We start from the raw sequence: 129,376 nt of genomic DNA, 5'->3' as shown, positions 1-129,376 counted from the left end.
CCCCCCCCCCCCCCCCCCCCTTCATCCCCACTCGGCACCCCTCCCCCCCTTCCAGGTCATCCCCATCAATTTGTTTTTTTAAAAAAATATTTTTGGAAAAATATTTCAAATTTAATTTTTTTTTTCATTTTTAAGCCACCCCTCAGCTCTGGGACCCATGCTATTACCGTCAAAAGAATTTTAAGAAAAAATTATTTTTAGGAGATATTTAAATTTAAAAAGTTTTTCTTTTTTTAGTCTCAAGCCAACATTAAAAGATATTTTCTGAAAAATATTTTTCGTTCACCAACCAAACATTAAAAATTATTTTCTACTCACCAACCAAAAATGAGAAAATAAGTTAGAAATCTACTTTTTTTTCCAAGAAAACATTTTCCTTCATACCAAAAAATTGGCATAAAAATGATTTTTTTTTCAAAAACAATTTTTCTAATTTATTTTTTGATGGGGTGGGCTGGGTGGTGTTGGCGCGGGCTCCAAGTGCACAGCGAGTACGCTTGAAGTCGTTTTGTGATTAATTCTTCCCATTCAGCCACACACTCTTGTTCCAGCCTACACAGCTAATTAAGGACTCAAATTTCCTTTCGCTTGCAAAGGCGGTAATCAGCTACTTGTGTTGGACTGTTGGGTCAGCGATTCTGATTTCTGTCTCTTGACGTTCCCTAGCATTATTGCTTACCCATTTTCACGCTTGTGAACGATTCAATTTCCCTCTGCCACTAGCATCAAATAGTGGCGAAAAACATTGTCACTTATTCCCAATTGCGACCAGTTATTGTAGCGATAACAATAAGGGGAAAATAAAGACTAAAAACAACCTCCAAAAATAGACAAAGGTTTCCCGTTATTTAAGAGGACAAGTGGTGCTAACAGTTAAGTGTTACTTTGATCCCGAGGACTTGGATAATCAAAGCTTTAAGTATTCTGTAAAGTTATTATAGTAACATACATCAATAATCCATGTAAACATGTTCAACTTAGTTAGTCTCTTTTTCTTTGTTATATACAACTTTTAAAACTTATGATTGTTATAATAGTTGTGTCTCTATAAAAAGTTCCCATTAAAGTTAAATGAGAAGTTCTTATCTACATGTTTCTACATATAGAATTAATGTATCATTCTTCTTAAACCAATTTTAAAAAATAGTAAGTATCATACAAGGTCGAATATAATAGATCGACTAGTAAGAAGACGTATTTTTGTCTCTTTGAGGTTGTTATTAATTTGTTACCGATTAGTGTACTGTGATGAGATCTTTCTTTCCTTAACTAAATGTTTTTTGTCTTTGACATTTAGAATTAGAAAATTCTTAGTAAATTAATGTTCTACGTTTTAACAAACCTGAGTATTATACCAAAAAATAATAATGTAAACAATCAAATAACATGCTGAAAAAGGTCGGCCCACATGTTAAAAATGTTGAATATTATTGTTTGGAGACAACGGGCACAATCAATGTCTCACAACTTAAATTTTATTATATCAAAGTAAGAATCCGCTTCAGTCTTACAATCTTGATGATACTTGCTGCTTACTTCAGAAACATTATTTACTTGAGCACACACTTGTTTGTTCTCTTGCTTTCTTACTCACTTGCTTTATTACTTAGTTTCCTGCTTTGTTGCTTACAACTCAAATGGACCGCCTCTATTTATAGGAGGTGATGAAACAATTTAGCTAAGCATATTTTTCTACTCTATTCTAGAATCTTCATTGTAGAACTAGTTTTGATCCACTGGAGCAAATGTATTACATAACAACGCAACTCAGTAAAAAGCATTGAAATTAAAACAATTTTCTTTCGATTCTCTAACGGACTTGCTTAGTAAAAGAGCCACTACTTATAGCATCACATGTATCAACCGGCCGTGCGCAAGAATCTTCAAGTTATGTGGATGAGATTTCTAATATTAATGATAATCACGACTTCTCATATATTTCAAATAAGAGATTAGATAATATTGTGTTTCAAAATTCAGTTGCAAAATTGAGTTTATTTTTTTTTGAGTAAAATTGATTTGATTTCTGATTGTTTATTAACTTTTAATTTGAACTCAATTTGTATTTATGCATGTTCTCATGTTGATTTCTGAGCATGTACTTCATGCGGATCAGTTCTGAATGGAACTTACTTTTACAATAACTTTGTATGTTGGAAACTGAAATTCAAAAAAATAACAATCCTATTTCAGATCGCTCATAAATTGTGAAATGTCCATATGATCAGATATTCTCGATAAATTTAGATTTTATAATACTGCGGACCATTATAGGCTATTTTTTTTGGGTTCAAATTGATGTACTTATATTTGATTGTTCTTTTTTTCAATATAAACTTTTTAATAAAGTGTGATCAAAAGAAGCATGATAAATTGTGAGATCAAATGTTAAACATAATTGATGTTGAATTTTTTTTTGCAAGTGATCTTTTGTTAGTCAGTGAAAGGTCTAATGGAACATAGCAAAAAATTGGATCTACGAAAATTAATAGAGATTTAATGGAATGTAGAAGTAAAAACTCTACTATCAAAGTACCAATCGAATAATATAAGCAAGTGCCGAAATGACATATAAAATTGAGAAAATTATGCCTAAGTGAGAGATGAAATTACCCAATTTATCGTATTTGCAAAAGAGAGATGAAATTGGTGAATTAGTGAACAAATATGATTTACAGAAAAAAAAAATAAGTGGGTAAAACTGAAGTAGTTTTGTAATGTATACTTATTTATTTTGTCTCATGCCGTTTCAGTTCTTAGCTTATAAAATAAAATGAAAAATTGATGCTTTTCCCTTATAATTTGTGGATATACAAATATTCTTGTTTTTTAATCTGACCACATGTTGCCCCAATATTTGATATTATAAAACTTTTTATCTCAACGATAATTGTTACATTGTATATATATACGTTTCTCTAACATTTAGGAGTTTTGAAATAGAACCAAAATACATATAAATTTATAGTCATATTGCTTGTCTATACGATGTCCGATGATGTCAAAAATCAAAAGCGTATATTTGTTTTTTGATTCTTGACTTAAGATCTGTCGCTAAAATTGCATGACAATAGCTTTTAGCATAAATATTTCGATATTGAAAACACTCTGAGCCGATACTTTATGTCTTTGGTTAATACAACCAAGATTAAAAAAAAAAAGTTTTTCCTCCTAAAAAGAAAATAATATCTTCAAGACAAATACAAAACTTCTCATCTAAACTTACTTCTCATGGTTAGAAACGGATAATATATTTTTTTTCTCTTTAGGAACTAAAATATGCCAAAATCTAATAATAACAATAATATAACAGATAAAAACGCATGTTGTCTAGACTCTTTAAAAAGGTCCACGAATGTTTATCGTCAAATTATTTAAAAGTAGTGCTTTTTTTTAATGATTCAACAAAAATGCAATATCATTTTAAAAAAGTTTGAGCAACATGATAAAAAAAACAACATAAGAACCACCACAACTTACTTAATGAAAACATGCATCTATGTATAATTATATATGTGATAATCTACGGTTGTTCATAAGGCTCTCCAACAACTTTATCTAAATTTGTTCAGCAACTTGTTGTACTCTTACATCTTCATCTGCTTCCTTCTTCATCCTCTTTGCTATTCAGTGCAACGCTCATTGCGCTTGAATTGTTATGATTTTTGAATTTGACTTTTTGTCAATGTATTTGTTGTGTCCGTGTAATATTTAATTTTACATCTACCTCAATATAATTATTGCGATTTTAGTGGTCTTGATCTGTTGTAGAAGTTCGAAACTTTCGTGGAATGGAATGGAGAAATTATAGCAGAAATTTCTCACTGATTCATGGTGGAAAAGAACTCGGTTTTTAGTACTGCATGAAAATATGTGATTTATTAATTTTGTGTCTTAATATATTTCGATACTTTGTTTATGAACTATGATTTACTCATTTGATAAGATTGTATAAGAGTTAATCAAATTTTGATAATTTTTCACTTTTCGTAAATTATATTTCACAAATTATAGATTTTTTATATTTTTAAGTAAAAGTGCAACTTAATAATTCAAATTACATATAAACTATTTCAATTTTTAAATCAGTTCATTTTTAAATAATGTCCAAACAACTAATTAAATTAATAAGTTGCGTATTTTGATAACGTTAGTACTCAATAGTGTAGGTCAAAAGATATAAAAACACAATTAATTAAAGTTAGGCAACCTTTTTCTGTTATTCCACTTCAGAATTGAAAGATGCATGTAACTGTTTGGTTATTTCATGTGGGCCTATATGTAGTAATTAAGCTCAATTATTGCCCAAATAATTTTTTTTCTCTTCCTCCTTTGTGCGTTAAGGGTGTGTTTGGTACAGAGCTAATTAATTTCAATTTTTAATATCTAATTACGGTCAAATATTTTGTGATTAGATAGTACTATATAAAAAATTTGAAAATCGTATGAAATTGATGAGTTGTATCGGAAAAAAAATTATTAATGATTTTGTTTGATTTGGTCTGATATTGAGCTTAATTAATTTGATTTAATTATAACTTTAAAATTTCAAATCGAATCAAACCATCCAACACTACATGCATACATATAATATTAAATAATATATAAATATTTCTTCTTCTTTTTTATAGTTTCTATTGTTTAATATATTATTTTAAGCTTGGATTTAAAATTTTAAATGATCCAATACATTTTATTGCCCATGAGGTAAGTAACTCAAATAAACCTCAAATCAAAATCAAATCAACTAATGCTAACAAAAAGAAATTTAGTTCAATACTAAAAAAGATAATAATATGGGATATTTATTTTTTAGTTTTCCATTCGTTTAGAAAGTTGAAATACATTGATTTTTTTCTTTTATGTACAGTCACGTAGTTAATACTTATTAATCGTATTTATTTTGGCTTGACATGATATTTTTATGTTATGATCATTTTCATTATGACTTATTAATTTGTAATGTATATTTATTTTATGCAATTTATTTGTTAGTTTTTATTGAACATCACTCACGTCACATTTTGTGTTATTTTTTTAAGAAACACCTTAGATAGTTATATTTTGCTAGGACTAAAGAAATATTTGAACCACAAATCATTAATCACATATTTATTTAAAAATTTTACCGAAAAATCTGAGGTTGAAAAACTGCTATTAATTTGAACTGATTTGAAATATAAAAAAAGTGCCTTCGATATATTGAACTTGCGAGCCTGTTTGGCCGAACAGTTGAAAGGTTAAAAACACTTTTTTTGAGGGGAGGATTGTCAATCGCTCATACCTTTAATAAGCGATATGAGATTCAACACCCCTCATCGCAGGTCTAGAACTAGACATCCAAAGCATAAATAATATACCTTTAATAACCGATGTAAGATTCAACATCCCTCATCGCAGGTCTAGAACTAGACATCCGAAGCATAAACAATATAATATGGGGATCAATATTAGAAAACAAAAAATTTAAATGGATCCTACTCTAATATACTATGTTTAAAAAAAGTAGACATTTATATGATCTTGAAAAATATTTCTCTCATGAGCTTAACTTTTGAGATTGACTCACCCATGGTCAATTTCTATAATAGTCTAAACAATATATAAATACTCTTTGATTTTATTTTATTTTAATCACAAAAGACCTGCATGTTCCTGAGTATATATAAAATCAGTTAAGAATAATACAAAACCGGGGGCTAAACCTGACCTCTGAACAATTTAAGAAAATATTACACTGTCCCATAAATTGTATTATTTCCTAAAACTGAAAATCCAGAACAAAAATTTAACTAAAAATAAATTAGTTTTGTCGTATCTTTTATATAAATTTATTATTATTAGTGAAACAACACGAAAATCACTTAATTTTTTTTCCCTTCCAAACAAACACACTGCACTCCGCTAGGAGGGAGTTTATGGGTTCGGACGAACCCACTAGCATTTTTTGTAGACCCTATATTTGTATTAGAAAATTAATAAATATATGTATATTAACATGTGAACCCGCAAACAAAATTGATTTAGAACCTCAAACTCTTAACCTTGGCTCCACCTGTGTGACATTATTTTTTAAGGGTTGTCTCTCTCTATAAATTTGCATGATGTTCACAACATAAAGAGATCACAGTACACGTAAAGAAATCAATCCAGCAAAGAGAGAGAGAGAGAAAGAAAGAGTGATGAAGTTGCAAGGTACAATAATAGCAGTGTTGATGATGGTGGCAATTATTTCGCCAAGCTATGCAGTGGATGGCGACTCTTGCACTGATCTGTGCAGCGATTACTTGTGCGATATGTGTAATGGGGAGCCTGACTACACCGATTGCTGCATCAACAGCTGCTGCCCTTCCTTCCCACCTTCATCCATCCACCCTAATAATTTCCTTCGTATCTGAAAAAATGAATCAATATATATAACTATGTCTAACATCGTTTTTATTAATAATTAGAATAAATCTAATGACAATTCGTTCTTATTATCTATGTTAATGGGAATATATTACTACCTGTTAATTCCTATTTCCTATTTTCTTTTTCTTCAACCTAATAACGGTTATAATATATATTTATATGTGTGTGTGTCAGTACTCAGTGTGTGAGATATATGTTCATGTTTAGATATGATTTTATTTGAACTTAATATTATCAATAGGGAACAACGTTTATGTATGAAAATTCACTAAAATTACAAGAAATAGTAAACATGAACGGGTGGATGATAATTAAGAGAGCTCTTTTCTATTGGATAATTAATTAAGAAGTATACATAGAAAGTTTAGGGAAGGAAATTATATCCATTCCCTCGCAATTTGACATTTATGTTTGCTTCGTTTTATATGCCTATATTTAAGAGAAATTAACATGTATATATAATTATGGGAAAATTTTCAAAACAACAATATTTTAGCTTCTTATAGGACTCCTTAGCCGTATTTTCAATATTTATTTAAAATGTCAATATTTTAGTCTGTTAAGGGCTGAGTTATGTATTTTTTTTTTAATTTGTTTAATGGGAAAGAATACATATACTTAACAACAGAATGGAGAAAATCATGGACAAAATATTTTTAAAAGGTAAAAATCTTTCAAAATTTTCATCAGTTACGTATTCAAAGGAGAAATACATTGTTCTTTGAAGAGTCTTTCTCCATTATTCTTAAAAATTTCAAAAACAAGTTTTGAATCAGTCAACTCTTTTCCGAATTCAATCTCGATCATTTTGGATAGCAAAGTCAATTACACAAATTTCTTTAAAGTTTGATATTGTCGGTGAAAACTCAAAAAAAATGAGTAAGTTTTTTTTTTTAATTGTCAATTATTTAATTTGTTTATAGGTGATATTCGTAAATCTCGACTAGAAAATTGGGTAGAATTTTTTTTTTTTTTTTGTGATGAATGCAGTGGAATGTTTGTATGTGTTGAGATTTTAACCTTTTTACGAAATTGTAGCAATTCTAGGATTTATAATGAATGAAAGTGCGTGTTTTTTTGTTTTTGTAGCTGGTGTTTTTGAATACAACAAATATATTATATTCCAATACAATTATGTAATGAGTAGCTAATTTGGGATACAATCGGCAAAATGTATGTGTTATAATAATTTATTGTTGATTTGTATTGAATACTGGATACAATTGAGCAGTGGCGGACCTAGAATTTTGTTCAAGTGGGTTCAAGTTACAAATAATCATGGCAACAATCAATAATAATAATTATCAGTTTTTTTTAATTATATCCTTAACAAATTATTTTGAGATGATATTCCTAACAAAAAATATACTCTATTAATTTTTTATCTACTTACAAGAAAATTTTCCACATATTTTCAATTTAACAAGCTACTTATTACTCATAAATATAAGACTAAAACTATAACAATTTTGAAAACCATAAATAAATAAAAATTAGTAAAATAATAAATAAATAAAAATGCACTATCCTAACTTTCGTGTATACCAAGTAAAAAGGAAAATAAATACATAATTTTGTATACTTCAAAAAATAAAACTAAGTACTACTCATCCGTTTCATAATAATTGTTTATTTTACTAAAATTAGTTGTCCACCTTACTAAATCAATAAAGCATTAATCAAAATTTTCATATATTATCCTTGTAATTAATTCTTTTTGAAAGTGTTACATTTATTTGTAAAATTCGCAAGAAGTTTTTAAGGGGTGAATTAGTAAAATTATTTTCTTCTTAATGATTTCTTAATATGCATGTAAAAAAGAAAATGATAAAATAATATGAATCTGAGAGAATATTTAAAACTATGAACTTATTGTCTAAATTATTGACAATTTTACAAATACAAACATAAAAAAAAAACACTTAACTAATAACTGAGGTTCGAACTTGGGTTCATGGCACGAAAATGAACCCATTCACCACTGATCCACGCCATTCATTGTGTAAAGAGTGGGTTCATTTTAGTTATATGAACGAACTTACAATTAATTTATATATGTAAAATACAAAATTTTTCGATGAAGTGGGTTCAATTGAACCCACTTGAACCACTATGGGTCCGCCCCTGCAATTGAGTAAGGATACAATTTTAATTTTTGTATCTGGTGTTTTTGAATACAACAAATATATTGTATCCCAGTATAATTAAGTAGTGAGTAACTAATTTTGGATACAATCAACGAAATTTATGTGTTATAATAATTTATTGTTGATTTGTAGTGAGTAATGAATACAATTGAGTACTGGTGGATACAAATTTATGTTTTAACTAAGGAGGAAAAATACACAATTTTCTAATAGTGCATTCTGGAAAAAAAATTCTAATACAATTGTGTCTGATATATAAATATGAATTTGTATGTATTAATGTAGTTATGGGAAGCATTAATTTTCTAATCATGCAAAATACGAAATTATTAAATATAAATGTATAAAAAATCAAACAATATATGATGTATGAATGCTAATGTAGATTACTACAATATACTAAAATCTCAAATATAAAAAAAGAATCACAAAAAATATCAGATAATAGTGTTTAAAAGACGAAATCTCACGAAATACTTGGTGAATATGAAAACAAACTCACATCAAAATTGAAAAAAGACGAAAAATTTAAAATACATAAATTCGAAATATAAAATACTTGGTGAATATGAAAACAAAATCACAAGAAATCTCACAAAAAAATTGGTGACTTTGAATTTACCTTTATAAATCATAATCTTTTGAATTAATTGAGAAATTTCTTGAACAAATTGTGAAAAATTGAAGAGTTAATTTTCTTGAACAAGAAATAAGTCAAAAGTGGTGAAAACAGGAAGAGAGAGAAAGTAGTGAGTTAGGGTAAAACCAAGAAAGATGAGTAAGTGAGTAGTGAGTGATTTTTTTTTCTTTTTTACTCGACAGTGATGTAGAAATTGGTTCAATGTGGCCTGTGGGCCTCATTTGAGAAATAAAAGAAAAAAAAATTAATTATATTAGGATACAATTTATTTCCTAAAATATTGACATTTTGACATTTTTAATAATAATTTTAAAATGTAGATGTTTTTAATAATTATGTTAGAGATTGTGACTAGTTTGCTAATTTTTCCTATAATTATTGCTTATAGCTATATATTGTCAGGATAAGATTAGGCTTAGCGATTTAAACCCAAAAAAAAAATTAAGAGCAGATATTCCAAATCCATGGAGTGACACAAATATATCCTTAAATTGCAACTGAATCCTCACCCAAAGGGCAGAGGTTGTAGCGGCTGCGGAATATCCTGGATTTAAAAAAAAAAATGCAACTGAACTTGTATTTGAAAGTTTGTAGTAGTTCTTTGAGTAGGTATAGTTGGGATTATTTGGGAATACTATACAAGATTTGAGGAGGATTGTAGATAATTTGAAGTCAAAATTCAAAGTTGAAATCGAATTGGAACATGCCACCATGACAATGTATATAACGTGTATACGTACTGTATATCATATATAATTTTCCAGTAATTTCCGTTTGAACAAGGATCACGTAACCTTGATAACTAAACAGAAAATAGCAGAAAGTTAACCTCAAATATAATATTTTAGACTAAGATCAAATCTGCAGTTACTTGTCCAGATAAACAACTTGTTCTATTGTTAGGTGTTGACAAAAAGCTTAATAGCCGGTGCCATCATTTTCAGTGTCAATTATTGGTACAACATAGTCAACATACGATAAGTTAAAAGTAGCCCACAATTTGATTATTTCTGTATGTTCGGAGGCTGCTTTAGAGTTGAGTTATTATTTGAATACAAATTAAACTTGTTACTTTAGCCCGAATTATATAAAAGTAATAACTTAAATTGTATGTATATTGTTAAGAAAGTATATAGAGTTCTTAATTTCCTACTAATGTATACATAGTTATATAATATAAATAGTATATTTGTAGGATTGCTTCTTTATTTGTTTCGTTTGTAATTAGTATAAAATGTATTGTATTTATACATTGCTTATCTAGTGAAATAAAATACGAAGTTATTTTTCTCCGGTTTCTAGTAAATGGTATAGAAGTAGACCCCATTGCCCCTTCTTGTTGCATTGGGGCCCTTAATCCACGCTCAAGATGAGTTTTGGACATGTGAGGAGTGTTAAGTTTTACATTAATTGAGAAAATGAGGTACAATGTTTTTTTATGAGTTAGCTTTAGAGGTTGAGTTAGACAGAAGAGTCATATTTCCACACACATATGTATTGGAGTTAATTGTCAAAAACATATGAACTATTATTTTTTTACGAGTTTCTCAATCCAACTATTAGTTGTTCTATTTCCCTATCTAAACTATCACCATTTATGTATTAAAACACACCTAGTTAAGTAGATGATGATATTTCAAGTAGGAAAAGTAAACAATCAATAGTTACCGCGTGAAACTCGCAAAAAGATAATTAGCTAATAATTGGATTATGAAACTCGAAAAAAAAATGACAATTTAACCATTATCTCTATATTTAATAAGATCGCATTCATTTTACTAACTCTCAATTCTGAATTCGCCTCTAAATACCTACATTTTAAAAAAAAAATGCATAGGTGTCAAAGCTAGTAGGAGTATATATCATGTTCTTGGTAGTTCCTTATATGTTGCTGAAGTCTATGAGAAAATGTGAAAACAAGAATAACTGCGCTCCAGCTTTTAAAGTTTGGCAATTTGGTCTATTTATAGTTGAAATGAAATCAACAATGATTTTAAGTAAACACGTGCCATCAAATAACATAACCGACCAAAAAAACATCCAAGAATTTTGGTCTTTTTTTTCAACTTTGTAGCTCAACCACCATTATCCACGTGTTGATATCTTTTTAACTCCAAATTTAGAAAGTCTTCTTTCTTTATTTATAAGGACCCTAATGTTTTACTCTAATTGAAGCTCATTTTCTTGATAAAAAAAGAGAATTTTCACTATAACCAACTTAATGCTGAATGGTTCAAATGGCTTCAAATTTGCTCTACTCTGCTTTTGCCTTAGTGCTTTTGTTGTTTCTAGCAGAGCTTTGTTGCTACATTGAGTCAGTTAGTGGGGTGGTTTTGGGTTCAAGATTGTTAGCTAAAGAGAACCAAGCATGGTTTTCTGATAATAAAACATTTGCATTTGGCTTCACTCCAACAACAGAATCACATGATCAATATCAATTGTCTATTTGGTTTGCACAAATTCCAGGGGATACAACATTGGTTTGGTCACCTAACATGTAAGTATAACAACTTTCTATATTAAGTACTAATTTTCTTGAAAAGCTTGTAAAATTAATACTCCGTCTGTTTCAATTTGTTTATCTTACTTTCATTTTTATTTTTAGTTTGTTTAAAGAAGAATGCATCTTTCCCAATTTGGAAACTCATTAATCTCAACATCTCGCATCATAGGTTTAAGATCACAAAATTAAAAAGAATTTTAGTACAATAAGCATACCTTTAGTTTAAGACCATGACTCCACGAGATTAAAAAGTTATGTTTACTTTCTTAAACTCCATGTCTAGTCAGACTAAGACAAACAAATTGAAACAGAGGGAGTACAAGTCATGCATTATAACATGTCTTATTCTCTATGTTACTGATTCCGCTTTTATGGAGTTTACACGTAGTTATCATTTAGCTGACCTAGTGTATAGAAGTTAAACTCACTATTTCTCCAATGTGAACTAGTATGGATTTCTTTTTCTTCAAAATAAGGGCAAGAAGCTGTGAATGTTAATGTGAAAATAGAATTTCTCCAAAATGCTTAAAACATGTAGACAAGTTTAATTTGAGTTAATGTAAAACTAGAATTTCTTCAAATGCTTAAAACATGTAGACATAAGTTTGAATTATAGGTTCTTTAGTTATGATATTAGACTTGGAAGAAATTAAGCAGAATGTATTCCTCCATCCCTAGTTTTACTAAAGCTTTTGCAGGTATATGTTTCTTATTGGCCAACCCTTTCATTTTGTGTCCATCATCTGAATAGAAACTCTCCAGTCACCAAAGACGCGGTCTTGGAGTTCGACAACACTGGAAATCTCTTGTTGACGGACAGAGGCACCACTGTATGGGCATCAAACACCTCAGAAGCTGGCGTTGAGACGGCTGTCATGTCTGAAAATGGCAACTTTGTTCTATACACCGACAACCTAAGCATTGTGTGGCAGAGCTTTTTACATCCATCAGATACTCTATTACCTGGCCAACCTTTAACCGCGTCACTAGAATTAATATCATCAAAATCGCCTTCCCTTGGAGGCTATTACACGTTAAAAATGTTGCAGCAGCCTACATCACTTAACCTTGGATTGACTTACAATGTGCCTGAGTCCCTTGATATGTCACCTGAACTTTACAGCAATTATTCTTATTGGTCAGGACCTGATATATCGAACGTGACAGGAGATGTTGTTGCAGTCTTGGATCAAGCGGGAAGCTTTGGTATTGTTTATGGCTCGTCTTTGGATGGAGCAGTTTATGTGTACAAAAATGATGGTGATTATGGAGGTCTATTCTCTGCTTTGAATCAATCTAATTGGAATAAACCATCTGTTTTAAGACGGTTGATTCTCGAGGCTAATGGAAATCTACGTTTGTATCGATGGGACAATGATGTGAATGGATCAAGACAATGGGTTGCAGAGTGGGCAGCTGTGTCCAATCCATGTGACATTGCTGGAATTTGTGGCAATGGGATATGTAATTTAGACAGAAGTAAAACAAATGCTTCTTGTACGTGTTTGCCAGGCACGTCTAAGGTGGGAAATGATATTTCGTGTTCTGGAAATTCTTCATTGACAGGAAAATGTGGACCTCATCATGAAAACTTAACTTCCCAGTTCAAGATTTCTACGGTTCAACAGACGACTTACTATTTCTCAGAATCATCCGTAATAGCAAATTATAGTGATATAAATTCAGTGTCCAAATGTGGGAATGCTTGCTTATCAAATTGTAACTGTGTTGCTTCTGTTTACGGTCTCAATGAGGAAAAGCCTTACTGTTGGGTCCTAAGAAGCTTGGAATTTGGTGGATTTGAGGATCCTGGCTCAACTTTATTCATCAAGGTTGATGCCAATGGCTCATTTGGTGTTAATGGTGACAAACAAAATGGGAATTCATCAGACGATTCACAGAGTAAACACGACAAGGTATTGATACTTCCTATAGTCCTAAGCATGACTGTTCTGATCGTGCTGCTCGGCTGTCTGTTGTATATCAATATCCATAGGAAAAGATCCTTAAAGAGAGCCCTTGATGGCTCTTTGATCTTATCAGGAGCTCCAATTAGTTTCAGCTATCGTGACTTGCAACAACGGACAAATAATTTTTCTGAGTTACTTGGAACAGGTAAAGACACAAGTATTATTTCATTTCTTATCCAGTATTACTCAGAAACACAGAAAATCCAAACTACGACAATTGAATTTTCCATCATAACAAGATTTGACCATAGTAATAATGTTGCGTTAACAGGTGGATTTGGAAGTGTATACAAGGGAAGCCTAGGAGACGGAACATTGATAGCAGTAAAGAAGCTTGACAAAGTTTTACCTCATGGAGAGAGGGAATTTATAACAGAGGTCAATACCATTGGCTCTATGCATCATATGAACTTGGTGCGTCTATGTGGATACTGTTCTGAGGGAACACGAAGGTAAGTAACTGATTTCGTTGTAATTTGATGGCTGAATTGTGTCAAAGTAGGTAAGCATGTCATATTACACCATTTAACAGCACAGTTTTTTTCTTCCAACAGGCTACTAGTGTATGAGTTTATGAAAAATGGCTCATTGGACAAGTGGATATTCCATTCATATAGTAACAGAGATAGACTGCTAGTTTGGCCTACACGTTTTCGCGTAGCCATTGGTACTGCACAAGGGATAGCGTATTTTCATGAGCAATGCAGGAACAGGATCATACACTGCGACATCAAGCCGGAGAACATACTTTTGGATGAGGATTTTTGTCCTAAAGTTTCTGATTTTGGACTAGCAAAATTGATGGGGAGAGAGCACTCCCATGTTGTTACTATGGTCCGAGGAACCAGAGGTTATTTAGCCCCCGAGTGGGTCAGCAACCGACCCATTACTGTAAAAGCTGATGTTTACAGCTATGGAATGCTGCTACTAGAAATAATAGGTGGCCGGAGAAATCTTGATATGACTTGTGATGCTGTGGACTTCTTTTACCCTGGATGGGCTTACAAGGTACTCAGTTGATCAACTTTTGTAGCTCATTTCCATTTCTTGATCAAGAGGTCACAAGTTCAACCCGTTTAAATAACTGCCTAGTGCACCAGATGGACCTTATTATATTATTCCATTTCTTGCAAACTTAAAAAACTACAAGTATTGAAGGTGCTGCATATGCTTCCTTTTTTGTTGTTTTTTCAGGAAATGACAGAAGGAACACCAGAAAAAGTTGTAGACAGAAGACTCGAAGGGGCAATCGAAAAAGAAGAGCTAATAAGAGCTTTGATGGTTGCCTTTTGGTGTATCCAGGATGAGGTTTCAACAAGGCCTACAATGGGTGAAGTGGTGAAGATGTTGGAAGGATCAGTTGACATTGATATGCCACCAATGCCACAAACTGTTTTAGAGTTAATAGAAGAAGGCTTAGATCATGTATACAAGTCTATGAAAAGGGAGCTCAATCAGTTCAGTTCCTTCACTATGACTACTCAGCCATCATCTAATGCTACATGCAGTTACTCCACTATATCACCTAGATAGTTAAAAAGTGGAACGATTTAGTAGGAAGTTTTATTAGGATTATGCAGCTGTAAACCCATTGATGCTTCAAATAACATTCAAGAGCCAGCAAAATTGGATTAGCATAGTGTATTCTCTTCCTTTTTGCCGTATCTCAACTAGGATTGAAACATAAGATTGTGTACTTGAAATAAAACATGCGTATGTAGAAACATTCCCAAAGAGGTTTGCATGATCAGTTATGAGTGCATTTTCTTACAAAACATGGACTAAATTTTTATAGCATTCAGATGCACTGAAAAATTGGTTGATAGTTGCAAAGATTTAAGTGTTTGACATCAAACCATATTAATTTACTATGATTTGGTGATGATAAGTGTATGGAAAAACACATAATGTATCCATTTGGTTGATCTAAATATAGGTACTTTTTAGCCCAGCAGTAATTATCAAGTCTTCTCCCAGATTTTTGATGGGGTACTTCTGACATAAACAAGGAGAGACAACATAATGTTGCGTTAAGATAATCAAATATGATGAGTGAACCATAAAAACCGTTAATAGATATGCTCGAGTCAGAGTCTATGCCTTCCCAAATTTTGTAATTGGCAGAGGTTTTTTTGTTTCATTTTTTCATATTTGAAACACTAACATATATCCCATGTGATATCTGTATCTATATTGAAAAAGCCAGGTTAGTGTTCTGAATCATATTTTCAGGATTTTAATAGATCGTTTATATAAAGATGTTATGTAAACTTGTGATAACAGTCGATTAACACAAACAAGTTGATATTTATCCAGTTAGAAGTAGTATGATGAGATATAAAAAGGCTTTAGATTATAGTGATTTAGTTAGCAACCAAAAGAGAATAAGCTTCGTCAATGCTATTATATTTCTACAGGTTGATTCATCACTAGCTAAGAAAATTTGTGATGTTTCTCCAGCTTTAGAATAAGTAAACAGGGACGATGCTTTACATTCATCTACACAATTGCATCATTAGATACTTCAATCATAAATTACATTTCAGTCGACCACAAGCTCTCGAGATGGGCTGACTTACCCTTGATTCAGTCATCATCCTCCACATCAATGACCATCCTCAGTCGCCTTCTCGATACAGTAATAATAGGGGCTTCAAGTGAAGCATCATCATCCTCGAAATCAGACAATTCAGAATGGAATTTGTCCTGTAATTGCTGATCACCCTGATTGCCAGGAGGAACATCTTGCTCACTGCTAAGGTCAGTTGCTAGGTTACCAGCGTCAACATCACCGTCAACATCTGAGGCAGTATTATTGAATCCTGCAACCTCCATTGCAGTAGCTTGATCAAGCTCCCCCCTTAAAATTCCAGAGAGGTTAAGATCATGTTAGTTAAGTAGGTCAATGGACCAATGCCAATGGATCTAAAATCATGACATGCTCTTTTGAGGAAAATAAGTCCAAATATGTAAAAGCACAAGAAAACTATTTAGAGGGAATTAACATCATATGTAAACGCTGATGCTACAATCCATCTGAGCTAACCTATGGCAAATATATAAAGTCACTGTCAGACATTAATGGTTCCTAGATTGTACATTATATATGCCTGTTACTGTGTCTGTATGGTAAATTCAAGCAAAAACAGCCTTACTTATACTTTGATGTGAATGTATATAGATGGCAAAACTTGGTTTAACAAAAATAAAAGTAAGCAAGGGTATCAAATTTAGGAAAGCAGAAGAGGATGGCCAAAAAAACTCAGAAGCCTAAGAAAGCTGGTATAGTAGTTCTAAAGTTCCTTCACAAAATAGAGGATTCCGAAAAGAAATTGGGATGAGGTGAGTGATGATATGAGGGGTTCATACCCAATGAAGAGACAACTGGCATAGTAGTTTTGTTAAGTTCCTAAGCAAATAGAGGAAGATCCCAAATAGCAAATAAGATAAAGTGGCCGACTATATAAGAGGCTCATAAAAATGGAGGATAAATGCAGTATCCACTGTGGTGCCAGAAAAGGTGAATCAATAAAAACACAGCTGTATTGTACCTCTCTGAGTCATAAGCATCTTTGTCTTCAATGTCACTTTCGCTGCTGGTCTTCATTGAATTTATATTTAGCTTCCCATCCTCACTCTGTGGAACAGCTTTTTGAGTTTTTCTGCATCAAATAAGATTATAATTCATTGCAATAACTATAAGGTGTCCTGCAGAAGGTAGTAATTTTACTAACTGAAAGCAACACCGCAATATATGTTGTGATCCCTCATAAGCCAACACGGAAAAAATCTACTGTCTACTCAAGATTATAATTCAATGACAGTCAGTTACCATAAAGAAACCCAAGTTAACTAATGAAAGTACCACCTTCCTGTGAAACAATTTTTTTTTATCAAGCAAATGATTTCATTGATACTCCCTCATTTTCACCTCTATCCTCCCAAACACAACCTTATTCCACACTCTTATGTCTTTCTTAAGCATCTTTAAATTTTTTGCAAGTCTGAAAGATAATCTCCCCTATAGCATATCTATCCCACCACCCAACTACTCTATCTCCAAATTATGTTGCCAGTGCCTAGTAGTCACATGTTCTCAAATCTGAAAGGTGATCTCATCCTTCTACCCCTATCAGTTTATCACCAGCTAAAAGAACTAGAAAGTTGTTGGAGCATAACCAAAAGAACCTAAACTTGACCAACAAAAATAGCTCCTTCCTTCCCTGAAAACTAGAAGGGTGTGGAGACCATGTCTAAACTTTATAAGTCAATGAATAGGACAACTCAAATAGGTAATTTTGATGCGTTGACAGAATAATAAGATTTGGTGACTGGTGAAGATCTTGATTTGAAGAAACATGGATCTGAACCCAGACATAGAGAAACTATTGACAGGACTCCAACTATTAATTACACAGTAAACACTTCCCTTGTATATTATCTCGCGTTTGAGAATATGGTGCTCCAACAATCAATGCAATGCACATCTATACTTGACATTTTCACCTTTTCAGATTGTAAATGAACTGACCAATCAGCATATATTTGTGCAACTTTGGTTGTACCAAACAAATTGAGATATTTCTATCAAGTAATGGTGAGGCTTGACCCACTCCTATCTTCACTTAATAACTAATGTGTCATATTTATAATCTACATACACATAAACATAAATCAGAATAAATCTACCATAAGCAGGAAGAAAGGGAGACAGATACCCACGACGACTTCTCATTGATTCTCAGAAAACAAATAACATGTTCAAAGTCATGTAAAGACTATGTAAAATAGAGGAAAAACAGACAAAAGAAAGCATACACAAATAGTGAAGTCAGCAATTCATCATCAGACGCATCTTTTGATGATTTTTTCCTTGTATTCTGGTTCTCTCCTCCTTCAGAAGTGCTTCCTTTCCCCTGATGTTTGCTCCTGAAACTCCATAAAACAATGAAAGCCCTTATCATATATTTGGTGGGAGCACATGTATTTGGTGGGAGTAGTGGTGGCAAATGGGCGGGTTGAAAATGGGTCAACATAAAATGGGTAATAATTCAACCCACCCATATTTGATATGGGTAAAAATGGATTGGGTAACAAATGGGTTGGGTAAAATACTAGTTTACCCATATTTTCATGAGTAAATAATACTCTACTTAAGAATTCAACATGGAGAAAATATTTTAGTCTTTTTTTAGATGAAAAATGTTGAAAATGCTTCATGTAGTTTTATTGTATCATAAAAGTAAAAAAAAAAACCTATAACTTTTCAATATAAAATAAATTTATGTAATAACAAGGGGAACATATTTTTAATTTCAAAATAAATGAATATTTGCATTTTAGAACTAAAACATGCTTAATGCACTTTAAGCAATGTCAATACTAGTACATGGTTTGCTTATTTTACACTATTATTTATTATTCAATATAAAATTAAACAAATAAAAAAATATAATTATAATTAACAAAAGAAATGTACATTTAAAATATATATTTTTGGAGGGCCAAAGACTTCACCTATTCAGAGAAAAATAATAAGTTTTATAGAAGAACATAAAAATGAAGAGAAGTTACAATATTTTTGGTGATATCATGAATTTTGAGTGAATAAAAGTTAGAAGCTTAACCCATTTGACTAATCCATATTTTACCCATATTTTTATGGGTTGAATATGGGTATCAACCCATATCTTACCTATGTAAAAAGTCACTCACCCAACCCATTAAAATATGGGCAGGTTGGGCGGGTTACCAAAATATGGGCTCATTTTGCCGGCACTAGGTGGGAGCATAGTAATAATTGTGTTCATCGTTCATCCAAAACAGTACTCCCAGCAAGATAGATGATAATGTAACTGGTTGCTATGAGTATAGTGCCTTTTAACTTCTATCTTACATGCCATTCAGTAACATCACAACCCAACTCAGGATGAGAAGGAAGCAGGAGATCAGTATCATTAGAATATCTTCTTCCACAATTTTTCAAAACTTAGTGGGTGTTTGGATTGACTTATTTTAAGTGGCTTTTGGCTTTTAAGCTCTTTTTTAATTTTGGAATTGTTTGAGAAACACAAAAAATGCTTTTAAGCAGATTTTTTTTAGGCTGAAAAAGTTTTTTTTAAAAAAAGGCAAAAGTTGGGTGTCCCCAACTTATGACTTTTTTTTTTAACTTGGTAACTTTCCCCAACTTAAGACTTTTAGCTTTTAACTTATAAGTCACTTAAAAAAGTCAATCCAAACACCCCCTTATTCTGAATCAGGAAGAATAGAGAGTGATCTGCAACGTGAATGGTATGTTTTTACTTTGCATATTCCAGATATACTAGTAGATTACATCAACAACAAATAGAGGAAACCGATTTCCACCAAAATTTTAGTTGGAAGATGGATGCAAATTCGAAAGTTTTTTAGGAAAATCTCTTCATTGTGCTGACACTAACTACAAAGGAATTACCATGACTGATGGTTCTCAATACGGTATTTGGAGTCACAATGCAGATAAAGACAAACAGCAGAAACTAGCTTCTGAACATGTAAAAAAAAGCATGAAGCTAGAACATGCTGAAAAAGGAGAGGAGAGGAGGTTTATTAGAACGGCAACTCCTAGTTTTGGATTTCCTACTGTGCTACCGAAGACTACTAGTGGAGAAAATCATAGGTGGGAACTCAAGGGGAAAGGATATGGTCGCCCATCAGTTAACACAGTGCACTGGACTAAATTACTCTGGAAGTAAGGAAGAGCAATCCACTTCTCAAGATAATCCAAATATTTAAGCTTTGTACGCATCAAAGAACTTAACAGTACCTTCTCATTGATAACAAAGTCTCATCATCAGAGTTGTCTGAACCTTTAGTAGAAGCATCACTTGCTTCATCCATCAATTGCAAGTTGGTTTCTAAACTTCTCTTTTTGGGGACATACAGGCCAAGTTGCTTAAGTTTTCGTGAAATTTTAGCAGCAGATAAAGTGCCCTCAGAATCAAGTGCATTGGCAATCATGTGGCTGCACCTCTTGTGATCTTTAAACCTTTCATAGTAAAACCATATCATATTATTAGTCCATATAAGGAATGGATATATGAAAGCCAGGGTCTCACAAAAGAAGTTGCTTTCTTATATATTTATGTTATAGAAGAAATATAAGTGGAAAATCTCGAGTAAATAATGGGCAATAGAACTCACTGCTCGAACAAATCTTTGATCTTTTGCTCCTGCTCCTGACTAAATGCCTGCACTCTCTTTCTAGTGTGCCTGAGAATGACCAGCAAGAATATTTAAAATCAAGTTCATGAAACATATAACTACACTGCTTTAAACACACTTACAGATGCCTTCTCTGTGAAGTACCCTCTTCTAGTATATCTGAATTTTGAAGTCTGAGATCACTTTCTAGAACCTTTTCTTCATTCCTAGGTTTGTCGGGAGCACTAGCATTTAATGTCTTTTTCTTCCGTGGGATTTTGTATCCCAACTGTTTAAGTGCCCTGGTAACTTGGAGAGGTGAAATCTTTCCATCTGGATCAAGGGCTTCCGCAATGAGATCACAACAATTTTGACTATCTTTATACCTGGAAATCATACAAGAAAGGGATCATCATTTGTGAAAACAATATGAGCAAATAGTAGAATACAACGATTTACGAATTTAGATATTTTCTTGAACTTATTTTTACAACTAACATGTGTCACCCTTCAAACATGAATTATTACTCCATAGCTCCCAATTCTACAGCCTAATTTAACATATCACAAACACTTAGGAAAGAGACTCAACTACTATGGGGCAATGTAAATGTGGGAGCTAACAGGGTACACTCGAGGAGTCGAGGTATATGCACAGTTCTACTTTATCATTGGTAGGATTAAGAGGAGGGTTTCAAGAATACAAACAATGAAACTATATATATGTACCTCTCAAATAGTTGCTCAGCTTTCTGTCGTGATTCATCATTAAGAGCTTGTAGTTTTCGTCTTTTAGGTTCTCTCTGAGACTCTTGTTCAACTGACTGCTTCTGTCTGCAATAAAAAAACACAATAAAGAAGACGGCAAAAATGAGAAATCAAGAAGAGAAAAAAACGAAGAATGAGGATCATACTTTTCCGAATGTTGTTTCTCATTCATTGCATAATTTTCATCATTTGAAATTGATGCTGGGATTTCCGCTCCCTCTCCCAAACTTTGGCTACTCCTATTTGTGACCTCTGCCTTGTTTCTGTGAAAAGCATTGAATTAAAAGATTCTGTTGGAGGAAAAAAATTGACTTGGCTGTTTCTCTTATGAATGAAAGACCTACAACTTTGTTAAATGCTATTTTATCTTTTTTTAATAGGAAATGATCAAAATTTAGAAAAAGAGAACAACTTCAAAATAAAAAGTCATTTTTTTCCCAAGTTTATCAAGTCTGTCACAAAAATAAATTCACAGTCGAAGTAATACATAATTCAACATATGAAACTCTTATTTTCTTTGATTCAAGGACAATAGCATTTAACAATCAACAAAAGCACTCTTGTGGTATTAGTGCAAACATCCTACCTGACAGCGTCTGAAAAATCTAATGGAAAATCAGCTTCATCATCACCAAGGGCATCAGCTAGACTTCGGCGAGTCCATCCATTTGCTTTAGATGAGCCAATTTCACCAGTCATTTTAACACCAGAACTATTTTTACCATTCTTAAATTGAGATAGATCCTTTAGCATGGAATCGCAAGTGAGATAATGACACTCTCGACGTGACTTCCAAAAGAGAACCTCTATGAAGAGCAGGGGATTACTCTTCATTTTGCGCAGCATTCTCCTAACTAAGTTTGTCAAAAAGAAAACAATGCTCTCATATTCTCTGCAAGGCCTAGACTTTTGCTCCTCCAGAATGTCATAGAATATGGTGAGGAGAGATAGCTGTATATCAAGCAGAAAAAATTAAAATGAGATATGTTACGGAATCTTCACATTAATCTTATCTCAAACAGAAAGTTTGATTGCTTTTCAACAATTAAAAGCAAACAAAGTTTCAATAAATTACCTGGTATAGCATGGGAGAAAGTTCGAGATCATCGCATATTTTCTGTAATATGTGTATCACAGAATTATTTGTAATAATGGAATTGCTTTTGTAGTACTTTAGTAACCAACAAAGATTATGAATGGTGGAGTTGTTTGCAAGAGTAGAGACCAAAGCAGATATTTTGAGATCATCTTCTGTAGTCAACACATTTTCATCACCAGAAGAATAATCCCCGCCATGATCATACTCGTCATTAACATCATCAGAAAGTTTTTGTTGCATCTCTGGCAGAGTGTTCTGGTGTCTTCCTGACTGAGCTTCTAGAGGAACAGGTTGATTCACCTGATCTAGGATTGTTATATCTTCTTCTCCCTTTCCAACTACATGAAGATTATTTGACTTTTCACTTCCAGAGCCTGCAGCATTATTGTGAGTTGTATCAGTACTCTCAACCACCATTTGATCTTCGTTCACCGTGGTACATCCTATGTGTTCATCAACCTTATTGGAGTCTATGGCATCTTCTCCATTGTGAGCTAATCCAGTATCTCTAAATTCATGACTAGAGCCACCAACAGGTAGCCCAAAGGAGGCTGAATCTCTAATCAATTCATCATCATTTTCCTTCTTGTCACCTGTAACTGCAGTCTTCGGTCGTTTCTTCCTCAACTTTTTCGAAATCTACACAAAAATAGATCCTTTTTCGTCAATAGGTATCAGATGCTGAAGCAAAAAAAAAAAATCCATGAAATAAACTATATTTAGCATCTATGGAACTTAAGGCAGTAATGAGATATAGATCCTGCTATGGCATATTTCTTTATGTTGAGACACCCAATAAAGAAAGAGACGGGGCAGGTCCTCATACATTAAAGTGAACTAACTCATATAGTATACCACATGACTCTCACTATAGGAACTATTACTTTATAATATGCTTAGCCCTCTTACATACACAAGACTGCAACTCCAAAATGGCTGATTAATAGACCATGGTATTTGATTTGTCAAATACATCATTATTGTATACTCATATATATAGCGCAACCCAATTTTTATTTTTTACCTTTTAAAAAAAAATAGTGTGGAAGAGTTGGCCAGAGAGGTGCCACCCAACACCAAATGAAGCTATCTTGCCTCATCACCATTATATAATATAGTTCGAAGCAACAACCCAGATGGCACCATTTATGATATGTGGAGTGCACAGGGATGGAACTTATTCTTCAGGAGATTGCTAAATGACTGGGAGATTGATAGAGTAGCAGATCTGCTAAATAGGGTTGATGACTTCAATGGCACAACTGCTGAACCAGATACATTAAGATGGAAACACAATATTGATGGGCAATTCTCTGTTAAAAGGGTTTATAAAATGGAAGAAAGGTACAGCATAGAGGGCAACCAAAAATATGGAGAAACTTATGAAATAGTCCATCCCCAACCAAGGTAAAATGCTTTACTTGGTTGGTGGTTAAAAGAGCATGCCTGACACAAGAAGTTTTGAAGAAAAAAGGGGCCATCATAGTTTTCAGGTGCTTCTTATGCAATGAGACAAATGAAACAAACAGCCATCTATTTTGACACTGCACTTTTACCGCACAACTTTGGTCTCTATTTATCAACATAACAAAGACAAGTTGGACTATGTCGGAGCATACTGCAGATTTGCTTAGCTGCTGGATAAAAAGAGGCAGCAAAAGTCAAAAGAAGTGGTGGAGGATTATCCCACAATGCATCTGGTGGACAGTTTGGAGAGAGAGAAATGGGAGGTGTTATGAAGATAGATCCAATTCCATCCAGAAAGTTAAATGAAATTGTATAATATCTTTCTACTTTTCGTGTAAAGAAGTAGGTTTAGAGGATATAGATCAGTTTGTAGATTTATTAAGATCTATGTAAGTATCTTCTATTCTATTTGTTTTTTTTATCTAACACTTTTTTATGGTGTCCAGCACCCCCCCCCCCCCACTACAGCACTACCATATAAAGATAAAAGGATGGTTTTGCTTTAGATGTGGAACATGGATCAAAGTTGCTGCTATCTTGTTGTGGCATCTACTTAGCAAGTATCTGCAGGCGAATATGAGCAGCTGAAGTTTGATTACAAGTGACTGAATCATTCAAGATTACGAATAAAAGACCCTAGAAATAAATATTAAATACAAAAGTAATTGCTTATTATAATTTAAAAGAAATACAAAAGTTACCAGGGAATACCCTTAATGAACCATGTGCTTGAAGGTTCTCCATCAGCTTTATAACTGTATTGATAATTTCTACCAAATCAGCAAGGTAACTGGCAATAACAGATTTAAAATATTAGTAGAAGATTATACATGCTTTAGGTTAGAAATACTTTTCTCCAAACACACACAACATTGCATTAACCTGGTAAATTGCATGCAGTCAAAAAACAACAAATAGCACATTTTTTTCTTTAACAAATAGCACATTTTGATTCATGCTGACATGGTTTCATGATTAGTGCAGTGGAATTTAGAAGCGCCAACATAACAAACTTAGCTCATAGACCCTTTGTCTAGACATGGTTTATACTTTCTAAATAAGGTTTCCTGTAGCTAAGAAAATTCAAGTTTAAAGCTTTTCTGACATGGACAAAAATTTATAGTTATCAACAAGAAAATATACTTCAAAGTTGCACTATTGTGAACTGAGCCTACAAAACAGCTCCACCTAAAGGTTGGAACTGAAAGCAAGTTTTTGAGCAGATTCCAGCAAACATGCTAATAATTTTATCCATAGAGATAGCTTTACTGAGGCAGTTGAATTACATAAATACAAAATAAGAGTGCAGTGCATAACACCTATTAAGATCTTCAATAAACTAAACTACAAGTTCATTTTCTCCTTATTCATAACTCAATATTGGAGTCATGAGACTTGGTAGAGGCACCACATTGACTGCATTCTTACTCAACTTTTCTCCAATTTTCAGGAATAGTATAGTTATTTTTTTTTAAAAAAAAAGTGTGTCAGAAGGGAGACCTTCTCGCTTGCTTATGGGTATCAAATGATTTGATCTGGCTCAAGAGAAACTGGGTCATCCCTTCTTCAGTTTGATCATAGAATAACTTGTAAAGAAGAATTCGGGATGTTCGATGCTCCTTGGAATCTTCTGGAGACTGCTTAAGCACCAATTCCAGCATAAGAAGCTGTCAACCAATATGAGTATAGTCAGAGAAGGATCCCAAAGTTTGATTCAGTCATAATATCCAACATGTTAGACCAATCCTTAAGCTGAAGCAGATATTAAAGCAAGTATCGAGCAACAGCCTTTGGGCTGGGAGCTGCATACTACTAAAGGTGTAACAAATCTCATTTTCTTCTGTTCTATGAATCTATCTCCTAGAATATGCATGTTGTACCTACTTAGCCATGCAGAGGCATCTCAAAAGGTACATGCATCCCATTCTTTTCATCAATGCTAAACACTAAACTTAAACAAGAGGAAAGACCCAAACTTTGAGAAACGTGATCACCATAGTTTTAATAAGAGATCCTGCCACATAGAGAAACTTGCAGTCATTTGTCTCCTTCAAGGTCTCGAGCGAAAAACGCCATCTCGAAAGAACCAACTGGAACATTGATATATTTAAGGACTCGGCAATAGGACCACATATACATCCTCTGAACAGTGTGCTGCCAGCTCTAGAATCCATCGGTTCTTGGGCATCAACTTCTTCGTGGGGCTGATTAAGAGTCAAGAGAAGATTGAGATATGGGATCACAAAGACAAAACAAGGTAAATGGAAACTACTTAATGAAATTCCAACAAAAGAGAAAAGCACAGAATTATGCAAAAAAGGAATTATCCAAGAGCCTGTATCATTTATTATTACATCTTGGTACTTCACTTTTTAGTGCCTCAACTCTAATGATCAGACACCAGAAATAAGTGGTTTAGATTAGATCCTCAATGTTCTGAGTATGACAAATTTAAGTTCTCCATATTCTAGATAGCTTCAGATTCGTACATAGATCAGTAATACCAATATCATCTAGAAATGATGATCATGAATCATGAAGCTTGGTACAAATGAAAGAGGAGTCTATAAATGTTGTTTAACTGGTAAATGTGTACCCATTCTCTGAATAGCTAACATTCAGTTGTTGACTAGTCAGTCAAACTTCCCAGTGCAAAAGTTTGACAGCATAATGTTTTTACTAATTTAAACTTTACACTGATTAATGATTAGATGAATTAATAAAAGTCACTAACTAATCAAATCTGATCATGACGTAAATGGACTTAGGATCTACTTTATAAATGTCTGAATTCATTGCAAACCCTACATAATAATGCATATCCCGCGCCTAAATTAGCTCTGTTAGATGGATATTCAATGTCCAGTAACACTAGTGTTTCCTCACTTGTTGGAAGCTATATGCAACAGCTGTATTAACAGTCAGGCATGACTGGAGATTATAGAAAGCAGATCAAATGTTTCAAAGGATAAATATTCCTGTTAGTAAATAACCCCCAATTTCATTATATCTATCAGTTTATAGAAACTGAAGTTACTAATAAGAGACGGTAAAAGGAACAGTATTGTGCATGTTTACAGATAATTCAGATACACAAACCATATAACATCATTTGCGTAAAACTTTGCTTTACCTGATTCAAAAACTTCTTGTACTGAAAAGAAGTAACAAACTGAGCAACCTGAAAGAAAATAACAATATCGCTATTCTGAATAGCATGATGTTCTTTTTCAATGTCATCACGAACGGACTGCATCAAGACTGTAATGAGTTAAATTAGAATGGAAAAATAAGTAGTGACATAAGAAGCGAATGAAGTGAAAGCAGAGGCATCATTTAACCACATATCTTACCGTTGTATCCCCCTCCTAGGAACTGGTTAATAAAATCATAAAGCAAATTTAGAATCTTATTGTTAGTTGCTGGTACTCTTCCTTGGTCCCACACAGTCCTTTTTGCCGGACCTCGGTGCTTCGTGTGAGCTATTATCAGGGGATCATTAGAAACAGAACAAGGATTTCCCTTGATTAAAGTTTTAGAACCATCCTGTTAAATAAACAAGTTAACATTAGTACTAGTACAAACTATGGTTCTTTATAGTACCATTATTATACCATCAGTTCTATTGTGTAAAATCCCATTTCTTTATTCAGGAGGATAAATTACCAGGGAAAACCGTGTAAAAGTTCCGCTGAACTGAGTATAGCAACCCAGGTTTCGTTGTCTGATAACTTTTCTCTTTTGACGTTCTTCCTCCATTATATCTTTGAGGGAGTTGATTGAAATATCATTATCTTCATCTACCTGATGAACAAAATCCATTGATGAATCAGAAACCACCGAGGGGGACCAGCTGCCAGGAAAAAGCTTCTTCACCATATGAACAGTCTAACTCAGAAAGTGTCACAAATGCATGCAGAAAAACATATTTGCTCTACTTGATGACGCCTTCCTCCAAAACTTCATAACGTTAAGGCAATTGCTAACAAAGGAGGAATTTTCTTACTGCACGGCTGATCTTTGGGATGCACAAAAACCTTTTAGTCCTCATGATTAAAGGAAAAGACAGGCCAATGAGCATAAAACTCACAAGGCAAAGCAATAATTCCTTCTTATGCTTCCTGAAAAGTTATTGAGTCGGTCTCTTCACCTTACTCATGCACAGGGGCAATTCTGTTTAAAACTTAAATACAAGTGACAACACATTAAGAGATCTTTCATCTTCTATTGGTACAACTACGCCCAAATCCCAACCTAGTCAGTCTTGGCTACATGATTCTGACTAATTCCGTTTAATTTCATGTGTCTTAGTTTGATTCAACACGAAATTTAAGAATATAAATTAGACTTTGGAATTTTCTGGTCTGAACTAAAGGTGTACATTAACTAAATATACATTTTGAGTCTTGTGGTCTTAAAGATGCCATCTCATTCTAATAATGATGTATCATTAAGGGTAAAATAGGAATGTTGGAATTAAAATCCTAAATATAGAAAGAGAAATCTTTCTGAAAAGGACTTAAAATAAAGTAAGACACATAAATTTTTTAAAAAAAGGATCATGTAGTTCTATTTAGACCCATAGCAATCCAATATTTGGATTCTCTGGCATTTTAGGTTCTCCACATTTTCTACTAAAATAGCAATATCTAACAAGACAAAGACTTCTAATACGATTTGATTACTTCACCAAAAAAAAAAATTGTATCATTTATTGGATCACTTTCTTCCATTGTATGCTAATTTGTGCGGAGTCTGCATGAATTCCTAGAGATTGTAGGTCTTTTAAGACAATCCTTCTATGTGATTTTAGGTTAAGCCATCCTGTTTTAACACATTTTATCACTGTGATTTCATACATATGAATTAGTGTGTCTAGAAGTTGACATACAACAAGACGAGACTATCTTAATTCTTAAGCAACCTTTTCTCATTTAATCCACAATGTGTGCTACTTGCACTTTCTACCGAAAGTGAATATTTCTGATCTAGTCTAAAATTGTATGTTCACATATCTTCACATTCACATTCCCTTGATATTCATTTTGATACATAACATTGTCAACCTAAGAACCATTCTATAAGGACTATGTTTTTTAACTCATTTCTCTCCTGTGAATTGATGATATAGTTATTTTGGTCGAATGGGAGACAATATACCTTGATATTCTTGATCATTCTTTGATTCAAAGCATCAATCGATCTCAATTAAAAAAGTAAATAACATTTTAAAGAACTAGATTTTTGAAAGGTTTCCTCTTATAGCATATCACTCCAGAAGAACTTTCCCATTTCAACCATCCTACTCTGATTCTATATGTAACATCTTTATCTATCAAACCATTCTCCTAATAATTCAAAAAGATATTAAGATTTATGTACAAAAAAGTCATAAGTGAGTGCTCTATTTTATCTTCTCTGAGTACTAAATTGAAAAATATCTCTATCTTTAAATGTACATACCAGTTTTATTGGATGTCAAACACAAACAATGGTCAATGAATTGTCATTCAATTTTTACCAAGGAAATTAAGCGTTGTCAACCAAAGTTGCTAACCTATCCCAGCTTGCGTATAGCATTCTGGTCATAACAAGATCAGCCCAGTGTACTAGTGTTTTCTCTAATCAAAATTATAATTTCATCCAGAAATGACAAAAGGGAGAAAAAGAAGGAAACAAAACAAAAAGAGAAAACACTAGAAAAAATTGGACTCAATTTGTGGCCACGATATTGAAAAAAGACTAACCTTTGGATCCTTGAAATGTGCTTTAGCAATCAACTCTGGAAGCTGACCCATAAATATATAATAGAACGTCTCCAACAAGAGCAAATTATCATGACGAAGATAGCTACAAGCGCCACCAACTTGTTGTGAAAGAACTAAGATGACTTCCATTACGTTCTCTTGAAACAAGAGCTCCAGAAACCTGTCTCTGAGAAATACAAATTCTATCATAGAACCACCAGATTTCTGCTGGGTTGATATGTCTTGGATAGCCAAAACATTACGAAATAAAGTGAGCACCAGCTGCACCATTTTCCAATCATCTTCTGTGAAAGCCTCGCTGTTGACATGGTGAGATAAGTTTGTACCCAGAATAACTTGTATGAATCCATGATGAAGCAGTAGTCTATCTTATGTAAGCTTAACATTCTTAGAGTTAAGTACAGAGAAGACAACAAAGGACTATGACATGTCAGTGTGAGTGATAAATAGCCTCTATAACAGAATGTTAATGAAACTCCGGAAAGAAAATATAAATTGCATTTCTTCAAAGTTAGCCTAATAAAAATATGTGGTAAAGGCAATATGAGTATTGGTACTTTGGCATGGATCTTTACAAATGCACTTCAAACTTGAAAAAGGTTAAACTTATCATACTGGATACATGCACGTATCTGATACCCTAGTTGAGTCTGCATCCATGTAAAGCAGTGCCTATTTTGTAAAGTGGAGAATGACACAAATATGTCACAACTTCAAAATGATTCAGCTAAAGAATAGGACTAGGTTACAAGATTGGATTAGCTTGTTGCATGTGTTAATTTTAGAGTATGATAGCTATTAAAAACAGTAACCTCTAATTTTCTGTGGCAAATGCACTTGCCAATTTGACCATTATGTCACTTGCCTTCACGGAAATAAATCCATAGGTTTTAGAAAAACAATCCTGCTAAGCAGATAACGGTGAAATTTTCAATAGACATATTCTTAATTTCTATCTCCAGAAACCATTTCTCAAAGCTATTAAAACACGAATGTTATATACCTAATACTACATGGGTCAGACCAACTTTTTACATCACTCTAAGGAACACATTCTAGCCGTCAAACATGATCCCAGTTACCAATTTGACATGTGTATGTACAACAGCATATCCAATGTAATCCAACAAGTGGAGTCTGGGGAAGGTAGGATATACAAACAAAAATATGAAGTCATAAGATGATTGCAATTACCAAGCCAAATTTTCCAATGGGCTTTCCAAGAGAGACATTATCACTGGCACAGCTTCACTAAAGGTAATTGATGATTTTATTCCCCAGAGAAGCTCTATCTGTTGCGGTATGTCATTTGATGTAGACTCAATAGGCATCGTTAGAAACACCATAACTTTTACTGTACAATAAGACAGAGAGCAAAGGCGCACATAATTAATATAAACAACAAATTTCATGTTTCCTGATATAAAATGAATGGAAAATGGATAAAATAAGACAGATACCTGCATTCAACAGCAGATTTCGATCATCTTGACAATATTCAATAATGGGAATCAAATCTTTTCCCACGATATTCCATTTACATACTTGCTTGAAAACTTCTCTTGTTTGAGGGTCATCTCGCCTTAGAAACCTCAACAAATCCTTCAAATTATCTGTCAAGGAACCAGGGTAACAAATAACCAAATTAAACAAAACCATCCAGACAGCTCAAATTCAACATCCAGTTACAAACTTAACACCCCCTACACTAACAGAAACTAATACAAAGCTAGAAACAGAAATCAGCTTAGATGAAAAAATTTCATCAATCAATCATATCACTCTACTCGGCCCACTTCAGTCCAATAATTAGAAAAAAATTAAAGGAATTGAACGAACAAACAGCCATTTGGCTTGAACTAAAGGTAATTTCTAACTGTTTTAGTAACGACAAACCTAGGCAGTAATTTCCTTTGGTATAGCCGATTCGATTTCCATCATCGTCCTCCTCAATGATCCCAAGGCCAGCGCATATTATTGACAACCCTTCCATTGATTATGAAGTGTTTGAAGTAATTTTTTTCTGGATTCAAGTATAATTGGGTATCAAATGGGATCTGGGGTGAGCTTGTATGGTAGTTTTGGAAGAAATTTTTGGATCTTTTTTACGAACTGATGAGTAAGTGTTAGGGTTTAGATGGCGCCAAACGGGTATCTGAAATTATTTCCCGCGCTTTGGAAATGATAAGGTGTTACAAGGACCACCGAAGAAGTCGAGTACCCGTGATGTGGCAGACTGTCATTTTTTCTTAACATGGAGAAAACCTTTTTTCTCTTTTATTTTTTGTTTCTCATGGCAAAAGGGAAAATGCTCTAAATTTAAAATAAATCCTTGTTTTAGGAAATAAACTCAACAAAACTTATTATTTCTCTTTCATAAATTCTTTTTTAAAAGGGAGCTTTCAGATATAAAAATCGCGAAGTTTGAAAGAAAAAAAAGTACTATGACAATTTGTTTTCAAGTTTTCTTGAATAAAAATCTATCAAAAACATTTTTTCATTTTCTAAGATAGGAGTAAAATATGTGTATACTCACCCTCCACAAAGTTCGTTTGTGGAACTACACTAGTATGCTTTGTGGTTGTTATTTGTTTTCAAGTTGAAAATGATGTTTAGAAATTGGGGCTGTGTTTAGACATGAATACAATTTGGAGTTGTTTTGAGATTTTGTGAGTGATTTGAGTGAAAATTGTGAAAATAGTTTTTTTGAGTTTTTTGAATTTCATAAATTTTAACAATTCTATATCTGAAATAATTTGCAAGTGTTATTTTAAAAACGGAAAAGGGTCAAAATTGTCCCCCGAACTATATGAAATAGACCATTTATACCCTTCGTTACATTTTGGGATAAAAAATGCCCCTGCTGTTATCCTAAGAGACCATTAACACCCCAAATTTTTGTTGACACGTCGGACTAATCCTTCCACCTAAGTGTTACCAACTAGGATTCACTACAAAAGAACTAGACATTTAGCGGCAACAACAGTCGCCACAAAAGCCCAGAAAATCGTCACTAAAAGTTTTTAACATTAAATTCTAATTTTGTGTTTTTTTCTTCATTGTTTTTTAAAAACCAAATATGATATCGATTAAGTAGGAGTTTGAAGACACTATATGTTTTATTTTTATGTCATATGTAAATGTATAAAATGTACAATGATGCATTATATATATATAGTAGGAGATTTGAATCGAAGAAGTAATTTTGATTATTTTTCGTAATAATATTGGATGTTTTTAATATGGATATTGCAAGTTATTTATTTTAGAAAATTAGGTCGCAATCGAAAATTAATTATCATATTTTTTTGTTGAAAAAATAGGTTTTACTAGCGAATGGTTGTTGGAGCCTTAGTCATCACTAAAAATCACTCATAACCTTTAGTGGCAATATTTTGGGATTTTGTGGCGACTTTGTCGCCACTAAAAGTCAAGTTCTTTTGTAGTGAATCTTAGTTGGCAATGCTTAGGTGGAGGGATTAGTCCCATGTGGCTTGCCACGTCACTAAAAAATTGGGGTGTTAACTCTTGAGGGTATTTGTGGTCTCCTGGGATAACTGCGGGGGTATTTTTGATCCCAAAATGTAATGGAGGGTATAAGTGGTCTATTTCGCATAGTTCAGGGGCAATTTTGACCCTTTTCCGTTTTAAAAATTCCTTGTCATCGCAAGGTCAGGAGTTGACAGAAAATGATAGTTATAGTAGGATGAAATTGAATTTTCAAATGATTAAATTATAAAATTTGATATTTAAAAAAATGGTGATTTACTAGTGAAGTATGAAACTGATAGAACCGTAGAAGTTAAAGAATCTTAAAGAAGCAATGCAAGTCAATGAAAGATTAGAGAAGCTGGGAGTTGCTACTGTTAAAAAAGAATTTCTGGAGCATAAATGCGATTGTGGTAGACTGATATACTAGGTGGAAACTGTCCCTCCTCCCTTTCTACTTGAAGGTCGTAGTTTAATTTGTACATAAATTTTTAAAAAGAGAGATTTTTAAACTTGAGAACTTATAAGCTTACTATAAGACTTTGATCTTAAACCTTACAAAATAAATATAGTACTCAACTTAGATTCTTCTTCATTACATTTGTTACGGAAGAACAACGATTCACTCCAATAATCTTCTCATACAACAATCACATTCAAGTGCCGGCTTCATTGATTTGATGTCTAAGAGAAGAACATAATATGGTGTCCTAGGCCAAAACATACAGAAGCACGAAGCAGATAACAATAAATATAACACCCTAGCAATCCTGCAAGAAAAACTCTCGGTAACACTGCCGACCGAGATCTATTCCTATTTGATGGCTGAAGCGTCAACACTAATAATAACTCCCAGCTACAAATAAGCTGGTTCCAGGTTTTTCATCTGTCTAAACTTTCCTGACCTGGATATTGTGAGTGGATTGGAGCCGCCAGATTGGCTGGCTGCCACTCTGAACAAGAGCTACTTGCTCCCCTTCCTTAACCATCCCTTGCTTCTGTAGATTGATAAAGGGTAAAGATTATAAGAGGAACACAACTGTCGTCTAAAATTATTGTAATAAAACACTGGCAAGATAAACATTTAGGAGAATATCATGAAGAGAGGAGTATAACTAGTTAATGGAATTTGATTGTCTGAATTATCATATCAAGATTTCACTTTTAATTATAAAGGGCAGATAATAGCAGGCTATACGTCATATGACAAATCATTCGTTCATCTATGACCATGAAATGAGCAATTTCAAGCATTCGTTATTAGCATTCCTCAATGCATATACCGTCTATTAAGCAATAACTGTAAATGATATGATGAAGGTGAATCTCACCTGCAATAAGGACAATGCACTAGTGAAAGTCTCCTCTGCGCAATCTAAGAACTCCATATATATTGGGCATACGCCTTGGTACGAAGCCAGTCTCTGTTGAACTTTCTTACTGCAGCCCAAACATAAATAAATGATTAAAATTCACCTACTTGATAGAAATCATTCACAAGGTTCTTCCCAGATTTCCCTTGAACATACCCAAAGGCAGCAACTAAGAAATCTCAAGTTGCTTATAAAAAAGGAACTTTTTATCATCAAGAGAACACTATCTACGTTTCCCTAGGTGTCTTTAAAATGCATTTAACACATTCATCTTCTACATATCAATTACTGATAATAAGGTGTAACCAATAGTGTGTGTGATGTGTTCATTCAACTGTAAAAGTAATAACAGCGCCAGGACAATAAATGGTTCACTGTAATGGTATTAATGAAACCAGTTCCGCTGAAGAATTTGTCTTCAAACATTGACATCAAAGTTAGACCAATAGAGTAAATACTCACTCATTCGTAAAAGCAAATATAGTGCCAGAAGGACGATAATGGCTCAATAAGATTGCCATGAAACCAGTTCTAGTGAAGACAACAATTGAGGTTCCAAGAGTGTTGGACATCATGGTTGCATGGAAAGCGAACATCTCGCTCATATGGTTCTGCAAAACATAGAAAGTTATGGCAAGTATTAGCTCCTTCAGACAATTTATTTCAAGAAAAAGATGAGGTAAATATGTAATCTACAGATGAGACTAAAAACCTTAAAGGCTTGGCCTAGATTTGCAGGGGTTTCACCACCAACAATAGTAGCCTCAGTCCGTAGTGACACGGTATGCATAACTTTGACAGCTTTCAAGGGAAACCTGTAACCAAATGAATCCAAATTGTGAGAGATGCGGATAGGTTATAGACAACTTATTGTAAGAAAATCTTCACTTCTGAACTTTGGTGCCTCAAAGCTATTAGATTCATAAAATAGGATACCAGCAGAAACACTTATCACTCAAGAAGAACCTAGACGCAGTTAATTGGTTCCAAAACCAAGATCTCCCAAAAAGTGACCCTAAGCTATGTTACACGGATCTCTCATTCGCATGAATTACTCGTGTCGAACAAGAGTGACATGGGAGTGGGTACTGCAGGAAAACTTACTACACAGTACACACTTCAACACAAACCCAAATTCTATGTAAGGCCCTAAGTTTAAAGAGATAATACTAAAAGCGCCTTGAGTAGTAACTTACTTTCCGTGAGCTGTTTCTCCAGAAAGCATAACAGCATCAGCACCCTCTCTAACAGCAATCGCAATATCTGATACTTCTGCTCGAGTTGGGGTGGGATGGACAATCATGCTTTCCAGCATGTTGGTGGCAACGATGACAGCTTTTCCCATACTTCGGCAAATATTGATGATTTCTTCCTGCATATCAAGATATTTCCATCAAAGGAGAAATAGAAAATACATGGTCAAGATCTCTTATGAAATGGTAAGAAATTGCATCCAGTTTTGCATCCTTGCAGTAAAATTTACAACTACAGTATTGTCGACCTTTACCTGCAACAAAGGAACCTCCTCGATAGGCAGCTCTGCCCCAAGATCTCCTCTTGCAACCATCGCCTAAGTAGAACAGTTAAAAACCATTAATTTGGGTTATTAGATGTCTGTCAAGGAAAAAGATAGAAAACTCAAGCTACGATCCAGGACAAACATGCAAGTAGTAAGTCCACAAAAAGTGATAAAGGTTTCCATAGGAGTAGGAACTCCACGAAAGTCTAGGAAATGGTAAAACACATTTCGATATAGTCTCTTGTGGCTGTGAGCAAAACACAAGTGGGATGAGTGTTGCTGCAGGTAAACATCAAGCATAAGTATGAAACTGAAGTACCCTTTGCATAGAGCCTGATTTGAGAAGAATAGATATAGAAGATATAGCCGACCCCAACTGGTTTGGGATTGGGGGTAGTTGATTGATTGATCTTGTGGGCTTTAACTCTTAAAATCCTCTAATCTTTAATAGAGAGAAAAGGAAGAATAAGCTCTTAATTATTTAAGTACAATCTGTGATTTCCAAATGTTGTTTAAACAGTGTATGCCAATTCAGCAATCAAGAAGAAAGAAAATACTACCAGCAATATATTTGATCTGCCAGACACTGAATCTTTACTAAACAATACAACAACATACCCAGTGTAGTCCCACAAGTGTGGAATGGGGAGGGTAGAGTGTACGCAGACCTTACCCCTACCTCGTAGAGATAGAGAGGCTGAACCAGTAAAATAAAGGCCTAGAGAAATACCCCATCTGATGCAGTAATTATTGAATGCAAATTCGGGATGGAGTCTGCACTCTCAATTTTCACAATAACATGAATATCTGCACCACAACCTGTCATATAAAAAAGAAAATGGCTAGTCAAAAAGTGTTGAAACAAAACAGGATAAGCACTCATTAGCACTTTCAGTGCTCACTAAAAGGAAATGGACCCAGTGGAATTACTCTTCAAATAATTCTTCAGTTCATGGACCACTGCTGCATCTTTGACGAAGGAAACAGCATAAAAGTCAATGTTATTGTCTACTCCGAACTTGATATCATCCCAGTCCTTTTCTGTTGCTCAATGTGGATTACTGTATCAGCAAGGCAAGCATTCTTCTGACAGAGTGACTGTCTCATGCTTTCACATGCAGATAAGACCTGAATTTATAGGGAAAAAAAGGAAGTAGTCTGACCAGTAATAGAGGGAAGTGTGGCACTTTTGCCTCGAACATTTAGATGTCTCCTCGACTTAAGCTCCCCTCCATCAATAACTTCACACTTCACAGATTCTTCTGTCTTGGATTTCACCTGTAAAGACATCATGCCACCTATAGCAGGAAAAAAAAATTACATTTAGCTGAACTCTGCAAAAGTTTCAGGTATATCTACCAAGAAAAATACACACAAGTGGAACAACAAAGTATTACTTTAGGCATGACTGTTATATGGTATCTTACCTTCCCCTCAAAGTACTATCACCCACCAATAAAGCTCAAAATGTGGTGTCAAACTTGTAGTAGTTAGGTCTCTCAATGGTTTAATGTTTTTGAGCATGTCAGTACAGACACTTATACAAGATGTCTATTGCATGTGCAAGAGGGAGATGGGCCATGACACTAGCAACTGAATATTAAATATCAGCAAAGACAGGCCATCCAAAGATCCAGAATGATAAATGTCTAATAGTTTCAAATCAATTAGGAAATGTCTTGTGAGCACAAAATACAAGAAAAGGCATTCCCCTACATTGGACAACAAAAGGAATCAGCTAAAATAGTGCAAATCTTTTTAAGAGCAACAGCAAAACAAAAAAAACTGGACTACAACTAGGTGAGAAGGATGCCTCTCTTTCTTCTGGTTTTGTGAAAATGAGATGGCTGTCTCTCTTTTTTCTGGTTTTGTGAAAATGAGGTGGCTGTCTCTTTTTTTTCTGGTTTTGGGAAAATGAGATGGCTGCCTCTTGATGAGATAAAGTTCATTGCTTCACATAATAATGTCACAGCCAAGAATTCTCCAAGGGCAGTCACCGGCAAGGCCTCATATCGCCATATGCTGACTCAATCTCTGGACCTTTAAGGCAATATTTGATTATAGAGAGGCTTTGATTTTACTATTTAGTTAATGTTTGGTCTTATGAAACACAATTTGTGTCCCTCACGCCCTGCACCCCTCTGATTCATGGAGATGTACAAGCATAAGATATCGCAATCCAAGTGGTGAGAATAAGAATGAAATGGCAACAACATAACCTGCAGGGGAATTTTTTCCCTACTGACAGGTCTACGATATTTCATGCCGAGTCAAAAAGAGGAAGTTCAAGAAGTCAATTTCAATGCCTTCTAATGACAAATCGATATAAGATGTTATCAGACAAAACTAGTTAAAGGACAGAAAAGAAACCACTTAACGTACCATCAACGAGAAGCATGTCTCCTACTTCAACATCATTTACAAAGTCATCATAGTTGACACTGACACAGTCAGCTGTGCCAACCCCTCTCTGAATTGTGAAAGTGAATTCCTGTCCAGGTTTCAACATGATTGGCTGGGGCAAGTCACCACTTCTAACCTCAGGACCCTGTTAGCACCAAAACAACAAAGCAATAAGAGGCTAAAAATTAAACTTGACCAAAAAGAAGGATCACATCCAGCTAAATAATTATCAGGTGATAATGAGAGGAGGAAGTTATCATTGATGATACATATCATGTAAGAGCAATTTCACTAATAAGCAATGAACAAACAATTGATTAACAGTGATACAGGAATTATCTGAAGCTGTATATGAGTTGAAGCCTGAAAGGGAACAATATTTTCTTTCTTCTAGTCACAACTTGAAAGCAATAAGAGGCTACAAAATGAGAATTGACCAGAAAGAAAGATCACATCTAGCTAAATAGTAATCAGGTGATAATGAGAGGTGAAAGTTATCTTTGATGATACATATTACATGAGAGCAATTTCACTAATTTGCAATGATCAAACAATTAATTAACAGTGACATAGTAATTATCTGAAGTTGTATATAAGTTGAAGGGGACAATGTTTGCTTTCTTCCTAGTCCTAAGTTGAAAGGGATGAATACAGTAAAACTGGAGGTGCTCAAAATAAACTGGAAAACCAAATAGGACCAAAGAATGAATTAAACTAACAAAAAAATGTAGTTTGATCCGGTGTAGTTTGGTCTTAAATTTAAAAAAAGGAAAAGATAATTCATAGTTTGATTTGGGTTTTAATGTAAGGTAAAAATGAGAGCCTAAACCAAATCAACCGATAACATATATACCGCATGTGTGTGAATGTTGTAAAATTATGAGGCAATATTTTGCCCTTCTCATTCTTATGCAGTTTTCAACTACTTTTACTAAATGAATATCACTTCTTCATGATACTTTAGAGTTAAATATGCAGGGTTAAACTGGATAGCTGGCCCCTCTTTAATTCAACATGGCTCCTGTAAATGACCCTTGAGACATGTAAGAAGGATGCAACTATCTTTTTCTCCCAGTGTATATTTGGCATTTAAATCTAAGGTGAGTTTTAGCAGAGCTGTCATTTTTGTTAATGATTCAATTGATCCTAACTGCAGTCTTCACTGTTGTTTCTTTCTTATGCACGAGACAAGCAGAGATGTGAAACATTTCTTCTCAGACTGAAGTCTTTTGGAGCCCTTTATTTCCCGTCATAGTTGTGGATGTGGTTAGCTTCAGAAATGATAGCTTTGATTTTAAACATTCAACGCAGGTGTGACAGGAACAAACGCAAAATCATCAAAGAAAAAGAGTACCTAAATACACTGTACCCAACAAAGCTGATTTATGCTTATTGATTTGGTTTATAGACTTGGCACACAGACATAGTTGGGTCCATGAAAAAAACAATTCAAAATGAATGATGAACAACCCCAACTGGTAAAAAATGCTACACTCCAATTACTGTTATTTAACAGCTTTGTAGAAGAAAACATAATACACAAAATAGTTCGATAAAAAAATAAACTAATTCTCATTTTAACAAATTGCCCATTCCAACCTAGCTTCAAAGTTCAATCAATCTAGATTTTCTAACCAATGTAGTGACTGTCATTCACACAAATCCCCGTGTTGTTTAATAGGAATAAAGTCAATTCAATTTTGAACAAATACCTCAATTGTGGTCATAGATCAACTCTTTGGCTACATGATGTTAGAATCAAATCTGGTGGATAACTGTTTACTTTATAAAAAACAATTTCCTCTTTGCTACCACCAAACTAGTGCCCACATAAAAATGAAGAAAATTTTACCTTGGTGTCAAGCATGATGGCGATGACATTGTCCTTAGACTGTGCATTATACTCCTTAACCAAATCAATGACTTTCTGGTGGGATGCATGGTCTCCATGAGACATATTCATCCGAGCAACATTCATTCCAGCTTCAGCTAGCTTCCATATCATTTCTCTTGTGTTAGTAGAGGGACCAATTGTGCATACTATCTTGGTCTTACGTCTTACTGTAGGTTTTGACCACATGCCCACTGAAGTGTCACCAAGTTGCTGAATTGCCTGAAGATACTTCTCTTGCTCCTCACTCTGTAACATTAACAACCACTATCAATAAGCCTTCATTTGGATATAGAGTCAAAAAAAATCCATAAATGTGAATTTATAACACTCACTCTGCTTCAATTTATTTATCTTACATTCCTTTTTAGTCCATTTCAAAAAAATGTACATTTATTTTTTTCACAACTCTTTAATTCTAACTTTCCACATGTAATGTTTAAATCTGAACGACATTTTGATGCATTCTACATATCTTTTAGTTTATGACACAAGATTCAAAAAATTCCATACGTTTTTAAAATCCATGCCAAGTCAAAACTCAAAACCATACAAACAAATTGAAAAGAGTAGTAATATTTTACAAATTCACATAGCTCAAACAAAGGCTCAATTTTGAAGTGGCAGTTCACAAATAGAGTTGAGATTGGCTACAACTTACATTTCTAGATGTACAGAAGCACAGTAAGCATAGCAGGACTCAGAAAGGATAAAAACAAAATAAATAATTTGCAGGAAACAGAAAAGTGAAGGACCTTTGGAACATCTTCAGGAGAAACAGGGAGAACTTGAGGCTCGGCCCGCGTAGATCTCCTAGCAATGATCTGCGGCATATTAACACGAATAGCTCTACAACTATTGCTCCGTTCATTTCTTCCTAGCACTTTTGAGGCAAAGCTTGGAGGCTTAAGCTTCTCAACTTGACTCTGCAGAGATCCATGGCTAGGGCTGGAGAATGAAGATTGAATCGAACGAGTAGCCACCACTTGAGCCATTTTCCGGAAATGGACGGAGAATTATAGAGCGAGAAAAATGTGTGAGGAAATGAGGAGCGAGAGAGTAATAAAAGGCGAAAGCTGAGAGTGTTGGGACTTTGAAGAAATCGCCGCTATGGTTGGCGGAGATGACAAAGAGAGAGAGAGGGGCCTTTGCCTCGTGAATATCGAAGCTGGAAGTTTGTTCAACTGTGTTACGGTACTGTTGGGTTTTAGGAAAGAAATAAACAAAACTTTAGTCTTTATCTAAAAGCACTATCCTTTAGAGATTTTGCCAACAAAATTGGATTAAATCGACGTCGTTTTTTTGTCTGGCGTGTCCTTGTTTCTGTTACAGCACGTGCTCTTGAATTTAAACTTCGAACTTCAATCTTTTTTTTTCAGCGTTAAAAATGTCAATTTACAAAATAAAAAATACTGTATTGAATTTGTTTCATATTATTCACTTGTGTTTATCTATTTTGAATTGAGATGGTTTTTTTTAAAAAAAAAATCTTGGTAATGTTATAAGTACTAAAGAAATATAGCATATATCACAATGTTCTTTAATTTTGTAATCTTAAAAATGATATTTTGAAAATTGTCAAAAAAAAGTTTTTTTTTATAAATAAACAAAAAATAAAATTAAGACAAACAAATTAAAACGAATAGAATAGGTACTTATCATATTTATCATTTTGCACGCCCTTTAAAAATTATAAATAAAAAAAATATTGTATGAATTTGTTCCTAACCTTATTCATAACCAAGACCCATTAATGTGATTGATATTTGAATAGTTATAACACCAATCAATGAACATTTATTTAAACTTCAAATTTATTATGTATGCGCTATGTGATTGATATTATTACTTTCAAAAAATACAATTAAACAAAAATAAAGATCTATTAACTCCTTTCCCTCTAGACTAAACCTTTAAAGTGGTATTTTTTTTTTCAGGAAATGATTTTTAAGCAAAAGAAGGATAATAAAAAGTAAAAAGGGAAGTTTCATGGTTTCCTTAATAAAAAAAACTCTAAAAAGAGAAGAATAGCATAGGTTTTTAGATTATTTTCTTTTTATCCCCTCTATTGTGGACTGAAGTCTCCTTTTATAAGCTATGAAAACTGAAAAGTCGCCTTAATGTGAAACCATGCTTGGAGTCTGTTTAGTATTGCTGTCGGAGGTAAATATATATATTAGAAAAAAAACTTTTTTTGAATAAACAAGTATCTGGCAAATCTTTAAAACTGCTTTTAAAAGAATCAGAAGCAGAAATTTATTTTTTTAAGACTAAAATATTTTTTTACATATACACATATTTATCAATATATCGCTTATTAAATTAACCTATCTCATAAGTTTGGTTAATTTTCATCCAAAAATTTTATTTTTTTATATTAATTTTTATACTTTATATTGTATATATTATTTTACGTATTATTTTACAGAATTATAAATAAAAGTAACAACAATATTTTTACATGATTAAAAAAAAGTAATAATTAAAGATTTAGACCCTCCCAAAAAAATAAAACTAAAAAAAATCTTTTCTTAATCTATGTATTATTTGTTTTAACTTGAATTTCTTAAAACTTTAAAGTATTATAACAAAAAAAGGATAATTGTTAATATTGAATCCAAAAAAACATGTAACGAATAGCAAAAAGATTCATCTTTTCAATATTTTTCAACCATATTTATCTATGTATAATATTGATTGAAAATTTGAATATGTACATTTTAATTAATTAACATTGATACTTGCCATTTTTCATAATTTGATTCTCAAAAGTACTTTTTTTAAAAATAAGTCAAACACAAATTGCTTATCAAAAGCATTTTTCAAATGAATTTGTCAAACACAAATTATTTTTCTGAAAAGCACATGAATGCCCGACCGATGCCAGAGGACAAAAGACTCATTCTCGATAACACATAGATGACGACATATTCAAAGTTTCTAATATAAATAGAATAAGTTAAATTACATATGTAAACATCAACTAGACTTCGGTGGTTAACAACCACCTACTTCTTTGAAACATCAAATCCGATGTAGCATGAGTTCTACGTTAGTAAATGAAGAATTGGGTGATATCAATCCTATGTCCAAAGTAGAGCACCATTATCTGATCAGGCTAAAGAAAGACTTCAGGACAAGTTATCTATGAGGAAAGGTTGAAACGACAAGAAGAGTGATTAGTGAGGAGACATCACCGGAGGGAGGAAATTCTCGCGAATAAGAAAGCACGTCGACTACGAAAGGAAGCTCCCAAGAGGGAAAGAGAAGAAAAGAACCAATGACATCATCCCAATTGATTGTTTCTCTCGAGATAGTAGCGAGGAAGGAAAATGTTTTGTCTATCGATGTAGTTCCAGGTCTTCGATGTCCCTCAGAGACTGACAAGAATTTATAGTAACAAGGTAGTAGAATGAGATTGATGATGAGCAAGCAAAAGCCCCCAGATCTCTTGATTTGAGAGCCGGGTTCAACCTCTTTTGAAAAACTATTTAAAAATAAACAATTTTTAGTAGTTATGTCAAACATGCTCTTAGTACTAAAAAGTTATTTTATAGCACGTATTTATGCTATGACGCTTTAACTAACATTGATTAAAGCAGGTGGACATGTGGCTCAAGGTTGATTAATCGTCTTTTGAGGGTCATATGACTCCATTCCATGGTAAGGAAGTCTTCTTTGGGTCACCAAGGCTTTTCGTGTTATAACAGGGATGGACTCATTTGTTCTCCTCAAGTTATATACAAGTGTTCCTTCGAACAATTTAACTGAATTTTGACTCAATAATTCTTTATAAATTTATTTTTATTTTTGTACTTTTTTTAATAGATCTTCATTTTACAAGTGAATAATCAAGAAAAATTGTTTTCTTTCATTTAATTCGTAAGTGACCTTTTATATAATTTGTAAGATCATTTTGCCTTCACCTTTCTTTTTATTCGCTTAAAACTAGTGACACTCATTTTTATCCTTTTTTTTTAATTAATAGCAAAGACAATTATATATATACCACGCCAAATTTGTTTACATTATACCATGAACATAATTAAGTAGAAAAAATCCAAAATAATTTCCAATGACAAATGCTTAATTCATAGTCTCTCAACTTTAATTATTTCCAAATTTCTTTTAAAAAAATAAATTTTCATACACTCTTCACTATAGCGGCACTATATCCGCTCTGCTCATCCCAAAACTTCGACCACAACATAACACCTCCATACTTGCGTGATTTCTTAATCGCCGGAAGAATTTCCTCCGTCAACACATCAGTCGGAATAAATCCACTTCCGGCAGCCTGCGGTGCAGCCGGAAGCCCCAAAAATATCCTTTTCGCTTTCACCGACGTCGTCCACCGGACCCAAGAATTTTTCAGATTATCCGTGTTATTAGGAGTGAACTGGCACGGAGGATTATTGTAAAATTGAATCCAAACATTATCAAAAAGCTTTGAATTCAAGGCAGTACCAAGCAATCGATCGGGAAATGGGCATTGTGGAGCTGCGGTAAGGTACATTTTTCTTCCACGCTTGCTGTAAATTTTCAAATATTTAGCTAGATCTTCGTAGTGAAGTGGCGATCCAAGCTCAATATCAAAGTCAATTCCATCGAGAATAGCATTTCCCAAAGGCCTAAAAGAGGAACGCCCGCCTAAGAAATTGTTCCAGAGATACCTTGCAACGTCCTTAGCGTCTTTTTTCGAAGCTAATGAGTAATTTCCAACGCCACCGCCAATAGACAACATTACTTTGACGCCTAATTTTTGGCAGTGTTTGATTTCCGGGCTGACAATTGTGCATCCATTGACGGCGGGGTTGCAGTGACCGGCGAGATTGATTTCAGGAGTTTGACCGTTTCCGAATTTGTTAAGAAAGGCTAAGTTGACATAGGCATATCGCCCAGAATTACAGGTGTCGTTTAAAGTTGCTTCGTTGCCGTTTTGGCCCCAGTAAATAGCTATGCCACCAGCAATTGAGTTCTTGACAATAGCTAAGAATAAAATAGAGGAAAAGAGGAGATTGAAGGCCATTTTAGATTGAATATTGGGGTATGATGGGAGTTAGATTAAGAGAGATTGTTTTTTATATAGGAGGAGATTGGGAGGAAAAAAGGGAGAGGATATTTTCTTTCCATAAAATAGTAGTACCACTCTGTTGCATTATGAGGATTCTTGGAATATTTTACATCAAAAGACAGCTAAAGAATGGAATCTGGGAAGGAAGAAGTCAAACATCCAAGGTATATATTTGGTCATGTCATCTCCAGAATAACCATTTTCTGTTGGTGAATTTTTGTTTATTTTCTTTCTCTTTCCAAGATCTTTAGGTGAAAAATATGGGTGCTAGAGAAGATTGAAGAGTGAAATATGGATTTCTCAAGGTAAAATTGCTAGTCATACTAGTAAATTGAGCTATAGTAATACTGATATTAATAACATTTGCATAAGTTTGCATTAATTATACTCAAGTTATTTTTTATGTGGTGTTTAATTTGGTGTATTAAAAATAGGAAAAATGGTCGACATTGTCAACTAAGCGAAATAGATTAATTATACCCTCACATTTTGGGATAAAAATGCCTCCGGTGTTATCTTAGGAGACCACAAATATCATCAAAAGTTAATAACAGTGATGTGGCACGTCACATAACACTAATTACACCACCAAAGTTTGCCAACTAGGACACCCACTGAATTTTGACCCAATTTATAATCGAAACCTTAACCCATTCTTAAATCCCCGACCCACTAAAATTTTTTAAAAAAATCCAATGCATTCTTCCACCGGCCCCTTTCTGTCTTATCAACAAGAGTCCGTTTGAGTTGGCTTAAAAAAAGTAGATTTCAAGTCAAAAGTAAAAATTTAAACTTAAATGACTTTTAAGTCAAAAAATAAAAAGTAGGGGAAAACCTACTTTTGGTTTTTTAGTCATTTTTTTACCTTGTCAAACACTTCCTAGCTTATTTTAAGTCATTTTTGACTTATTTTAAGTTATTTTTTATATTTATCAATCACTTTCAGAAGTTAAAAACTGACTTAAAAGTAGGTTTGACCAACTTTTAAGCCAATTTGAACACCCTCTAAGTCAAGACCTAGCAGGTAATTCAAATAGAATCAAGGAACAAGCAAAAATCAAATAACCGGCTGGCGGAGGTAGTAGGTATTTCATAGAATTATTTGAGTTATATGAAAGTTGGTCCAAATAACATGATTATAAATAGAATAAAAAATAAAATCAAAGTCAACATACTGGTTCTATAATATGCGGTTTTTCTTGGCTTTTTGCATCAATTTAAATAGGTTAAATACACAATTGTACCACATGAAGCCTCACAAATGCAAGAGGAGCCTTCCCTAGTGGTGGTTCAAGAAGCAAAAGTAAACCCAGAGGCAGAGACATGATGGGACATGGGAGATGAGGTATTTTAAAAGAAATGTCTACAGCTGTGTGAGTCAAACTTAAGAACTAATATTGTTTAATCCTCTTTTATTAGAAGTTCTCCTTGTGTTAATAGAATTCAACAATCAATAAATATATACATAAAAAATAGAGTTTCACTTTTTAATCATCTATTGGCCAATGTGTCTCCTCTCAAATCATATGAGCCGTTTCTACATTTTTTTTCAATTACATTTATGAAATAATGAATTGAGTAAACATCATATGGGATAAATAATCATATCCTAAATAAGAAGTTGATGAGTGTGGATCAAGGAAAGACGTGCTACTAACAATGCACCATATGGCTAGCTGATATACGTCAAACTACTTAATTATTGAGTTTACCAATGAACAGATATTTAATGTAATGCAAAAATACGTTTAAAGGTGTACCTTATCTCCTTATTTTCTCACGAACTTCTCAATTAGTTTTAGATATGATTTTTGAATCACAACATCTAAATTCTAAATTCGAAATTCCTCATTGAATCGTGTAGCAAACAATACACTATTCCACTTCTCAGAAATTATAGTAATCTTAAGTTGAACAAAATGGATTCCCAGATCTCTAATCATTTCTTACCGCTAGCATAAAAAGTGCAGAATTTGTAGGTTATATAAGAATACTATTGATTCCTGTCTTCACTTGTACAATCAAATCTTTATCTGTGGTTCAGAATTCCAGTTCATCAAACTAATGCCCAAATTGATGTACTCTGGTTGTTAAAAATGCTATTGTGGGCAAAATTTGCAGATCTATTCCTGTCATGTGGATGAATGCAGTGAAAACCTGGAAATATGTGAGTTGACAATATAATTTCCACCATTAACACCACTATAAACTGCGAGTGCACGGATTCTGCATTCTGAGTAAGCTGATCTCTTGTAAAACCAAGTGGTCTTTCAACATTTACAGATCCTTGTTTTTAATTTTGTTGGAGGGGGTTTAGAAATTGACTAGTTTGTAATGTACAAATGTCTTCATACAAAAGAGTACAATATAAATTGAACAGTAGAGAAGAAAGCTTCCAGCCAAAGCTTTATTTGTTCAGATGTTCTTTCAGCTACTCTGGATTGTAAGAAAACAGCAATGCAGAAGCTGGTTTCTGCTATTCCTCTTCATCACCAGTAATCTTTTTCTTAAGAGCTTGAACATCTCTTCCCAGTTCATCCCGTCCACTCTGAGAACAGAAAATCCAGTTTTAGCATTAGCCATATATGCACTATCTACCATCAACTGTGAGCGTACACTGACAGAAAAATGATACTACTGGTAAAATAAAATACCATATTCAGCATGTTATTTAACTATTTAAGTCCCAAACATTTATGCTCTTACAGTAGAGATGTAGATTTGTGGCTATCAAACTAAATTGAAACATGATTTCCTAGGTCGTTTGTCAAAGATGCATGATTGGCCTATATGTAACCAAGGTGACAGTCGTAGTGAAGAAATGAATGAATAATACTTTGTTTACATGAAGAAAGTAATATTAACTGGGTGGGTTGATGAAGTTATTCCTATAAGATTGACCTGAAGTGTCTTAGCAAAAACCTCATTTGGGTGCATGCTATTTTAGCCTATGTTTATATCAAACTGTAGATAGATGCAAGAAATGATCAGTATTTCTTTCATGCTAAGACAGTACCTTAAAGAGAAGATATCTGTAGATGAACCATCCAAAATATCCAAGCCCAACCAACTCCAAAAACTTGGGTAACTGGTTCAGAAAAAGTTAAACTGTCAGAGACATTCACTTAGGTTCAATAATCACAAGAAAGGAGAGAAAAGAAATTATGATAACCCCAAACGAACAAGGCTGACTAAACTAGTTAATGTAGCATAGACACTATTGGCTTTTGGCACCCTATGCGTTGATAAAACACTGGAAAAGACTAGTGCAATTAGACCACTTACCAGGGGTATGGAGTCTAATGTATCAGCAATGATTGAAGACAACCAAAGACCAAGGATTGCAGAACCTCCATAAAGAAAGACTGTGGGTTTCTTTTCGAGTCCGTCCCACTATTACAAAGTTTTCACACAGTTGAATTTCAGCAAACGAATAAATGAGCCAGTTTTGAGGCATTGCAAATGAACTATCAACTGTAGAGAGCCTTACCGTGTCTTTTACATTGGAAAATACCTTTCTGATGCGAGTATCAGATTCAGACGTTTCCTCATCAGAAAAGGAAGCCCTGATCTTGAAGATAGGAGTTCTCTTGGAACCTACGCAATGTCGAAAGCCTGAAAATATGTACACCTTAGACCAAAGAACTCTGACTTGATGCGGATCCGAATAATCTCCTAGAACTAAAAAGTCAGGAAATAAAATCTTTTCCGTTTCCAATTTGGAACTGTAAAAAGACTTCTTCGTTTATGGGCAACACGAATGCATTCACTTGGAACGAAATGGAGTAGGGACCAATTAGGCCTTGCTAAATTTACTTGTATATAATCCAATCCTTGTATGGAAATTTTGCAATTTGTACTCCATAGTCCATATCATCAAAGTTTGTATTTCCTTAATGATGGATAGCTGGTATATTCATACATTTCTACTATTTTTCCTTGAAAAGTTAGACTGTGATAGTCTTGATACGAAACAACACTAATGAAAGCAATAATAACGAAAAGAAAGAACACACAATCTTAGTGAAAACCGTAGACGGAAAGAAAACCCACGGTCAGTGACCAACCAACTCATATTATTTATTTCTCAATCTTTATACAAATACACAAAGTAAACCATGCTTATATACACTGCGAAAAACCCTAATCCTAATTTGTTTGAAATATGCTCCAAGCAAAATATCACAATGGAGATATCTCGCCGTCATGGACCATAGACCTCTGATAGGGACTGTACAGGTCAGGCCGATTGAGACTCATATATTTAGGCGAAGTCAATTTTTTTTTTTTATCTCAAATTAACAGTTTTATATTCACAAAAAAAAAAAGCAGAGCAGACACAGCAAAAACTATAACTATCGAGGAACCTGAGAAAAAAAGAAGACGATGTAATATTAACCTGTGGGTGACCTAAAAGAGGATGAAAACGATGAACGAGCAGCTTGAGGAGAAAGACGAAGCAAAGAAGGGACATTGGAATGGCGTAACCTCATGGTCATGGAGGAATGTGGAAGTGACATGATCCGTTCCATTGAAGAAGAAGAAGAAACAGAAGAAGCTGTAGCCATTTTAGCCGTCTAATTCTTCTCTCAAAAAAAATTCTTTTTCTTATAGCAAATATGGAGTTGACACAAGTAGCAACCAGCTATACTTTTTTACAATTTTTTATAATGGCAGCTCACACATAACTTAAACCTTAATTATCTGATATCCTTTATTTTTCTACTGTTATAGCTTATATGTATCGAGCACTTCCATCTTTTTCCTACCCAAGTCTGAAAGACCTAGGGCACATGTTTGGTACGTTGAAAATGTTTTCTTTGAAAATAAGTGAATTTTTAACTTATTTTCTCATATTTAGTTGGTGAATAGAAAATAATTTTTAATCTTTGATTGGTAAATGAAGAATATTTTCAGAAAATATCTTATATTTTTTACTTGAAACTAGAGAATACTCTTTAGAAAAATAATTTTTGATCCCATAACGTAAAAAATGAAATTTTAAAAATTTGAATATTTTTCAAAAAATATTTTTTTAAAAAATAAAAATTGATGGGGTGGTGGTTGGGGAATGGCTGGGGTAGGGAAAATGGCATAAAAATAAAAAAATTAAAATTTGTGATATTTTTCAAAAATAATTTTTTATTTTTTTAACGGGGGAGGGGGGTGGCGGCTGAGGGAGGGCGTAGAGGTTGGGGTGGCATAAAAAATGAATTTTTTTACGGAGGTGGCCGGGGGGGGGGGGGNGGGGGGTAGGGGGATGACGTAAAAAATGATTTTAAAAAAAAATTGAAATATTTTTTAAAAACAATTTTTTTGTTTTAAAAAAGAATTTGACGGAGGGTGTCCTGGGTGGGGGCTGAGGGGGGAGTAGGGAGTGACGTAAAAAGTGATTTTAAAAAAAATTTGAAATATTTTTCAAAAATAATTTTAAAAAAATTGATGGAGGGTGACGGAGGGGGGGGGGGGTAGGGGGTGGTGGGTGGCGTAAGAAATGAGGTTTTTTTTATAGTTGAAATATTTTTCAAAAATAATTTTTTGACAGAGGGTGGCGTAAAAATAATTTTAAAAAATTTGAAATATTTAACCAAAATAATTTTTTGTGAGGGGTGGTAGGTGTTGGGTGAGGTAAAAAAAATCTTAAATTTGGAATATTTTTCAAAAATAATTTTTTATTTTTTTGTTTGGGAGGGGGCTGGTTTGGGGCAGAGGTAAAAAAAAATTGAAATTTAAAAAATAAGAAAATTTAATAAATTATATTTTTTTTTGAATGGGAAGGGTAGGGTAAGAAAAAAAAATATTTTGGGAAGGATGAAATAGAGTTTTGGAAAATGTTTTTCTTAATTTTTGAAGAAAAATCATTTTTCTTAAATTTGAGGAAAATGAGTTGATTTGAAAAACATTTAATCTAACCTAACATAAAAAAATTAGAAAATATTTTCGTACCGAAGCTACCCCTAAAGTTAGGTGAGGTTTGTATAACAAACGGCAATAATTGAACTCGTCATAGTGGGTCATTGTCATTGATTAATTCAACAACACACATGTTACATTTTTTTTAGCACATTGCTATATTTGATGAGAAATGGATGGTCGTGAGCTAGCTTTTGAGGTTGAATTAGATTTGGATGTCATAACTTTATATAATATTAAAGTCAGGTTCATTCCCGTTTAGACTTGTGGTTAACTCATGAAGTTGAATTAGGCTCGGATGCCATAACTTTACATGATATTTCAGTCAAGTTCATCCTCGTTTAGACTGGTGGTCTGCTTATATAGACTTGAACAATCCTTCCCTCATGAGCTAGTTTTTAGGGTTGAGTTAGACTCGGATGCAATATCTTTACATTATTTGTTTTTTTAGGCCCACTATTATTCTTGATGTCTACCAAAATCACTTTTTTAAAAAAATAAAATAAAACATATATTTAGTCCAAACAGTTAGATCAGATCAAGAAAGCGTGCTGATAATGCAAACTAGTACAATTATTGGGTATGTTATGCCAATCAACAATAAGAGCATGAAACTGAAGGCAATATATTTTTTCATACAATAAAAGAAGTTACAACTCCTGAAGTGGCTCAATTTAGCTCTTTAACTATTTACCTCACGTAAATCAAGATTTAAGGCTAATGTATAACGAATAAGATTATGGGAAATGGGAAGAGGCCTCTCACAATGTGAGCAACTTAGGTCCAAAAATTTCCCTTCAATTGCTTGTGCTGTCTGTCATTTGTGCCCACTGACTCTTCCTGCAAACCTTGCTAGAGGGCCAACAGTGTGATCAGGCAATCAAAGGATTGTTGATTGAAGCCCGAAAAGGGTAATGTGCTAAGCAAAATGCGTATAAGAACTTTGAAGCCCACTTACATGAGTAACTGAAATACGTGCACAACTATGTAAGTCCTGGCAGAGTCACCAATAGTCACTACATGAGCAAACTCCATTTTGAAAGTGATGATAACGATTTGTATCCCTAACTACAATCAGACGTTGGGTGATCTTGGAGATAAGTTTGGCAGCAATGTGGCAATCTCCACACACGCGTAAATTTTTAGTAATTTTAATGGGTGTACCATGACTGGTGTTCATAATTGCAAAGACAATAGCCAGCTTCTCACTATGAACTACTAGATGATTTTCTTTGTCTTCCTCCTCAACGTCGTGAAGGGCAGAATCTGTTTCTGGGACATATCCTTCCTCTTTCATCTTACCTATTAATATGTCTAACTCTTCATAGATCTCCTTTGATTGTGGGTGAGACGTGTCACCAGCAAGAAAGGAGTGCACCATGTTATTGAGCTCTACATTGCTGACACCAGGCATTTTCTTAATCCCTTTTCCCTTCATGATTGACCTAACAGTCGTTACATCTTTCCATCTTCCAGCCTTTGCATAAATATTTGATAGCAAGACATAATAACCAGACTGCTTTGGGGCCAATTCAAAAAGATTGTCTGCAGCTACAAGCCCAATGTCCATATCATTGTACACCCGACAGGCACCCAAAAGAGCACCCCAAATTCTCTCATTAGCCTCTATAGGCATATGCTTGATGAAATTGAAGGCCTCGTTTATGTGTCCAGCTCGCCCTTTCAAATCAACCATGCAGGCATAATGTTCTAACCTAGGAACAATCTTGTACTTGTCTGTCATTAGCTTGTAATAGTGTTCTCCTTCAAGTAGCAATCCTGCATGGCTACAAGCAGAAAGAATGGAAACAAAAGCAATAGAATCAGGTTGAAGACCAGACTCCAACATTTGTGAAAACAACGCAACTCCATCCCAACCTTGGCCGCTCTTACCATAAGCAGATATCAGGGAAGTCCATGACACAACATCTCGAAACTTCATCCCCTCAAATATTTTTCTTGCCTCTGTCAAACACCCACACCTGGCATACATATCAACTAATGCGTTCTCAAGAGATAAATTTGGATGAAGACCTTTTGTCTCAATAAATTCATGAATCCTCCTTCCTAATGATACAGCTGAAAGATCCCCACAAGCAGGAAGAATGCTAGCAAAAGTTATAGCATCAGGTTCTATCCCACAAGTTTCCATTTGGAGATAGAGCTCAACCGCCTCATTAGGCATATAATTCTTGACATATACGGCTATCATCACGTTCCATGGAACCAAATCCTTTTTATCCAAACTCATGAAAATATCTTTGACGAACAAGACATTCTCAATGCTGGTATTGCTTACAGCAGGTAAAAGGCTAGCCATGGTTCCTGCATTTGGCTTATAACCTAACACGTTCATTTCTTTACAAACCTCTAACGTATCATCAAACCTTCCATTTTGAGCATATCCAACAACCATTGAATTCCAAGAAACAACGTCCCGTTTGGGCATTTCATTAAGAACCTGGCGAGCCTCCACTAAACACCCACATTTCCCATACATAGCCACCAGACAATTACCAATAAATAAGTCAGAATCAAGACCCCTCTTGCTAACAGCACAGTGAATCTGCAGCCCCGCCCTCAAATTGTCGGAACCAAAACAAGCTTTAAGAGCACACGGAAATGTATAGTTATCAGGGCTAACATCTCGTTTACACATATCTTTATACATAAAAATCGCATCTTTATAGTACTTGTTATTCACATAGCTCCTGATCATGACATTATAAACCGCCGCATTTCTCTCAGGTATTTTATCGAACAATTGGCGGGTAACATTAGGTTGGCCACAAGCAGCATAAGCACGCATCAATTTGATGGCAAGAGAAGTGTTGTTACATAAACCCGGATCGAAAATGATCTTGGAATGAAGTTTCTTCAATGCTTTGATATCTGGGAGTCTGTCTAATATACGACTGGAAGAAACTTCGTCTACATGGAAAGAGTAGCTCAGCTGGGGTTTTCTCACTGTTTGTATATATGAATTGGCTGTGGAACTATAGCGGCAAAGACGCAAGGGGATTGCAATGGATGTCATGAAACAACAGCTTAAAAATTTGTTGAAGATTGTTCAAATAATTTATTCATGGAAGTCCATGGTTCCTACATTGAATTGCACTTTCTAAATGAATTATGATTTTTGGGTTATATACAATAAAGTTGAGTAACTATCTAAATTAATCATTCAAATGAGTAACCAATTTGAGATATTAACTCCTAATTTAGATGTTAAAAAGATCAAAATAAAAGCAAAATAAGATGCAACACTTCTTGAAAAATATTTAAAACTTATGGTCAAAACACATAAAAATTGTGTGCCGACGTTGAATATTTTTGGGTATTAATGGATATATGTCTTTTAGACTCTTATGGTCTTCAGAATGTGTCATCTTTTTGAGGGAAAAAAAACTCACTTTTGAAGGCTTAACAACTGACCACCAGTCCTTTAGACAATTAATAACTATTGTAGATTATATCAATCTCGTCGGCAAAAACGCTAGTTGAATGATTTTGTGCATCTATAAAACACTATTAGAAAATATAACATAGATGACAATTGATAAATGTGTGCAAAAATCAATAAGATACAGTTAATTCAGGCACACTAACTCCAGGGCCTGCAAGACCACTATCTTCTTTACTTCTCTTGCTCATGCAAATGCCCCACGTTGGTTTATGATATTCCGGAATTCCTCATCTTGATTAACTTCATATGCTCATGAAAAATAGATTGACGTTGAGCTCTCCGCTGCCCTAGTTGTGGTATGTTGGGGGATATATAGTTGTAGCAAATACATAGGCAATCTATGCCAGGCCAAAGAAGGTATTGCAAACATGCAGTTAGTTTCAATGAGATTCTGCTAAGTGGTAATGAGACCAATACTCCTTAACGAGTTGTCCGAAAAGTGAACTTTCTTGCTTCATCAGCTTCATTGGTTCATCATACTCCACTAGTTTCCCTGTATTCACAACCAACGTTAAACATTCTGGGATTAACATGTCTGAAAGTCATATCATAGTCGTGTCTAAAAGTAAACAAAGAGGTATTACCATCACTAATGGCCAGAACCATAGTACAATCCATTACTGTGGGTATCCTATGGGCAACTGTAATTACAGTACTGTTAGCAAATTCTGTCCTGATGGTTTTCTGCAATATCATATCAGTGGCATTGTCAATCGATGCAGTTGCTTCGTCAAGCACCAAAATCTTACTTTTCCTCAAAAGAGCACGTCCCAAACAGAACAATTGTCGCTGTCCCATGCTCCAGTTTGATCCATCTTCCACAACTGAAATGACTCTACAATGGTCAAACAGAAATCCACAGATAAAATAATCAGACTTGCATTTAGAAGACTTACCCAGTGAGTCAAGCCCCTTTTCTTTTTCTTCTACTGCTTCTTTTAGCTGACATTTCCCAAGAACCTTTTCCATTGAAGATGAGAATGAAAGCAATAAATCAGAAAATCGCCTTTGCTACAATGCATATTCTCCATCTAATGGCAAGAATAATGACCAACACATAATAAGTTAATGCATATTACCTCCCATATTTCCTCATCAGTATGCTGACTTAAGGGGTCCAAGTTGTATCTTACTGTTCCATTGACGAGTGTAGGGTCTTGAGGTATAATCCCAAATCGAGACCTTAGATCATGAAGACCGATTTTAGAAATGTCAATTCCATCAACTATAATCCTTCCACCTGTTGGCTCCACTAATCGAAATAGTGCACCGATGAGTGTTGTCTTGCCACTCCCAGTCCGGCCAACTATACCGATTTTCTGACCTCCTTCAATTGTACAACTGATCCCCCTAAGCACAAAAGGGGTATCTTCCCTATATCTTACCTGCTTTGGATTACACTGATCAGTATTTTGAACATTCTAAATACAAGAAATTGAGTAATTAGTTATAATTTACCATCAGATCTTGAATTTCAACTTTACCCCTTGTTGGCCAATTGACTGGTGGACGGTTCTCTTCAACAATCTCAGGTGGTTCACTTGGAATGTGCATATACTGGTTGAGTCTTTCCACCGAAATGATGTAATTTGTTAGCCTGCACTGGTTTTGAATGGAAAAAACCAGAGATGTGTTTAAGGAAAGACCATAGGACAAAGCCATCCCAATGAATCCTGAAAAAGCATAATAGCTTGTTATCAGAAAACCTGCTCCGCTTAACATTGGTGAAAAGTCAAGGAAAAATAATGCAGAATTCTTTATCTAGTCTCAAGAATAATATTATTTCATCTCATACCTGAACTTAAAGTCCCAGGAGGAAGCAAAACCATGCAAAGTGTTGAGGATGCAAGAACAATAGCAGTAATAGTTTCCAGTCGTTGAATCAACCACTCATTTGCTGCAAAATTGTGGAAGAACGGGCTGGCATTTATATCAATTAGCTTCAAAGTCTTCATAAAAAATCTGTCTTCCTCTTTGAATGCCCTTATAGTCACAGCTCCAGCAACAGATTCAGCAAGATGGTTGGCCACAAATGATTTGGTAGTACCATTTATCCGCATCAACTCTTTTGCTGATGCATAGTAGTATTTCTGCCAAGAGTAAGAGAAAAAGTTTGAAGTCTCTTTATCAGTTACTGCTGGCACTGGGAGAATAGTTCTGCAAAATAAAATAGCCAACTCTTACCTGCAACTGAATGGCCAAATAAAGCATTGGGATGGAGATAACCAGAACTGGCCAAGTGACAATAGCTACCACTGTAAGATTGGAATAGAAGTTTGTGGTAGATCCAAAAGTAAAAATCAAGTTGAAAGGAATATCAAGATCAACTATACTTAAATCCGATGAGACCTGCATACACGGATTGATGTAGGTAGCTTAAAAGGTTAGGTACATAGATATCTTAATATCAATGTCATAGCTTGTTTCTCAATGTTCATGTTTGAGATATTTACCCGGCTTAATATCCTTCCCAAAGGGGTAGAGTCATAAAATGACATAGGAGCACGGAATAGAGAATATAATAACTGTGAGAACAGGGACTTCGATGATTGCAAGCCCATAAAAACTGTTGATAGAGAGCGAAAGAGCAAAAACAGCATTGATACAACTCCAATTAGCAAGTAAACTCCAATCAGTCTCAAAGTGCCAACTTGTGGATTATCAACATTTGCAGCCATCCAGAAGTTTTGTGTTACCTGACCAACCGCAAATGTTATGTGCGAGAATACAGCCATAGCAAAGAAGAGGTAACCTTTGTTCTGATTTAGATACTGAGCATAAGGCTTAAATCCAGTGTCTCCGACTTCTCTCTCTTCTAGCTTAATCAACTGATCACCTCCCAGAACAATAGAATTTTTTCCAGTATCAGTCTTACGAAGTTCTCTTGTATGAGATTCTCGCCTCAACGAAGTAACCTCTGCAACCTTTTCTGAACCAGCGGTCTCCTTGTGTGCATCAACCAAGTCCTGAAACACTTTGGTCAAGGCCAATAACTGATGATATGGAGCTGCATGTGAAATTTCTCCTTCTGACAGCAACTGTGAATAAAAGTAGACATATGTAAGGCCATTTCTTGTGCATATAACCATTCAGCTTAAAAATTAACTGTGATTTTACAGAAAACATATCAGGAGTTCAACAGTTCACATCTCTTTTCTTCTTTAAAGAAAAGACAGACAGAAATCGTATCAGAAATAGATGTTACTAACCAGAACCATATCAAAAGCAGGAAGAAAATCAACTTGGTGCGTCACAAGAAAGACGGTTTTCCCTGAGAGAGCACCCATGACATATTCCTGCAAAAGACCAGTCCTGACCTGAGCTTCCAGATCAGAAGAAGTGATATGAAGCACAAAACTATCAACATTTTTCTTACATTGAATAAGCTACTAGCAGTATGTGCATCTACTGCACTGAATGGATCATCTAAGAGATATATATCAGCATTCTGATACAGTGCACGAGCAAGTTGAATGCGCTGCTTTTGACCACCACTAAGATTAACTCCTCTTTCACCTATTTCAGTGAGATCACCATAAGGTAGCAACTCAAGGTCTTTTAACAGTGAACATTTTTCCAAAGTTTGCTGGTATCTCTGGCTATCAAGTGGAGAACCAAACAAAATATTTTCTTGTATTGTCCCTGTCTGAATCCATGCTGACTGAGAGACATAGCCAATTTTTCCGTAAACTTGAACCTGAGGAACACAGAGAATCTATAGATCAGTTGAGAATATGTAATTATATTTTTAGAACTGCATTTAGTGAAGTAAATTTATGAATGTGCCTACAATAAAAACTTCAAGAACCAGCTTGTCATTTCCTACCTAGCAAGGAAAACAGTAAGTAACGAATACAACTTACAGTTCCTTGGATACTTGGAACCTCTCCAAGAATTGCTGCCATAAGTGTTGACTTTCCTGAGCCCACCTCCCCACATATAGCAATCTTCTGACCGGATCTAACCTCCAAATTAATATCTCTCAGTGTAGGTCGAGGTGGATTCTCTTCCCATGAGAGATTAGCTGATTTCAAAAGTATGGCGTGATCTGTAGATCCAAAGTTGTGCTTCTGCCTAACATTTGCATTTTCCAGTTCAGGGGCCTCAAGGAACTTGACAATTCTCGCAAAGGAAACCTTGGCTTTAATGACCACACCAATAAGGTCAGAAATGTCGCTTACAGGACTCTGAACCAGACGTAATGTTGCTACAAAGGTGAAAATGTTACTTGCATGCAGTGGAATACCTAGGAAATAACAAGCCCCAAATGTTGCAGCAGAGACCAAAACAGGTGATGACCCATAAAGGAAGGAATTATATCCGTTACTCAATTGAACAGCTGAACAACAATTTTCTTCTACTTGCCTCAAATTTTCTATGACCTTCTTAAAATGAGTTTCCCATGCATATAATTTCAGAACTTTCATATTTACAAGGGCCTCTGAGATAGCCTTGAGCCTATCATCTTGTACAACCATTAGCTTGGACTGGAATTTATGTTGTAACTTAGCTAGCGGAGCATTGCACAGGACCGTGATTATAATCACTACCAAGGATGCAATAGTTGCCAGTCCAACTGTACGGAGGAGAATGATTAGTGCAAAGCAGATCTGGATCATTGTAGTCCACGTCTGATGCAGCCAAAAAGGAAACTCTCCAACTCGATAAGCATCCACGGTTACATAGTTCATGATCTCACCACTGGAATGCATCAGCTTGGCAGCATTGGATAATCTCATTTGCTTCTTACAAATGGCTGCTGTAAGTATAGACCTCACTTTTAGGCCAATGAGTCTGCTCCTGAAGTACCATTGCCTTTGTGACAAGGATTCCAGGTTCTTTGATATAAACAGCAGAATGGCCAATAACAACCCCTCATTTTTAAAAGCTGCATCTCCTTCAGCAATCTTAATGAATGCATTAAGAAGAAGAGGACCGGCAGATAGAGTAGTTATTTTCAGCAGCGCAAAGAGTCCTGACACAATGAGCTCCTTCCAGTGACATAACACAATTGTCTTTAGGATGGACGGTTGGGAAGACGGATCAACTTGTTTCTGTTTGTTCAGAAGATCCAAAAACATTAAGTAACATGATTCAGCACGATCAGACTCACGCAATTTGGGAATTTCTTCATCCCCAAGAGCCTTTTGTTTTCCCTTCTTCATCAGTGGATTCATCCACCAAAATGACATTTTATTAAGAACCCCAGCCTTAGCAAAGGGAGTGACGAAGGTAACAGAATCACTTCTACTGATTCCACTGTCAGCGCCATTTAAGGGAGCATAAAGATCATTTCTATATCTCTCTTCATGCTGCAGCCCCTTGTAGGTGCATAACAACAATAAACATGCTCCTACAAAGGACAAAACGTCTAGAACTATCTTAATTGTCACCTCTTTATCAAGAATAGCCCCGATGAGTGACATACCAGCAAAAAATCCAGTAAAGACAAAAGCAAGAGTTGACAAGAGCCTTAAGGGAGTTCTTGTAACACGTTTTCCCCTAAGGCTTGCAGTTAAACTTACTGATAACCATGCAATTCCATGAAACAAGGTCATTAACCACCAATGCAGTGGTAATGCACTATGGGTCTTCTTCATTTGGTCTTCAAACACCCAAATGAACAAGGAAAGATACATTACTCCCAGGAAACCATTGAAAATAGCAGAAGTCAACTGCAAACGTGAGAACCTAGAAAAGCAAACAGGAATGTTGGTGTATTTTAAGGATGTTTTGGGAAGCAAAGTGAATAGGAAGGAAAACAAGAGTATAACATCAGAAAAAATGATCAACGCATGATTGATACATGATGAAGGTCGTGCCGCGGATATCCAATCAGTACTGCAAGGTTTCCCATTTACTTTCAAGCAATCTGATGCCCCACAAAATATATCCCATATGTCCTGCATCTCCTTCTCCAATTTCTAAGCCCTGAAATGAAATACCAGTCCAAAGCTTTTGTCTTCAATGACAATCCATGCAATGGGCAAAGTCAACTCCTAGTATCAAGAATGTATCAACAAGATCAGACTTGTGAAAATAAGAAAAAATCTTCATGCTAGACAGTGAAAGATCCAAAAATGCATGCATTTATCAAAAAGTGAAAGATCCAAAAATGCATGCATTTAACAAAAAGTGAAAGATAAAAAACTAGACTACCAGAGGTTGAAGACACCAAACAGGTTGAACCATAGTAGCAGAATGAAACTTAGAGCTAGGAATAAGACAGGTAAATAGGTAATCTTTCATCATTGGATTGGTTTTTTTATTTTTAAAATAACCCCATGACCAGCTCAAATCTATACATATCTTCTATGGTATTTTAAAAACAGCAAATACGAGTTAGTCTTTAGTAGTGACATAAATGGATTACAAGGTGGATAAGCCTAAGACTGGATCCAAGAAAAATGGGTCACAAGGTGAAATTGCTAGACTTATCAACTAAGCTTTAATGGTTTTTAGAAGGTTGAAACTTGCTTTAATAATCCTGTCTTTATTAAGAAATTGATAAAAGTATGGAGATGTGACATTGGGCACCTGCTAAACATCCACTACCTACTTAATTTATTGAGTTGAACAGATTAAGAACACATATTTTATGTAAAAACATGTTCACACGTGCTCTGTTTCCCCAAGTTCTTTATTTCCATTGCAAACAGAATTCACACTATCTTAATTAGCAATGTCTTTGTTACCTGTATCATTTTTTTTATTTAATCAGCCATGTGCATTAAAATAAAGAAAGTCAACTCTGTTTCCCCAATTCCTTTGCAAACAGAATTCACACTATCTTAATTAGCAATGTCTCTGTTACCTGTATCAATTTTTTTATTTAATCAGCCATGTGCATTAAAATAAGGATAAATTACTTATATACACATATATAATTTCCTTATTCTCTATTTTTCCCTACTTTTTAAAAATATTACATAAATTCCTTCTTTCTCCTAATTTTAAACACTACCGAATACATAAAAGTCACCAGCCAAACCCACATTCACCACTCCATTTTTCACTCCTATTTTCTCACCCTAAATTCACTCCAAATTATTAGCAGTTACAAAATTCATATCCAAATTTGATTTTCAAAAAGTTTAAACTAATCAAACATAAAAAAAAAATATTAAAAAATATTTTTCAAAAAATTTAAACTAACCAAAAATAAAATTGTAAAAGTGGAGTATTTCCTCTTTAATATAATCCTATTCGGCTAAATGGGTTTGTTGAAAATACTTCCTTAATTAACTTTAGGCTGATTTTTGATTAGTGGCATCAATTAACTTGTTTGTCATACCATTTTCTTAGGAATGCAAGGTGGATGCAGCTAAGCCTATAGCGCCAAAAATAGGTCACTAGTTTTTGCAATTATATGTGTAATAAATTATTTTTATTAGTACTCATAATAATGTTTGATCGTTACAGTAGTAATAACTCAATTATAGAAATAATAAATTTAAATAAAAAATTGCCGGATACATAATTAACTCCACAATTTTTTTTCCCCTTTTCAAGTCATAAATCTCTCCACAATTATCTTACATTAACTAGAATTTTAATGTATCTAGTTAATTTTGTTTCTTAATTAATGTATAATGACTTGTTTCAATACTACGATACATTACAATTAGTGTATCATGTTCAAATATTAGTTTTGATACTTGATACAAAACTTCTACCAAATGTATTATTTATCATTTATCTAGGTGTGGTTATGTATCTTCTACCTTATTCAAATTTAGAAGGATATGTATCCGTACACAGTACCAAATTATATGTGTGATACATAAACTTTGTGTTATGTATCACAAACCAAAAAAATATGCTATTTGGAACATTTATCCCTCCCTTATTTCACTCCACAAATCTCTCCTTATTTTTAGTCACAAAATTTTGATAGTTATTTTCTCATTTACGTTTGAAATTCAAAATCATACTCTTTTCTGTAGGTTAAGAATATTATTTAGACAAAAAAATTTTAAAAAGGATATTTATGAGTCTTTTACATATTTTTAAAATACTTCAAAATTTATAATAAAATAAAATAAGTGAACTTTAAATTTTCAACACTAAAACGTAAATTAGAAAAAAGAAGAAGTAATAGTATTAGTTATTAGCTGGTAATAATTAATATAATATTTATACATTTTTCATAAGTTGAGCTGGTTATGAACTCTAACAACTAATCATTCATTGAAACTGATTAGGATTCTTGTATTATAATTTAATCTTCGTGTTGTCTCATAATAATATTAGTTTCAATTTCACCGAAATTTCATACGGTCTAATATTTTCCTCTTTTTTCTGGTGTTTTTCATAATCAAATTTCTTTAATGGATTGTATTTGTTCATGTATCTAATTGATAACTTAATTCTTATTTATTGTGATGCATTTATAGATACACTTTATTTCAGCTTACATACATCCTTCTTTCACAACCTTATTGTATCAAATACATTATTATCAACTACAAAAGATATATTATTTAAGTTATACATATCTTTCAAGGTAAACAATACAATACTTATCAATTTACATAAGATACATAATAGTAATGTATCGTGCACTAAATTTTTAGATATGATACATAAATTCGAATTTATACTAAATGTATCAATTCATAGCAACTACCACACGGTAATGTATAGATCTCAAATCTAACATCTTATGGGCAACAATTACTTATTTAAGGTATCTAGCATAAATATAATAGTTATCAATTTTAACAAGATACATAAATAGTAATGTATCATGCACTAATTTTTTATACGTAAATTTGAATTTATACTAAATGTATCAATTACATAGCAACTACCACACAGTAATGTATCATCTTAAATCTAACATCTTATGGGCAACAATTATTTATTTAATGTATCTAGTATAAATACAATACGTGTCAATTTAAACAAGATACATAAATAGTAAAATGCTACGTAGCAAAGATATTCATGATGTATCTTCTCAATTTTTTTGACAATTTGAATCAAAATTGAAAGGATCTTCAATAAACTAGGAGAAGAATTTTGAATCTCAAAATTTTCAATCAAAATTAAAAGGATCTTCGTTGAACTTAGAGAAGAAAGAATCTTGAATCTCAAAATTTTTGATAAAATCAAAATTGAAAGGATCTTTGATGAACTTGAAGATTCAAAAGGATATCGTTTGTCCAACAACAATTCCATCATTTTTTTATCCTTCATAACTCACCTTGCTTACCCAAAATTTCCACAAAAAAATTTGAATCAAATCTGAAAGGTTTCTTCGTTGAACGGGGAAAGCAATTTGAAATTTTGAATTTCTTCGATCTATTAGGATTTTTTTGAAGCAAAAGAGAAACTTGATGTTCTTACCAATTCCATCGAACAAATCAAAGACGGACTAGAGAAATGGAAGGTTGAGTGGGAGGAAAAGGAGTTTCATCTGATGTGTTGCATATATAAAACTGAAGAAGAAATTCATTAATGGAAAAAGAAATCAACATGTTATTAAATCTGCTCAAAGATAGCGAGGATCAAGCAAATAAAAGCGTAATTTATTGGATTTAATTAATTTTCAGATTTTATTCCTTTTTTAGCTTAACAGAAAGATTTTTCTTGTATTAGAATTAACGTATCCGGATGGTGAATTAATGTATCCGGAAGGTACAAATTTTAAGAAATTATTGTAATTAGAAAAAAAATAGGGATAGGATGTAATTTACTCTGGGATTCACGTAAGTTATACTTAAAATAAAGAAAGTCAACAAGTTAAGCCTCCTCTTTAGTATATTAGTGGTCATTAATATATCTTAGTAAGTAAACTGAGAACCCTACTAGTGAAAAAAACTGAGAACCCTACTAGTAAAAACTGAACATGTTGCATGCTGATTAGCAATAAGAAATGAAACTGAAGACAACAATTTTAATTTCTCACCGGAGCAATAAGCTTTAATTTTGTTCGCTGATAAAAGTTACAGCTCCTGAAGGAAGCGGAGATCTTCAATGGACTCTATTCTTGGAAAGAGGCCTCTCGCGCGATGATATCACATTTTAGGACTTAACACTTAATTCTACAAATAAAAGTAAAAGTAACATTTTCAAGAGTTGATGATTGATTGTTAACTACTACTAATTATGCACTAACTGAAAGTAACTAATTGTGAACGACTTTAATATGCTGTTTCAAATAAGTTAAAAGAGATTCCAGGGCTGCAGCATATACTGAATATCATGTATCATATTATTGGCTTAGAATTAATTTTAGTTGTCAAGTTACTGGTTTATAGGGTTAATTGTATGAGTCGAGCTACACACCTCTAGTCGCCTACTCCAATTAGCTATCTAATTACATCGTTGAGCGGGGATAAATAGACTAACTGACGAGCATTTATATTTCATCCTATTTCGTAACCAAGCAAGTTGTTCGTCCGGGAGTCACTCCTAAACACAAATCACCTCAATCTAATGGGTCAATCGAGCTCTCTATATTCTCTGGTCTATCTAATCTCTCTTCTCTCGATTTTAAGATTAGACAATAAATTTATCTTATGGTGCGCAAGCATAAAATACTGAAACAAGAATATAGAAATAACTTATAATGACAACCAAGATTTAATTCAACAAGCCTTTAATAATCAACAATTCATTCGTAGCTACAGCCCCAAAATTAGGGCGTTTAGCCATTCATGCTATTAGAAAATAAGAAAATACAATAGTTCATGCAATTTCCGGAAAATAGAAGAGTTAAAGGATAAAAGCTTATTACAAACTTGACTTCTTGCTCTTGCACACTTAAATCAAAAGTCGAACCCCCATTATGGAGCCCTAAGGATCTATTTATAATATTAGGAAAAGTTGGGAACAAATCCTACTCAAATTAGGAATCCTATTTAATGTTTAAAACTTGGAAAAGTCAGCAAAAGAGGGACGTGTCGCGCCTCCTATCGCCCCACGAACATGCTCCGGTTGTATCAGTGTTGGCGCGCCGCGCCTGAGAAGGGCCTCTGAATGTTGAGCCTTGACGCGTCGCGCCTCTCAATGCACCTGAGAAGGGCCTCTGAATGTTGGGCCTTGGCGCGTCGCACCTGACCCTGGGGCTTTCATCCTTAGCCGCTTTTCATGCTCTTTTTCATCTCTTTTCTTCAAGTTGACTCCAATTCCCTTGAGAGTTCCTGAAACAACTAATCATGTGTGTAAGTGCATAATCATCACAAGTTACACTAAGAATTAATCTAATGACTAGAGATCATTCTTCAATCTAATCGATTCATGGGCACATATTGACAACTTAGGCATATAAATATGCCTAAGATCAGTATGCATGCCTTGTTTATGCGTACAGCACGCCCTTTCAAATCAACCACAATGTTCTATTAAACACCCTCATTTCCCATCCATAACCACTATACAATTCCTAATAAATAGGTCAGAATCGAGACCCTTCTTGCCAACAGCATCATCAATATACCACCTCAAATTATGGAAGCCAAAACAAGCTTTAAGAACAAAGGGAAATGTATAGTGATCAGGGCTAACATGTCGTTTACACTTACCTAGATAAACAAAATTCGCATCTTGATAGAACTTGTTATTCACATAGCTCCTGATCATGACATTCACATTCCTGTCATGTATTTTGTCGAACAGCTGGTAGTAACCATTGCTTGGCCACAAGCAGCATCGATTTGATGGAAAGAGATGTGTTGCAGATAGGCCCGGATTGAAAATGATCTTGGAATGAAGTTTCTTCAGTGTTTCAATATTTAGGTGTCCGTTCGTCTAATATACGACTGGAATGTAAGAGTAGCTCAGCTAGGGCTTTGCCACTGTTTGAACATATAAATCAGAAGTGGAACTTTGGCGGCAAAGAAGTAGAGGACTTGCAATGGATGTCATGAAACAGCAGCTTACAAGTATTTGAAGATTGTTCAAATAACTTATCCACTGAAGTGCATGCATCCTACATAGAATTGCATTCCTGTTTAGAGTGGACAACAATGGAAAAGGGGGAAATAGTAAACAATAAAAGGAAAACAGTGATATTGCTAACTGTTGTATTTAGATGAGTAATGACAACCAGCCCTGGTCAATCCCTACATTAATTGGGGAAACCATTTTCTGTTATTAACATTTACCTGCAGTGCAGGAAAAGTTTTCTATATCTAAAAAGTAACTCAATAAAGTAAAATAGCATGCTTTGCTCTTCATTCTAATTAGAGATTTCATGCTTCAATTGCTACAACAGTATTCTTTCAGTGAGTATCATAGCTATACTGGTGCAACTTGTCATCACCAATCCTGAAAGAGAGCCTTGGAAACAGAAGTAGAGCTCCGTTCTAGCTTTTCATCATCATTGCCATCACTTTGAGAGGATGACCATTTCTTTCCACTCATTGGTGTTTCATAGACTACGTTGTGTCTAACTTTTTTCCGCTCTTTTCTTTTCAGTTCCTTCTGATCTTCACACTTTATTTTAACAGCCTTAAGCTGCTTTGGGGCCCAAACTCTTTGCAGATCTGGCATCCTCGTGAAAGATCCAAATCGTCGAGCCTTCTCTCTCCGATCACGAGCTTCACTTAACTTGCGGGCATGTTCCTCTCCTGTTATCGCTTGGGAGCTCCCATCAATGTTTTCTGGTGGTTGGCAAAACTCATCCTCTGCTGAGACTGATAATCGCATGTTGTTGGCTTCAGCCATTTCATACCTCTCTTGCTTCTCCCTCCAGGACTGATTACTGTCCTCACTATTGAACAGAAGAGCCTGCTTTTCATCTTCAACACCAAATGGAAGTAGATCCATTTCTGTGTAAATTCTATTGACAATATCTTCGATAATGCTATGGTACCTGAATCATGTTGGATTTCCAGATTAGATCCCAGATAACAGTACTGTGGTAGAGCATGAATTTTCTCATCTATGAAGAGCAAACCAGAGCCAATTCTAATTAAAAGAACAGAGTGATTGCTTTCAACTCTGATGACACAGAGAATGAAACCTGTATGATTGTAATTCATTAATAGAAGTAATGAAGGTAATGGAGTTCTCTGAGAAGTTCAACGTAACAGAACTTAGCTTTATAGTAAATGAAATGATTGTCTGGTAGAAAATTGACAATTATATGGTCTCAAAACCATACATGCCAAAAATTCCTAAGCCGGTGTATGAAGTTTCTTTCAGAACCAAAGTTTTAAAAGAAGAAAAATGTCATGAAACAGAACACTAATGAAGTGGATTCTATGATGATGAAATCAAAATAATCCTTGATGGTCTATAGAAATATGGTAGGTCTAATCTTAGATAATTATCCTATTCTTGTCTATGTCACTAAGAACATAATTAGTGTATCAAAACAAGGAAAGAAGATGAGGAAACTTGTGCAAGGAGGATACGCTAGAGGCAGCAATATATAGCAAAGTAGGAAGGATAAAACATGGAAAAGAAATAATTGTGGTTGGTGAAATAGAAGGATTAGAAGGACAGAATAACTATTTCTCATGCTGAATACTAGCCAGGACAAATACCAAAAAGGGATTAAAAACTAGCTGTAAGGCATGAATCAGATCATCATAGGTATAGGGGAAGAATGAGCTCTATAGTTTCAAAGCAAAATATTTACCTTAATCGAATAGTGCGTTCAACATAATCATATAGGCTAAGATCACCATGAATCCCTCCTTCAACAAGATATTGAATAATCTCTAGAAAGGAGCAGATCTCTTTAACCAGCTTCTGCTTGGAGGACTCTTTAATACTCTCAGATAAGGTTGATCCAAGGATTTCCATCCGAAGCAATATCTGCATTTCAAATCTTGTGAAAGTTAAGGAAAAATGCACTGCAAGTACAATATCAATTCATTTACTTCATAAAGCTGAATTCAATATGTAATAATTTACAAACAAAAGCAGGATGAAATTAATGGAAGGATACTCTCGAACAGTATGTTCTGAGGTTGAACTGAAATCAAATACTTCAGAGGGATCATCGTGCTTCAGCTTCTCTTTCATTTCTTTGGGCTTTCTTAATAGGATCTTCATAAGTTCAGGTAGGATAGTCTTGCAACATGAATCATTCGTTTTTGGAATTTGGGATTCACCTCCTATATTGTCATCTATCTCATACTTTTGGGATAATGCCTGTATCAATGACTTCACTAGTCGTGCTGCTAAAGTGTGCAAGTCTCTTCCAGATTGTAGACCATGCTGGATTTTCCTTGGTAGATTATTGAAGAAGGCTTCTGCAGTTTCTGAGCATACAAGATGTGCATCTCCCTCCAGCATGAGGGTTGATTCTGAGGGAAACTGTGTAGAGGATGGCTGTTGTGGCTGTCTTTTATGTGAATCTGCAGCCGTTAGCAAGCAGATGCTGGACTTTTTAATTTGTTTCATCCAGCACTTCAAGAACTTCAGCTTCTTTGATTTCTCAACTTTTCTGGCAAAACAAATATCTACCAGCTCAAAATTATTACACTCAAATGCTGCCTTGAGGAATGAACTCCAAGTCAGATTCTTCGTTGAACACTTCTTGTCCTTTTTTCTTTTCCCATTCCCTAGTGAGACATTGATTTCATTAGAGCTGCCACAGGTCATGTCATTCATCTGCTTTAAAATTGAGCCGTAATTATGACCACCTTCTATTCTTGAAAGAAGAGCCAATTGCGCTGTCAAAGGCCTGAGAACACCCGTGATTGTACTTCCATTGCTATTTGATACAGTTACTGAAACACAATAGCTTTCTTCATATAAGAAACTGAGAAGAATTTTCCACAGGACTGTGGAATTTCCTTGGGAATGCTGACCCTTTACTCCAGATAGTACATCAAGGACTCCATCAACACATGTATCATTACGATAGTTAGTTTTGCATCTGGCAGACTGCTGCACTAGAATATAACTAGATGAGCATCCTTCAATCTTTTCTCCTACATTGCACTTCTGCACAGCCTTGAGATGCATATTAAACGAGCTTTCACCAAGACAAGACCAAAATGTTTCTTCTCGATCACACCCTTCATTTCGCTTGTCTCCAAGTCCTAGTGTATTCAGAATATCTTCAGATCTAAGCTTAGGCAACGTTGTGAGATTGAGCAATTCAAGATCACATAACTTGCATTCCAAAGGCTTTCCATTGACATCAAGGATCTCAAGATTGAGTTGCGCAGAACCTCTGTCAAATGAATTGCTTTTCAGAAAATCAAAAGGCATCCCAATTTCAGGATATATCAAGCCAAACGGAATCAGAGCAGAACCTAAAACAATGGAATCAGTTGAACTATTCCCCCAGCCAAAATGCTTAATTCCATTCTCCAACATGGATGACCATTCACCTTCATCAACAAATTCAACCTTACCTCCATCCTTTTTTTCATCTCTCACGTCGATCCAACTAAAATGAATATTTCTATTATCAAAAGCGTTCCTCACAGGACCAAAAATCTCACTGAATTTGAACTTAAAACCTTCAAAATCCTTTAAAATCTCAGAATTCACATCCGCATGTACATACTCAGCTAGATCAATCAATGATCTGGAAATAGGCGAAAATAAAACAATCAAATTCTGAGATGCCTTTGGAATCTCACCAGTCATCTTACCTGAAGTACTCTCAATTTCAGACTCCCAGACATAATCATGTACTAGCTGAAGTAAATAACATGCAGTGTGACAAGCCTTAGAACAATTCACTTCCAATTCAACTGGCAGCGAAAAGGAACTTAGGATTTCGGTAATTGATTCTAGGGTTTGAGACTGGTGGTTGAAACCGGGGGAGAGGTTCGGAAAGAGGCCGTGTATGGCGGAGGAGGAGCGGAGAGGGGAAAGCGAAGAAAAGAAAAAATTGAAAGCAAAAAGCGAGTTGCAGAGAGATGGGAAATTGAGGAGGCGCGTGGAGGTAGCGAGAATGGAGTTGAGGTAGTGTGCAGGGTTTGTAAGAATGAGAAGTGGATTTAGATCTATGAGGAGCACAATCCTTTGAGTTCTCGAGTAGTCTATAGGTTCCGCCATAGTTTGCATATGCGAGCAGAGCACTAACCTGCGCCGTGTGTGCGTGTGACTGGTTGCGACACTTCTAATTATCTGGTGGATTTAATACATGCCGGAAAGTTGTTCTGACTCCACCGCCGGTGCCACTCCGTCGGATCTTTGATTGCAGAGAGAGTAGTCCAGCATGCGCCGTCGGATCTTTGATTGCAGAGAGAAGTAGTCCAACATGCGCGGTAAGTGATTGAGTGAAGTTTAGGAATTTGGTAGAGACTGTTGTGGCGGGAAACGGAAGCAGCGGGAAATGATTTGGATTTCAAAATGAAAAGGAAAAAGATGATTGCTAAAATGAGCCGGAAGAATCTCAAGCACGTGATGGGTGATGATACACATGTGATACGACGGCAACGCCAACTCTAATGAGTAATTCTATCCGTTAAAACTGGATATGGATAATGATTGAATAGTTAAAGTCGAATTTATTTATTTAGTGTTCAACTAAATTATGAGGGTGGTTCGCTAGCGGTTTGAAAATAAGTTATTTATATCTATTAAAGGAAACGATTTAAATCTATATATATAATAAAGAAGAAACATAAATAAGGTGGTGGGACACTTTTCTATGGCCTCTATTTGTATTAGTCTTTTTTCTCATTTTTTTGATATTTTTTCTTATTTAAATTAATTTTTGTATTATAAAATCAAATTACATAATTTATTAAGAATAAATATTTTATTAGTGGAGTAACATTTACAACAAAGACTCTTCACATTCTTTTTTTCTTTGTTAGCCTCATTTTTAATCATAAAATGATACTAATATATTTTAATATTTGAAGTGTTCTTCTCTTTATTATTTAATTTATTTGCAAGGAGTAATTACCCATGACCTACACCTCTTTAATTTTTATTTTTAATAATATTCAAGACTCTCATAATTTTCATGTCCATAACCTCCAAAAATTAATTTGTAAGTTTATGATATCTTATGGTAGTCCTATATTTTGCCTATATAAACTCATATTTAGTTTCATGGAGATTCACATTCAAGATTATCCTTTTCCTTCTTCATCATATTAGTTTGTGAATTAACTAAAATGTAACAAAAAAAAGTACATAAATATGAGATATATTTCATTTCCAAGTCTTTCTTTTCATTTTCTACACTTTGCCTATCTAAATTCATATTTAATTTCATGAAAATTCACATTCAAGAATATATTTACTCTTCTTTATCATATTAGTTTGTGAATTAACTAACATGTAATGAAAAATAAGTACATGAAAGGTAAGCAATATTTCATTCTCAAATCTCTTTTTATTTTTATGTATTTGGATATGCATTCTTAATATTTTATTTATGTATGTATTATTATTCTCCAAGCAAGTATGATTTTAAAAAAAACTTTGTAATAATGAACAATGTTGTAATTAATTTGTTGAATATAATATAGTTTGATTACAATATGTGTGAGATTTCAAGAGATGATTATTATTTGTTGTTAGTACAATTGAAAAAATCATTTACAGATATATTACATATAAAAATCTTTCTTATGGTATAATCACTTTCAATTGGTATGATATTTTATTTATTCATAATTATGTTTTTTTTTATTCAATTGGTAGCATATAATGAAGAGGTTGACATATGGAGTACAAAATATGATGGCGGATCTACTTACAAAGGAAGATAGTATAAGAAAAGCAATTTTTGGAAGCATAATTAGGGATTATCTTTTGCTAGAAATTTTGTTGTTACTTTGACTTGTATTGGTAAGGTAGCTACTTTTGCTAGAATTTTTTAAACTTTAGTTTGTATAAGTAAATTAACTACATGTATTGGCAATGGTACTCATTTAGTTCTTTACTATTCTATTTTTTTATTTATTATGAAGCACAATTAATATAACTATCTCATTTAACAAATAAATAAATTACGATGATAGTGAGCTTCATTTTTATTATGCTTGCAAGAAAATAACTAAAATGAAAATATTAAATTCTATGATGTCTTTTTTTTTGTATGTAACAATCTGTTTTCGTCACTATTCTTTTTTGTTTGAAATGTATTTATATTTTTTATGCAGTCACCAATCATTATTTTTTTTGTTCATTATTGTATTTCTATCCCTTATTTTCACATATATTTATTTTTACAAATAAAATTAATGCATGATTATTAATGCAATTAATGTCTAATAAAATTCACAACTCATGTCTCTTCATTTTACTTGTAACTTCTACTCTTAAATATTGTTATAACTTTTTCATGTTTTTTTTCATAATTTTTATTAATATTTTAATTAATGTTTAAAAATTTTAAAAATTAATAATAAAGACTCAATGAAGAACTTCAAAAGTTTTTTTTACGAAATCAAAATTTGTATAGAAGATCGTAAAAAATATGTATACAATATATTGTTATTTCAAAATATGATCTCTATCTCATTTACTTCACCATTGTAAATCATTTATTCTACTATATACATATGAATAGTTTGCACTTAAAAAATGTAAAAAAAAATCAATTTTATATATTTTAAAAAGATGAAAAAATGTATCATATCGCATATGAAGAGAATATCAATATTATTTATATGTCTGATACTATTATGAATATAAATATTTCTTATAGGCGTGCGAAGTGCGGACAATTTCCCTAGTATATTATTAAATAAGGAAAGATTCATTTAAGTTTGGCTTACTTATACAATTGGTGTTTAAGAAAAAATTCATTGATGTCATTATTTGTAAGTTCAGATTTTACAAAATCATATCAACAAGACCTCAAACAATTTTTAACACTTTTTAACTGGATCTTGAATCAAATGTACTCTTATTGCTTCGTCTTCTTCAAGAACATATAAAGAACATTAAGAACTCCCAAATTTTCAACTTCTTCAACTCGACACGAAATCATCTTAAATTTCAAGAGTAGGTTTTCTCCGAGCTAGATAACAAAATTAAATATTTTTAGAGCTCGAATTAAACCTAACTAAACAAGACTCATTTGAAAATTTTTCAAAGTTTCAAAACTTCAATATAATTTCTCCGCAACTCCAAATCATTTGAAATTTTGAACATAAATTCAAAAAACACTATGAAACAAAGATCTAGAGTCAAAAACAACAATAAAAACGCGCATCAAAGAAGATTTTTGAAACTTTGGAACTGATTTCTATTATGTTTTTTTGATTTTTTTTTAATAGGGGTGAATTTTTTAACTCCACAAATGATTTTATAATTTTGGTATTTTTAGAAAAAGATTAATGATGTGGCCAAAATTTGAGGGTATTTCGTGAATAATTGAAGAAATTAGAAATTTAGGAGTTCTTCATGTTTTTCATGTGTTCTTGAAGATGAAGAAACAAAAAGGAGTACATTTGATCAACCCTCAATTAAAAAGTGTTAAAAGTTGTTTGGGGCCTCGTTGTGCTAAAAAATAATTTTGTAAAATCAGAGTTAAAAAATAACGATATGAATGAGCCTTTTTTCTTAAATAGCAATTGAATAAATCAATCAATCTTACAATTAACATAAATGATCATTTTCTCAAAATTTAATGTCATATTTAAGTCTTTTCCCTTTATTAAATGGCGAAATGGTTTGATTGATCTTGTACTTATATGAGTTTGTACTTTGTACTATAGACATTTTTACTTTATCACAACTAAATCCCAATTTATTGAAATTTAGTATTTTAAATCATTTTATCATATAATTAGTGGTGTGTGTAATATAATCTTCACACGTCAAATTAAACGTCATTAACTACAACATAAGAAAATAAAATGATAAAATTAAATTTACCCACCCACCCCACTGTTAGGGTTTTGCCCTGATTTTCTTACCATAATTTAAGATTTATTTTTCCTTAAAGAAAAAACAAAACATTACCATAAATATTTTTACTTTTCTTGAAAGGAAAATATAATATTATTTTATATTTGGTTTATTCTCTCCTTTTATGACTCTTTTTTTAGTAAGAAAAGGTTTTAGGACTCTATAAATATAAGTTTGTTTCTTCTAACACAAAAACAATACCATCCACAATGTAGTCGTTTAAGAGTCTTGTTTAAGGGGAGATTTTCTCCTAAACATATTTATGTTTTTCAATATTAGTTTTATAATATGTAGGTCGCTTGACCAAACTATAATAATATTATATCTTTAGTATGTTTTTATTTGTCATCTGATTTGTCAACCATATGATTTGCAAATTATAAGCTTCCGCATGACGCCCTAATCACCCCTTTAGAACCCAACACCCACCCCCATTTCCCATTTTCTCTCTCTGTATATTTTTCCCAGATTTCTCTTCTTTTTTTTTTTTCTTCTCTTTAATTTTGGACCAATTTTAATTTTTTAACTTTTTATAATTCGTTCATCCAGGAATAAGAATTTGTGTTCTTAAAATAGAATCAATGAAATTTGAAAAGATATTGAAACATGTTTAAAAAGTGTTAGATGGGGTAGTGGATATATGTTTTTGTCATATGAAGATTTGCAGAATTTGGTACAGTTGATATCATTAGACTCCAATGATATTGTGAAGGTCATAAAAGGCGAGGTACTTATAGTTAGACGGGCAAGTGTGGTCTAATAGTTAGACAGGAAGGATATTTTTGAGTCGAAATATAATTTAAAGGTGTATTTAAGCTATTTCAAATAGTTTAAGGATAGTTTTGACCATTTTCCGTATTCGTCTATGTGGAGGTGGGGTCTGTTTGACGTGCATGTGACATCCATGTGGCATTTAACACACACATGGATACTTCCGTTAATTAGAACGGTAGGTGTGACCCAATAGTTTGACGAGAAGGGTATTTTTTAGCCGAAATATAGTTTAAAGTTATATTTAAGCTATTTCAGATAGTTTAAGGATAATTTTGACCCTTTTCCGTATTTTTCATGCCATATGTGTTATTATCTTTCTTAACAAAAAACATCTTCTAAGTATTTAAAACTTAACCACTTTCATTATTTTGATAAAATTTTTGTCATAATGAATTTTACACAAAAGCACGTGTAGGTCACACTGCTCTGAGCAAAAGTAAAAGTCTCAGGTCACCACCATTTCTTGTAGATTCAATGAAAAAAATATATATTTCAACTGGTAATTTTTAATATCAAATCAAATGAAAAATAAATAAAAAGTTGCTAATAAAAGGATCTGCATAATGTCAAGTGTTGTTGCCAAAAAGTATTCACAATAATATTTTGGATGTATCACAGAATGAAGAGATTTTTTTAATCTTTGGTGATTTAGGGAGTTTTGCTGAGAGTAATATGAATTACACATATTTTGTATGAATTCTGTTAATTTTTTTTGTCAAATTTTAACAAAAGGATGGAAGTTGTTAAGTTTAAAATACTCGAAGGATGTTTTTTGTTAAGAAAAATAATTTAAGGATGTAATTTAAGTTAGTTGTATAGTTTAAGGATGTTTTTGGCCAAAAACTCTTATTTTTAATACATCAAATCAAACAATGTATAAAAATAATTCATGAATAATTAATGCAACCATAACTAATTCATGCATTATTACTAATACATTATATTAAGCATTATTTTTATACACTCTACCAAACGACCCAACTTCAATTGGCAAAAAATTAAGTAAAAGAACTCAGAATATAAACTCATATAAGTACACGGGTCTATCAAATCATTTCGACTTATTAAATAAATATAATATCTGATCTACAATAAAATTTTACATAATTAATATATGCATAAATTATGAAGAAATCTATTTGTTATTTTATATAAAATAGAAAATAAAACAACAATATATAACTAACTAATGTCCACATAAAATAATATTTTTTTTCGTAACTAATCTATGTATTATTAATATCCACATAACTTTAATCAACTATGCTTAGTTTATTAGGGTCTGTTTGGCCATGCAATATGGTATCATAATATGAAATCATGATATGGTATCATGATATGGAATCATGAGATGAAATTAATGTTTTGTTTGGACATGTGATATGGAATTTTTGTGTTGTATATTTTCTCATAAACATAAAAATCGTATAAGTTGTAAAACTATTAAAATAACCCCAATTGTTTATTCAATCTTATCAAATAAACAAAAAATTATAAAATCGCATAATAAATTATTACAAAACTATTTGTTCTCCAATTAAGTAATTGTTTCATCTAACTTTAATTTAATAAAAAAAAAATTGAACATAAATTGTAGTGTACTAGTCTTTAATATAATCCTCCCACATAGTACGTACAATTTCCTCACGTTGAACTTGCATTTCCCGATCATGCGACCGAGAAGACGAACCAACATTGTTACTTTGAGCCATTTGTTGGTCAATATCACCCACAATTATATTTTCATGCTCATAGACCATAAATATTTCATCAGTACTTTGGTATTCTCGCAAATAATTATGTAACAATGCACAAGATATGACAATTTTCACTTGTGTATCAATATCATAATGGTTCATGGCTTGTTTCAGTATTCTAAATCTATTTTTCCAAGCTCCAAAAGTCCGTTCAATCACATTGCGCAGAGATGAATGCCTATAATTAAACAGTTCTTTGGCATTTTGAGGTTCTCTTTCACTTCCTCGGTAATTTTGCAAATGATAGTGTGGTCATTTGTATGGAGCTAAAAATTCCTTTGTGTTTCGAAAGCCAGCATCAACAACATAATATTTATCTACCAACAAACATTTTATAAAAAATTACTAAAAGCATATGTGACGTAAATGAGATAGCTTTGTGTCAGTAAATAATATTTATTCTAAGGATGTAATTTAAAGTTACCATGTGGCGGAAATGAATATTATGACGTTGGTTTAACTACTATTGTTCAAGATTTTATGGTTGAGTATAAATAATTATGCATTTAAGCCTATCCAACTTAACTTTCATATCAATTTATTAGAGTAAATGTAAAGAAGACCCTTCACTCCATGTTCAAATAGATATAACTATAGTTGTAATAAATACAAAACGGTAGAAGTAATAATTAAGTGTTGGAGCAAAGGAACAGAACAAATTTATTACTCAACAATCGATTGGTATAAGTTAAAGTAACTATATGTTGGTGAGAATAATAAATTTTATGTCGGTGATAATAATAAATTTTAAAAAATAATGATGTGATTATAAATTTATAAACTCATGGATCAATTTTTGCATTAAAATATCTCAAATAATAATATGGAATTCCCATATAATTCCATATCATGGTTTTTGGAGAATATGGAATCACATCTCATGATATGAAATGAACATAAAATTGCATGTCCAAACGCCGATTCCATCTCACGATGGCCAAACGCCTACTTAGTTTGTTACTAGTAGTATTTGACAACCCTTTCTACTTAAATGTCCTATCTGGTTAAATTTATTTTATTTTTTCAAAAGTACTTATTTTTAAAATGTGAGAAGTTTTAACCTGATTTTTGGAAGAAAATATATGTTTATGTAAAGAAGCATAAACCTGCTTTTCATAAGTTTTTAAAAGATAGTCTTTTTCTTAAGATACTTTTTAGAAAAATACACTAAAATATACTTTTAAAAAATTTGATCAATCCTTAATTACTGTTCAAAAGTATTTTTGAAAGAATTTATTAGTCAGACATAAACTATTTCTCATCAAAAATATTTTTTTATAAAAAAATTCAAATAACAAAAATTATTAAGTTCATGACTTTAGACTCATAAGCTTATCAAAATCGATCAAGTTCATGACTTTTGACTTATAAGCTTATCAAAATCGATTGTGAAAGAATAGCCAACATATAAATTGATACATAAGTTGTAATTGATATAGCAATTGAAATTTGGTTAGGTAAGTTCTTTTTTTTTTTCGAAATTTGTATTCGAAATGTAACTTATAAAATTAGATGGTCGAGTTCAGGGTAAAAAGCAAAAATACGACGCCGTTGATATCCTATCTTCTTCTTCGGGATCGTTGTTTGGGGTCTGAAAGGTGAAAACACCAAATCCGAAGCAGAGCACTGGAACACCAGAATACAAATGTCGACAATTTCGGCAACATTTTTTAGATCATTATACTCTATAGCTTCTCCGCCACCTTCTACTATTTCAAGATTCTTTCTTCCAACCCCTTTACTTTTACCCAAATTCCGTTCATGCCCAAATCCTCTTACTTCTTCGTCAAGGAAAACGGTGGCATGTACCAATTCTTCCGAAGAAGCAGAAGTTTCTCAGACGCTGGATGAATGGCTTCAGAAACTACCCGACAAGACGAAGCCTTTGTACTCTCATAGTTTGCCCTGTATAGAAGCCTGGTTGAGGAGTTTGGGGTTTTATCAGAGCAGAGATGATAGAGCTCTTTGGTTTGTTGAAAACCCAGATTGGCAGGCTCAATTGTCATTGGATATCACTGAACTTCATATAAGGTTAGTTTTAATTTATTGCTACTCCCATTTTCATTAACATTTATGATAAAGATCATGTTTTTAGTATGTCTGTTTGGTTATATTTAGCTGGTCTTCGTATGTTCTTGTTCACGGGTATGCAGGGTAAAACCCGTGCATAGCGAGAACTTTAGTGCACCGGGCTGCCTATGTGTGTTATGGAATGAGATGTGTCTAATGTGAGTAGTGGCAGAACCCCATTTTCACTGGGAATTCAAAATATAAAAATGTAAACATAACAAGAAGCTAAGGGGTTCAATATCTATTATATATACATAAAAATAATTGTAACCTTGTATATATAGTGTAGTTCGGATAAACCCCTTCTGGTTCCCTAGCTCTGCCCTGAATGGGAGATGAATGCAATGGAGGTTCATCTAGCTGACCCCAATTAAGGTTTAGTTAATTGACTGATTGATACTGTTGTTTTGTGATTTTTGGAGTACTGTGACAAGAAGCAGATTATGGTGAAATTCAGGATTGAGGTTAACTTGAAAAGGCACCACTTATTGATAGGTTTTGGGTCTTATTAGATGGGGTCAGTGCGTATATAATTATAATTGGAGATTGAAATGGTTAAGCCTGCATAGATTTGGTTTAACCAAAAAGGGTTTGTTTGTTTGATTAATGTCAAGAAAAATCCATACAGGTTATACTGTTTGAATTGCATGCTGTTGTTAAAGGATAATTTATAGAGAATCAGGTTAGACAAATCTGGCGGCAACATTAAGATTTCATTACTTTGTTGGACCTAGTGGGTGGGGAAGTCTTTTACTGGCTATAACAATCAAATACCGGAGTTCTTATTGTAACAATGTTTAACCTTGTGAAGTTAAGATCCTGTGTAGTTAGCATGTTCCCTGCCCCTTTTTCTAGATTTTGTGTTTTCAAGATGTTCATGATAAGAAGTTTGGCACCCAAGGGTGTGGCGTAACAACCACTGAAGTGGGTGAAAACCATGGGAAACTAGGGTTCAAATCCAAGTAGAAATTTATCCCCAACTTACTTGGTACCTGTGTTGATGGAAGATAGCAGGTACCCAGTGAAATCGTGGAGGTGCACAACCTAACCATACACCACTGTTATCAAAGAAAATGATAGAGCATTTGGAGAGGTTGATTGGTTATTGTCTATGTTTCGAAACATAAATTTAAGTTTTGATTGGTATCTATTGTTGTGTTGTGCCCTTCTTCTGGTAAGATGAATTAATGTATTTTTTGATGATATATTGATTAAAAGTGTGATTGCATCTTAGAAAGGAAACATCACGATTGCAGCCTTAAGTCAAGTCTGGTGGATATCTCATTTCATGAAAAAAAAAAAAAATGGTCCGATGTATATCTCTTTGGTGGCTGATGAACAGAATAGTGAAGTTTGTTTTTTAGGTTTCGGAACTATTTGCCAGTGTCTCTACCTTCAAGTTAAACTTCTAAGGGCGACCTAGTAGTTAATGAAGTAGGTTGAGAACCATGAGCTCACATGTTCAAATTCCAACAGTGGCAAAAACACTTCGTGATTTCTTCCCTTTATCCAAGCCAAGAGTTACCCGGTCTCTGTGTTGGTGCAGGCCTGCAAGGTAACAAGTACCCCATGGAATTAGTCGAGGTGTGTGCAAGCTAGCCCAAACACCACTGTTATTAGAAAAGAAAGAATTTAGAAAGACTTGCATTATATAGGGTACCCAGATTGGTACTTGATTCACAAGTTTTGAAATTGGGGTCTCAAGGTTCTATGGAACAATTTGCACACTGTTCTGTTGATTTTATACTTGATATCTTTTTCTTTTTGTAGGTTTGGATTCTATTTCTCCTTCTAAACAATTTATTTATCAAAATCATCAGCATTCAAATTCATGCATAGAGAAACTTCGATACTCGATCATGCTTGATATGAAAAACCTGCTTAAAGTAGCATGGATAATTATAGATATTTTTGCATGTATGTGCTTATTTGTAGAAGTGCTTGGGCCTTCAAAATGTTTCATCCTTTAGAGAGGGAAAGCTCTCTTTCGATGCAGATCATAGTTCTCGAGAAATTTTGAAGAATTGTATTACTTCTAGTTCTCCTGACAATGTCTTACTACAATCAATAATTACTAGATCATAGTCATACTAAACTCTTTGATAAACAATTTGTGATTGCTCTGTAGTGGTAATTTTATTGCAATATTCAAATAATATTGCATTGCCAGTTTGAACTTTGATCTAATACAAGCTAATGTTTCTTGAAATACAGGTATCTGAAGAAAGGACCTGGAAACCTTGAAAAAGATGTAGATAGAAGATTTAGCTATGCACTGAGTAGGGAAGATATTGAAAATGCCATACTTGGAGGTCCATAAGGACAAACATTTTATGCATGTATGTTAGGTAGCCATAACACTGTTCCATCTCAATTCCAAGCAACTCTAATGAGTAAAGTTTCCCTAAAACTCATATAGATACACATACAGTGGAATCCGAATTCATTTTAGGAAGGGGTTATGTAGAGATATATTGTGGATTGGATCAAGTTTATGTTTCATAGTGATTTATGGGAAACATTGTTTACTTTCATAAATTACCTGGCTGATGCTCATCCATTTCTATTGCTGTTTTTTAGTTCAGTATAAAAATTGATAAGAATGGGTGTTAGACTAGTTTTCATACTATTTTTAGAAAACTATTCCTATTATCAGAATTCTGTGGTTCTTTCCTTGTTATAGCTTGTTATTACTTGGGTAGCTGGCCACTAAATCCTGTAGGAATATCTAGAGAAGTCAGGCAGTGATCCTGCTTGTGTCTGCGGTGAACAGCATGGTTACAGAAAACCAAAGAACATTTTCTTTTGGGAAATGCTGAGAGATCTTCCATTGTCGTTGATGTAATGCAGCACATATGTTTTCTGATGCTGCCCTGAAGTTCTACTACCAAGTTTAGACAATCATATACAGTACCAAGTTTAGACAATCATATACAGACTCTTGTTCAATCTTTCCATTTATGGCACTCATTTAAATTTGTTGACAAATAACTGAATCTATATTGGGTGTAGTACAGATCAGGTTGTAATCCAAGATGTTGGATTTGCCTCCAGTTGAGGAGAAAGAGAGCCTTTAGCACAGAACTTGAAACTATCTCATCACCTATTATTGCTAGTTCCATTGCGATGAATCTACATTCTTTCATTATTTGTTAAACTGCAACTCTGGACTATGGAGTTGCTTGTTTCATCCTTAATGGCGATGGAGAATTGCTACAGCTTATCAGTTGACAATAACACCACAAGTGTGGTTTGAGTAAGAACTTTATTTATACTGTTGGAAGATATACATCTGTAAGCATACATCCGATGAAAAATGGTACAAAATCAAGAAGACCGACACATAAGGTACAGTTCACACTAGCTACCTGCCGAGCTATCCAAATTGCATAATAGAATTTGGAACTCTAGTTCTTTAACAATCAATATCGGGCTCAGCTCTGCCCTAATGGTGCCTTGTTCAGGCATCCAAAGCAGTCGCAGTTACACAGGGCAATGTGTGTTAGGCCAAAAAAGATGTTGCAAATCTACAGTTAGCTTCAATGAGATTCAGCCGAGTCATAGTGAGACCAATACTCCTTCACAAGCTGCCCGAATAGTGAATTTTCTTGCTTCATTAGCTTCATTGGTTCATCATACTCCACTAGTTTCCCTGCAGTATTCACAACCAAAGTTGAAGTCATTACAGTTGAAACAAAACTATTAATATATGCGGGCTTAAAACTAAATAAACAGCTCTTACCATCACTAATGGCCAGAACCATTGTACAATCCATTACTGTGGGTATCCTATGAGCTACTGTAATAACAGTACTGTTAGCAAATTCTGTCCTGATAGTTTTCTGCAATATCATATCAGTAGCATTGTCAATTGATGCAGTTGCTTCGTCAAGCACCAAAATCTTAGCTTTCCTCAAAAGAGCACGTCCCAAACAGAACAATTGTCGTTGTCCCATGCTCCAGTTAGATCCATCCTCCACAACTGAAATGACACTAACAGTGTTAACAGAACCCCAATTGGATAAAACAGTCGGACAAATTCTTAGAAAAACTTACCCAATGAGTCGAGCCCCTTCTCTTTTTCCTCAACTGGCTCTTTTAGCTGACACTTTCCAAGTACCTCCCATATTTCCTCATCAGTATGCTGACATAAAGGATCCAAGTTGTATCTTACAGTTCCATTGAAGAGTGTAGGGTCTTGAGGTATAATCCCAAAACGGGACCTCAAATCATGAAGACCAATTTTAGAAATGTCAATTCCATCTACCAAAATCCTTCCACTTGTTGGCTCCACTAATCGAAATAATGCACCAATGAGTGTAGTCTTGCCACTGCCAGTCCGGCCAACAATACCAATTTTATGGCCTCCTTCAAATGTACAACTGACCCCCCTAAGAACAAGCGGGGAATCTTCCCTATATCTGATCTGTTTTGGGATGAACACTGATCAGTATGATGAACGTTCCAAATACAAGAAATTAGGGTGGTGAGACCAAGTTTTACCTGCAAATCTTGAATTTCAACTTTACCCCTTGTTGGCCAATTAACTGGTGGACGGTTCTCTTTAACAATCTCAGGAGCTTCACTTGGGATGTGCATATACTGGTTAAGTCTTTCTACAGAAATTATGTAATTTGCGAGTGTGCACTGGTTTTGAATGGAAAAAACAAGAGACATGTTTAAGGAAAGACCATAGGACAAAGCCATCCCAATAAATCCTGCAAAAGTTTAATAAACATTAGGCGAAAAATGAAGAAACAATCATCTAGTTTCAAAAGTAATATTGGTTGATGGCATACCTGAGCTGAAAGTTCCAGGAGGAAGCAAAACCATGCAGAGTGCCGAAGATGCAAGAACAGTTGCACTAATAGTTTCCAGTCGTTGAATCAACCACTCGTTTGCTGCAAAATTGTGGAAGAAAGGACTGGCATTTATATCAATAAGCTCAAAAGTCTTCGCGAAAAATCTATCTTCCTCTTTGAATGCCCTTATAGTGACAGCTCCAGCAATAGATTCAGCAAGATGGTTAGCCACAAATGATTTGGTTGTACCATTTATCCGCATCAACTCTTTGGCTGATGCATAGTAGTATTTCTGCCAAGAGTAAGAGAAAAAGTTTGAAGTCCCGTTTATCAGTTACTGCTGTCGCATAAGAGAATGGTGCTGCAAAATAAAATAGACAACTCTAACCTGCAACCGAATGGCCAAATAAACCATTGGGATGGAGATAGCTAGAACTTGCCAAGTCACAACAGCTAGCACTATAAGATTTGAATAGAAGTTTGTGGTAGCTCCAAAAGCGAAAACCAAGTTAAATGGAATATCAAGATCAACTATACTCAAATCTGATGAGACCTGCATCCACAAGTTTGGGGTAGCAAAAATGGTTAGGTCCATAATATCACTATTGTATCTTGTTTTTAGAGGTTCATGTTTGAGATATTTACCCGGCTTAATATCCTCCCCAAAGGTGTAGAGTCGTAAAATGACATAGGAGCACGAAAAAGAGAATTTAATAGCTCTGAGAACAAGGACTTTGATGATTGCAAACCTAAGAAAACCGTTGATAGGGATCTAGAGAGCAAAAACAGTGTTGAAACAACTCCAATCACCAAGTAAACTGTAATCAGTCTCAGAGTGCTAACTTGGGGATTATCAACATTTGCAGCCATCCAAGAGTTTTGAGTTATCTGACCAATCACAAATGTTACGTGCGAGAGCATAGCAATGGCAAAGAACAAGTACCCTTTGTTCTGATTTAGATATTGAACATAAGGCGTAAATCCAGTGTCTCCGACTTCTCTCTCCTCTTGCTTAATCAACTGATCTCCTCCAGGAGCTACAGATGTTTTACTAGTATCAGTCTTACAAATTTCTCTTGTATTTGATTCCCGCCTTGATGAAGAATTGACCTCTGCAACCCTTTCTGAACCAGCAGTCTCTTTATGTGCATCAACCAAGTCCTGGAATTCTTTACTCGAGGCCAATAACTGATGATAAGGAGCTGCATGTAAAATTTCTCCATCTGACATTAACTGCGGATAAAAGTAGACTACACGTAAGGCCAACCATTCAGCTTCAAAGATTTATGTAATTTTTACAGAAAATATATCAGGAGTTTGAGAGCCAACTTCTTTTTTCTTCTATAAAAAATAAGCCATCAATAAGATATCATATTGGAAACAGAGTTTATCAAGAAAAACTAACCAGAACCATATCAAAAGCAGGAAGAAAATCAACTTGGTGGGTCACAAGTAAGACAGTCTTCCCTGAGAGAGCTTCCATGACGTATTCCTGCAAAAGATCATTTCAGATTTGAGCTAGCAAACAATAAGAAATGACATGAAACACAATAATATGAATAACATTTCTCACATTGAATAGGCTACTAGCAGTATGGGCATCTACAGCACTGAACGGATCATCCAGCAGATATATATCAGCATTCTGATACAGTGCACGAGCAAGTTGAATGCGCTGCTTTTGACCACCACTAAGATTAACTCCTCTTTCACCTATTTCAGTGAGATCACCATATGGTAGCAACTCAAGGTCTTTTAGCAGTGAACATTTTTCCAAAGTTTGCTGGTATCTCTGGCTATCCAGTGGAGAACCAAACAAAATATTTTCTCGTATTGACCCCGTCTGAATCCATGCTGATTGAGAGACATAGGCAACTGTTCCAAAAACTTTAACCTGCAGAACACAGAATCTTTAATCAGTTAGGAATATGGACATATTTCCACACCTATGCATATAGTGAAGTGAAATTGTGAATGTGCCTATGATAAAAACTTCAAAAACCTACTTGTCATTTCCTATGTAGCAAAGAAAACAGTAAGTAATGAATACAACTTACAGTTCCTTGAATACTTGGAACCTCTCCAAGAATTGCTGCCAGAAGAGTTGACTTTCCTGAGCCCACCTCCCCACATATAGCAATCTTCTCACCGGGTCTAACCTCCAAATTAATGTTTCTAACAGTAGGTCGAGGTGGATTCTCTTCCCATGAGAGATTAGCTGATTTCATAAGTATGGCATGATCTGTACATCCAAAGTTGTGCTTCTGCCTAACATTTGCATTTTCCAGCTCGGGGGCCTCAAGGAACTTGACGATCCTTGCAAAGGAAACTTTGGCTTGAATCACCACACCAATAACGTCAGGAATGGTTCTTATTGGATCCTGAACCAAACGTAAAGTTGCTACAAAGGTGAAGACGTTGCTTGCGTATAGTGGAACACCTAGGAAATAACAAGCCCCAAATGTTGCAGCAGAGACCAAAACAGGTGATGACCAGAAAAGGAAGCTATTATATGCCTTTCGCAACTGAACAGCTGATAACCATTTCTCTTCTACTTTCCTCAAATTCTCAATAACACTCTTAAAATGAGTTTCCCATGCATATAGTTTCAGTACTTTCATATTAACAAGAGCCTCTGAGATAGCTTTCAGCCGATCATCTTGTGCAACCATTAGCTTGGACTGGAACCTATGTTGCAACTTTGCAAGCGGAGTATTGCACAGCACAGTGAATACAATCACTACCAAGGATGCAATAGTTGCGAGTCCAACTGCACGAAAGAGAATGATAAGTGCAAAGCAGAGCTGGACACTCGTTGTCCACGTCTGATGCAGCCAAAAAGGAAACTCTCCAATTCGATATGCATCCACAGTTACATAGTTCATGATCTCACCACTAGAATGCATCAGCTTAGCAGCATTGGATAATCTTATTTGCTTCTTATAAATGGCTGCTGTAAGTAAAGACCGTACTTTCAGACCGATAAGTCTGCACCTGAAGTACCATTGTCTTTGTGACAAGGATTCCAAGTTCTTTGATATAAAAAGCAGAATAACCAATAAATATCCTTCATTTTTAAAAGCAGCATCTCCTTCAGCAACCTTAATGAATGCATTAAGAAGTAAAGGACCAGCAGACAGCGTAGTTACTTTCAGTAGCGCGAAGAGTCCTGACACAATTAGCTCCTTCCGATGACACAACACAATTGTCTTCAAAATGGACGGCTGGGAAGAGGGATCTACTTGTTTCTGTTTGTTCAGTAGCTCCAAAAACATTAAGTAACATGATTCAGCACGATCAGACTCACGCAATTCAGGTATGTCTTCATCCTCAAGTGTTTTCTGTTTCCCCTTCTTCATCAGTGGATTCATCCACCAAAACGACATTACATTAAGAACCCCAGCCTTAGCAAAAGGAGTGACTAAGCCAACAGAATCACTTTTACTAATTCCATTGGCACCACCATTTAACGGATCATAAAGACCATTTCGATCTATCTCTTCATCATGCTGCAGCCCCTTATAGGTGCACAACAACAATAAACATGCTCCTACAAAGTACAGAGCATCTAAACCTATCTTGACCGTTACCACTTTATCAAGAACAACCGCGACAAGTGACATACCAGCAAAAATTCCAGCAAAGACAAAAACAAGAATTGACAAAAGCCTTAAAGGGGTTCTTGAAATATGTTTTCCCTTGAGACTTACAGTTAAACTTACTGATAACCATGTAACCCCATGAAACAAAGTCACTAACCACCTATGAAGTGGTAATGCACTACGCGTATTCTTGAGTTGTTCTTCAAACATCCAAATGAACATTGACACATACAGTATCCCCAAGAAACAATTAAAAATAGCACAAGTCAACTGCAAACGTGAGAACCTAGAAAAACTAGGAACATTGGTGTATTTTAAGGAAATTGTGAATATCAAGAACAACATAAGTATAACATCATAACAAATTATGAATACATGATTAATACATGATGATGGTTGTGCCACGGACATCCAATCAAAATTATACGGTTTTCCACAAAATACAGCCCAAATGTCCTCCATCTCCTCGTACCAATCTCTTTAAGCCCTGGAAATGAAATTCCAATACCAAAGATTCAAACTTTAATTTGTATTCAATCGAAACAGATAAAAAAAGTGATAATCAAGAATTATTATAAGCCACAACTTCAGAATCAATAATTGAAAAGAGTAGTAGCCCAAAAGGTCAAAAAGGAACTTAATGTACCTTTATATTATTACAACATAAAAGTGATCACAATTCACAAATAAAGATGAAAGAAGACAAATTAAAACTGGAAACTTGAACGGTTCCAAGAGAACAGGGAGCGGTTTTCTCAAGGCTATACTATATAGTTTAATTATACATTATATACATTATATTTATACATTATATGTATAATATTATGAGAAAGACAATCTGACATGCTGTGAGATCCAAATAAATGCATTTATGATTTAAGAAAGATTTAAGTACCTAAGTAGACCGTGATGGAGTTGACAATAGAGGCGATGATGTTAAGTCTTTGAATATATATAGTGTTAGTGTTACTATGTGATGTGCTGCAATTGTATAGCGTCAGTGCTCACGTCTCTCTAACAAAGTTTTCTTGTCCTTTTTCGTTTATAGAGCCGTATAACATTCACATGCCTTTTCATTATGGCTTGTGTTTTGGGAGAAAGACGGATTCAGGATTTAATCTCGGTTCAGTTTAGTCATTTAAAATTTTAGTATGATTTTTTTTATTATATATTTAAGTTATGAGCTTTATATTTATTACTTTTATTATAATTTTAGTAAATATGTTATTATATTTTTTTATTTTTAAGAAAAAAATAATCAATTAAATGTAATTTTTTTTTTACTTCACGTCAAACACATCCCCAAGGAATATGCAGTTTAACATATTTCCATGAGTACGTCCAATTATAGAAGGATTTTAACTTATATTCCAAATCACCTATGATTATAATGAAATATCCAATTATGAAATGATAATAACTTATACTCCCATTAAAAAGACTCTTAGGATCCGTTTGGCGATGCAATATGAAATCATGACATGAAATTATGATATGAAATCATAATATGAAATTATGAGATGAAATTAAAGTTTTGTTTGGACATGTGATTTGGAGTTTTTGTGTCGTATATTTTCTCATAAACATAAGAATTTAATAAGTTGTAAAACTATTAAAATAGTCCCAATTATTTATTTAATCTTACCAAATAAATAATTTTTTACAAAATCACATACTAATAAATTATTGCAAAGTCGTCGTGGCCAGTCTTGTTCACTCAATATAGATGAAAAACTATTTTTTTTTATCACACATTAAAGTAATAGTAATAAATTTGGGTGATAAATTTATTTGATAAAAAATAATGAATTTGATGAATATAAATGATAAAGTAGGAATTGATTTAGAGTAATAATAAATTTTATGTTGGTGAGAATAATAAATTTTTAAAAGTTATAATATGATTATAAATTTTAGTTAGATATAAAATAAATGACCGGTAGATATAAATGTAAGGATGTTTTAACAAAATATAAATTTGTGGGTCAATTTTTGTATTTGAAAAATCCCAAATCAGGATATGAAATTCTCAATTTATGATTTTCGGAGAATTGAAATTTCATCTCATGATTTCGTGAAATCACATGTTCAAACGCAGATGATTTCATCTCATGATATGATATTGCATGGCCAAAGGCTTACTTAGAATTTATGTTGTTAAATATGTCAAATCATATATATGAAAAAATAAGATTTTTGAAACTTCTAATTTTAAATTAGTCTTAATATTTATGTTACTATGGAAATTTTTTATTATAGTATAAAATGAAAAAAGAAAATAAACTTATTTTTTAAATATAAAAATATGACCTATTTCTTTAACGAAACAATAAATAAATAATATTAAATAAAGTGGAATCAATCTTACTAATTTATTTGATCGACTACAGATTTATCATAATGTTTAAATAACCTCTCTTTGAAAAAAAAAAAACTTCTTTCATCCCCAAAAAACTTTAAATCTTTTAATTTTTTATTGAATTATTTATGTTGCTCGACAAGTCAAGATTGCATATATTTTACGTACGTAAGTGGTTGAGTGGCAAAGCTCACATTAATTTTAGATCCACATATTTCGTGATAGAGATTGATCACATATCAATATACAGAGTTCAAATATTTTTGCTATCTTTTATTCCACGTTCTTGTTGTAGTTCAGTTGAGAATTTTTTGGAAACAATTTTTCTATTTTCACAAAATAATGATAAAGTTTTCGTATATTTTACTTTTTATAGACTTTACTTGTAGATTTTATTGGATATGTCATTGCTGTTATTTTTATTCAAGACATGGTAATTAAGATGCATGCATGATCGGAAAAGATAGAGTGTATGACCTAATTCTTATCTCGTAAAGGTAGATAAAATGTTTTGAAAAAATTTCTCGACATAATTAATGCATATCAAACTATTTTTAAAAAAAAAAGTAAAATACAGAAATAAGGCATACGTACGTAGCAAATAGTAGAGACATCACTAAAATAGAATTAATTAAGATGCAGGTGGCATAATATTTTAATTCAGTTTTAAAGTTCGTATTCTTAAAATATGTTTCTTATCTTTTCTTGCATACCATAATAACATGTGGTTAGTTTACTAATTTTATCTTTTCTGGTTAGGAAAGAGTACCATCAAGTTCTATTTTCCTTGCAACAAAATTTCTTTGAAGTATTTATAAAAGCTCACGGTTTTATTAAAAAAACAGCATAAATCGGTTCGATCGATTCAATTGGTTTTTCATATTCTTTTGACACCCCTATTTATATATACATACACTACATAAATAAAATTAATTGATCAATCAATCATATTGATCGTTTCAAAACAAATTAAATGTTTTCCATTACTCTCTAAGAATATATTTTTGTGGACTAAAAGTATGTTTGGTATGGAGGCCCACTACTAAAAAACTGCTAAAAAACGACGGAAGAAAAAGCGACGGACAGCGTCGCTCCAAAAAAGCGACGGACTGCATCTCTTAGTCCGTCACTTTTTATTAAAAATAATTATTTATAAATTAAACAATAACCATGTTGTCCGTCGTTTTAATTTATTTTATTTTATTAATTAATTTTTAAAAAAAGCGACGGACGGCATCTCTTAGTCCGTCGCTTTTTGGTCAAATTATCTAGTCAAATATTTTTAAAAAGCGACGGACAGCGTCTCTTAGTCCGTCGCTTTTTAATTAATTTTTTTTTAAAATTTTTGTTAAAAGCGACGGACGGCATCGCTTAGTCCGTCACTTTTTTTTCGTGTATTTTTGCTAATTAATTATTTTATATAGATAGTGACGTAGTCCGTCGGTTTTTATTAAAAATAATTATTTATTATTTTAAAAAAAGTCATGCAGTCCGTCGCTTTTTATTAATTTTAATTGTTTAATTATTTTTTAAATTAGCGACGGACAAAATGTCCGTCGCTTCTTGGTCAAAATATCTAGTCAAATATTTTCAGAAAGCGACGGACAATGTCTCTTAGTCTGTCACTTTTTGGTCAAAATGTTGGCCAAACATTTTTTTAAAAAAAAGCGACGGACATAGAGACGTTGTCCGTCACTTTTTTAAAAATATATGCACTAGCAGACGCGATTTTCTCCATTTCTCCATATAAAAAAACAAAATTGAGAAATATTTTGATTTAATTTTATTTAAATCGTCTTCCGGGTAATGGTTTTGTGTAAAATAAAAAACAAAAAAAATTATAATACCGACTTTCAGATGTCGGTAAAATTAAATAGTATGTAATAAATTAATATTTTCAATTAACTTTAAATAAATCGTTCTCCGAATGACGGTTTTATATAAATTAAAAAATAATTTAATATAAAATACCGACCTCCCGATGTCAATATTATTTAATTAACATGATTACTTTTTATTTATCTTAAAATTTAATGTGATAGCGACCTCATGAGGTCGGTATTTTTTATTATATCTAACTACTTTTAATAAAAGCGACATCCGGAGGTCGGTATGTTTAAAATATTTCTATTAATCATAATTTTGCTATTGTGCATAATATTAAAATTTCATTTTACACCTACGATTAATTGTTCAAAAAGTGTAACAATTTTGTATACTTTTACAAATAAAATGTTAGAATTCGTGAAATAAATAAAAAAATATCTATAATCCATATTTAGAGTATGAAACTACGTTGATATGAATTAGGAGATAATTATACTTATATTTATTGTGTAATGTACAAATCCTATCAGTCCGTCGTCTAATCATAAACTTAATATCTCATGTCATGATGTAGTAGAGGTGAAGAGCTAACATATAATTCATTCTAGTATGAAATGCGAGATAGTATTATTATATATGTTCGATCTTGAATGGATGTCAAGTGTAGTGATCACCTCCTAATTATGATGACATGTAAAGGATACTTCATCGGAGTATGAAATACGTTGATTAATTATATATATATTCCTCGAGTAGTTTAACAAATCAAGTCTTATATACTAGTGGTTCAGATATGAAATACATTATCAATTAAAGAAATACCGATGATCAATTCAAGGAGATTTATATATTAAATTTGATATTGATAAACTTTTGTTGATCAATAAAATTAAATTTATATAATTAGAAGGTATATAATTTAAATTTATAAAATTAACTTGATCGATAAATTAAATTTATTAAATTAAACTTTTGTTGATGTGTAGTTAAATTATATATATATATATATATATATATATATATATATATGGCCAAACACATATACAACCCCTCTAACTTGTCCACATTTTTCATTTTGGCACTTTATCTTAGCCTTGTTCCATTTTAACCCTTGAACTCCATTTTTTATGTTCCATTTTAACACGAAATACTATTTTTATGATTTATTTATTTTTATATATATTCTTCAATTGCAACTTCTTATTTTAAATCGACATGTGTCATTTAATTTTAGTTAAAAAATTAAAAATTAACAAAAAATAATTCTTTTTAAAAAATAAGAATTTCTTTTTAAGAGTGTTATGTATTTTTGTGTGAAAAATAACCGACGAAATTGTGTTGGTTTTGTTTCTTTAAAATCACTGACAACCTTATAACAAAGTCAGTCGAGTTGTAACATTGTTTAGTAGTGTTATTAGCAATGAACAAGAGTCTTTTTTTAGTAGTGTTATTAACTAAGTCAGTCGAGTCTTTTTGAAGATGGTTTTTTTTATTCGTATTGATTTATATTAAAAATTAAAAGTGAGTATTTGCGTTAAATTTAGATAGCCTAGATGGTAAGAAAAAAATAAATAAGTAGTGTAATTTAATTTGATTGAATGTTTAAGAAAGAAAATAAAAGAACTTTCATCAATTTATTTTCATGCAAAAATACAGAGAAATATCAAAAAATAATATTATTGTTTGAAAATTTTTATGTTCGTTCGCGAATGTTTAATTTTTTTAATTAACAGGCACACGTCTATATGTGTTTGGCATATATATATATATATATGTATATATGTATGTATGTATGTATGTGTATATATATATGTATATGTATATGTAATTTTAATTAATAAAATCAACCTCAAAAGGTGAGTTTATATTAAAATAAATTAATAAATACCGACCTAAAGAGGTCGGTATATTTAAATAATTATTTTATTTAGATAATATCGACTTCACGATGTCGGTATGTTGACACCCAATTTTGACAGACCTATAACCCTTTCGGAAGTGCTATTTGGTTAAATACGTGTTTTTTTAAAAATATTCCGAATTTAAATTTTTAATCAATTTTGTCTAAAAATTATATATTTTAGTTTGCATGCTTTATAAAATTACCGTAAATATTTTTAAAATTATAAGTAAAACTCGGAATAATTATTTTATTCAAATGTTTTAAAATTTAAGTGATTTTTATTATATAAAATGTTATAATATTTGTAGTATTTTAACTGGATAGCATTTCTTTAATTTTTCTTGAAATCATTTAATTTTTAGCCCATTATAATCTAATTCCTTTCAATTTTAGCTTTTCCCTTATTAAATTCATTGCAATTCTAGCCACCTCAAATCCAATTTCGTTTTTCAATTATAGCCTCTTATATCAATTTTAGTTGCAATTTTAGCCATTCATTCATTGAAATTATTACCCTTTCGTCCAAATTTTGAAACATTAGTTTAAATCTTAACCGTCCATCCTTTAAGTGAATCCTAGATCAAATCCTAGCCGTTCATCTTAACTAATCCAATGGCTCAAATTAAATCTACCTAACCTTCCTATTTTTGACCTAAAAAAAAGGCCAAACCCTCTAATCCCTCTAATCTCTTCTCTCAAGCAGCCCTAGCTCCTCCTCCCGTCGCCCTCCCCCCGCCACCCTCCTCTTCTCATCTCTTCTCTCCTTGCTCCCTCCTGTCTCTTCTCACCGGCGAGACAAATCGCCGCCTATCTCTCGTCTCTCCAATCAACATCAACAGCCGGCGAGGAGAGCAACATCTCCAGCCAACTGACCCCGACGTCGATCCACTGCCCTTCTCCTTTAATTGAAGGTTAGGGTTTCATAATATTATTTTTAATTTCTTTCAATGTGAGTATTGAATTTGTTAATTAGTGTATTGAATTAGTTTTTTTTATTGATTGTTAGTTTGAGTGATTGTTAGTTAGTAAGTTAAACTTAAAGGGTTTTGATGGTTAGTTTGAATTAGGGATTATTTGATTGTTAGTTTGTGTTTGTTGATTGTGAAATGAAAATTTTAATGTTGGGGTTTGTTTGAATTAGGGTGTCTTAGGATTTGTTTGAAATTTGGTATTTCTTGAGTTAATTAGTTCGATTTTGGAATTGTAAGATTAGATTGAATGAGGGTATTTAAGGAGTTGTTTGAATTTAGGATTTTAGCACTAGTTAGATTTTGGGATTTTAGGACTAGTTTGAATTTGTGATTTCAAGACTAGTTTGAATTTTGAATTTAAGACTAGTTTGAATTATTATTGAAGTTGAACTTAGAATTTGAACATGAACTTGAACTTGAACTTAGAATTTGAAGTTAAACTTAGAATTTGAACTTGAAATTAGAACTTGAACTTGAACTTAGAATTTGAATTTGAAATTAGAACTTGATCTTGAACTAGAACTAGAACTTAGAACTTGAACTTAAACTTAGAACTTGAACTTGAACTTGAAATTAGAATTTGAAGTTGAACTTAGTTATTGAAGTTGAACTTAGAATTTGACTTGAACTTAGAACTTGAACTTGAAATTAGAACTTGAACTTGAACTTAGAATTTGAAGTTAAACTTAGAACTTGATGTTGAAATTAGAACTTGAACTTGAACTTAGAATTAGAACTTGAACTTGAACTTAGAATTAGAACTTGAACTTGAACTTAGAAATTGAACTTGAACTTAGAACTTGAAATTTGAGTATTGAATTTGTTAATTAGTGTATTGAATTAGAACTTGAACTTGAACTTAAACTTAGTTATTGAAGTTGAACTTAGAATTTGAACATGAATTTTTGGCCGTCGTTTTTTGAAAATCGTCAAGCTAAAAAGCGACGGAAGTGACTGCGTCGCTTTTTCGTCGATTTTGACCAAAAAAGCGATGCAGTCCGTAGCTTTTGGCCGTCGTTTTTTGACTATTTTTTAGTAGTGAGGATTTTCTCTGAATAATGAATTTCTATTTTTCTATGTTTGGTTGATTAACATGTTTTAAAAAAGGGGAAATTGTGCATCATAGCAAACTATTAATTCAAAATAAATGTTATAACTACAGTTTCATTTAATTCTAATTTGTAGCAAAACACTTTGTCATTCTCGCTTCTCTCCCCTGAATCTCGCTCGCCACTCTCAATTCTCTCCCTCGCCTCTCTCACTTTTATACAAACACAAATGTATAAAGTGAGAGAGATTGTATATACAAATACAAATACATATCCCTCTGTCCTATACACTTCTAGTTATACTAATACAAATATTCCCCTGCCCAATTCTCTTTTGTCTTTCTTTCTCTATCTCGCTTTATACAAACATAAATTATACAATGTACAATTTGTGTTTGTATAAAGCGAAAGAGAGATTTGATATACAAATACTAATGTTTTAACTCGATTCAATGGTATATTAATTCGATTCAATTGTATGCAAATTCAAATTTTATGCAGATATACAAACACAATCATTGATACATATACATAGTAGTTATATATATACAATTATTTAACCAATATACATATACAATTCACCTTTCTCCACTTTATGCCCTCTTTCACTCTCCTCTCTCCTCTTTCTTCTCTTTCCTAATCTCACTCACCACTCTAGCCTAACACAAAAAACATATACATATACAAACACAATTTTCATAGACACAAATGCCTGATTTATCAAATGCTCCATAGCAAAATTGTAGCTATAAAGCGCTAATACAATTTTTATGTTTGTTTTTCCTAAAATTTACTCATTAAAAAAAATACTTTCAGAAAAATAATTTTCTTAATTAAAATGTAAAAAGCAAGTTTCAAAGTAAGTTCATTGTCTTTTCACCACCCACCCACCAATGTCCCAACCTCCAACCCCATCCCCTTGATCATCCCACCCCTCTTTCACACATGCCNCCCCCCCCCCCCCCCCCCCCCAACCCAATTCCAATTCGCAGATAATGATCGAAAATGGACTTTCATCCCTACGAAGATATATCTAATTTTTACAATCAATAATAATTATTCATTATTAAATTGACACATTTAAAAAATAATAATAAATAATAGAGATAATATTACTATATTATCCTTGTCTCTATTAAATTTAATATATTGAGAAATGTGTTAAATTATTTAATAGCGAGAGTAAAATAAATATAAAAAAAACTGTCTTTTGAATTTTTAAATTGAACAAATATTATTAAATAACTATTTTTAATATAGTAGATTATTATTGAACGAATGAAATAACAGTTAACACTTTGACGCAGCTGTTGAGTCAGTGCTATGCATAGGCATGTCAATAGCACGTGAATATCTTAGCAAATGACTAGACAAACTAGTTAATTCTTCTCCTTGCATAAATTATTAATATCGTCGACCCAATTTTTCATGTACAAAAGGATTAAATGTTGCAAAATAAAGTAAGTGTTTCCTATTATAAAAGTTCAGAACAAAAAAGGAAGAAGACAAGATATATAGATAAAAGGAGAAAAAATTTCTTCTATATTCAAGTGTATCTTGTAATAGCGATGTCTTTATTTATAGGTTGAGAAATCAATCAATGGTCATCATGTTCAATTTAGTAGATACTTTGTTATCTCAAAAAGGTTCATATCACTTAGGAAATACACATAAATACTTCAACAATAGTTGTTCACTATACTATTTTGGGATGTTCAATAATACTTGTCCATTTTATGAAATCAATGGATAATATTACACTTGATTTCTAATTTACCATTATAATTAATTATAGTCATATTCTCATTACATTTTTCAAGATAGTGAATAAATATGTTAGACAAAGAGAGTAAGTATAAGTTCATAAATAAACTCAATGGATAATCCATTTAGTTCGAATTAACATTTTTCCAATAGCAATTCAATTATTATTATTATTATTATTGAAAAAATGTTTCTCTAATGTGAAAGGTCTCTTTCAAATTTACAAACTTAAAAAGTAGAAGATACTTTTCTTTTGAAAATAAATATTTATTTTATGTGAGCCCCATATAATAAAAAAATAAATTTTAATGAGGATTTGATTCACCCCCGATATTACACGTTATGAACATCTTGTCTTTCTATCTCTAGGTTAAGTCTTTAAAAATATTAAAACATTAGTGAATATTTTCGCGCTTCGCGCGGCAATAAAAATTATTTATAAATTTAGAAATAAACTTACTAAAATTTAATCAAAATAATAACATACATCCATATATATCCTTACAAAATCAATAATATACATTAAAAAATTTATTCTAAGAAAATAAAGTAAAGCATGAAATGAAAAATAAAGATAGATATAAGTAGAAATGAATTGTATTTTAATATCGTTTTTTAATTATTAATTTTTTCAAAATCTTTCTTTTTTCTATTCTCGTATCTAATCTCTCCCTCATTTGTACATATCCTAAATAATAAGCTCTAGTTTAGAAAATAGGTTACTTTCCCTTGAGTTTTCATTCTTTACTTCGTGATTATCTCCGTTTCTTTCCCTCTCTTATTCTACTTCCTCTTTTTATTTTTCGGGACCGTTTTCTTTCAGTCCTTTCTATATTTATTTATTAATTTATTTATTTAATTAATTTCATTATTCTCTTGTTTCCCTAATTCTTGTTGTTAGTCAAAGATTGTGCTTTATTTTTGAATAATTAAAATTTTAATATTTTTCTACTTTAATATTCTCATTACCTATTTGAAATCTAATGTCTTTCATCTTTTATAGTAATTATCTTCCCCTAATCAATTGAGTAATTATTTAATCGATGTTAAAATTTTAAATTAAAATGAGATTTGAATACAATAAGAGGTAATTAACGGTTAGTAAAAATAGCTAGTTGAACGTAATTCACTCTTTTTAATTTGAACTAAATTTGAAATTTTAAATATGTCAAAATTAAGTTTGATTTCATTTCTCAGCCAATCAATTTTGTGCAAAAGAAAATATAATTTTATTTGCATTATTTTTTAAAACTAATTAAGATCAAGCCTTCGGATATCTAAATGTTTTGAGAAATAATATCAATGAAAACAGTAATAAACTAAAATTTATATGCTGATGAGAGATCAATTTTCTTTCAATGTTCTTATTTATGAACAATTTATTATTTTCATAATCATGTACGAAAACACACAAAGAAAAAAAATCTTACATAAAATAATGAACAAAAAAGAAAGTTAAACCAACAAATTAAAAGAAACAAAACACATATACGAAATGTATTAAGTAAAATTGCATCTTATAAATATTTAAATAATTATATCTACAAGCATAATCAAAAAGATATATTGGAGATACTCATAATAACTAGTTTGACAAGAAGTCAATTTGAATAGTTGTTGTAGCTTGTTGATACATTTTTCTTTTCACTTTCTGCAAATGATGGAACAAACTCTACAAAGATTATACTTAACAATCAAAGAAAATATATATTGCTTAGAAATCATAACAATAAACGTCCATGCATAAGAAAATCTTAAGAAGAGATCATAGTATCACATTGAACCATGTATAACCACTAATATGTTTGTTGATACAATTATCCAATAAAAATAATAATTAGAATTACCTCATCTGATGAAATATAGAATCATGATTTTTTTCACCTAGCATATGGGGTTGTTGGAGCTTTGTTCCTAAATTTATACTACCATTTTATTGAGACCCCAAAATTTGAAGAGGTGCATATTTAATATCTTTTAATAAAGGGTAAAGGGTCAAATATTCTCCTAAATTATTCGAAAAGGTCTAGATATACCCTCCGTTTAAAGTTTGGCTCACTCATGCCCTCGCCGTCCAACTTTTCGTCTGGATATGTCCTTATGGGCGTTAGTTGGCTTGCTGGACATATCCAGCTAATTTTTCATTTCTTTAAATGTCACATGGAATTACCATATCATTTTGACTTTACCACATGACATTTATATAAAAATAGAAAAGGATCAATTATGCCCCTAAAAAATTCGAACCCATAAACACCAAATCCGACCCATAAATCAACCCCCCTTTTAAATAAACTACCCAGCCCGTTTCCAACAATTTTGTTTAAATTTTTATTTTTTTGGGTAAATCCCGAAAATGAGTAATTGATTAATAAAAAATATGAAAAAAGTATAAAATTAACGCCAAAAATTCACAAATAAATATTTTAACCTTAAATTCAACAATTTCAGTAATTTTTTTAATTTTTTTTATGGAAAATCCCGAAAATGAGTAATTGATTAATAAAAAATATGAAAAATAAGAAAAAAAATATAAAATTAACGCCAAAAAATCACAAATAAATATAGTAACCTTAAATTCAAAAATTTCAATATTTTTTTTTAATTTTAATTTTTTCGGCAAAACTCGAAAATGAGTAATTTATTAATAAAAAATAGGAAAAATATGAAAAAAAATTTAAAATTTACACCAAAAATTCACAAATAAATAGAGTAACCTTAAATTCAACAATTTCAATAATTTTTTTTAATTTTTTTTTTTTTCGGTAGATCCCGAAATTGAGTAATTGATTAATAAAAAATAGGAAAAATGTGAAAAAAATATAAAATTAAAAAAATTGTTGAAATTGTTGAATTTAAGATTACTATATTTATTTGTGAATTTGTGGCGTTAATTTTATATTTTTTTTTTCATATTTTTCCTATTTTTTATTAATCAATTACTCATTTTCGGGATTTACCAAAAAAAAATAAAAATTAAAAAAACTTATTGAAATTGTTGATTTTAAGGTTACTATATTTATTTGTGAATTTTTGGCGTAAATTATATATATATATTTTGTTTTCATATTTTTCCTTTTTTTTATTAATAAATTACTCATTTTCGGGATTTAACGAAAAAAAATTGTTGAATTTAAGGTTACTATATTTATTTGTGAATTTTTGGTGTTAATTTTATATTTTTTTCATACTTTTCATATTTTATTATTAATCAATTACTCATTTTCGGGATTTACAAAAATAAAATAAAAAAATTACTGAAATTGTTGAATTTAAAGTTAAAGTATTTATTTGTGAATTTTTGGTGTAATTTTATATTTTTTTTCATATTTTTCATATATTTTATTAATCAATTACTTATTTTCGGGATTTACCGAAAATAATAAAAATTTAAACAAAATTATTGAAAATGGGTCGGGTAGTTTATTTAAAAGGGGGGTTGATTTATGGGTCCGATTAGGTGTTTATGAGTTCGAATTTTTAGGGGCATAATTGATTCCTTTTCATTTTCATATAAATGTCATGTGGTAAAGTTAAAATGACATGGCAATTCCATGTGGCATTTAAAGAAATGGAAAATGAGTTGGATATGTCTAGCATGCCAACTAACGCCCAGAAGGGCATATCTAGACGAAAAGTTGGACGGTGAGGGCACGAGTGAGCCAAACTTTAAACGGAGGGTATATCTAGACCTTTTCGAATAGTTTAGGGGCTTATTTGACCCTTTACCCTTTAATAAATATTAATTAGTGGGAAGGAGAAGGGGATTGAAATCAGTTTTTCTGGGCAAAAAAATCGTACAACACTAATGGATACTATTTAATACTAATATAATTTTAATACCTATTAATGGGGAAGGAGAAAGAGTTTTTTTCCGGTAGAAAATTTTGGGCAACATTAATGGTGAGTTATTGCTTTGTTTTTTTCAAAAGTTAATGGCAATCAAACAATTACTTTTAGTGGTCATGTTAGTTTTTTTTTTTTTTTAATGAGGAAATAATTAAATATAAAGCCATAAATTTTTTTGTATTTAAAAATGAAGAAAAATCTCAAAAAATTACAAAAAAAACAAATAGGATTTGAGGCCTTCGAGAGCGCCACATCATCGGTTTTATGATTTATATATATATATATGTATATATGATTTTTAGAAGAAAAGAAATATGATTTGTCAGAGTCATTTGCATTAATTAGTTTATTCAATTAGGCTTAAAATACATTGGAGCTACCCAAACTAATTTAAAGATAACAACTGTTGATATTATAATATCTCGCTAGCGTCACTACCTTTAATATTTTCCTCCTGCCTAATACAAGTATGACCCAATTAAGATTTTTACTAACAAAAGTCAAAATACACGAGATATATTGTTAAGTCTCATATCAGTCTAACGAGAAAAAGTTGGACTTAATATATGGACAATGAATTTGAACAATCTTTATTTTTTTTCTCTATCCCTATATATATATATATATAATATAATTTTTCAACAAATCATACTCGTCGAATAAGGGTGGCTCTGGCATTCCAAAACAAGTTAATTTAACACCTTTTAAACAAGATTAACTTATTGGATACAAAACTATTTTTCTTCTTAATTTACCATAGATCACTTATATGTTGGGTTTTAAAAGGTGTGAATGTAAAATGAAGAGTTGCGATTTTTATGAAACATTGTTACTTTTATGAAAAGTTGTGACCTTTCCGAAGAATTGTGACTTTTTCAAAGGGTTGTGACCTTTCCGGTAAGGCACAATAAGAACCTTTTTCACACTACCCTTTGTTGTATATAAATAGAGGAATTTCCTCTCATTTTAAAACAGCCAATTTTCTGGACGTCTTCTACTACTACTAAATATTCTAAGTGTATTTTATTGCCGTTGATTGGTTCGCTGACATCGTGATTGTAGGTATCGATACACCGGTGAGTAAGATCGTTCTATCATGGGAGGGTATATTCTATTAACCTCGGGTACTTGAGGGGAATTATTTCCTTAAGGAAACATTGTGCATTTAGTGGACTCGATTTTCTTCTTTGAGAAAAATATTTTGTATATTGTTTCTAATCTGTTTCTAATTCAATTTTCTCTACTGGTTTTAATTTTCTAGTTTTGAAAATACTCTTTAAACTTTGTTGTTTCTTACCAAGGTTTTCAAAGTTTTTGTTCTAAGTATCTTAGAAATATAAGATGAACAACATTATATATATAAATTCCTTCTCATAATTATGGTGTTCGATTCAATCTTCGCACGAGTCAAGTAATTTCATGGAATATCTGACATTTTTCATCAACAACAAATACTAGGAAACTCTATCCACTAGGCAAGCAATGGAAAAAACATCATATAATATTTTCTCACTGCTAAGATTTGAACCTAAGATCTCATGATTCTCACTGCACTTCATTGATCATTAGACCCACACTTTTGGGGTAGACATGTATAATTATAGTACTCATGTAAACACTTTGTTTGAATGATTATGTATTGTTTCATAATGTATCATAGTGTATTATATTGTGTTATATTGTAATGTATTATTTTAATGAATACAATGTTTGGATAGTTTGTATAGTTCTTCATCATTACATAATGTGACACATCCATAATCTGAATGATAAACTTACAAGAATTTGTAAGGTATGAGGTAGAGTTACTATGAAAAGATAAGGTAAATGATAGCATATAATTATTAAATGAAAAGTAAAGACAAAATAAAAAAGAAAACATTAAGGTAACGATGCAATCACATCAATTCAGCCGTTACACAAAATGAGTACTTTTTTTATCGTTATCTAACAATGGACTTAAACAACAATGTAATAAAATTTAAATAACAATCAAAACAAACATTATATTTAGACTAACAATATAATAGAATACAATATAATACAATACAATAATGCGATAACAATTACCATCCAAACATGGTGTAACAGTCCCAATTTCAATTTCTTAGTTATTGAGTGTCATTCCTTTCTCAATTTTTTGTTTCTTATTTGTCACGGGGAATTATCTATTTATTGACATATACACACACAAACAGTATAAAATCCAAGAAAGTGATGCCAATTTGCAAAAAGGCGCTTTGAACGACGAAAAAGTCAATGTATTTGCTGATTGCAACTTAACCACAGCAGTGGCACAAAATAATTGGATCTTACTCAATTTACAATATTACCCTAAATGAATGATTTTTTCTTTACAAACTAGACTACGTCACTTGTTGCGTCATCTATAATCAGAGTTAGAAATTTTAGTAAAAGAAAAAAAAAATTAGATCAAAGTTGGTTTATTTTGATAAATATTGAATTCGCGTATCAAAATTAAAATTTGCTGAACTTTGATTTTCATATTTGGAATGATATTTATAATGGCGTATTTAGAATTTTAAAGTCATAGAAATGCTTAATCGCCATAAGAATATGTTGTTTAGTTGTCTGAAACTTGACGCTAAGAAATAAGTTTACTAGCGAACTATGTTTAAATATTTAGCAATTCAAAACAATATTATAGTTCTACTTAGAATTATTCTTGTATAATTTTCATATTATTTTTGAAACGATGAATTATCATTATTTATAGTTATGCTAGTTTTACGTAACAAATTACTAGATAACTATTTATAGATTTCTCACACATAATTGTGTGTGCTTATATATATCAAGACATGATGCAATTTTAACTTATAAAAATATGATCAAAGACAAGAGAATATCTAATTCACAAAAAAAAAAAAAATCAATTTCTTAAATCTAATTTTGAAAATATAAACCCTATTAAATCTAGCAAAAACTCCTTAGTAGAAGCACCACATAGTACTAAATTTCCACCTCTTTAGAGAATAACATCCTCAATTTCATCCAAAAAAAAACCACTATGTTTTCAAGTTACCTAAAAATAAATTGTTTTGGTTGAAAATTAAAATCGGTTGTTCTTTTGCCACTATGATTAAAGAAAGGAAAAAAAATGAAAAGTGAAAGAAAAAAATGTACGTCAACAGATGATGAAAAAGAAGAAAGTCAGTAGGATAAGCATTTCCAAAAAAAAAAAAAAAGAATCCTTTACCTTTGGTATCGTGATTTTTCACTTTATGTTAAATCAAAGTGGAATATATCAATCATCAATTTATGGTACCACACAAAATTAAAAGAGATCTTAATCGTATCGAGTCATACCGGGCTAATATAGTATGGTAATGATAAATCATTTTAAAAGATCAAAAGTTAAAATTATCGAATCAAAATATTTATAACCGTACCATATATATATAGTAAAGCGTGAACGTCCCTAACATGAGCTTGTTCCCTTCCTCTGCATGCCATCACTGCTGATCAAATTTAACTGTTATTTGATGAAGACAAACATATAAATACAAAACGTGGGCGGTTTGGGGCCAATATTATAGTACATAAATTAGGAGATAGTCACTAAAATGGACAATTTTGCTACTTTCAACTTTTCTAGGTAGGTATTTCAGATCTGGAATCGAATACACTGTTTATTAGTTAGCCGTAAACTTGTTGTATGGCACATGATATTTAGTGCAATTTATAATTTTTATGTGGGTCATGAGCTATCGCAAATGTTACTACAAAGTGCTCACCCGAAAAACAAAGACAATGACAAAGATTGTTGGTTGCCATGGGTGTTATAAAAAAAAAAGCTTTTCGATTCATCTAAATAGGATTTTTTTTATCTCAATACTATTTAGAATAGGTTTCTTGTTTTTAGTTTTTTTTTTCTTTTCCTTTTTGCTTTAAATGGTAAGGTGGGAGGGGGTTACAAGGTGGGAATCGAACCCTAATCAACAAGGTGAAAGTTTAAATAGTCAATCAATTGAACCACTAAAATTTTCCTTATTTTGAGTTAAAGTAGGTTTTATACTACATTATAAACAGAATTATTGCTAGCTACTATTTTCAATTGTTCAAATTATCTGACTTTATATATAATATATTTTTCTTCGTTTGTTGTTCTTGAATATCAACTAATTAAATAAAATGAAAAATATATATCAGACAATCCATGGACAAAAGGAGACGATTAAATTGTGGTCCTTATGAATAACACTCAGAGAAAGTGAATGGCACTAGCTCTCATCTTTGACACCTATACAAAACTACATGATATATAATGTGATATACATTGATATACACGAGGAATATATAAATGAAATCGCCTTTAACCTCGAGTGTGAAATTCAGTTCAAATTCATCTTAAATCAACTTTCAACACCTCAAATTTTGATATTCGAAATCCTTAAGATGTTTTCAACAAAAATCAATGTCACTCAATCGAGATAAATTATAAACACGCAAATCAAAATTCAAACTTCAATGTTCTTTTTTTATATTTTTAGGTTCTTATATTCAAAAGGGAAGCGCTAAATGGCCAGAATTGTAAAAAGACTAATTTAACCTTTTTCCCTTTTAAAGTAAAGTCAAGTCTTTATTATTCCTATTTCCTAAGCTTCTAAAAATACATGTGAACAATACTCCCTCCGTCCCTATTTAGTTGTCCATATTTCCTCTTTTAATTGTCCCTATTTAGTTGTCCATTTTGACAAATCAAGAAAGGATAATATTTTTTTTCCTATTATACCCTTATTTAAATAAAGTTGTCATAAATAAAGTAAATAAACTTATGAACTTCCCAACATTTATTAGTTATCTTGATTGAATTTGTTTTGGAATTGTAAATTGTACTATAAGGGTAAAATTGTAACTTCACTATACTAATCATTGTTGCCTTAATCTGTGTGTCATTTCTAAAGTGGACAACTAAATAGGGACGGAGGGAGTAATTATTATGTTTAGTGAGTTAGAATTATTATTAATTGTGTGAAGGAAATTATTTAAGGAAAAATCTTTTTGGCCAGAGTTTGGCCAGAATGATATTTTACCTTTTTAATTTTAATACATTTTAACTAAAAAATGAAAAGAACATTAGTTTATTTTAAAATAAAAAAAATATTATAGTTTTTTTAATTTTCTGGCCAAATTTTCTGGCAATTTAGCACTTCCCATTATTTAATGGACTTTATAATGTGGGATCCATTACAATCTAACTTCACTTTCTTTTAATTCTTCCTAATTCACTCTTTATTTGTTCCTTTTTCTTCATCTTTTTTGTCATCCTTTCTTTTTTCTTTTCCATTACATGTAAAATTAAATTATACAAATTCTAATTCCATAAGATATTTTTGGATACAATTTATCAATGATTTTCTAATTTTGAACTTGTAAAATAATATTTATTTATTTCTATTATATACAAATCATCCAATTCTTAAATCAAGCACACACAAAAAATATTCGTTAGTATCTAATTTCATAACACAAAATTTGTTGGGGATAATTTTACATTTGTTTTCTTTATTTTAATTTCATTATAGTATATTTAATACACTATCATCAATATTAAAAAGTAATATGATTTTTTTTTTCTTCACTAATATATTCATTTGAATATTATATTTTTTAAAAAAATACTCATTTGAATATTATATTTCAAAATCATCTTTTAAAAAATAAATAAAATATTTTTTTATGATAAACTTTAAAGACTATTCTTTTCAGATAATAACAAATCTTTTTTTAATAAAGTTTGTACTTTTATGTGATAAATATAGAAAGATAAGTTTTGTGTGATAAATTTAATAGTTAGGTGAATTTTATGTATTAAAAAAATAAGAAAGTAATTTTTCGTGTGATAAATTCTTTTGATATTTTATAGTGAAAATATGACATAACACTATAAATAAGTTAAGTACATACAAGGTAATTTTAGAAACTTTCTTTAATGTGATACTTTTCACAAAGTGTAACGACCTAATTTTCATCGTTATGAAAAAGCCAATGGAGAAAGAATTGGGGTAAACTTTTTCGTAGTAACTTGGAATTTCCTAGCCTAGTCCAGATTTGGACGAAATCGGAGTCTTTAAGGTGTAGGGAGATCTGGTAACAATCCGGTGAATCATTTATGATTTTGATTACATGAGTAGTTAGATAACTCATTAAGGAATCCATACGACTTTACGTAATTGAATTCGGGGGAGTAGAGCTTCCAGAATCGATCTAAGCATAAAGAGTATTTTATTGAGCGTCGTGGGTTAGAGGTGTGTTGTGAAATGAGAATTTTGGAATTCTTGAAATAACTCTGTCTTGAGAATACCACTTTGGCGCTGGGTTTTGCCGTTTTGGCGGGGCCGCTGTGGCGGGCCCGATGCTAATTAAAGTTGTTAATAAACCCCTAAACAACCTCATTATGCACTTTTTGACTTTTTGAGCTAAGGAACGACCCACAATCGACTCTTACTCGTTTTTCACCATTCTTGAGGCTAAAGGTAAGATTTTCACTTCCCGAATCCATTTTTCGATCCGTAGAACGTAATATAATGGGTGAATATTGGTGGGGGAGGGTTTTGTTATAGATTCTATGGTGGAAAAAACCCTAAATTGGGTATTAGGATCTTGGGTTTGATCTAGGGTTATTGGGTTTTTTATAATCCGAATAATTAGACCTTTGATTGTTGATCCTTGCATATAAATTGTTGTTTGTAGACCTAGAACAAGCAGAAAGAATTCGGAAAGGGAAGATTCAAGTGCCTTAGGGGATTCAAGCTTGGATTCAAGGTAGGTGATGGTTGTAATTGTATGATTGTGTGATGTATGTTTGTTCTTGATTCATTATGATACATGTATGTATGCGAATGTTGCATTATTGATCACACTTGTTGTAAATAAGGATAAAAGAATAATTGTGTGTCATGAATCACCTCTTGTTGAATGATTGTGAGAATATACACTGTGATTGTGATTGTGGTTTGTTGAATGGGCGGGTGTCATGATTCGACACACTAACTTGAATCGGATTGCCACGTTCTGGCATAAACATGGGATCGGCTACCAAGTTCCAGCATAACTAACTTGGATCGGATTGCCACGTTCCGAAATAAACATAGGATCGGCTGCCACGTTCCGGCATAACTAACTTGGATCGGATTGCCATGTTCCGACACGCTAACTGTTTGGGTTTGGGTTCCATGAGATGACCATTGAATTGGGTTCCGTGAGAGGACCATTGAATTGTGTTGTGTATCTACTTGTGATGAGTTTGTTCATATCTAGTTATGATTAATATTGGAAGACGGTATGTTTCTCTAAATTGATATAACTGTGATATGTGAGAATTGTGAAGTTGTTCATTATTCGTATATGTTGATGATATTTTATATGTTCGATATGTGCATGTGATTATATTGTTGTATTGACTAATGTATGTTACACTTAGTGGGATAATCACGTGATCCTACCAGTACACGGTGGTTGTGTACTGATACTGCACTTGCTTTTTCTTTGTTGAGTACAGGGTATCTTCAGGTTACTATTAATAGACCCCAACTAAGTGACTATGAGTGTGACCGGATTTAAGGGTGAACCAGTTTTTTCAGGCTGCCATGGATCTTCCATGTTTAAGTCCACTCTTTTCGGACTCAGACTTTTTGTTTAAGGTGTTGTTAGTTTCGGGGTTATACCCCTTGTTCTTAGACTTGTCGTTAGTAGAGTTTTGGTACATTGACTTTCAGGTTCTAGGTTAATTCTTCCGTATTTGTTAGTTATTGTTGAACTTTTGTTAGAGTTTATGGAAACTCTATTTTCTTCTCTTAATATTTGACTTATATTCCTTAGTTTTTAGATTGATTGCTTGGTTTGGGTTGTAGTAATGGTTCTCCCACCGGATGGTTAGTGTGGGTACCAATCACGACGGTCTGGGTTGTGATAGAGTTGGTATCAGAGCTCTAGGTTCGTTGATCTCATTGTGCCAAAACAAGTCTAGTAGAGTCTTGCGGAACGGTATAATGACATCCGTACTTTTCTTCGAGAGGTTGTAGGACTTTAGGAAAAACTTACTTTTTTCTACTCATTTGTGCTATGACTTGAATCCAATTGGTATCTGGGTGATACAAATTGGTATCTTTCCTCCTTCACTCTATGGTTCGAGCTAGAGCAACAAAAGTGGTAGCACCATCACTAGCAAGATAACATGTGTATAGACTACTGACAGTCGAATAGAGTCGTCATTTGGAACAAGTATCCATGCCTCGGATAAATGATCTTTTTTATCATTTGCAAGGTGCATTAGTTTCATCTAAGATTGATTTAAGATCTGGTTACCATCAGTTAAAAATTGTTTAAGAATTGGTTCGACCAAGTTCTATGATTGAAATTGGCAGTTTTGTGGGGCTCGCTAGCTACTATTGTCGCTTGTGGTATAAGTTGAGTCCAATTAGTATCTCAACGAAGTAAACTAGACGTCGTGGTCATGACTGAAGGGCCACAATCAAATCAAATTGAAAACTGAGAATGTTCCAATTGGTATCTAGCCCTAGGGGGTGTGAATGCATGGATGATCAGGAATGGTCATCCATGGAGCAAAATAATTAATTAAGAATTTGGACTTATCTGTAAATTGTATATTGGAAACTTTGACTGCGTGCTTCTGGTTGTTTGAATTAACTACGAATGTGAAATTGTAATTGCTTGAATATGATGAGGTGATTATGTGCACAATAGATGTGTGTCTGAACTTTGATATGTACAATATGCTGGCCTGGTCGTTGAAGTTATGCAAGTTGTAAATACTTGAGTATCGTGAAATTCGTTGTGAAAAGAAGATCTTGACTAAGGATCATGTGAGTGTCTGGGTGTATCCTGGGGATGTGTGGGTTGTGGTGTTGAATTGACAAGAATGAATTGGTTCGTGTATCATGGGATTGACTGGGGGGTAGACAATGATTATCCTAGTTATGAGGATTATTCTAAAAGCGCTAAGTAAAGCTGGGAACCTTCGTGAACATGTCCTTTTACAATTCTGGCCAATTTTTTTATGCCCAAAAAGATTTTCCCATTAGGATATACATTTTAAAAAAATATTTTCATTTAATATAGAATTTTCTATCGAAGGAGACAATTAAAATTCATGTTAACAATATACATAAAAATATGTTTTTAAATATAATTTGAAAAATATTTTAATAACGATAATCAAAACTCAAAATACTTTAGAATTGATAAAAATCAACACATTATAGAACTACGTAATTTAATTTTTTAAAACATAATAATTAAATATGTAGTTTATTTTTTAAAATATTTAGTTTAATTTTTAAATATGTAGTTTTAAATACGTAATTTAATTTCTTAAAATATAATATTTCAATATGTAGTTAATTTTTTAAAGTATAATAATTAACAAATACTACTAGTAATAAAGAAAAATATATGTGTGAAGAAATTTTGATCTAGTTCATGTTTAACAAATTTGTGTTGTCATTATCATCAGAGAACTATGAAGATGTTTGTCTTTCAATTTTTTTATAAAAATTTATTTTGAAATCATAAAACTTTCTATATCCTTTCCTAGTTATTATAATTTTCAATGAAGCACCATCAACATTTGTGTTATAATGTGATTCATTAATTTTAATGAGTCTTTATTTGTGTGTGATGTGATTCATATACGTTCGAGGATATGAAAGTAATTACATAATGGAGGAAACATGATGGTAATTTCAGTTTTCTTCATACTTCGCTCTCATACAATCTAAGTATAATCGGATAAAATTTATTTTTATCATTTAACTTTTTTCTTGAAAATTCATGCATAACAATAACTCCTTTAAATAAATAAGAGTAATTGTTTTGTCAACTTAGTGAATTTCATATTTCTAATTTGAGTATTATAGATATAAATTTTTAATATTTAAATTTAGATATAATTTATCTTTTCACGTTTAGAAATTATAAAGTAAAATAGATAGCCTACACTTTACTCCTCTTTTGTACTTTTATTTTATTTTATTATTATTATTAAGAAATAAGAAATGAAAAATAAATAAACAAAAAACAATAAGTAGAAAGGAGGAAATTTAGAAATTGAAAAAGATATATATATATTTTTTATTTTCTTACTACTACTGTCATATTTCTTTCTTTTTTTTAAGATCTTGAAAACTTCAAGTTAGAAGAGTGGGTGAGACTTATATTTTCTTTGGTGAATTTTGTGGTTTCTTACTCATGTTTAATGATGAAATCATCAATAATTAATTTCATTAATCATTTTCAATGTCTTAGAAACATAATTGAAGAATATATTCAATATTTAAGTTAAAGGGCAAAAATATCCAAAAATAAACTAGTTTGTAGTGTGAACATGTCTTTTTACCATTCTGGCAAAAATTTTATGGCCAAAAGGATTTTTCCTATTCGACAATATCAATGAAGAACCTAAGAAATGAAACTATGAATACCTCTAGAAAGCGTATCAATTTAAACCTAAATGCTAGCACATAATTATATTTATAGAGAGATTTGAGGAAAAAATTAAAGATATTTGGGGAAGTAATTGGATACAAGATTCAAGTAAAAGGCAGTGAATTTTGCTAAGTGGGCTTACCTTCAATCTGAAAGATTTTTATTTTCAGCCCGCTTGACTGAATCCCAAAAAGGAAAGAAGAAAATTATTCATTTCTTGGAACATTTTACGGCCTAAAGATTCGTTTTGAGCAAATTATTAGATCACAATCTTATATTATATACATTATTACAAATATTGGACAACAACTTAATACTTTATACGTAAGGTTGAAAAATATGAAAACAAGCGTTAAACTGAATATGATATTATCGAAAGATAATTTCTAAAGGCTATATGTACAATTTTATTTAAAAATATGAATAAATCTAAATGATCACCTAAAAAAGGGACATAAGCCTAAATCCGGGGAAGGAATGTTCCATATGTGGTAAGCTCAATAATCCATCAATTTTAGAGTGTGTTTGAATAGGTTTATAACTCTAAATTTATAAGTTAGGAATTTTAATTTATGACATTTGATTTATTTTTATCTTTTGCTTAAAAATAATTACTTAAAACCACTTTTTTTTAAGTTAAATATTTCAAATATGCTTAAAAACTATTTTAGCTTGAAAACACTTGAAATAAATCAATTCAAATAGGATTTTAGTTGCACTCCTTGAGAATTTTATTTGTATACCCTTTTTAAATACTTAGGAGTATTAACATAAAATATATGGAAAAGTAGTGTTCTTTTATTGAGTATAAAATATGGATGATTTAAAGGAGTTAAAGAAATTTATTGTTAAAGTACTGTGACATGTTATGCAACTAGGAAAGAGAAAGATGTTTTTATTGTGTCAAGTATTGATATTTTTAGATAATTTCTCAACATGAATAATTATTTAGAAAATTTATTCAATAAATCAAATTCAGCATCTATTTATAGAAAAAATAAAGTTGTTGCGAAAACTATGTGCTTGTGTAATCTATTTCCAAGTTATCTTGCTTATACGAACTTATTCAATAAACTTAAAATGAATATCCACAGTATAGTGTATTTATAACAAATCCAACTTATTTAGAACTTGATAGTTGTTGATGTTGAAACAAAACACATTTTACATTAATTATACTGTCTAGAGACTTTATAATTTCAGATGAGAGGGAATTCTTTTCATTGAAGCAATCGTAATAATGGAGCTTTCAACCCAGAAACGAAATATAGATCCGAACGGGACCCGCCTACACTTAAATTCCCAGATAACGTCCCATTTGGCTCTGAAATTCATAAACCCGAACTGAAAACTTCTCTTCACCGTGACGCCAAATGGAATCGCACTGAGTCAGAATTCCTGGATTGAGATTTGAGAAGAAGAAAAAAATGCAGAGCCGGGGATCCAATGCCCGGTTCTCAACTATGGGGATGCGATCCCCAATTTCATCACTCATGCTTGCTATGTTCGCTGCCATGGCTTCCTTCTATGTCGCCGGCCGGTGAGTTTCGTTTTCTAACTCCGGCGAGTTACTTTGTTAAAAACGTTTTTCCTAAGTGATCTGGTTTAACTTCGTTTTTTAATGCTACAGGTTGTGGCAAGATGCACAAAACAGAGTTTACTTCACGAAAGAGCTGGATAGAATAACCGGTCAGGTATGTATGATCTTGTCTCTCCTTTTGAGTGATTTGGTTTTTGCTTGGACTGATCTGAGTTGTATTATTCTATCCCTTTTCGGTTATGGTTTGTCAATGTAGCGGTTTTTAATTTTGGATCCACTTGGCCGATCCAGGATCTTAATTCAGTCGGTATGGATTACCTTTAAACATGGCTATTAGTTTGTAGCAGTGAGTGCAAACTTAGTATGAGGGGGCGGAGCCGAAGATAAGGTATGGGTTCGGTAGAACCCAATAACTTTGGTCTAAATTTTGTATGTGTAGTCATTTAATATGTAAAATTATTAATTTAGATTCTAATACTCCCTATGTGAGGTTAATGAATCTAAATTATTCATATGGTTCAAGCTGAGTATATATGTTTGTGGTTGCATCAACTACCATATCCACGGTTGAGTAATCTGAAGAATTTATAGGGGATACGTATCATATGGTAGAGAAAGAGTTTCACTGCTTTAATTAGGTTTGGGATTTTATGCAGTAATATATACAACAACCTCTATGCAGATTTCCTCTCTGGACAATGAAGACAGTACTACTACTAAGTACTAACAGTTAACCTGCATTCTCGAGCAGACCCTCAATTTTGATGTAAACTTTGAGCTGTAATCTCAATTTGGTTGCATAAGAATAGTTTTCTGATACATGTATCATTTAGCTGATCGCTGGGAGGCTTGTGAAAAGAAGTATCATTATTGTCCTACTGCCTACGTGATCAGCGTTCAAACTTCAAATGTAAAATTCAAAGAAAAGTCCTTTTTTCGTCTGTGTTAGGTTTGACATTCTATGCAGTAATATCTAGCAATAGATATGCAGTCCTCTTCTTTGGATTGCGGTGAAATCAGTAAATGTTCTCCTACATAGATTGATGTCCATTCTTGAGCAAATGCTCAATTTTAACTTTTTTAGTGAGGAAATTAATATTTCTGATTAATTTCCAGGGACACTCTGCAATATCCGTTGCAGACACATTAAAAATCATAGAGTGCAGGTTCAAAAATCTTCCCCTTTCAATTTGTTTATAACAAAAAATTACTAGTTTAATTAAGAATGTTTGGTTATTAGGGAGCAAAGGAAGAAACTATCTGCCCTAGAAATGGAACTGACAGCTGCTAGACAGGAAGGATTCATCTCCAAACAATCATCAGATATGTCGAAAACTCCTGAAAAGGGTCCAGTAATAGTAATAGGAATTTTCACAAGTTTTGGGCGCAAAAATGATAGAGATGCTATAAGGAAGGCATGGATGTCAACTGGTAGAGTATCAGTTATTATGACATTTTAATAATTTATTTTTCATTCTTCACATGATCATGATGTCTGTCTGGATTCTCATATTATTGTTCTTATTACGCCTCCACTAGGAATGGAATACCACAACTCATCTTAGGAATGCTATAAATAGGATAAATGAAAATGGACATTTGTTTAATCTTTACATGAGAGGAGAAGTGGGTGGGAGATGTGGAATTTCCTATTGGCTTTCCAAATTTTCAAGAATATAATCAAACGCCGAATTGAGAAGTGGATAACTACACCAGTGTAGTTTCCCTTTTTTCTTTTTTTAAATTTCTTATTTATGGTTTCATCATATAACAAGCTAGAACTGTTTTTTTTAATTACATGGAAACTTTTTTGAGATGACATAGAACGAGAGGTGGGTTACTGGATTCATGATGGAGGAAGAAATTTGTTTCTGTGTGGGGAACTCATCTTATGATTTCAACACTTTTAGTTTGACTTAAGAGTAATTATTAGAAATTTTATGGAAGATTTTCAAGTCATTGCCCATGAGGTTTAGAACCATGAGCATCTTCTCACATATTTGCCTACATCCAAGTGCAGCTTTGAAAAAAATGGAGGAAAAGAAGGGCATTGTTGCACGTTTTGTCATTGGCAGAAGGTATTTTCTTATGGTTACTTCTATTGTTGTGAGTATTTGCATATTGGTTTAATTCGCTTGCACCTCAATTTGCAGTGCTAATCGTGGAGACAGCTTGGACAGGAGCATTGACAGTGAAAACAGTCAAACTAACGATTTTTTTATTCTAGTGAGTTGTTAAACTAGTACTATATTATTTTTTATTCTTATGTCTTATGAGTTGTTAAATTAATATATCCACTGGAATGAAATATTTTCATCACATACTGGGCAGCATCAAAGATTTTCTCGAGATGAACTCATTCTCCTTGATTTAGTTGTTCAATTCAGATATGAACAGATCAATGTTCAACATAGATAACATGAATTCCCTAGGACTGCTATAACTGGTATGATATGGACCACAAAAAATATGAAGGTGAACCACAATAGAAAACATACTTGCCCCCCATTAGCATGAAGCAACTTTTATTTCCCTTAATTTGCACATCCTTTTTCCACAAGTCCGAACCAAAAGATTTTGCTTTTAATCCCCAATTCGTATTTCCAGCTTGAGAAAGTTCAGCCAGCACAGTAAAATTTAGCTGATAATGTCATTTGTTTGGACAGGAAAATCATGTTGAGGCTCCGGAAGAACTCTCCAAGAAAACAAAGCTATTTTTTGCACATGCAGCAGACAGCTGGACTGCCGATTATTATGCAAAAGTCAATGACAATGTCTTTGTAAACCTTGGTATGTACAAGGATAAGCAAGCACTATTAGCTAACTACCGCGACCCACTAAAGATTTTTCCAATTCCAATGCAATTACTGTTTTTGGCATCTGCCAACAAGTTAATATATAGATTCAATAACCTGTGACGATTGTGCAGATTCCTTGGGAAATACACTTGCGTCGTATTTGAGTGACCCTCGTGTATATATTGGGTGCATGAAATCAGGCGAAGTTTTCTCTGAACAGTGAGTGTCACCGAACAACTTGACTTATTGATAATAGGACTTGATAATATTCATCGGAACTGAAATAGTTTCATGAAAATGCTTGAGGAGGTCATCTTTTATGAATATGATCAAGTCTTTGTTTGATTTGACAGGGGCCACAAATGGTATGAACCAGATTGGTGGAAATTTGGAGATGGAAAAACGTAAGTCTCTGGTGTCCTTAAGGAAGTGCATTTACCTGTCTCTGTGTTACACGAGTTTTAATTTATTTTCTGTTACCTTATACGACGAAGGCTCAGTATAACTGAAAGAGGATTGATGTCTTTTTTGTTAGAACTTCTCTTGCTCTGCTGACATGGAGCTAGACTGCAGATATGACCTTTCCAGTTACCTGATCTTTTTGGGAGGCCAAAATTTTCAAATCAACAAGAATCACATTTCGTCATTTCACAATTAGCATAGTTGCCAGTCACCTGTTTTTAACAGAGTTTATGAGTAGTTGTGTCTTATCTAAATTTGGAGATTCTCATAAGAGCTTTGGAAGCCATCTTTCCTCCTAAATATATAGAAAGGGGGGTTATATGTATAAAGATGCATAAAAATCATACTTGAAAAAAAAATGCAAAAAGTCATTGATGGGCCGATAACCATTCACAAAAATCGTAGCTTCAGGAGCTTAATCGTGGTCTTTCCTGGAAGCTGAAGCCAACTTTCAAGTACCACAATTGCTATAATGCTCATCTAATTTTTTGCCCTTCTCTATACCAACGTATTTTGTCTGTTTCATGTTTTGCTAGTACATTCGGTTTTGTTGGAATATGCGTTATTTATTTATTATAAAAAATGGCAAAGTTCATACATTGCTTCTTTTCTTTTAGGTACTTTCGTCATGCTTCTACAGAGCTGTTTGTAATATCCCAAGCATTGGCTCGATACATTTCTATAAATAGGTGAGTTCTCATTCCATTGCATTAAGAACTATGGAATGTGGATTGACATTAAGAAAAGTAAGCCCCGACTTGAATTGCAGATCCCTACTCCGTACTTATGCACATGATGATGTCAGTGTTGGGTCCTGGTTTATTGGTGCCGATGTCAAACATGTAGATGACAGAAAGTTTTGCTGTTCGTCTTGGTCATCAGGTCTCTTTATATCTCTATTTATACCAGCACAACCTTCTTGGACAGATTAATTCATGATCTCCTACGAAATATCCCATTAGTTAAGTGACTGTTGATCTATGAGTTTGCTGGACCACGGGAAGTGGAATGAATTGTTTTTCATGGACCAAGTCACTGGACTCCTTGATGTAACCTGTGATGTGTTTTGCAGGAGCCATTTGTTCAGGAGTGTGATTTAACTTGACTGAAAGGTTCAAGAGATATTCAGAGTGGCATGCTTGTTGATTCCCTTGGTTCATTGTTAGCATTGTTTCATCACAGTGGGTTTTTGGTAACGCATCTCTGTTAGGGGCTCTTCTGAAGTTCATTCCTTAATCAGAAAACATATGTAGATCACGGAGCTGCTAGAATTGTGAGGATTCTTTTCCTATGTAAATAACCCATAAATAATACATATGATATATGTGCATCCATTCTTTAGGAAGTCGGGGCATTTAGCCCCAACCCCTAGGCTTGTCAGGGTCAGACACTAATTTTACCATATTAAGATATGTTCATTGCTTATTCTTTGAGAAGCAAAAGGGGGATACGGGATACATGTGTGAATTTTAGGATAATGTACTTCCTATAGTGAAGACTGAATAGTTCATGTAGATGGAATTTCGCCAAAGAAAATGACCTTTTATATGTATTTCTTTTTTTCATTTTTAGTTGCTTGTTTCTGAATCGTCAACCATTTTTATAAAATTGTGTTTGTCTATAGCTTATAGTGAGTATGAAGCGGCTGCGAGCTAACACTATTTGCTAACAAATCAGTGTCCTTCATTCACCCTATATTGAAGTTTGGCTTTGCTAAAATTGACTCGCACCAATACTATTTCATACGTTTTTTCTGGAAAAAAAGATATGAAAACAGTTTCTTTTTGGTCATTGTCATGTGTGAACAGAAAGAGAAATACTTTTTTTTCTTGACATGGAGACTTTTGAAAGAGAACGTTACTTATAATAGGTTAATAAAGTGTAAGTATTGAAATGGTTTAAGTTCATTTAAGCACGAATTTGTGTTCATATTAGGTATTCGATTTAATTTATGGTATAGATAAATCATATATATATATATATATCTTTTCTGAGTTGACAATAGGGAAAAAAATTCCAAAAAAGTTGAACTAAACAAGAATATTATACCGACTCACCACTCATTATGCTATTACAAACAAATAAAATAAGCAAATTGTTATGGATAATTTATAATCTATTGAAAAAAGAGTAGAGGGCCAATTTTATTGGTTCTAAATTTTTGAATGGACTATTGGGAACTAATGATAAAATTGTCCTATTTCATATTTTCATTGACCTTTTCTCATTCAAACTGAGCAACCGTTTGTAGGAGCATATTTGGCTAGCCACGCCGACTAGGACATTTTCTCAACTACTTGATTATTTGGAAGGACATCTTTTGTAAAAAATGTAATAAAGGGGAAAACTATTTCGTTTAAATAGTTCAGGAAAATTAACTTCTTTTTTAAGGAAAAATTATGCAAAAAGTCAACCTATAAACTTTACTTATTATTTTCTTAGCTCATTTTATAAAAATTACTTGAAATGTGTCAAAATAGAAGACTATATTGGAAAATTTTCTTTGAATTGATGATATGCTCTGTACAATTTATCTATATTTATACAAGTATCTTGCTAACTAACTGCACAACTGGCTATTTCTAATTGGTCTATCTATAACAAACTAAGAGATAAATACAAAAAATATAAAATAAAAAATGCCTTAATTAAGTTCTAAAAAGGAGTGTATATGCTAAAGCTCAGTCATTTAAAACAAATCCAATCAAACATCTGAGGCCCAAATCTGAGGCCCAATGGTTGCATAACCTAAGTCCAGAATATCATTTGTAGATTCTTTCATTTGTAGCTACTTCCATGTTTAACTAGTAGCCATTAGAAGAGTGTAGAGTCGTCGTTTGAGAAGAATTTCAACACCCCCCTCAAGTTGGAGGGGAGGAGACACCCAACTTGTGAAGAAGAGAGTGATGGGTAGGTCCGGTGAGAGATTTGGTAAACAGATCTGCAAGCTGAGAAGAAGATCGAACATGAGAGAGTGAAATAAGCCCGTCGAGGTACTATTGACGAACGAAATGACAGTCGATTTTGACATGTTTTGTTCATTCATGAAAGACCTGATTTTTAGCAATGTGTATGGCAGCAGAACTATCTGAATGAAGAGGAACCGACAAACTGATCGGAATATTTAGATCTTCGAACAAACGTACCAACCAAGTAAGTTCGGCAACGACTCTCCTCATCGACCTATATTCAGCTTCAACTGAACTAAGTGATACTGATGCTTGCTTTTTTGATTTCCATGTAATAGGAGAAGATCCAAGAGAAATATAGAAACCACTTACGGACTTCCGTGAATCTGGGAAGGTTCCCCAATCGGAATCGCAAAATGCAAGGAGCTGGAATGATGGTGACTAGACATAAAGATTCCAAGACCTGGATCTTTGAGCAAATAGCGAAGTACTCGTAAAGCCACATTAAAATGAGGAATACGAGGGTCCTGCATACACTGACTAAGGTGATGAACAGTGAAAGAGAGATCCGGCCTCGTGTGAGTCAGGTAATTTAGTTTTCCCAGTAAGTGTCGATATAGAGTGGGATTCTTCAAGGGAATACCTTCATTAGCCTTTAATTTCACAGAAGAATCCAGAGGTGTAGAAACAGGAGTAAGGTCTAAACAATTGAACTCTGTCAATAATTCAAAAATGAACTTCCTTTGAGAATTAGGCCATGTGGTTCTTGAATAACTTCCAAACCAAGGAAGAAGTGTAAATTTCCAAAGTCCTTAATCTTAAATTCTGCATCCAAGAATAACTTGAGTTCCTGTAATTCGGCTGGATTATCTCTTATTAATAAAATGTCATCGACATAAACTGCAACTATAGAAATCGAATCAGTAGACTTCTTAAAAAACAAATAATAGTCATTAAGAGAATGACTAAAACCCTTGAAATTGAGTGTTGCAGTGAGTTTTGAATACCATTGTCGAGATGTCTGTTTAAGGCCACAAATAGATTTTTTTTAATAAAGAAACATGATTAGGAGAAGGAGGAGAAAGACCACTAGGAAATTTCATGTAAACTTCCACATTTAGGTCACCATGTAGAAATGCATTATTCACATCTAATTGAAATAAACCCCATTATCTTTTTACTGCAATAGCCAAAAGACATCGAACAGTGGTCATTTTCACCACTAGTGAAAAGTTTCATTGTAATCCACCCCTTCCTTTTGTATATCACTTCTAATCACCAATCTGGCCTTAAATCTCTCAATGCTACCATCTGAATGTTATTTGACTTTGTAAACCCACTTGCAGGGCAAAGCATTTTTCCCATGAGGTAGAAGAACAACATCCTAAGTGTTGTTCAGTTCCAAGGCAACAAGTTCTTTATTCATAGCCTCTTGCCAAGCAGGATCATGTATGGCATGTTCATAGCTAGAAGGTTCATGGATATTAGAGACAGAGTTGAGCATAACCTGATTGGAAGAGGATAAAACATTGAATGAAAGGGAAGAAGGAGTGATAGGACTAAGAAAACAGGAAGAACTGACATCTATGAATTGTAAAATATTACAAATATAATCTATAAGATAAGAAGGAGTCCTAGTATTCCTAGAAGACTTTCTAACAAGAGTATCAATAATAGGATTTTGATGGGGAGGATCAAGAGATGGACTGATAGGAGAAGAAATAGGATTACAGTTAGATGAGGGAGAAGAATGAGGAGTAGGCGATATATCAGGAACACTGGAAAGTGTTGAGTAGGTTCAAGTGTAAATAAAGGAAAATCAGAAACATGTATATCTGAGGGAGGAATTGGAAATAATCTATGAGAAATGTGAGACATATCATATGAAAAACGAAAATATTCTTCATAAAAAATAATATCTCTAGAAACAAAAAATTTCTTTGTTTTAAGGTTCATGACTTTGTACCCTTTTTTCCCATAAGGATACCTTAAAAATACACTAGGCAAGGCTCTTGGATCAAACTTTGTTCTATGAGGAGAAGTAGTGGAAACAAAGCATAAACAACCAAAACATCTTAGATGTGAATAAAGAGGTTTATCTTTAAAGAGGATCTCAAAAGGTGTTTTGTGATTTAATATAGAAGAAGGAAACCTGTTAATGAGATATGTGGCAATTAATAAACATTCTCCTCAATAAATGATGGGCAGATGAGATTGATATAACAAGGCTCTTGAAGTTTCAATCAAATGCTTGTGTTTCCTTTCCACTATTCCATTTTGTTGTGGAGTGTAAACACAAGTAGTTTGGTGAATTATCCCTTTGGAAAGAAAAAAATCAGAATGCAGTTTTCCAGCCCCTAATTCAAATGCATTGTCTGTTCTGATTATTTTGATTTGGGAGTTAAATTGTCTTTAAACCATAGAAATAAAGGATTTAAGAATAGAAAAAACATTGGATTTAGAACTAAGTAGATGAGTCCATGTTGCTCTACTAAAATCATCAACAATGGTTAAAAAATACTTAAAACCATCATATGTCGGAATGTTGTAAGGACCCCAAGTATCCACATGTATTAGTTCGAACACTGATTTAGTGGAGAGGCAACTTTTAAGAAAAGGCAATTTGATTGTCTTGCCATAGGACAAATAATACAAGGAGATGAAAATTTGGAACAAGATAGAGAAGCTGGAACAACATTCTTCATATTACTCAAAGGCATATGGCCTAATCTATAGTGCCATAACTTTTCTTTTACATTAGTGTTGACACCCAATTTTGGACCTCCACAATATAAATTAATCATCGAGCTTCCTAAATTCTAAATGATTTGAAATAATTGGCTTTATAAAATTCAAAATAATTTTCAAGTCATTTAAGTAGTTTTGTCATTTTAATAAATTTTAAAATAAAAAAAAATGTGATATTTATATAATTATATGTCTAATTAATATATTTTATGAATGTTCTCAAAAGGATTTTAGTTTTATTTAAATATTTGGTTATTTAGTCGTTTATATTGTTAAATTATTTAGTTTATAGTTAAGTTAATTATTTTATTTCATTAGGATTAAGGAGCTCACTAATTGATTTTATTGATTCGTCTTATTTAGTTTTAGCCGAATTACCAACTAAATTCATTTCGGTTAAAATGTTAATTCAATTCTGCTACGTTTGAAATTCGTACTTGATTGCAAGACCAAGAGGTTGGGCTATTTATTTTCCTCATATTGGCAGCCCCATTCCCCTTAATTCTTCAACAATGATCAACCCAACACATCAATAACAATCCAATTCACAGCCCAAATCAACCCCCAACCGACCCAACCAATTAATCCCAATTAATTCCGACCCACACAACAATAAAATTGACCCAGTCCAGCTCCTATAACCCGACCCAACACCACTAACCCAATGCACATACAATACGGCAGCAGTACCAGCCGACCCCATCCCTTTTCCCTACCAATTCCAACATTACAATACAATAAACAACTGCCATACAGTACCAAAACAACCCCCTGCCAGCGTCTTCCTCTTCCCCAGACACAAACCCAAAAACGTCAAAGCAACAGCAGTCCGAAATGTCAACAAACAGCAGCTTCCACAGCTTTCTCTGCAACAACCGCCCACCCTGCTCCTCGTCCGGATTTTCTGGGATCTTGGACAAAATCTCATACCAAATCTAGCTGCTCCCTGGAAAAGGATTTTTGAATTTTGAAATCAAGGGATAATTTCGTTTTGACCTTTGTTCCTATCCGTTTTTTACCCTAATTTCCCCCTATAAATACATCTCCTCTCTTCCATTGGAGTGGGGGGTTGCAATTTTTTTTTTAACTAAGGCAAAGAGAGTAGCTTAAATGAAATAGCTAAATTACATACAAAAATATACTACAAAAAGTCAGAGGAAGCAATCGATTTTAGTGTTCGAGTTCAATATTTTGCCCAGATTTCTTGATCGTTGCTCGAGTCGAAATCTCGTTGTGATCGTGGAAAGCTACCTTTCTGCTCGTCTCCCCTGTTTCGCTGTACAACAAGAGGTAATCTCTACTTTCATCTATAATCCATTGGTTTGTTTCTTCGATCAGGCTCTTGTTTCTTTTGGGATTGGTTTTCTTAATCATTTACTCACTGTGTTGCTTAGTTTCGATCAACTTAGTTACTCTTTAAGGCTGATAGCTCATTTGTTCTTTGTAACTGTCTCTCTTAATGTTGGTTATCCGTATAGAAATGTGATAAACAAGAGAGGTTATGGTTTTTGATAGTCTATTGTTGTTTTCTCTCTGTTATTATGAATCTTGGTCACTGATACTTGGTTTGCTTGACAAATGTGTCTAATTTCTTTCCTTCTTTAATCAAAATATTGCTCTTGTCTTGTTCCATTTTTAAGGACTTGTTTAAATAAAAATACGTCGCTATTCTTTGTCCCCTGCATCTTAGGAAGGTTCATTCGATTATAGCTAGTGTTGTTCTCGGAATATCTTTAAAGCATTTAAATGATTAAATGGTCTGTCATTCTTACTTTTGTAAGGTTCGTTTTGCTTCTGTCCGAAGTAATCTATTGTGATTTGGCATGTCTTGAAAGAGGCAACGTGTTTCATCTTCTTCTCACCGCTAATTTGGTTTTGAATTTATAAGATGAAACCATTTTTTTTATAAGCACGACTCATTGATAGATTTCCTTAGTGTCGTATTTAAGTATGATAGCCTACATCATTCTTTGAATTCACAGTAGTTCCAGCTTGTCTTTTTTATCAATGAGTCAATATTTGTCTGGGGCATGATTTGTATGTTTGTTTATAATTGTTTAGTTTAGCAGCTTAACAAAAAAAAAAATGTTAAAATATAGTTGGCAAATTATTTAATCATAGTGGGTTAGATTTTGGTTTATATGGATTCTAAAAGATTGCCAAATTTTTGTTATCTGGAAGTATGCGGGATTTATACATATATGTAAAAATAATAATAATAATAATAATATATATTTATTTATTGTTCATATATTTGTTGACAGTCATTATGTTAATTTGCTGTGTGAAATAGTTGATGTACTCTCCTAATTACCCTTTTTTTCCCTTTAAGCTATGATGCCCCTCGTAAAGTGATCGAACCTAAATAACTGGCTTTAGGTGTTAGCATCTTCTATTAGCATATCTGTGCACTAAATAAGTTGGTTAATATGTATTGTTGTGGATTATTTTTAGTGCCAAGGTAGTAGCTTGAATAGTCATTATTCTATCATTAATATGACTCAAGTACTTAGTGTCTTTGGAATATATGTCCCGTTATCTGGATCCATGTTGTTTGGGTTCAATTGAATTATTCGCTTTATATTGGCTTATAGGACTGGTGTGATCTGTTTTAGACATTTTGTTGTTTTATTATTCTACAAAACTAATTTTTATCATCATTTTGTCGCATGTGAAATCTGTCCGAATTCATTATAAATTCCTATCGCCTCCCCTTTGCATTTCGGGAAAGCCATGAAGGCTCAAACTCCTTTATTGAGTCAACCGGCCATTGAAAATCGACGTACAGGTCCCGGAGTTGAAAAAATGTGAAAGCAAAGGAGAATTGAAAGGATAAAATGTATTTTGTTATTATTGGGCCTAAGTCTATTTAGTCATTATGTTTATTATTTTGTTAGAATTTAGGACAAGTGAAAAATTAGGCCTAAGACCCAAAGAAAAAATATTTCTTTACGTTAGTATAGGACAGGTACAGGTGACTCAAATGGGCCGAAGGCCCAAAATGAAAAAATAGGCCCAAATATTGGCCCAGGCGGACAGGAAAACTAGATTGAGGCCAAATCTCTTTCCCTAGCTCTTTGTTTTATCATGTTTATTTACTTGTTAATACTTGCCATTAATTTTAAGATCAACAATTCAAATCCCCGAAAGACATTCATTTTGCTTTAAAAAATTAACTAAACCAGTCATCTCGTAACATGATTTAAAGAAATAATTTTGCAAGATAGCTCACTTAGATAATATTTAAATATTTCCCCTTTAAAACAATCCTAACTATAAAATAGTTCAATTTTGCAAGTTAAGTTAAGTTAAATTATTTTAGCCAAATAATTAATTATCGGATAACCGCGTATTAGCGGGCATTTCGGGTGCTTTTAAACCCTTCCCGAAATGCTAATAAGAACCCCGAACCCTTTTTAAGTTTTCATTAAATTTTTTGTTTTAGTCTTTTGAAAACAGTTTTCTTAATTTTACTTTAAAATTAAGTGGCGAATCTTAAACCAGTCTAATTATCATTTTTAAATAAAACAATTAGAATCAAAGAAACTAGAGCATGAAGTAAAGACATTTGTAGCAGAATTAGGAAAACATGAACTATTAGATATAGAACTAGATAGGCTCTTTATGGGAAGATCATCTTGATCACCATGTCTGAGATCAGATTGGCTCTTAGTAACAGCTGGTTGAGAAGACTTGAAATATATAGACCCCATTGTTCCTTACCAATCTCCAGGGGGCTCTTCAGTGAAGGGCCCTACAACATAAAATATTTGATAGGGGTAACCAAAAAATATTTCTGAAACTATTTGCACAGTTTATGAATGGATAGAAGATTGCACTTGAAAGATTGAATATAAAGGACATTGTGAAGAATTAATTTAGGTAAAAGTTCCACAGATCCTGAATGAGTGACAATGGCTCTATGTGAATTAGGAAGAGTAACCATAATAGGTTGAGGCAAAAGACTGATATTAGAGAAAAGAGTTCTATTAGATGTTATATGCTCAGAAGCTCCAATGTCTAAAATCCATGAAACACTGCCAACTCTAAACAGAGAAACATTAGAATTGGGTATACCTGCACAAGAGATGTTAGCAGAACCTTCACCATTACTGCTAGTTTGGTGGTTCATCTTCTATAATAGTTGCAAGAGTTGAGCAACATTTTCTTGACTGAGTGAAGTTTGATCTGTAGAACCTTCCACACCATGACTGTTTGCCTCAGATGTACTAAAAACATTGTTAGCAGCATGACCTTTTTGGTATTTTTTATTCTTTGTGAACTTAAAATCAGTAGGGAAACCATTAAGCTTGTAGCACTGTTCAATAGTGTGACCTGTCTTTTTGCAATAGTTACACATGCGATTGTTTTTCTTAGAAAAGTTCCCTTGCTAAGGTTTATATTCATCAAACCTCCTAGTTCCTGAATTTCCAACAAGAAAAGAGGCAGACTCTGTTGGGTAATTAGGAACAACATGTATTTCTCTTTGCTTTTCATCTTGAACTACTAGAGAGTAAGCTTGACCAATGGTAGGTAGAGGGGAAGACAACATAATGTTACTTCTAACCCCAATGAGGTGTCATTAAGACCCATGAGAAATTGAAGTAGCCTTTCATCCTGATGGGCTTTGACAATTTTTTCTTTAGCACCACACACACAATCACAAGAACAAGCTGACAAGGTGTTAAGAGCATCAAGCTCATCCCATAGACTTTTCATCTTGGTGAAATACTAAAATTTCCTTGTACAACAACATTTAACTCTTTCTGTAATTGAAATAATTTTGCTCCACTAGCCTAAACAAATCTGTCTTCCAGGTCAGACCACAAGACTTTTGCACTTTTGTAGTACAAAACAGATTCAACAATCTCTTTTGAAAGAGAATTCAGCAGCCAAGATAGCACCATATCATTGCATCTTGACCAAGCTTTCTGAAAATTTATATTAGTAGGAACATCTAGGGATCCATCAATGAATCCTAGTTAGTTTTTGGCTAATAGAGCAATAATAACACCTCTTCTCCGCCTACCATACTTCTACCATCAAAGATGGTGAAAACCAAGTTCATCCCAGGAGAGTCTGTGGGATGGATGTAGAAAACACGTGAGGGATCTACTGAATTAGTTACAGAAATCCCATCACTCTTTTCAACAACGCTACCAGAAGATATTTAAGCATTCCCCATTAGGGCTGGGAATAATATGGTCAAAACCAACTGAACCAATTTTTTTTAAATTTCATTTTCCATTTTTCGGTTATTTCAGTTGGTTTCGATTTCAATTTTCAATATTTTAGTTTTTCGTTTCGATTTTTGGTTTTTAGCTTAAAAAATTTGGTTAACCAAAAAATCGAAATTATTTGTGTTATTCTTTACACCCCCTTAAATCTTAATTAACTTTTAGCCCATGCCCAGCCCAGCCGGCCTAATCATAGCTAATAGCCCACAACCTTAACATCAAATTACAATCAATATTCAAAAATTCCTAAACTGATTTCCCTAACATCAGTCGTCTCTCATCTCTCAAAATACGCTACAACCTTCATCTCTCATCTCTCATCTCTCAACTCTCGTCACTTGTCGTAAGTCGTAAGTCGTCTCTCATCTCTCAACTTTCGTCTCTCAACAGTTAACTCTCATCTCAGTTACGACTTATGTCGCATGCTCACAACTCGTCTCTCAACTCTCATCCCTTATCTTTCAGTCTTAGCTCGTTGTTCGTTGCTCCTGGCTCCTCGTTGAGTGCTCGGCTGCTCGCAAGTCGCATAGTCGCAGGTGTAACCCGCTACTGCTCAGTGCTCTGCTCGCGACTCGAAAGTCGAAGGTCAATGCTCAGTGGATATGTTTATATATCTCGTCTTAAGTCTTAACTTCATCTAGAAATCTTTATATATGTTATATTCAATTTCAAATACGAGATGAGTTAGGACTGATTATGGAAGTATTTCTGATCCTCTACCATGTAAGTTCTGTTTAAGTGTGTGTTAGTTGGGGACTGAACAGTGAGTCGATTAGCATAATTAGTTAAAATACACAGGACGTTTTTTGACATAGGAATTAGGATGTGTTGGTACATGTATAATTTATGAATTCTATTGCTGTAAATTGTGAGTCCTCTATTGTTTTTTTAATCATTAAATGCAACTATGCAAGTATGAAGTAATACAACTATGTGATAATCTGTGTGATTTGTGAACTGTAATGTATTGTGTATCTATGTCTTTCTGAATTCTGATTGTTGTTCTTCTTGTTTGTTTCACTTTTTTACAGATGACACAAATTGAAAGTAAGGTAACTGAAAGTGGAGCTTCAAATGAGAGCATACCTAACACCTCATCTTCCAATGAGGTTGAAGTTGATGTTGATACTTCAAAGAAAAGAAAACTCATGGAATCTAGAGCTACTTGTTGAAAGCATTTTGACAAGTTCACTGATGAAAGTGGAGCTAAGAAAGCCAAATGCAAGTATTGTGTGAAACCTTATGCAACTTTTACATCAAGTAATGGTACGTCGTCATGAATACTCATATGAGAATATGTCCTAAATTTCCCTGTGACACCATAGATAAATGTCAAAATCTAATTAATTTTCTACCATCTTCAATGGGAGCAAAGGAAGGGGTGATTAGCACTTGGAAATTTGACCAAGCACAAAGTAGGAGAGATTTAGTCAAAATGATAATTGTTGACGAGCTGCCATTTAGTTTTGTTGAAAAAGAAGGTTTTAAAAACTTCATGAGAGTTACAGTGCCACAATTTCATATTCCTTCTCGTAGAACCATGACGAGAGATTGTTATGAACTATACCTCGAAGAAAGACAATTTTTTAAGAAGGTTTT

General features: G+C 32.9%; 10 protein-coding genes across 12 annotated transcripts; 3 read left to right on the top strand and 7 right to left on the bottom strand.

The window, feature by feature from the left end:
* The first annotated feature begins 11,381 nt into the window (after positions 1-11,381).
* On the top strand, positions 11,382-15,486 carry LOC125860983 (G-type lectin S-receptor-like serine/threonine-protein kinase At5g24080). Its single transcript, XM_049541044.1, has 5 exons — positions 11,382-11,698; positions 12,456-13,819; positions 13,946-14,126; positions 14,229-14,682; positions 14,869-15,486. The coding sequence occupies exons 1-5, from the start codon at positions 11,430-11,432 to the stop codon at positions 15,205-15,207; spliced, it is 2,607 nt and encodes an 868-aa protein (XP_049397001.1). The 5' UTR covers positions 11,382-11,429; the 3' UTR covers positions 15,208-15,486.
* Positions 15,487-16,014: 528 nt separating this feature from the next.
* Positions 16,015-32,083, bottom strand: LOC125860275 (uncharacterized). The gene is made up of 20 exons (XM_049540203.1): positions 31,855-32,083; positions 31,419-31,571; positions 31,153-31,312; positions 29,938-30,256; positions 27,857-27,994; positions 27,544-27,736; positions 27,324-27,451; positions 26,185-26,394; positions 25,691-25,857; positions 24,902-24,980; positions 22,700-23,362; positions 22,211-22,575; positions 21,771-21,887; positions 21,586-21,690; positions 21,000-21,242; positions 20,857-20,925; positions 20,480-20,701; positions 18,493-18,603; positions 17,226-17,336; positions 16,015-16,534 (listed from the first exon to the last, which is right to left on the bottom strand). Exons 1-20 carry the CDS (start codon positions 31,949-31,951, stop codon positions 16,261-16,263), a joined length of 3,924 nt encoding a protein of 1,307 aa, XP_049396160.1. The 5' UTR covers positions 31,952-32,083; the 3' UTR covers positions 16,015-16,260.
* Positions 32,084-33,974: 1,891 nt separating this feature from the next.
* Positions 33,975-41,823, bottom strand: LOC125858315 (plastidial pyruvate kinase 2). Its single transcript, XM_049538072.1, has 12 exons — positions 41,389-41,823; positions 40,595-40,882; positions 38,722-38,887; positions 37,503-37,637; positions 37,270-37,380; positions 37,070-37,158; positions 36,328-36,390; positions 36,017-36,192; positions 35,533-35,635; positions 35,283-35,431; positions 34,779-34,887; positions 33,975-34,445 (listed from the first exon to the last, which is right to left on the bottom strand). The coding sequence occupies exons 1-12, from the start codon at positions 41,626-41,628 to the stop codon at positions 34,338-34,340; spliced, it is 1,737 nt and encodes a 578-aa protein (XP_049394029.1). The 5' UTR covers positions 41,629-41,823; the 3' UTR covers positions 33,975-34,337.
* A 2,888-nt stretch (positions 41,824-44,711) lies between these two features.
* On the bottom strand, positions 44,712-45,921 carry LOC125858321 (hevamine-A). Its single transcript, XM_049538077.1, has one exon. The coding sequence runs from the start codon at positions 45,660-45,662 to the stop codon at positions 44,778-44,780; it is 885 nt and encodes a 294-aa protein (XP_049394034.1). The 5' UTR covers positions 45,663-45,921; the 3' UTR covers positions 44,712-44,777.
* A 2,017-nt stretch (positions 45,922-47,938) lies between these two features.
* Positions 47,939-50,378, bottom strand: LOC125858325 (protein CURVATURE THYLAKOID 1A, chloroplastic-like). The gene is made up of 5 exons (XM_049538081.1): positions 50,107-50,378; positions 49,198-49,322; positions 48,993-49,100; positions 48,724-48,795; positions 47,939-48,255 (listed from the first exon to the last, which is right to left on the bottom strand). Exons 1-5 carry the CDS (start codon positions 50,273-50,275, stop codon positions 48,184-48,186), a joined length of 546 nt encoding a protein of 181 aa, XP_049394038.1. The 5' UTR covers positions 50,276-50,378; the 3' UTR covers positions 47,939-48,183.
* A 1,740-nt stretch (positions 50,379-52,118) lies between these two features.
* Positions 52,119-54,757, bottom strand: LOC125858311 (putative pentatricopeptide repeat-containing protein At3g49142). Its single transcript, XM_049538065.1, has one exon. It carries the CDS (start codon positions 54,655-54,657, stop codon positions 52,624-52,626), a length of 2,034 nt encoding a protein of 677 aa, XP_049394022.1. The 5' UTR covers positions 54,658-54,757; the 3' UTR covers positions 52,119-52,623.
* A 694-nt stretch (positions 54,758-55,451) lies between these two features.
* LOC125858309 (ABC transporter C family member 10-like) lies at positions 55,452-88,378 on the bottom strand. 2 transcript variants are annotated; one of them, XM_049538063.1, is made up of 10 exons: positions 86,347-88,378; positions 85,863-86,183; positions 85,695-85,781; positions 84,935-85,522; positions 84,678-84,842; positions 84,287-84,581; positions 83,991-84,205; positions 83,544-83,913; positions 83,230-83,469; positions 55,452-55,579 (listed from the first exon to the last, which is right to left on the bottom strand). In XM_049538063.1, exons 1-10 carry the CDS (start codon positions 88,351-88,353, stop codon positions 55,467-55,469), a joined length of 4,401 nt encoding a protein of 1,466 aa, XP_049394020.1. In that variant the 5' UTR covers positions 88,354-88,378; the 3' UTR covers positions 55,452-55,466. The 2 variants fall into 2 exon arrangements, with proteins under 2 accessions (XP_049394020.1, XP_049394019.1); XM_049538062.1 differs by lacking the exon at positions 55,452-55,579 and adding an exon at positions 82,715-83,139.
* On the bottom strand, positions 67,140-71,337 carry LOC125858310 (uncharacterized). The gene is made up of 3 exons (XM_049538064.1): positions 68,993-71,337; positions 68,681-68,872; positions 67,140-67,909 (listed from the first exon to the last, which is right to left on the bottom strand). Exons 1-3 carry the CDS (start codon positions 71,071-71,073, stop codon positions 67,354-67,356), a joined length of 2,829 nt encoding a protein of 942 aa, XP_049394021.1. The 5' UTR covers positions 71,074-71,337; the 3' UTR covers positions 67,140-67,353.
* Positions 78,947-82,064, top strand: LOC125858326 (uncharacterized). Its single transcript, XM_049538082.1, has 2 exons — positions 78,947-79,448; positions 81,702-82,064. Exons 1-2 carry the CDS (start codon positions 79,063-79,065, stop codon positions 81,805-81,807), a joined length of 492 nt encoding a protein of 163 aa, XP_049394039.1. The 5' UTR covers positions 78,947-79,062; the 3' UTR covers positions 81,808-82,064.
* A 24,964-nt stretch (positions 88,379-113,342) lies between the features above and the next one.
* On the top strand, positions 113,343-118,455 carry LOC125858320 (hydroxyproline O-galactosyltransferase HPGT1). Of its 2 annotated transcripts, none has more exons than XR_007445730.1 (12): positions 113,343-113,623; positions 113,714-113,777; positions 114,740-114,789; positions 114,864-115,054; positions 115,644-115,701; positions 115,777-115,849; positions 116,290-116,413; positions 116,553-116,640; positions 116,775-116,825; positions 117,501-117,572; positions 117,631-117,765; positions 117,956-118,455. XR_007445730.1 is itself a non-coding variant. In XM_049538076.1 (12 exons), exons 1-12 carry the CDS (start codon positions 113,511-113,513, stop codon positions 117,976-117,978), a joined length of 1,020 nt encoding a protein of 339 aa, XP_049394033.1. In that variant the 5' UTR covers positions 113,343-113,510; the 3' UTR covers positions 117,979-118,450. The 2 variants fall into 2 exon arrangements, 1 of the variants encoding a protein (XP_049394033.1); XM_049538076.1 differs by having other exon boundaries at positions 117,653-117,765; positions 117,956-118,450.
* The last annotated feature ends 10,921 nt before the right edge of the window (positions 118,456-129,376 follow it).

This window comes from Solanum stenotomum, chromosome 3, assembly GCF_019186545.1.
Source record: "Solanum stenotomum isolate F172 chromosome 3, ASM1918654v1, whole genome shotgun sequence".
Taxonomy (NCBI): Eukaryota; Viridiplantae; Streptophyta; class Magnoliopsida; order Solanales; family Solanaceae; genus Solanum; species Solanum stenotomum.
This window is presented reverse-complemented; position numbering and strand designations above follow the sequence as displayed.

Coding starts and splice junctions, on each gene's coding strand:
- LOC125858325 (XM_049538081.1), bottom strand. CDS start 50,275: ATGGCTACAGCTTCTTCTGTTTCTTCTTCTTCTTCAATGGAACGGATC. Junction 48,796..48,992: donor CATTAGACTCCATACCCCTG/GTAAGTGGTCTA, acceptor TTTCTGAACCAG/TTACCCAAGTTTTTGGAGTT. Junction 48,256..48,723: donor ACAGATATCTTCTCTTTAAG/GTACTGTCTTAG, acceptor TTCTGTTCTCAG/AGTGGACGGGATGAACTGGG.
- LOC125860983 (XM_049541044.1), top strand. CDS start 11,430: ATGGTTCAAATGGCTTCAAATTTGCTCTACTCTGCTTTTGCCTTAGTG. Junction 13,820..13,945: donor TTCTGAGTTACTTGGAACAG/GTAAAGACACAA, acceptor TTGCGTTAACAG/GTGGATTTGGAAGTGTATAC. Junction 14,683..14,868: donor ACCCTGGATGGGCTTACAAG/GTACTCAGTTGA, acceptor TTGTTTTTTCAG/GAAATGACAGAAGGAACACC.
- LOC125858311 (XM_049538065.1), bottom strand. CDS start 54,657: ATGACATCCATTGCAATCCCCTTGCGTCTTTGCCGCTATAGTTCCACA.
- LOC125860275 (XM_049540203.1), bottom strand. CDS start 31,951: ATGGAAGGGTTGTCAATAATATGCGCTGGCCTTGGGATCATTGAGGAG. Junction 22,576..22,699: donor TTTCTCCCATGCTATACCAG/GTAATTTATTGA, acceptor CTTGATATACAG/CTATCTCTCCTCACCATATT. Junction 20,926..20,999: donor ACTTCACAGAGAAGGCATCT/GTAAGTGTGTTT, acceptor GGTCATTCTCAG/GCACACTAGAAAGAGAGTGC.
- LOC125858326 (XM_049538082.1), top strand. CDS start 79,063: ATGTCGACAATTTCGGCAACATTTTTTAGATCATTATACTCTATAGCT. Junction 79,449..81,701: donor ATCACTGAACTTCATATAAG/GTTAGTTTTAAT, acceptor CTTGAAATACAG/GTATCTGAAGAAAGGACCTG.
- LOC125858310 (XM_049538064.1), bottom strand. CDS start 71,073: ATGCAAACTATGGCGGAACCTATAGACTACTCGAGAACTCAAAGGATT. Junction 68,873..68,992: donor TCAGAACATACTGTTCGAGA/GTATCCTTCCAT, acceptor AACTTTCACAAG/ATTTGAAATGCAGATATTGC. Junction 67,910..68,680: donor GAACGCACTATTCGATTAAG/GTAAATATTTTG, acceptor AACATGATTCAG/GTACCATAGCATTATCGAAG.
- LOC125858320 (XM_049538076.1), top strand. CDS start 113,511: ATGCAGAGCCGGGGATCCAATGCCCGGTTCTCAACTATGGGGATGCGA. Junction 113,778..114,739: donor TGGATAGAATAACCGGTCAG/GTATGTATGATC, acceptor ATTAATTTCCAG/GGACACTCTGCAATATCCGT. Junction 115,702..115,776: donor CGTTTTGTCATTGGCAGAAG/GTATTTTCTTAT, acceptor CTCAATTTGCAG/TGCTAATCGTGGAGACAGCT.
- LOC125858309 (XM_049538063.1), bottom strand. CDS start 88,353: ATGGAGGACATTTGGGCTGTATTTTGTGGAAAACCGTATAATTTTGAT. Junction 86,184..86,346: donor TTCCAAGTATTCAAGGAACT/GTAAGTTGTATT, acceptor TGTGTTCTGCAG/GTTAAAGTTTTTGGAACAGT. Junction 84,843..84,934: donor TGGGGAGGATATTAAGCCGG/GTAAATATCTCA, acceptor TTGTGGATGCAG/GTCTCATCAGATTTGAGTAT.
- LOC125858321 (XM_049538077.1), bottom strand. CDS start 45,662: ATGGCCTTCAATCTCCTCTTTTCCTCTATTTTATTCTTAGCTATTGTC.
- LOC125858315 (XM_049538072.1), bottom strand. CDS start 41,628: ATGGCTCAAGTGGTGGCTACTCGTTCGATTCAATCTTCATTCTCCAGC. Junction 37,638..38,721: donor AGACATGCTTCTCGTTGATG/GTACGTTAAGTG, acceptor TTCCTGCTATAG/GTGGCATGATGTCTTTACAG. Junction 35,432..35,532: donor ATCTAGGCCAAGCCTTTAAG/GTTTTTAGTCTC, acceptor TATGTTTTGCAG/AACCATATGAGCGAGATGTT.